Source organism: Papio anubis, chromosome 20 (genome assembly GCF_008728515.1).
Source record: "Papio anubis isolate 15944 chromosome 20, Panubis1.0, whole genome shotgun sequence".
Taxonomy (NCBI): Eukaryota; Metazoa; Chordata; class Mammalia; order Primates; family Cercopithecidae; genus Papio; species Papio anubis.
In genome coordinates, this window is record NC_044995.1 from 11806886 (window position 1) to 11925935 (window position 119050).

General features: G+C 45.2%; 6 protein-coding genes across 21 annotated transcripts; all 6 read left to right on the top strand.

The window, feature by feature from the left end:
• Positions 1–13964: 13964 nt before the first annotated feature.
• On the top strand, positions 13965–23917 carry ZNF543 (zinc finger protein 543). 2 transcript variants are annotated; one of them, XM_003916201.5, is made up of 4 exons: positions 13965–14805; positions 17596–17722; positions 20568–20663; positions 22053–23917. In XM_003916201.5, exons 1-4 carry the CDS (start codon positions 14788–14790, stop codon positions 23612–23614), a joined length of 1803 nt encoding a protein of 600 aa, XP_003916250.3. In that variant the 5' UTR covers positions 13965–14787; the 3' UTR covers positions 23615–23917. The 2 variants fall into 2 exon arrangements, with proteins under 2 accessions (XP_003916250.3, XP_031515176.1); XM_031659316.1 differs by having other exon boundaries at positions 14022–14266.
• A 21579-nt stretch (positions 23918–45496) lies between these two features.
• Positions 45497–53854, top strand: ZNF304 (zinc finger protein 304). Of its 2 annotated transcripts, none has more exons than XM_031659317.1 (3): positions 45497–46191; positions 48573–48699; positions 49261–53854. In XM_031659317.1, the coding sequence occupies exon 3, from the start codon at positions 49968–49970 to the stop codon at positions 51849–51851; it is 1884 nt and encodes a 627-aa protein (XP_031515177.1). In that variant the 5' UTR covers positions 45497–46191; positions 48573–48699; positions 49261–49967; the 3' UTR covers positions 51852–53854. The 2 variants fall into 2 exon arrangements, with proteins under 2 accessions (XP_031515177.1, XP_003916251.1); XM_003916202.5 differs by having other exon boundaries at positions 50029–53854.
• A 4067-nt stretch (positions 53855–57921) lies between these two features.
• Positions 57922–73803, top strand: ZNF547 (zinc finger protein 547). 3 transcript variants are annotated; one of them, XM_003916206.5, is made up of 4 exons: positions 57922–58159; positions 62929–62964; positions 66434–66560; positions 72087–73803. In XM_003916206.5, the coding sequence occupies exons 1-4, from the start codon at positions 57953–57955 to the stop codon at positions 73142–73144; spliced, it is 1428 nt and encodes a 475-aa protein (XP_003916255.1). In that variant the 5' UTR covers positions 57922–57952; the 3' UTR covers positions 73145–73803. The 3 variants fall into 3 exon arrangements, with proteins under 3 accessions (XP_003916255.1, XP_017808230.1, XP_021787178.1); XM_017952741.3 differs by lacking the exon at positions 57922–58159 and adding an exon at positions 59662–59775; XM_021931486.2 differs by lacking the exon at positions 57922–58159 and adding an exon at positions 62328–62843.
• On the top strand, positions 57975–59809 carry TRAPPC2B (trafficking protein particle complex 2B). 2 transcript variants are annotated; one of them, XM_031659318.1, is made up of 2 exons: positions 57975–58159; positions 59271–59809. In XM_031659318.1, exon 2 carries the CDS (start codon positions 59290–59292, stop codon positions 59710–59712), a length of 423 nt encoding a protein of 140 aa, XP_031515178.1. In that variant the 5' UTR covers positions 57975–58159; positions 59271–59289; the 3' UTR covers positions 59713–59809. The 2 variants fall into 2 exon arrangements, with proteins under 2 accessions (XP_031515178.1, XP_031515179.1); XM_031659319.1 differs by lacking the exon at positions 57975–58159 and adding an exon at positions 58175–58768.
• An 8817-nt stretch (positions 73804–82620) lies between the features above and the next one.
• Positions 82621–93216, top strand: ZNF548 (zinc finger protein 548). 6 transcript variants are annotated; one of them, XM_009195449.4, is made up of 6 exons: positions 82622–82888; positions 83487–83610; positions 85875–86022; positions 86896–86931; positions 89790–89916; positions 91273–93216. In XM_009195449.4, the coding sequence occupies exons 4-6, from the start codon at positions 86908–86910 to the stop codon at positions 92730–92732; spliced, it is 1611 nt and encodes a 536-aa protein (XP_009193713.1). In that variant the 5' UTR covers positions 82622–82888; positions 83487–83610; positions 85875–86022; positions 86896–86907; the 3' UTR covers positions 92733–93216. The 6 variants fall into 6 exon arrangements, with proteins under 6 accessions (XP_017808233.1, XP_009193713.1, XP_009193710.1 ...); XM_017952744.3 differs by lacking the exon at positions 85875–86022 and having other exon boundaries at positions 82621–82888; XM_009195446.4 differs by lacking the exons at positions 83487–83610; positions 85875–86022.
• Positions 93217–108370: 15154 nt separating this feature from the next.
• On the top strand, positions 108371–118590 carry LOC101019037 (zinc finger protein 17). 6 transcript variants are annotated; one of them, XM_003916203.5, is made up of 4 exons: positions 108372–108642; positions 110877–110917; positions 114573–114699; positions 116290–118590. In XM_003916203.5, exons 2-4 carry the CDS (start codon positions 110897–110899, stop codon positions 118134–118136), a joined length of 1995 nt encoding a protein of 664 aa, XP_003916252.2. In that variant the 5' UTR covers positions 108372–108642; positions 110877–110896; the 3' UTR covers positions 118137–118590. The 6 variants fall into 6 exon arrangements, with proteins under 6 accessions (XP_021787179.2, XP_003916252.2, XP_003916253.2 ...); XM_009195451.4 differs by having other exon boundaries at positions 108449–108467; XM_009195452.4 differs by lacking the exon at positions 108372–108642 and adding an exon at positions 108654–108716.
• Positions 118591–119050: the final 460 nt, after the last annotated feature.

The window sequence follows — 119050 nt, forward strand, 5'->3', positions numbered from 1 at the left end:
AAATAGATTCGTTAATAATAACAAATATATAGTCTCCCTCTCAAATAAACCTTGAGTGGTAGTGATATACCAGATACACAGTAGGAAATACTGTAGAATTATGTTGTTCATAACCAAACATCATACATGATGATAAAAGACAAAATAATGGTCACATTTATGCAGTATTAATTGAGAGAGGGCAGATTTGTGCCTGAGAAGCTATTGGGAATGTTCTCTCTCTTTGCATTACTAGGAATTACATGGGAAACGCATGTAGACAGTCTTCCGGCTATTAAGATTTGTCCACTTAATCTTTACTTATACATGGATGAAAAATGGGAAAACATGATAGATGTAATAAAGTAATACACTCAGCCCTGCCCCTTGATTATATAATAGAACAAAATCAGCATGCCCGGCATGAGACTGCCAGATTGCCAATTCCATCCTCCGCTTCAGAGGATGCCACCATCCAGAATTTTGCCTTACTCATTTTGCTTTCACCTTAAATATGTATTACTAATAGTAGCTTTACATTTTTGGCTGATTTAAAAATTGATATAAATGAAATAATGCTGTAGAGATGCTTTTTTGTATTAATTGGATACACTGTTATTCTTACAGATGTCTGAATATACCTTTCTAATTATCTTTTTAAAATAATACATTAAATGATACTGCTTTAGAATTCATGAACTGCATCTCATGAGAATATGTAGAGATGACATTGTGGGCACGTAAAGTAAAACTTCAGGTTGAATATCCCATGATAATTTAAAAACAACAAAACTGTGTGGTGAATAATAGAGCTTGAGCACTTTAAGGCACCATAGGGACCCCTTCAATGTAATGATGACAATGTCGAGGTGCAGAGAAGTCAGGTAATTAGCCCAAGCCCCTACTCTAAGGGCAGACCCTATCTTCCTAATTTGTCAGAAGACTTCCTATTATACTGCTTATAAAAAGTCCTATGAAATTGGTATTGTCATTATTTTACAAATAAAATATTCTTCAATTTTTGTTTCTGCTATGCATGGGTTACTTAGTATTTTATAATTTGAATTTCAAGCATATTAAAAAAACAGGTATCTAGGCTGGGCATGGTGGCTCAAGCCTGTAATCTCAACATTTTGGGAGGCTGAGGCAAGAGGATCACTTGAGGCCAGGAGTTCAAGGTATCTTTTGCTGATCTCTACACTGATTGTATTCTCTCTTTTATTCTATGAAAGTTAAAGATTTTTTTCTGATACTACATATTGTCAGTTTTTTTAATACTCAGTTTGTGTTTTAAAAGAAAACATTCGGCAACTGATGTCTGCTGTTCTGTATGTATCTATCAGTCCAGATTTGACCATTATGTTGTATGAATCTAACAGAACCTCATCAATGTTATACCTGCCTTTTTGAAATTGTTACTGAGATAGCTAATATTAAAATATCCTGGTTTGTCTGTATATTTCTTTATTCTCATTATACTAAATTTTTTTTAATGTAATTTGAATTGATGTTAAAAATTGTATACAGGCCAGGCGCAGTGGCTCACACCTATAATCCCAGCATTTTGGAAGTCTTATGCAGGAGGATTGCCGGAGGTCAGGAATTTGAGACCAGCCTGGGCAACATAGTGAAACTCTTCATCTTTATAAAAAGTAATACTAAAATTTTTAAAAGTGTATAAACTGTAAAGTATATTTTACTGGTGTTTTTTTCCTTATTCCTACTTGTCAGATGCAAATATACATTTTTGTGTGTTTGTGTTTAGTAATTATAAGTATACATTTTTCATTCTATTTCATATATTTCTATGACATTATATCTTAGATGTGTAATTTATGAACTATTACTGGATTATTTTAATCCATTAAAATTACTATTCACACATTCTGTATTCAATTCATGTGATAACTAATATATTTGGTTTTAAATGCATCTTATTTTGTGGTTTTCTTCTGGGCTGTTTTTTGTGCTTTTAAAAATGTATAGATTATTAACACTCTTAATTTTCTTTTAGTTTGAAATGTATATACTCATTTTATTCATTAGTCTAAGATAAGAATTATAACACTTCTCTAACCTATTATAGAATTGTTAATACCTTTACCCTTCTCCTGAACACATCAAAGGATGTCATTGCGTGTTGGTATTAGAGTATAGCATTTCTATTATTCTGCTAAATTAGGAGATACTGTTCATGTTGTATAGAGATAATAAGTAATTGTATTGATCTGCAGATGCATCCATCTCTTGGATTCTTATTCCTTCTACCACTGCAGACCTTTCACCTGTAATCACTTTCCTTTGGCCTTAAGGATAACTTTTAGAGTTACTTTTCTACTAAATTTCCAATTTTTGACCAGATATAATCTTATTTTGTGCTTTTCCTGAAAAATACTGTTGTTGTGGATAGAAATCTGGGTTGACCATGTCATTCCACTGTGTCCCTGGCCTCCTGTATATTGGATGTGAATGGAGACAATTTATATTGTGTTTATAGTTTTCCTGTGCTATAGGAACAGTATTTGAATCTGATGTAAAGGACAACACACCCTAGAGATTGTAACAGTGAGATGAACCCAGTGATTGGATGAGGTTTTGAGTTGCTGGAATAATGGAGTTACAGTGTACAATGCATAAGCAACATAATAAATTATGTATCTGGTGAACAAATGGATGAATTGTGCCTTTAACTGGTTAGATGCTTACCCGCATGTCACAGAAGGTTTTCACTTGCAAGGAGGGTGGGAAATACTTCTTGGTCAACTCTCAACTTGTGCAGCATCAGGCCCCTTTCAGTGGGGAAGAGCCACACAGGAGCAATGAGAGTGGAAAGGCTTTTCACACTGGACAAAGGGATTCCAAGTACAGCAATTATGGGAAAGCCTTTTGCCACAAATACATACTTTTTCAGCATCAGGAAACCCATGCTGGAGTAAACCCTTATGAGTGCAGTCAGTGCTGGGATACCTTTAATAACAGCTAACATTGTATAGTTACACAAGAGAATTCACAGCAAAGCTGTGCCTTATGAGTGCAGTGATTATGGGAAATTATTTGTCTCCAGCTCTAACGTCCATATACACCAAACAGTTCACACAGGGTCAAGGCTTTAAGAGTGTGTTGGCCAGGCATGGTGGCTCACATCTGTAATCCCAGCACTTTGGGAGGCTGAGGCAGGTGGATCACACGGTCAGGAGTTTGAGACCAGCCTGGCCAACATAGTGAAACCCCGTCTCTACTAAAAAAAAATACAAAAATTAGCTGGGCATGGTGGCACACACCTGTAGTCCCAGCTACTCAGGAGGCTGAGGCAGGAGAATCGCTTGAACCCAGGAGGCAGAGGTTACAGTGAGCCAAGATCACGCCACTGCTCTCCAGCCTGGGCAACAGAACGAGACTCCATCTCAAAAAAAAAAGTGCTGAATGTGAGAAAGCCTCTATCATTAGACCTCATCTCGTTTAGCACCAGAGAATTCATAGTGGAGAAGACCTTATGAGTACAGATCATGTGGCAAGTTCTTTATAAAGACACATTTGTTGAGTACCAGGAAGTCCACACTGGAAAAATGTCTTCTCAGTGTGGTAAATGTGAGGAATTCTAAAGCCACAATTCCTACCATGGTTAGGCTTTGTGTCCTCACCCAAATCTCATCTTGAATTGTAATCTCCATAATCCCCAGTGACCAGGGTGGGACCTGGTGGGTGGTGATTAGATCATGGGGGCAGTTTCCTCTATGCTATTGTATAGTGAGTTCTCACAAGATCTGATGGAGTTTTTTGTTGTTGTTGTTTTGAGACGGAGTCTTGCTCTGTTGGCCAGGCTGGAGTGTAGTGGCACAATCTTGGCTCACTGCAACCTCCGCCTCCTGGGTTCAAGTGATTTTCCTGCCTCAGCCTCCCGAGTAGCTGGGACTACAGGTGTGCACCACCACGCTCAGCTAATTTTTGTATTTTTAGTAGAGACGGGGTTTTGCCATGTTGACCAGGCTGGTCTCGAACTCCTGACCTCAGGTGATCCGCCCATCTCATCCTCCCAAAGTGCTAGCATTACAGGCATGAGCCACCACACCCAACCCTCAATCTGATGGTTTTATAAGGAGCCCTTTCCTATTCGCTTGTTCACTCTTTCACCTGCCTCCATGTAAGATGTGTCTTTGCTTCTCTCTTGCCTTCTGCCATGATTTTAAGTTTCCTGAGGCCTCCCCAGCTATGCAGAACTGTAAGTCAATTAAACCTCTTTCCTTTATAAATTACCCAGACTCAGGTATGTCTTTATAGCAGTGTGAGAATGGAGTAATGGACTATCTTATATCAGAGAATTCATGGTGGAACAAGATCTTATGTGTTCAGGAAATGTGGGAAAGCAGAAGCTCTTACCTTGCTTGGCCAAATGAAAGTCAACCAGAAAAAGGCCTTTTGTAGCAGATAAAAGAAAGCATACAGTGAAGGCCTAACCTCATTAGGCATCAGAAAATTTACACTGGAGAGAGGCCTTAAGAGTTGATGGAATGTGCTCATTGTTTAACATGGCATGATCCTAAGAGAAAATCTCAGAGTAACCTTTGAGAGGGAGCTCTAAGCCAGGATTTGAACCTCAGACATATGTGCATTCACACTGTAGAGATTACTTACAACTGCATGAGTGATCAGAAACAAATGGGGTCCTCATCTCTTTCCTCAGTTTCAGTGTGGGTGTGATCCAGCTGCTGCCTAAAAGATCAGAGCTGGGGCCTGTTGTGGATTTCCAGAGGTCCCCATCCTTAATAAACAGTGTTGACCCCACATGGTAGCTGAGATGGATTTCTCCAACCAGCTTCCCAATCCACCAACCTTAGATATGCCCACCTCATGATGTTCTCATTTGTGCAGAGATAAGTGCCATAGTGTTTAACCCTTCAATCTGTTCTGTTCATTGTGTGTGACTGAGAAAAGAAGGGCTTTGCTAGCAGGGACCGCCAACTTTATGTGCCTCAGAGTGGACAGCAGGATGGTAGAGAGTAGCTCTAAGTCTAGTTTGGCCTGTTTTGCAATGCTGCCCAACGTCTCTTAGGGAAAACTGTAGGACATTGTGAGACTGAGCTTGTGACCTCGATATCAGGATCTCTGTGAGCCCTACGCTCACCCTTATGAGGGAGTAGTTGGTGTGACAACCTCCAGTGCTCCTACAAACAGCATGAGTTGAGCCCTTTTTTCCCAGAAGATGTGTCATATTCCATCAATTCTGTTGAGGGGTGGCTGTTTCCTAGGACCTCTATGCAGAGGACATTTCCCCTGAAGTCTAAAATCTGGTAGGCATGTAAGACCTACAGGGGCTAAGTAGGAAACAGATACAGAAACACTACATACAGAAACACTGGATAGCAGGGAGTAGTGGAGACTGGGAAACTAGAAGGTATGTGTGTACTCTAAAGGGGGATACACAAATTTAATGTAACTATGACCCTGTGATGAGGGCATACAGAAATTATCAGGACCTGTTGGGCTCATCTTCTCCTATGGCAGAGACCAGTGTGAGAGCAAACAATCTGAAAGTTTGTGAATTCCTGTACTTCCTTGGGCTGTTGATATTTTAGTCATCACTGAACAGGCAGGAACCCCAGGACTGACAAAAGAGAGCTTGTAGTCCATGATGCATCTTTTGTGACCCAGCCAGCATGTGGGAAGTGATGGCCTTCATTGCTTTCTAGTTTTTACTGCCACTGAAGGAGGGCTGACTCAAGATACGGGAAGAGGGAGAGGGTTGAATAAATACAGGACTGATTGATTCAGATTTTTATGTGGAAACTTTTTTTTCTTAACACATTAATGATATATAATTGGCATACAATAAACTACACATATTGAAATTGTACAATTTGATAAATTTTGACATGTATACACACGTCAAAAGTTTCCTCATGCCCCTTACTAATCTCTTATTCTCCAATCCTTTATCCCCATGTGACCATTGATTTAATGACTCTATACATTAGTTGGCATTTTCTAAAGTTTTATATAAATGTAATCATATGGTATGTGTTTATGTTTTGTCTTTCAGTAAACTGTTTCTTTTTAGATTTAGGGGGTACAAGTGCAGTTTTGTTATAGGGATATATTATGTACTGGTGAAGTCTGGGCTTTTAGTGTGACTGTCACCCAAATAGTGTACACTGCACCCAATAGACAATTTCTCATTTTTCACCTTTTTTCCCCTTGTTTTGTGGGTTTATTTTCAACTTTTATTTTAAGCTCAGGAGGTCCATGTGCAGGCTTGTTACATGGGTAAATTGCATGTCACTGGGGTTTGACGTACAAATGATTTTGTCACCCAGGTAGTGAGCATAGTACCCAATAGGAAGTGTTTATGTGTTTTGTTTTTCCCTTACCCATCTCCCACACTCACCCCGCAAGTAGGCCCCGGTGGCTATTTTTCCCATCTTTGTGTTTATGTGTTCCCATTGTCTACCTCCCACTTATAAGTGAGAAGACACAGTATTTGGTTTTCTGTTCCTGCATTAATTCATTTCTAATAATAGCCTCCAGCTCCATCCCTGTTGCTGCAAAGGACATGATTTTTTTTATGGTTGCATACGTACCATTTTCTTTATTCATTTCACTGTTGATGGGCATCTAGGTTGATTCACGTCTTTGCTATTGTGAATAGTGCTGCAATGAACATACAGGTGCATGTGTCTTTTTGGTGGAATGATTTATATTCCTTTGGGTACCTACCCAATAATGGGATTGCTGGGTCAAATGGAAGGTCTGTTTTAAGTTCTTTGAAAAACCTCCAAACTGCCTTCCACAATAGCTGCACTAATTTACTTTCCCAGCAGCAGTGTATAAGCATTCCCTTCTCTCCACAACCTTGCCAGTATCTGTTACTTTTTCACTTTAAAACAACCATTCTGACTGATGTAAGATGGCATCTCATTGTGGTTTGATTTACATTTCTCTAATCATTAGTGATGCTGAAACTTTTTTTCATATGCCTGTTGGCCACATGTATGTCTTCTTTTGAGAAATGTCTGTTTATGTCCTTGGCTCAATTTTTAAAATAAGATTGGTTGTTGTTCTGTTTGTTACTTTGCTTAAGTTCCTTATAGATTCTGGATATTAGACCTTGTCAGATGTACAGGCTGTGAATATTTTCTCCTATTCTGTATGCTGTTTACTCTGTTGATGGTTTATTTCTCTGTACACTTCAGTTTAATTAGGTCCCATCTGTCTGTTTTTCCTTTGTTTCAATTGCTTTTAGAGACTTTGTCATGAAATCTTTGCCAAGGCCTGTGTCCAGAATGATATTTTGTAGGTTTCTTCAAAGGTTTTTTATAGATTTAGGTCATACATTTAAGTCTTTAATCCATTTTGCGCTGATTTTTGTGTATGATGAAATGAAGGGGTCCAGTTTCAGTCTTCTGCATATGGCCAACCAGTTATCCCAGGATCATTTATTGAATAACAGTCCTGTCCCCATTACTTGTTATTGCTTACTTTGTCAAAGATCAGATGTTTGGAGATGTGTGGCTTTATTTCTGGGTTCTTTATTCTGTTCTAGTCGTGTATGTGTCTGTTTTTGTGTCAGTATCAAGCTGTTTTGGTGACTGTAGCCTTTAAGTATAGTTTGAAGTTGGGTACTGTGGTGCCTCCAGTTTTGTTCTTTTTGCTTAGGATTGTCTTGGCTATTTGGACTGTTTTTTGGTTCCATGTGATTTTTACAACATTTTTTTTTCTGATTCTGTAAAAAATGACATTAGTAAAGTGATGAAATAGCACTGAACCTGTACATTGCTTTGGGCAGTATGGCTATTTTAACAATATTGTTTCTTTTTATCCATGAGCATGAAATGTTTTTCCATTTGTTTGGGTCATCTCTGATTTCTTTCAGCGGTGTTTTGTGATTCTTGTTGTAGAGATCTTTCTACTCCCTGGTTAGCTTTATTACTAGGTATTTTATTCTTTTTCTGGATTATTGTGTATGGGATTGCATACTTGATTTGGCTCTCAGACTGGACATTAGCTGTACATTATTGGTGCATAGAAATGCTGATTTTTGTACATTGATTTTATATACTAAAGCTTTACTGAAGTTATCAGTTCTAGGAGCTTTTATGCAGAGACTATGGGGTTTTCTAAGTATAGAATCATATCCTCTGCAAAGAGAGATAGTTTGACTTCCTCTCTTCCTATTTGGATGCCTTTTATTTCATTCTCTTGCCTGATTACTCTGGCTGGGACTTCCAGTACTATGTTGAATAGGAGTGGTAAGAGTGAGTATCGTTGTCTTGTTCTGGTTCCCAAGGAAAATGCTTCCGGCTTTTGCCTGTCTGGTATGAATTTAGCTGTGAGTTTATTATAAATGGCTTTTGTTGTTGTTTTGAGACAGGGTCTTGCTCTGTCGCCCAGGCTGGAATGCAGTGATGCAATCACAGCTCATTGCAACCTCTGCCCTCCTCAGCTCAAGTGCCTCCCACCTCAGCCTCTCGAGCAGCTGAGACTACAGGTGTATGCCATCACATCTGGCTAGTTTTTGTGCATTTTGTAGGAACAGGGTTTTGCTATGTTGCCCAGGCTTGTCTCCACCTCCCAAAGTGCTGGCATTAGAGGTGTGAGACACTGCACCTGGCCCGTAGATGGCTCTTATTATTTTGAGGTCCGTTTCTTCAGTGCCTAGTTTGTTGAGGGTTGGAAGTGTTGTTAAATTTTATTGAAAGCCTTCTGTGCATCTATTGAGATAACCATATGGTTTTTGTTTGTCCTGTTTATGTGATGAATCACATTTCTTGATTTGCATATGTTGAGCCAACTTTGCATGCCAGATATAAAGCCTGCTTGAGTGTGGTGATCGTGGTGGATTAGCTTTCTGATGTGCTGTTGGATTCAGTTAACTAGTATTTTCTTGAGAATTTTGCATTTATGTTTACCAGGGATACTGGCCTAACATTTTCTTTTATCATTTTGCCTCTGCCAGGTTTTGGTATCAGGATGATGCTGGCCTCACAGAATAAGTTAGGCAGTAGTCCCTCCTCCTTGATTTTTTGGAATAATTTCAGTAGGATTAGTACCAGGTCTTTTTACATCTGGTAGAATATGGCTGTGAATCCATCTGGTACAGGGCTTTTTCTGGTTGGTAGCTTTTTAATTACTGATTCAATTTCAGAACTCATTATCGGTCTGTTCAGGATTTCAATTTCTTCCTGGTTCAATCTTAGGAGGTCGTATGTTTCAAGGAATGTATCCATTTCTTCTAGGTTTTTTAGTGTATGCATAGAGGTATTCTTAATAGTCTCTGAGAGAATTTTGTATTTCTGTGGGGTAGGTGGTAATGTCATCTTTAACATTTCTGATTGTGTTTACTTGCATCTTCTTTTTTTCTTTATTAATCTAGCTAGTGGGCTACCAGTGTTGTTTATTCTTCTGAAAAACCAACTTACGGTTTTTGATCTTTGTATAGATTTTCACATCTATTTTATTCAGTTCAACTCTGATATTGGGTTGTTTTTTTTGTTTGTTTTGTTTTGTTTTTTCTGCTGCTTTCCTTTCTTTTGGGGTTAGTTTTTTTTTTTTTTTTTTTTTCTTTTAGTTCCTCTAGGTGTGATGTTATTTTGTTAACTTGAGATTTATCTAACTTCTCGATGTAGCCATTTTGCACTATAAACTTTCAATACTGCTTTAGCTGTGTCCCAAAGATTCTGGTACGTTGTATCTCTGTTTTCATTCGTTTTAAGGAATTTTTTTATTTGTCTTGATTTCAATCTTTACCCAAAACACATTCAGGAGAAGATGTTTAATTTCCATGTAATCGTATGGTTTTGAGAGCTCCTCTAGGTATTGATTTCTATTTTTACTGTGCTATGGTCTGAGAGTGTGGTTGGTGTGACTTTTTTTCATTGTTGAGAGTCTTGCTCTGTTGCCCAGGCTGGAGTGCAGTGGCAAGATCTCCACTCACTGCAAGCTCCACCTCCCAGGTTCATGCTATTCTCCTGCCTCAGCCTCCTGAGTAGCTGGGACTACAGGTGCCCGCCACCACGCCGGCTAATTTTTTGTATTTTTTAGTAGAGACGGGGTTTCACCATGTTAGCCAGAATGGTCTCGATCTCCTGACCTCATGATCTACCCGCCTCGGCCTCCCAAAGTGCTGGGATTACAGGCGTGAGCCACCGCGCCCGGTGACTTTTTTTTTTTTTTAATTGTTGAGTATTGCTTTATGGCCAAGTATGTGATTGATCTTAGAATATGTGACATGTGCAGATGAGAAGAATGTATATTCTGCGGTTGTTGGGTATTCTGTAGATTTCTGTAAGGTCTATTTGGTCAAATGTCCAGTTTAGCTTCCAAATATCTTTGTTAGCTTTCTGCCTTGATGAAGAATCTAACACTGTCAGTGGGGTGTTGAAGTCGCCTGCTATTATTGTCTGGTTGTCTAAGTCTTGTTGTAGGTCTCTAAGAACTTGTTTTATGAATATGGGTGCTCCAGTGTTTGGCATATATGTATTTGGGATAGTTAAGTCTTGTTGAATTGAATCATTTATCACTATGTGATGCCCTTCTTTGCCTTTTTTGATCATTGTTGGTTTAAAGTCTGTTTTGTGTGAAATAGCAATCCCTGTTCTTTTTTTTCCCCCATTTGCTTGATCTTTCTCCATCCTTTTACTTTGTGCCTATGGATTTCATTGCATGTGAGGTGTGTCTAATGTAAAGAGAGTATAGAGTTGGGTCTCATTTCTTTTTCCAACTTGCCACTTTGTGCCTTCTAAGCGGCGTATTTAGCCTATTTACATTCAAGGTCAATAGTGGTAAGTGAGGATTTGATCCTGTCATTATGTTGTTAGCTGGTTGTTATGTGGACTTTATTGTATGGTTGGTTTGTAGTATCGGCAGGATATGTGCTTAAGTTGTTTCTGTGGTGGCAGATATTCATCTTTTGCTCCCAGGTTTAGCACTGTTTTAAGGACTTCTTGTAAGGGAAGTCTGGTAGTATCAAATTCCCTTAACATTTGTTTGTCTGAAAAATATTTTATTTATCCTTCACTTATGAAGTTTAGTTTGCCTGGGCATTAAATTCTTGGTTCAACTTTCTTTCTTTTAAAAATGCTGAGTATAGGCCCCCAGTCTCTTCCAGCTTGTAAAGTTTCTGAAAGGTCCACTGTTAGCCTGATGGGGCTCCCTTTGTAGGTAACCTGTCACTTCTCTCTAGCTGCCTTTAATATTTTTCTTTTGTATTGACCTTGGAGAATCTGATGACTATGTGTCTTGGGGATGGTCATCTTGTATAAAATCATCTCACCTCAGAGGGGTTCTCTGAATGTCCTGAATTTGCATGTCAACCTCTCTAGTGTGGTTGGGGAAATGTTCATAGACAGTATCATCAAATATGTTTTCCAGGTTCCTTGTTGTCTCTCCATCTCTTTCTGGAATGCCAATGTCTTATAGGTTTGGTCTTTTTTTTTTTGGGACTGGAGTCACCAGCTCTGTCGCCCAGGCTGGAGTGCAGTGGCGGATCTCAGCTCACTGCAAGCTCTTCTCCGGGTTCCGCCATTCTCCCGCCTCAGCCTCCCGAGGTAGCTGGGACTACAGGCGCCAGCCATCTCGCCGGCTATTTTTTTGTATTTCTTAGTAGAGGCGAGGGGGTTTCAGTGTGTTACATGCAGGATGGTCTCGATCTCCTGACCTCGTGATCGCCCATCTCGGCCTCCCAAAGTGCTGGGATTACAGGCGAGCCACGGCGCCCGGCCGGTTTGGTCTTTTATATATACATATTTCTTGTAGGTTTTGTTCACTTTTTAAAATTCTTTTTTCTTTATTTATTTTCTGCTGCATTGGTTCGAAGGAGTAGTGTTTGAGCTCTGAGATTATTTTCCAAGCTTAGTCTAGTCTGTTATTAGTGCTTCTGATTACATTGTGAAATTGCAATTGCTGTAGTTAATTTCTTATTTCCCGAAGTTCAGTCTGACTCTTTCTTTTTTCTTTTTTCTTTCTTTTTTTTTTTTTTTGAGACAAGGTTTTGCTCTGTTGCACAGGCTGGAGTGCAGGGGCATGACCTTGGCTCACTGCAACCTCCATCTCCTGTCTCCTGGGTCCAAGGGACTTGTGCCTCAGCCTCCCGAGTAGCTGGGATTATAGGTGCCTGCCACCACACCCAGTTAATTTCTGTATTTATAGTAGAGATAGGGTTTCACCATGTTGGTCAGGCTAGTTTTGAACTCCTGACCTCAAGTGATCCACCTGTCTCAGCCTCCCAAAGTGCTGGGATTACAGGCGTGAGCCACCGTGCCCGGCCCAGTTTGGTTCTTTCTTAATATGGTAATGTTATATTTAAATGCTTGGATTGCTTTATTGGTTTCCTTGGATTTTTCCTTCCTTGCCATCCAGACTCTGAATTCTGTCATTTCAGTCATTTAAGCATGGTTATAAACCATCGCTGGAGAGCTAATGCAGTCGTTTGGAGACTTTTAGAGTTGCCAGAAATCTTGCACTGGTTCTTTCCCATCTGTGTGGGCTGATGTTCCTTGACTCTTTGAAGTTGCTGTCCTTTGAATGGGGCTTTCTGCTTTTATATTATTTGATGCCCTTGGGGGTTTTACTGTGGTATAAGTTGGGTTTAGTTGAATGGTTTCAATTATGGGTGCTTTCACAGGCCAAGGCTCAGCTGAGCACTCCTGAGCTGCATGCTGTAAACCTGGGGAGTGGGGACTAAGCCCTTGGCTTTGTTCTCTGGCTGCTTGGGGTGAAGCACCTGCTGTGCTGGAGGGGCTGAGGTGTTCTCTGTCTGCTGGCAAAAGTGCTCCAGCAGAACACTGTGGGGACTGCAGAGAGTGCACTGTGGCTGGGGGATGGGGAGGCCACAAGCAAGTTTGCACACTTGGGCAGTGCAGGGGGGCTACCTGCAAGTGTGTGCCAATGGGGTGGCATGGCCGTGGTGTGGGTGAGTGCAGCACCATGGTGTGAGGGGTCCCGGCAATGCCTCCCATCTTTTTTAATTTCGTCTATTATTCCACTATTTCCATATGTATACATCATTTAGCTACCACTTATAAGTGATAACATGCAGTATTTGACTTTCTGTTTCTGAGTTATTTCACTTAAGAGAATGGCCCCCAGTTCCAGCCATGTTGCTGCAAAAGCCATGATTTTTTTTTTTTTTTTTTTTTGTTGAGACAGAGTCTCGCTTTGTCACCCAGACTGGAGTGCAGTGGCCGGATCTCAGCTCACTGCAAGCTCCGCCTCCCGGGTTCACGCCATTCTCTTGCCTCAGCCTCCCGAGTAGCTGGGACTACAGACGCCCGCCACCTCGCCCAGCTAGGTTTTTTGTATTTTTTTAGTAGAGACGGGGTTTCACCGTGTTAGCCAGGATGGTCTCGATCTCCTGACCTTGTGATCCGCCCGTCTCGGCCTCCCAAAGTGCTGGGATTACAGGCTTGAGCCACCGCGCCCGGCCGCCATGATTTTTTTTTTTAAATGACTGAGTATTATTCTATGGTGTGTGTGTGTGTATATATATATATTTATCACATTTTCTTTATCCAATCATCTGTCAATGGACACTTAGGTTGATTCGATGACTTTGCTACTGTGAATAGTGCTACACTAAGCATGTAAGTACAGGCATCTTTTTGATATAATGGTTTATTTTCCTTTAAGTAGATACCCAATAGTGGAACTGCCAGATCAAATTACAGTTCTATTTTTAGTTATTTGATAAGTCTCCATACTGTTTTCCATAGAGGCTGTACTAATTTACATTCCCACCAATAGTGTATAAGCATTCCCTTTTCCCTGCATCCACACCATCTGTTGGTTTTTTACTTTTTAATAATAGCCATTCTGATCAGTATAAGATGGCATCTCAGTGTGTTTATGTGGTGTGTTTTCTCTCATCATCTCTCTCCATAACCTCAAACTCCTGAGCTCAAGCAATCCTCTTGTTTCAGCCTCCCATTGACCACTGTCTAGGACTACACGTGTATGCCATCATGCCTTGCTCTTTTTTTTTTTTTAATAGATATAAGTAAGATCTTACTATATTGCCCAGGCTGGTCTCAAACTCCTGACGTCAAGCAATTATTTTGTGTTGGCATCCCAAAGCACTGAGATTACATGAGCTACCTCCCTAAAAGAGGGAAAGTGAGCCAGAAGTTCTGGGCCCAGCCCATGATCTGAATCGGGGCGAATATCCCCGCCTCCTGACCTCAATTTTCCTAAGCTAGAAAGGACCTTTCGACCCTCCGACTTGTGCTCGTAGTAAAGCGGCGGCCCTAAGACGCCGCAGGGGTCTTTGTGCGCACTTACATGGAGTCGGCTGTGCTTGGTGAGTTCCCACACCCGGTAGATGTGAGGAAAAAACTGCCTTACTCAGAAGGCGTCGTCCCTTGCGTCCGCCGCAGACTCTGGGCCCAGGACGGGGACATTTTCTGCGGGCCTGGGCGGCGGAGGCGGGACTTCCGCTTCTTGGCGTGACGTCATCTCCGTGAGCCGGGTTGGCGCTGAAACAGTGTGGGGCTTGTACCTCTGGGTGGGTACGTCCGGCGGCCTGAGCAGGGAAGGGTAATGAGGCTGTTACGCCCCTTCTCCGCGTCTTGGCGGGAGCCTGACCCCCCACTTGTTCCCTAACGGGGTGTTCCGCCGGCTCCAGCCGGGGCCTAGGCCTCCACAGCCGCCCTCCGTCTCCTCAGCCCCGACGCTGCGCCCGCTTTGTGCGCATTTTTCTCTGGGGAAACTGAGGCTCTGAGTGCGAAAGTCAGCCGAGGTCGCCCCACCCAGGAGAGAGAAGGGTTGGGGTCGACTGAGCCGCGGCATTCCCGGGTCGCGCTAGGGCTGCAGGGTCCCAGGATGGCAGCCTCGGCGCAGGTGAGTGGACGAAGTTTCGGCCTTGCTGCTGCTCTGCTACTTCTGGAGGCCTCCTGGGCAGGCGGAAGCCAAGACAGCCACAGGATTTTTCTTTGTCGCCGTCGTTTATTTAAGAGAAGTGGTCGTAGCTTGTCACTTCTTTTATCCGCAGTCCTGCAACAGTGTTGGCCTCCGACAGGTGCTCAGTCCTTGGTAGAAGGATGAATGATGCTTCCTTCCAGGGCTCTAATCACACTTCCCCTAAATCCAGCCTCCTCTGCTGCCTGCCAGCCCCTACCTCATCCACCTGGCCAACCACCCCTGACCTTGTCTCTCCATTTTTCCCTGGTCCTTTGCTGTTCAGAGTCACCAACCTGACCGTACAGAGTCCTCTTCCATTTTCCAGCCTTTCTCTTTGCACTTCCCTTTACCTCGAACACTGCCCCTATAACTTCGCAGGGCCTCCCTCTCACATCCTTCTGGCCTCTGTCCAAATGTCACCTATTTGGAGGTGCCTTTTTTGGCAATTCCGGCTGAAGTGGCGCGTTACACACTTGCCCAGAGTCTGGCATTTTTGTATAGGGAATCTGACGATATTTAAAAAGCTTGCTGTTTGAGTTTGTCTAGGATATTATGTGAACAAAGAGAAAAGAAATAATTGCAAAGAGTGACAGCTGATCATCAAGAGTCCAATCATCAAGGCTAATTGGCAGGCATTATTTAACCCTTGGCTCATTTAATCCTGAACTCCTTAGAATTAGATTCTCTTGTCATCACTGTTTTACACAAGAGCAGCTTGAGGCTCACATAGATTCAATTACCTGCCTTACATAACTGTAGCTCCTTAAGTATCAGAAACTAACAACTGGTATGTCTACCGTCACAGCCTGTGTTTTTACCCTCTTCTTTGCCTGCAATGGTTAGGGAGGCCTGGGATGATACCTAAAGTAAACTTTGCAAGGTGAGCAGGCCTCCTTCTAGCAGGTGGTCTTGGGTAATGGGAGTCATGGCATTTCATACTGGTGGAACTGTGTGGACTAAAAAAGAAAAAAAATGGTATATTGGTGGTTTAAGGAGTCCGCAGGGGACCCGTGTGGCTTCCGCAGTGGTTTCCTGAGTGGTTTTCTCCTATACTCTTGGGACACAAGATTTTGTGGTCTTTTGCTAGATGTGCCTTCCTCCTTAGCCAGGACAGACATCATAGCCAGTCAGGGGCCCATGTTCTCATGGCTACAACCTGACTCTTGTTCCTTGCTCCTGAAGTAACCTGACCTCAGGGATACTTGCTGGTAGGATTCAAACAGGAAAAGGTAGTGATAGCTTGTTGTGGATTCTTCCTATGAGAATGGGCATCTGTGAGGCCCAGAAGTAGTCTCCAAGGAGGCAGATGCAGGTCCAGGCCCTGCCACCTTTGAGGCAGGTGCCACCACCTCAGGTGACTCTTCTGTGAGGTAGGTGATTATGACTATGCTGCTCTGCCCATGTCCATGAAAATATTTTCAAGTGGCTAACACCAGCACAGTGGCATGTGTCTATAGTTCCAGCTTGGGAGGCTAAGGCAGGAGGATCATGAGTTCAAACCCAGCCTGGGCAAAATAGACCCTGTCTCAAAAAAAAAAAAAAAAAAAAAACCTGAAAATATTTTCAGAATGGCTCAAATGGATGTATTTCAGTGTTTCCCATCCTCATTAACTGTGCATTAACTTTGCTAATGAAGGAATGTCAGGTTGCATGATGAGAATATAGACCATAGGGCCCTGGGTTCAAATTATGTCTCTTCTGATAAGACATGTGACTTTGGGTAGACTAGTAGAGGTCCTGGACCTCAAGTCTCTTGAGTGTGACGTGGAGATGATGATGGTGAACTCAGGGGCTGTGGCCCTTTGCCTCAATGTTTCCTTTACAACTTTTCTTCAGCTCTTTTGACTATTCTTGGTGAAGTGGAAAACCCTGCTGTATTGACCTGGACATCAAAGCTCAGATAAATGAAATGAGATTTCCAAGGTCACTTAGCAGGCTTGTGTTGATTTCAGGAATTTGGTTTTAAACCTCAGGAGTCTGGCTCCTGAGCTGGGGACTTTTAGTCACTTGACCATGGCATGTAAAGCCATTAGCGTGAGGCAGGCTCACAGGCAGGATCAGTAAGACTCAGGTGCTGTTGTTGTTACTGCTACTGGTGTTATTGTTTGTTATTATTCTTTCCCATTCCTCTGATGTCCCAGCACACTGACTGTCTGTGCCTCTCACTCCACTTAGGATTGTCCCAACCTTATTTCTGTGTCAAGTGTCTTCCTGCATAGCTTCTCTCTCTTCACTGCTGTAATTTTTTTTTTTTTTTGAGACGGAGTCTCACTCTGTCACCCAGGCTGGAGTGCAGTGGCACAATCTTGGCTCATTGCAAGCTCTGCCTTACGGGTTCACGCCGTTCTCCTGCCTCAGCCTCCTGAGTAGCTGGGACTACAGGTGCCCGCCACTACGCCTGGCTAATTTTTTTTGTATTTTTAGTAGAGACAGGGTTTCACCATGTTAGCCAGGATTATCTCGATCTCCTGACCTCGTGATCTGCCCGTCTCAGCCTCCCAAAGTGCTGGGATTACAGGCGTGAGCCACTGCGCCTGGCCGACACTGCTGTAATTTATCCAAGGCAGTGTCCACATTCCCCTTATGCCTGGCACAGATCATGGCCCTCTGGAGATGCTTGGTGATTGGATTCTTGCGTCACTGTGCATCTTTTGCAGTGCTGGAGTGACAAGTTCTAATTGTATTCCACAGTTCCAAGGGAAACACTACTATCTCTGTTTAATTTTCCAGGTGTCTGTGACCTTTGAGGATGTGGCTGTGACATTCACCCAGGAGGAGTGGGGACAGTTGGATGCAGCCCAGAGAACCTTGTATCAGGAAGTGATGCTGGAGACCTATGGGCTTCTCGTGTCTCTGGGTAAGGCCCCCTCTGGTCCAGTCCTCACTTAGGATTGAGTTCTCCTACTCATGTTCCCCTCTCTCCTCCGCAGCCTGCTTGTTCTGAGGCTTCTGGCACCACACAGGGGTGTTCAGCATTTGCTCTGAGTGTAGCACTTGGGAGACCAGGGTCTGGTGTCCAGGAGTCCACTCCCATCTCCACTGCTTATGATCGCTGTATTCCTGGGCAAGTTAAGGAATCTCTGTGCCTCAATTTTTCTCATGAATGAAAAGGGCCAGGCCAGGCACGGTGACTCACTCCTGTAATCCCAGCACTTTGGGAGGCCACGGCGGACAAATCAGGAGGTCAGGAGTTTGAGACAAGCCTGGGCAACATGATGAAACCCCATCTTTACTAAAAATACAAAAAATTAGCCGGGTGTGGTGGCGGGTGCCTGTAATCCCAGCTACTCGGGAGGCTGAGGCAGGAGAATACCTTGAACCCGGGAGGCGGAGCTTGCAGTGAGCCAAGTGCATCACTGCACTCTAGCCCGGGCGACAGTGTGAGAGAGACTCCATCTGAAAAAAAAAAAAAAAAAAAAGGGTGGGGGGGCCAATATAGTGTTTATTTCACAGGGCTAGTGTGAGGGCAAATGGTTCAGTACAGTGTGTTGTGGTAGGTGGGTGGGTGCAGGTTAGCAATTGTGACCCCTGTTGCTGTCACTGTTGTTACTGCTTTCTAAATCATTGTCCTCATAATCAGCAGGATCACACTTGGACTCAGCATTTTTTGGAACAACTTTGTATAGTTCTGTGGTTAAATTGGCCAGATGCTTTTGATGACTCGACTCAGGTGTCCATTTTAGCTTGGCCATTCGCCATTTCCCAGATTTTGGCAATCACTTTCTCTGCCTGAGCCTCGATTTCTTCATGTATAATGTGGTCCTGATTGCAGTACATTCTTAATGTGCATCCTGTGAAGAAATCCTAAAATTGAATTTTTCATGCCAGGCCCATAGGAGTAGCAATGTAGTGCTTTGCTTAGAATGTAAAAAAAAGCCTTAGATCAGTGAAGAAACACCTTTCTCCTGAATGGAGATTCAGTATCTCAAATATGTTATTTCTTTTCTAAACTAATGCCTAAATTTAATTCAGTGTTTATAAAATACAATGCATTTAAATTGCTTGGCATATTCGCTAGGTTATAGTTACATTGTATAAATAACAGTTATTGACTTACTATTAGGAGTAAAGTTCTATGGCAGGGTGGCATATTGATTAACGACTTGGATTCGAGAGCCACAGCAGGAAAGTCTCTCCAAGAAGTGACATTTGAGCTGAGACCCAAAGAGTGAGTTAATTAGAAGGAACAAGAGAGAGGAGCAAGTAGTATTCCAGGTAGGCAGGCCGGCGTGTGCAAAGGCCCTGAGGTGGTGGTGAGCATGATCCTGACAAAGCTGAAGGAAGGTCTGATTCACCTTTTCCACTGCACTGTCATTGAACTCAGTGCCAGGCACATAGCAAAAATGAGTGAACATTTGCTTAGAGATGACTGATGAATCCCACCTTGTGTTTTTGTGGGTCCTACTGCCTTGCCATTAACTTCTCTATAGAGTACTTATGTATTTTACCCCCTTATATTTTGAAAAGTTTTGGGCTATATGTGCAGATCAGCTCATACAGTCTTAACCCTGAAGGAAATATATTATCTCACCGAATAAGCTTAGTGGTAAGGCTGGCTCCTGGGTTGGTGGGTGTCAAGCCGGTTGTCTTTCTTTGCTCCCACTTCCTTTTTTATTTTTTGGAGACAGGGTCTCACTCTGTAACCCAGGCTGGAGTGCAGTGATGTGATCTCAGCTCATTGCAACCTCGGCCTTCTGGGCTCAAGTGATCCTCCCACCTCAGTCTCCTAAGTAGCTGGGACCACAGGTGCATGACACCACGTGTGGCTAATTTTTGCATTTTTAGTAGAGATGGGGTTTCACCATGTTGCCCAGGCTGGTCTCAGACTCCCAAAGTGTTGAGATTACAAGCGTGAGCCCCTGCGCTCAGCCTCTTTGCTCTCTCCTCTTGGTAAGGTTTTTAGGCAGGTTCCCTCACAGAATTCCCAGGATGCTGCATGGCAGCAGGAGTGGCAGCCTCCCTCATTTAGCCCTTCCTGGAATGAAGGCTTTCTCTCTCCTTGGAGTGGCTGGCATAGGTCACCTGCCTACCTCAGAGTACGGATGATCAGGGTTGCCATTTGCAAGATGATGGAGACCAGGGCTTTTCTACCTACCATGGGGACTAATTATAAAATCCCTTCAGAAAATTTGTCTGAACAGGGTTGAGATTTTTGTAGGATGGAGATTAAAAGTAATTGGTACTGTCACACAGCCAGCACTACTGCTTACAGTCTTTGGGGCCTAATGAGGATGGTTTTTTGTTGTTGTTTTGTTTTTTTTTTTTTTTTGAGACGGAGTTTCGCTCTTGTTGCCCAGGCTGGAGTGCAGTGGCGTGATCTCAGCTCACTGCAACCTCCGCCTCCCTGGTTCACCCTCCCGAGTAGCTGGGATTACAGGCGCCCGCCACCACACCTGGCTAATTTTTTGTATTTTTAGTAGAGATGGGATTTCACCATGTTGGGCAGGCTGATCTTGAACTCCTGACCTCAGGTGATCCACCTGCCTTGGCCTGCCAAAGTGCTGGGATTACAAGCATGACCCACTGTGCCCAGCCAGATGGTGTTTTTGTAGTTGTTTTATGGTCACAGTTTAACATTTTCTTTGCTTAGCTGAGAATAGCTTCATTCCATGGTCTTCCCCATCCTGAAGTCCCAGAACAGATTGAGAGGTTTCTTTCTTCTAATCTAACTCCCTGTGTCCTCTTTCGTTCTCCATGCACAGGCTGTCCTTTGTTCGAACCAGAGCTGATCTACCAGTTGGATCGCAGAGAGGAGCTATGGATTGTTAAGAAAGACCTCTCCCAAAGCTCCTATCCAGGTAGGAGCCAGCAGCTGGGAAGGTGGGGATCATGGCAGCTTGCACATGGAAAAGTGAACACTGCCTCTGAATTTTGCGGGCAGTCTTATTGTGGTCTCTCTGGGTGCTTGGGATCCATGGAGCCTCTTTTTTTTGTTTTTTTTTTCCTCAGACAGGGTCTCACTCTCTCACTCAGGCTGGAGTACAGTGGTGTGATCATAGCTCACGGAAGCCTCAACCTCCTGGGCTCAAGGGATTCTCCCACCTCAGCCTCCTGGGTAGCTGAGACTACAGGCATGTGCACCATGCCTGGCTGAGTTTTTAAAATTTTTTATAGAGATGGTCTTGTTATGTTGCTGAGGCGGGTCTCAAACACCTGGGCTCAAGCTCTCCTTCTGCCTCAGCCTTCGAAAATGCTGAGCCACCAAGCCTGGCCTCTTACATCTTAAATTTAAGTACTTCCAAGTTAGGTCCCAGATGTATATACTTCACTAACCCATGATAAAAAATTATGGCTAACATGTATTTATTTTTTACTCAGTGCCTTGCTCTCTGCCGAACGTAGTATATGTAGTGTTTCACTTCATCTTCACTATAGTCCTGTAAGGCAGACCCTATTTTTGGCCCAATTTTTTTTTTCCCCTGAGACGGAGTCTCTCACTGTTGCCCTGGCAGGAGTACGATGGCGCGATCTCGGCTCGCTACAACCTCTGTCTCCCGGGTTCAAGTGATTCTCCTACCTCAGCCTCCCGAGTAGCTGGGATTACAGGCATGTGCCACCACACCTGGCTAATTTTGTATTTTCAGTAGAGATGGGGTTTCTCCATTTTGGTCAGGCTGTTCTCAAACTCCTGACCTTAGGTGATCCACCCGCCTCAGCCTCCCCAAGTGCTGGGATTACAGGCATGAGCCATCGTGCCCAGCATTATTTTCTCATCCAAGATCTACTCTAGGCTGGGCATGGCGACTTATGCCTGTAATCCCAGCACTTTGGGAGGCTGAGGGTACTGTTTCATCTTCTTGTTCTCACTGAAATGCTGATCTTGTTTCTTCTTCTTCTTCTTCTTTTTGAGATGGAGTCTTGCTCTGTTGCCCAAGTTGAAGTGTAGTGGCACAATCTCGGCTCACTGCAACCTCTGCCTTCTGGGTTCAAGTGATTTTCCTGCCTTAGCCTCCTGAGTAGCTGGGATTACAGGCGTGCGCCACCATGCCCAGCTAATTTTTGTATTTTTAGTACAGACAGGTTTCACCATGTTGGCCAGGCTGGTCTCGAACTCCTGACCTCAGGTGATCTGCCTGCCTTGGCCTCCCAAAGTGCTGGGATTACAGGCATGATCCACTGTCCCTGGCCTTTGTTTCTTCTATAATGCCATCTCTAATAAGCCTTTTTGTGTATTGTATTCCTTCCAGATGACAACACAAAACCCAAGACCACAGAGCCTACCTTTTTTCACCTGGCCTTGCCTGAGGAAGTCTTACTCCAGGAACAACTGACACGGGGAGTCTCAAAGGACTCCCGATTAGGGCAAGCCAAGGATCAAGATGGGCCATCTGAAATGCAAGAAGTCCACTCGAAAGTAGGGATAGACTCCCAGGGGGAGAAGCTCCTGGAGAAAATGAGTTCTGAACGTGATGGTTTGGGGTCAGATGACGGTGTATGTACAAGGATTACACAGAAACCAGTTTCAACAGAAGATGATCTCTATGAATGTGATTCACATGGACCAGTTACAGATTCCTTGATTCGTGAAGAGAAAAATTCCTATAAATGTGAGGAATGCGGGAAAGTGTTTAAAAAGAATTCCCTCCTTGTTCAGCATGAACGGATTCACTCTCGAGTGAAGCCCTATGAATGCACAGAGTGTGGGAAAACCTTTAGCAAGAGCACTCATCTTCTTCAGCACCACATCATCCACACCGGGGAGAAGCCCTATAAGTGCATGGAGTGTGGAAAGGCTTTTAACCGCAGGTCACACCTCACACGGCACCAGCGGATTCACACCGGAGAGAAGCCTTACAAGTGCAGTGAATGCGGAAAGGCCTTCACCCACCGCTCCACTTTCGTCTTACATAACAGGAGCCACACTGGAGAAAAACCCTTTGTGTGCAAAGAGTGTGGCAAAGCCTTTCGAGATAGGCCAGGTTTCATTCGACACTACATCATCCACACGGGAGAGAAGCCCTATGAGTGCATTGAGTGTGGGAAGGCCTTCAACCGCCGGTCATACCTCACGTGGCACCAGCAGATTCACACTGGAGTGAAACCCTTCGAATGCAACGAGTGTGGAAAAGCCTTTTGTGAGAGTGCAGACCTCATTCAGCACCACATCATCCACACCGGGGAGAAGCCCTATAAGTGCATGGAGTGTGGGAAGGCCTTCAACCGCAGGTCACACCTCAAGCAGCACCAGCGGATTCACACTGGGGAGAAGCCTTATGAATGCAGTGAATGCGGAAAGGCCTTTACCCACTACTCCACTTTTGTCTTGCATAAAAGGACTCACACTGGAGAAAAACCCTATGAATGCAAAGAATGTGGAAAAGCTTTTAGTGATAGGGCAGACCTCATTCGACACTTCAGCATCCACACTGGAGAGAAACCCTATGAGTGCGTGGAGTGTGGGAAAGCCTTCAACCGCAGCTCACACCTTACGAGGCACCAACAGATTCACACTGGAGAGAAACCCTATGAATGCATCCAGTGTGGGAAGGCCTTTTGCCGGAGCGCAAACCTTATTCGACACGCCATCATTCACACTGGAGAGAAGCCGTATGAATGCCGTGAGTGTGGAAAGGCTTTTAATCGCAGCTCCTCCCTCACATATCATCAACGGATTCATACTGGGAGAAACCCTACCATGGTGACAGATGTGGGAAGACCTTTTATGACTGCACAGACTTCAGTCAGCATCCACAGACTTTTATTAGGGAAAGAGTTTTTGAATACCACCACTGAAGAAAATCTGTGGTGAAAGGAACATCTTACCATCTGGCCATTCATACTGAAGAGAAACTTCATAAGCATCCTGTCTTTGAGAAAACTTGTCATAGATTATCATTTGTCATCTGAACAATCATGTTAGAAATTGAAGCAGCCTGGAGTCTTATTCTCCATCTGAGAATTCACCCATGAGAGAGACCCAGTGGTTACTATGCACTTAGGAAAACCTTCAGCCACATCTTTCTTCTTAGTTTACAGTGACATATTATCTCAGGGATATTTAAACAAAGGAGAAGGAGATATAGGGAAGAGGAATAAAACACAGCTTCTTTTAGACTTGTCTGACAAGCCTATGGCAATTTGTCATCCCTTTTTTATTTTATTTGGGAGAGGGAAATGTTTCAGAAACAAAAAATCTCATCCCCTTTATTTTTCCTCTGTGTACATTCACTGCTGCCCAGTGTCTGAACAGTTAAGACGAACGAGGGTTTGAAAACATTTGGTGAAAGCTTGCTTAGTCCTGCAACATTCTCCACTCTTGAGGTGTAGGAGCATACATCTTTATAAAAAAATATGGAGGCTTGAGTTATAAGACACTTTTATAAGGAGATAAGGATGTACATATGTTTGGACACATTGTCCACTTCAGATGCTTGTTTAAAAAAACTGTTTCACCGGATGTCTTTACCCAATACACATACTTTTTCTTGATGTGGGTTTCCTTTTTTTTTTTTTTTTTTTTTTTTTTTAGTTTTCCTGGGATAGGGATGATAGTGTAATTGTTCATGCACAGAGTAATCCTGGGCATCTTAGTTTTTTCCTATGATTGTGGTTTCTCAGCTTCTTTACCTCTCCTTTGAGAGAGTTAGGTCCACCTCACTTTTCTAAAGGTCAGATTAAGGCCCCCCAAAAATACAGTATGTAGCTGAATTCATTTAAAAGATCGTGATAAACTGAGAAAAACAAACACATAGAAGGAATGCCATTTTTAATCTTTTTAAACAGTGTGTGAAAATTCTCTTTAACTGGAATTTTAACACATAAGCCAGCATGCATATATGTAGGTATGTGTGACTTTCACAGTTGTCACCATGGACTTAGGCTTGATTAAAATGATACACATTTAGAGCATTTTGGAATTCCTTTTTGATAACATTTTTAAGACTAGATTTTGAGCCACATGTGATAGTATTACCTCATATTAAAAATATATATTGTACAGTAGTAAAAATAATCATGTATTCACTTTGAACTCCTCAAAGCCTTATTTATTTATTTACTTACTTGGTTTAGGAGCAGAAGTTTAATAGGCAAAAGAAAGAGAAAGGAGGCCGGGCGTGGTAGCTCACACCTGTAATCCCAGCACTTTGGGAGGCCGAAGCAGGCAGATCACGAGGTCAGGAGATTGAGATCATCCTGGCTAACTCGGTGAAACCCCGTCTCTACTAAAAATACAAAAAATTAGCCGGGTGCGGTGGCAGGGCCAGCTACTCTGGAGGCTGAGGCAGGAGAACGGGGTGAACCTGGGAGGCGAAGCTTGCAGTGAGCCGAGATCGTGCCACTCACTCCAGCCTAGGGGACAGAGCGAGACTCCGTCTCAAAAAAAAAAAAAAAAAAAGACTAGCTCTACTATGAGAGAGAGGGGTGTCCTAGTGCAACCTCCCTCTTCAGAGCCTTTTCTTTTTTTTTTTTTTTTGAGACAGAGTTTTGCTCCTGTTACTCAGGCTGGAGTGCAATGGCACAATCTTGGCTCACTGCAACCTCTGCCTCCTGGGTTCCAGGAATTTCCTGCCTCAGCTTCCCCGAGTAGCTGGGATTACAGGCATGTGCCACCACGCCCGGCTAATTTTTTATTTTTAGTAGAGATGAGGTTTCTCCATTTTGGTCAGGCTGGTCTCAAACTCCTGACAGGTAATCGCCTGCCTCGGCCTCCCAAAGTGCTGGGATTACAGGCGTGAGCCACTGCGCCCAGCCCTGAGAGCCTTTTAATGACCACATGCATAGTTTTCTATTGTAGGCAAAGCCATTTTGTATTGCATTAATTCATGTCATTATTTTGAAGACATCTCTTGGTCCTTTTTTTGTCTTTTTTTTCTTTTTGAGACAGAGTCTTGCTCCGTCCCCCTGGCTGGAGTGCAGTGGCCGGATCTCAGCTCACTGCAAGCTCCGCCTCCCGGGTTCCCACCATTCTCCTGCCTCAGCCTCCCGAGTAGCTGGGACTACAGGCACCCGCAACTGCGCCCAGCTAATTTTTTGTATTTTTAGTAGAGATGGGGTTTCACTGTGTTAGCCAGGATGGTCTCGATTTCCTGACCTTGTGATCCGCCCGCCTCGGCCTTCCAAAGTGCTGGGATTACAGGCTTGAGCCACCACGCCCGTCCGGTCCTTTTTCTTTTTAATTGAGATAGACTCTCGCTCTGTTGTCCAGGCTGGAGTGCAGTGGCGCGATCTCAGCTCGCTGCAGCCTTTGCCTTCCGAGTTCAAGTGATTCTCCTGCCTCAGCCTCCCAAGTAGCTGGGACTATGGGTACATGCCACCACGCCCAGCTAATTTTTGTATTTTTAGTAGAGATGGGATTTCACCATGTTGGCCAGGATGGTCTCCATCTCTTGACCTTGTGATCTGCCTGCCTCAGCCTTCCAAAGTGTTGGGATTATAGGCGTGGGCCACTGCGCCCGGCCCTCCTTGTCCTTTTTATGTCATGTCTAAGAACTCCTCACCAGGTTTTAGGTCCTTAATATTTTCTATCGTATTTCCTCTTACAAATCTTATCTTCCACATTTGAATCTGATCCATGTTAATGTTTGTATTACAGTATGAACCGTAGTTGAGTGTCTTTTGTTGTAGCCCATGAATTTTTTTAAGCTCCATTTGTTGAAAAGACTATTCTGCGTCTATTGAATTGCTTTTACACGGTAGCAAAAAGTTATTTAAGTATATTCATATTGGTCTATTTCTGGGTTCTCTATGTTATGCCACTAGTCTTTGAGCCTAAACCTATGCCAGTACCACTCTATTTTGATTACTGTTGCTAGCTAGTAAATTTTAAAATAGGGTAAACTTATTCCTTACTCTTTGTTCTTTTTAAAAATTGATTTGAGGCCGGGCGCGGTGGCTCAAGCCTGTAATCCCAGCACTTTGGGAGGCCGAGACGGGTGGATCACGAGGTCAGGAGATCGAGACCATCCTGGCTAATAGGGTGAAACCCCGTCTCTACTAAAAATACAAAAAATTAGCCGGGCGTGGTGGCGGGCGCCTGTAGTCCCAGCTACTCGGGAGGCTGAGGCAGGAGAATGGCGTGAACCCGGGAGGCGGAGCTTGCAGTGAGCTGAGATCCGGCCACTGCACTCCAGTCTGGGCGACAGAGCGAGACTCCATCTCAAAAAAAAAAAAAAATTGATTTGAGGCCGGGCGCGGTGACTCATGCCTGTAATCCCAACACTTTCGGAGGCCGAGGTGGGCAGATCATGTGAGGTCATAAGTTCAAGACCAGCCTGGCCAACCTGGTGAAACCTCATCTCTTAAAAAAAACACAAAACCTAGCCAGGCAAGGTGGCAGGTGCCTGTAACCCCAGCTGCTTGGGAGGCTGAGGCAGAAGAATTGTTTGAATCCGGGAGGCGGAGGTTGCATTGAGCCGAGATGGTGCCACTGCGCTCCAGCCTGGGTGACAGAGCGAGACTCTGTCTCAAAAAATAAATAATAAAAATAAAAAATAAAAATTGATTTGGCTTTCATATCAGTTTTTTCCTTTGGCTTTGCATATATATTGCATGTTTGTCTCTACGAAATATGTTGCTGGGATTTTGATATAAATTACCTCAAATCTAAAGATCATTCTGGTGGGAATTGACATCTTGTTGAGTCTTGCAGTTCATGAATATGGTACGTTCCTCTGTTTATTGAGGTCCTTGATTTATTTCATAAGCGTTTTGTAATTTTCAGCTTATAGATTACGGACATATTTTAAAAATCTAGACAGTTTCTTAGGGGGCCGTTATATGTTGTATTGAGTTTTATTTTTATTTTTTATTTTTTTGAGATGGAGTCTCGCTCTGTCACCCAGGCTGGAGTGCACTGGCGCAATCTCGGCTCACTGCAAGCTCCGCCTCCCAGGTTCACGCCGTTCTCCTGCCTCAGCCTCCCATGTAGCTGGGACTACAGGCGCCCACCACCGCACCCGGCTAATTTTTTGTATTTTTAGTAGACACGGGGTTTCACCGTGTTAGCCAGGATGGTCTCGATCGCCTGACCTCGTGATCCGCCCGTCTCAGCCTCCCAAAGTGCTGGGATTACAAGCGTGAGCCACTGTGCCCGGCCTGTATTGAGTTTTAAATTTCAGTTTGCACTTGGTACTTGCAATTATAGAGAAATATATAAATTATGATTTTTATATGTATACTGTGACTTTGCTGAAGTCAATAGTTCTAGCAACATTTTTTGATAGCTTTCTTAGGATTTTCTTCCTTATAAATATTAATGTTATTAGCAAACATCTTATTTCTTATTTCTCTTTTTTTGAGACTCTTGCTCTGTCACCTAAGCTGGAGTACAGTGGTGCTATATTGGCTCACTGCAACCTCTGCCTGTCAGGTTCAAGCACTTTTTACCCTCAGCCTCTTGAGTAGCTGGGATTACCGGCACACTCCACTATGCCCAACTAATTTTTGTATGTTTTGTAGAGATGAGGTTTCACCATGTTGCCAGACTGGTCTCAAACTCCTGAGCTCAAGTGAGTCTCCTGCCTCAGCCTCCCAAAGTGCTGGAATTATAGGCATGAGCCACCACTCCTGGCCCAAACATCTTACTTCACCCTCCCAATGTATATTACTTTTATTTCCTTTTCTTGTGTTTATTGCACTAGCTGGAACTTCCAGTGTGATTTTGAATAGAAGTGGTGAAAGAGGACGTACTTGCCTTTTTCTTGATGTTTGGGAGAAAAAGCATTCTGTGTAGATTGTGAAGTATGATACCTGTAGACTTTTATGTACGTGTTCTTTAGAAAGTCTCCCTTCTGAGTTGCTGAGGGCTTTCATTGTGAATGGGCATTTAATTTGCCAATTGCTTTTCCCCCTTCAATTGATATGATCATGTAATTTTTCTTCTTTAGCCTGTTAGGATGGATTGCTTTAACTGATTTTAGAATTTTTTGTTGTTTTTTTAAGACCAAGTCTCACTCTTTCACCAAGGCTGGAGTGCAGTGATGTAATCTCAGCTCACTGCAACCTCCGCCTCCCAGGTTCAAGTAATTCTCTTGCCTCAGCCTCCCGAGTAGCTGAAACTATAGGCGTACACCACCATGCCCAGCTAATTTTTGTATTTTTAGTAGAGATGGGGTTTCACCATGTTGGCCAGGCTAGTCTCGAATTCCCAACCTCAAGGGATCCGCCCACCTCAGCCTCCCAAAGTACTGGAATTACAGGCGTGAGCCACCGTGCCCAGCCGATTTTTGAATGTAGGCCAGCCTTGCACTCCTGGAATAAACCCCATCAGGTCATAGATTATAATTTTTTTCTTTTTTTTTTTTTGAGATGAAGTCTCCCTCTGTCAACCGGGCTGGAGTACAGTGGCACGATCTCAGCTCACTGCAACCTCCGCTTCCCAGGTTCAAGCGATTCTCCTGCTTCAGCCTCCCAAATAGCTTGGACTGCAGTCACGTGCCACCATGCCTGGCTAATTGGAATATGATTTCTTTTAATTACAACTTTCCATTTGCTAGTATTTTACTGAGAAATTTTGTATCTGAAATCATGAGTATTCCATCTGGCCAAATAATGTGGCTGGAATTTCCCCAAAAGTGGCAGAGGGGTTCCCACAAGGGACTGTTTCAAAAAGTCCTGAGATAGGACCTGTTGGAATTCCAAAGAAAGGAGCATAAAACAACAGGGTAATCAGTTCAAATCATTTCTCGGAGGAACTTTCATATGGGGTTGGGGGGCTGGAGTGTGTCCTTGTATTGGACAGCAAACAAACAAAAAGCTGTACTTGTGTATGTCTGCGATGAGAAGTTTGGGTTATAGAGAGTATATGAGGGCGTAAGGAACTTGGCTCAGATGCAGGGCCGGTTTCTACATGCTTAGCAACGTGTTTGATCTCTCAGTATTTCGGGTAACAATGTAACTTTGTCAGTGCCCGGGCATTCCAATCCCTAGCTTACATTTAAGCCTGCAGGGAAGACACACAATTGGTCCGGGGTCACAGAGCTGTCGAGGCACCTTGCATTTTCTAGGTCAGGACACAGAAAGCAGGGGAGTTGGGGACTACAACAATGAGCAATACTGGTCAGTAGTTTTATTTTTTTGTTTCCATTTTATCTGATTTTGGTGTTTGGACTAATACTGGCCTCCCAAAATAAATTGAGAAGTTTTCCTCCAGTGCCACCCCTGTTTTATCTGCATGACATTTGGTAGAATTGGTGTCGTTTCTTTTAAGTATTTGGTAGAATTTTTCGGTGAAACCATTTAAGTCTGGAGGTTTCTCTTGTGGAAGATTTGAATTACACAGTCATTCAACTTAATAGGTACTCCAAGTATTTCATATGGGGTGGGTTTTGATAGACTATTCTTTTTGAGGAATTGTTTCATTTCATCTAAGTTTTCTAATTTAAATTTGTGGAGTTATTTATTTGAAGCATTCCCTTATTATTCCCTTCATGACAGAACGTTCTGTAGTTGTATCCTTTGTTTTACTCCTAATAGTGGTTATGTGTCTTCTTTCTTTATCTTTGTTCATCTTAGATGTTTATAAATTTTATTGACTATTTCAAAGAACCAGTTTTCTGTGTCATTGATTTTCTATGTGTTCTGTCTTTGATTTCTATTCTGATCGTCATTATTTTCTTTTTCTGCTTGTTTTGGTTGTATATTGCTGTTTGTAGTTTCTTGAGGTGGGAGCTTAGATTATCATTACTTTATTCTAATGTAAGCATTTAGTTTTATAAGCTAAACTCAGCACTGTTTGAGCTCCATCTTACATTTTCCTATATTGTAATTATATTTTCATTCAGCTTAACTATTTCCTGATTCCATTTAAGGAATTATCTGTGATACATGGGTTATTTAAAGTGTGCTCTTTCAGCCGGGCCCGGAGGCTCACGCCTGTAACCCCAGCACTTTGGGAGGCTGAGGCAGGCAGATCACGAGGTCAAGAGACGGAGACCATCCTGGCCAACATGGTGAAACCCCATCTCTACTAAAAATACAAAAATTAGCTGGGCGTGCTGGTGTGCTCCTGTAATCCCAGCTACTCGGAAGGCTGAGACAGAAGAATCCCTTGAACCCGGGAGGTGGAGGGTGCAGTGAGCTGAGATCGCACCACTGCACTCCAGCCTGGCGACAGAGCAAGATTCCATCTCAAAAAAAAAAAAAAAAAAAGAAAAAAGAAAAAGGAAAAGAAAAAAAGAAAAGTGTGCTCTTTCATTCCCAAGTATTTAAAATATTCCTGTTATCATTTTGTTATTTTTAGTTTCACATTTGGCCTGAGCACAAGCTCGTTTAATTTGAAAACATTTGTATTTGTTGAAGTTTGTTTTGGGCCCATAAACAAGAAACCCATAAACAACATGCTTGTTGAGTATTCCACAGTTACTTGTAAAAAGGATGTATATTCTGGTGTTGTTTGGTAAAATATTCTGTGTTTATGGATCCTGTTGATTAATGATGTTATTCAGACTTTCTATATTTTCCTTATTTTTTGTCTAATATTTTGCTAAAAGAAGAATGCTAAAAGAAGTCTCCAACTATAATTGTGGAATTTTTAATTTGTCCTTTCCGTTCTATCACTTTTTCCTTCATATATTTGAATGTTCTCTTGTTCGGTGCTTATGCATTTATGATTATTATATCTTCTTCATGTATTGACCCTCTTATCATTATGAAACTTTCTTCTTTGACCATTTTGATTTTCTGAGCTCTGAAGTATATTTTCTCTTATACTAATACAAGATATAACTGCTGCATTGTTAAAAGTTAATGTTTGAGGCCCAGCGCAGTGGCTCACATCTGTAATCCCAGCACTTTGGGAGGCCGAGGCGGGTGGATCACTAGGTCAGGAGATCGAGACCATCCTGGCTAACACGGTGAAACCCCGTCTGTACTAAAAATACAAAAATTTAGCCGGGCGTGGTGGCGGGTGCCTGTAGTCCCAGCTACTCAGGAGGCTGAGGCAGGAGAATGGCATGAACTCGGGAGGTGGAGCTTGCAGTGAGCCGAGATGGTGCCACTGCACTCCAGCCTGGGTGACAGAGCAAGACCCCGTCTCAAAAAAAAAGAAAAAAGAAAAGTTAATGTTTGCATGGCTTATCTTTGTCTATTTCTTTTATTTTCAACCTGCCTACATCATTATATTTGCAGTAAATTTTATGTAGACAATATATAGTTGGGTCTTGCTCTTTTTCTTTTTCACTTTGAAAATCTCTCTTAGTTGGTATATTAAACCATTTATCTTTAAAGTGGCTATTGATATGTTGCGCTAAATCTATCATTTTTTTCCTTTGTTTTTTTTTTTTTTTTTTTTTTTTTTGAGGCAGAGTCTTGCTCTGTTGCCCAGGCTCCAGTACAGTGGTGTGATCTTGGCTCACTGCAACCTCCACTTCCTGGGTTCAAGCAATTTTCCTGCCTCAGCCTCCTGAGTAGCTGGGATGACAGGCATGTGCCACCACGCCTGGCTAATTTTTGTATTTTTTAGTAGAGATGGGTTTCGCCATGTTGGCTAGGCAGGTCTTGAACTCTTGACCTCAGGTGATCCGCCCACCTTGGCCTTCCAAAGTGCTGGGTTTACAGGCGTAGGCCACCAGGCCTGGCCTCTTTTTCCTTTTTTTTTTTTTTCTGTTTTGGTTTGGTTTGGTTTTGGGCATATTTTATTTTCTTGCCCTTTTCTGGATACCTGTACAATTTTAAGAATTCAGTTTTGATTTGTCTGTAGTGTTTTTTAAATTCCTAATTTAACAGCAAGCTCATCTTTAATATAGTGGGGTTTTTTTTTTAGTATATTTCTTGGTATAATTATTTTAGTGGTTACTTTATGTATTAAAATGTATTTATGTAACTTAGTCACAATCTGCTGGTTGTCAACATTATAGCAATTTGAGTGATTTGTAGAAATGTTACTTTTATTAGATGTCCTTATACTCTTTTTTTTTTTTTTTTTTTTTTTTGAGATAGAGTCTCGTTCTTTCACTGGCTGGAGCACAGTGGTGCAATCTCAGCTCACTGCAACTTCCACCTCCCAGATTCAAGAGATTCTCCTGCCTCAGCCTCCCAGTAACTGGGACTACAGGTGCTTGCCACTACGCCCAGCTAATTTTTGTATTTTTAGTAGAGATGGGGGTTCACCATGTTGGCCAGGATGATCTTGATCTCCTGAGCTCATGATCTGCCCGCCTCGGCCTCCCAAAGTGCTGGGATTACAGGAGTGAGCCACTGCGCCCGGCCCCATTATTCTTTTAATACAATTGTCTTAAACGTTTACCCTCCATGTGCTGAGCACCATATTGAATGATGTTATAATTTCTGCTTCTGTTGTCAAACCTATTTATTTGAAATCTCTAGTCCTATGTCATAATGTCAAACTTTGCTGAAAGAACAAGAATAGTCTCTTGACCTGTATTTCTTACCCTTTCCATTGTTCTTCCATCTTGAAGCCTCCTTCTACCATTTTCTTTGTGTGTGGATAACTTCCTGTAGCCATTCTTTTAGAATAAGTCTACCTGTGACAAATATTCTTTTTTTCTTTTATCTGAGAATATCTTTATTGATTCTTGAAGGAAATTTTTTGTGTGGTATAGGATTCATGGTTGACAAGTCTTTTCTTTTGGAAAACTTGAAAAACATTGCAGCAATTCCTGTGGCCTCTGGTTTTAAATGAGAAATCTGCTTCCATTTGAACTGTTGTTCTCCTTTACTAATGTGTCATTTCTCTCTAGCTGCTTTTAAAATGTTTGTCTTTAGTCTTCAGAAATGCGATCATGATGTGCCCTGGTGTGGAATTTTTTTGTGTTTATCCTGTTTCGTGATTGTTCAGGTTTTCAAGTCTTTAGGTGTATGCCTTCTGCCAAATTTGGGAAATGTTTGGCCTTTATTTCTTCAAATATTTTTATTCCCACTCCCTTCCCCCTTTTTGCAACTCAGAAAAACTGAGTGAGGTCTTTATTTTAATTGTTCCAAATGTTAGGTCTCTATTTTAACTGTTCCAAATGTCCTTGAAGCTCTCTTCTTTTAAGTTTTGTGCTCTTGATCTGTCTTTGGAGAGGGCTGCAGGGAGTGGAGTGCTGACAACTCTCACTACTTGCCTTGAGATGACGTATCCTGGCAGTGGAAGTATAATGCCAACCAGCATTGCCTTGCACTGCCTCCTCCTGCCTTGCTACTGGGTGGGGGTGGGAGTTTGGCTCTGCTGCTGTGCAAAGGGAGGGAGCATGTAAGCTTTTTTAATCAGGTTGCTTAAAAGTGGGCCAAAGGGGAGGTGGAGCTTTTAAACTGGCAACAGTCAAATGTCAAATATAAAAAATGGAGTCAGAGGCCAGGCATGGTGGCTCACACCTGTAATCCCAGCACTTTGGGAGACCAAGGAGGAAGGATTGCTTCAGGTCAGGAGTTCAAGACAAGCTTGGCCTGCCAGGCGCGGTGGCTCACGTCTGTAATCCCAGCACTTTGGGAGGCCGAGATCGAGATCATCCTGGCTAACATGGTGAAACCTCATCTCTACTAAAAATACAAAAAAAAAAAAAAAAAAAAATTAGCCGGGCGTAGTGGCAGGCACCTGTAGTCCCAGCTACTCAGGAGGCTGAGGCAGGAGAATGACGTGAACCCCGGAGGTGGAGCTTGCAGTGAGTCGAGATCATGCCACTGCACTCCAGCCTGGGCGACAGAGCTAGACTCCGTCTCAAAAAAAAAAAAAAGGCTTGGCCAACATAGCAAAACTCTGTCTCTACTAAAATACAAAAACTTAGCTGGTCATGGTGGTGCATGCCTGTAGTCCCGGCTACTCAGGAGGCTGAGGCACAAGAATTGCTTAAACCCGGAGGCGGAGGCTGCAGTGAGCCGAGAATGTGCCACTGCACTCCAGCCTGGGCGACACAGTGAGACTCTGTCTTAAAAAAAAAAAAAAAAAAAAGGAATCAGACTCTTATACTTTTGGTTGGCTGAAAAATAGGGAAAAAAACCCTCAGCCTTATTTATAGACGGATTATCCTGATGTTTGGAGTAAGCTGCAAATAGACTGATACATCACATCCTGCCTTGAGTGGTTGTGATGTGGCCAGGGATGTAGAGAAACCCTCTCCGTTGCCTGAAGTTGGACCAGTACAAGTGGGCATTACCTTTGTGTTGGGAGAAGTGCCCTGAGGTAAAGATATATGTGTATTTTTGTGGGAAATGGCTTGTCTCCTTGTTCGGAAGCATCGCAGATCAGTGACAAGTATATATAGAACAAGGGCACGAAATTACTGGAGCGGGCAAAGTGAATGGATATTTATGTCCCATGTCAGAGCCTATAAAAAGAAACCCACTGCAGAAGAGGGGAGGGGAACCTAGTAGTTAAGGTTAACCAGGCTCAGTCCTCAGCCATCCCAATCCTTGCACTCTAGGGATATAAACATAGTCAGTCACCAAGGTGTTAGGGATGGAGGGTTTGTGTTTTTTTTGTTTTTTTGTGTGTTTTTTTGGTTTTTTTTGAGACGGAGTCTCGCTCTGTCACCAGGCTGTAGTGCAGTGGCGCGATCTCAGCTCACTGCAACCTGGGATTACAGGTGTGAGTCACCGTGCCTGGCCACTAATAAAGTTTTATTGTGCCCGCTCTTCCATCTCACTGCCTCATTTTCATTCCTGTGCATCCTGAGTGCATATCTCGATAAACTCCCTGTACTCCATTAATCATCTCACAGTTTACTGCCATAGAATATCAAAAGTAAGAAATTATTTCTATTAATGAACACCCAGTTTTCACACTTTCCTCTCTCACTTCTGTAGATTGTCACTTCATACTCATTTTCTGAAATATCTTCTCCCTCTTTTTGCCCCATTCTGTGGCACTCACCATGCAAAGCTCTAAACCTAGGTTGAACATTAGTCCGACATTTTCTGAGATGACCCAGGCTGTTTGGAAGTTCTGGGAAAAACCTTCACCCTACAGACCTCTCAGACCTCTTCCCATCCCTCAGTGAACTAAAATCTCTGGAGGATCCAGTTTCTCAGATGCCCAGTATTTTCTAGCCTTGTCATTGCCAGTTCTGGGGGGAAACCATTCATCCACACCGATTAAAGGAATGTCAGATGAGGTTTTCTGTTAGTCTTCCTAAATTGTGGCAGCCAGTGTCTCCCCATGAGTTCCGTGCAAACCCCCACATGGCTCTGTACACCTTTCTCTTTGCAAAATTAATATTTTCAGTATATAAAATTATATGTCGGATGTATGGTTGTCTTTCCTAAATCTGTACCCCCTTCCCTATGTTTTCATTTACTATAAAGGAAGTTCAAATTTTGTATTATTTTCTTGCATGTTTTCTTTATATATCATTCTTTTTTTTTTTTTTTTTTTGGACAGGTCTAGGGGAATATCTAAGGTGTAGTCTTGAATTATCTCTAAGTTTAAATATTCTATTAATTTTTTGCCTTATTTATTTATTTATTTATTTATTTATTTATTTATTTTTTGAGACGGAGTCTTGCTGTAGAGCCCAGGCTGGAGCGCAGTGGCCAGATCTCAGCTCACTGCAAGCTCCGCCTCCCGGGTTGACTCCATTCTCCTGCCTCAGCCTCCCGAGTAGCTGGGACTACAGGCGCTCGCCTCCACGCCCAGCTAATTTTTTGTATTTTTAGTAGAGACGGGGTTTCACCATATTAGCCAGGATGATCTCGATCTCCTGACCTCGTGATCCACCTGCCTCGGCCTCCCAAAGTGCTGGGATTACAGGCGTGAGCCACCACGCCCGGCCAAGTTAAAGAGATTTTTGATGGTCCTGGCTATCTATTCTCAGTTTTGTTCATATTCTGTTTGTGCTAAAACGTGCTACAATTGGTGTCTGTTACGTTATATGGATTTATCAGGCCAAATGTGTTCATCGTGATGTGTGAATCCAACAGAACTGCACCAATGTTATGGCTGCCTTTTTGATATTATTACTGAGATAATGAATATTAAAGCAGACTGGTTTGTTTAGAGATTTAACCCTTTATTCTCATTATACTAAAATTGTTTTATGTAATTTGAATTCATGTTTAAAATTGTAAAGTATGTTTTCCTGCTGATGTTTTCTCCCTTATTTCTATGTGTCAGATACAAACCTGCATTTTTTGTGTGTTTGTGTTTAACAATTACAGGTATGTATTTTCTAGACTTCGACTTAATATATTTATATGACATTATACCTTAGATATGTAAGCTATGAACTAATTATTACTGGATATTTTTAACTCATCAATAATTACTGCCTACTTATTCAATAATTTATTCCATGTTCTTTTCATGTGATAGCTTATATATTTGGGCTTAAATGCGTCTTCTTATTTTGTGCTTATCTTTTCTTCAGTTTTGTTTCTTGTGCTTTCTTTTGAAAACATGTATAGATTATTAATACTAATTTTCCTTTTAATTTGGAATGTATACACTCATTTTGTTAGTCTTTAAGCTGAAAATCATTGCATATGTATTTAACACATCAGGGTATAGAGTTATTAATACCTTTACCCTCCTCTTGGATAATATAAGGCAGGTTATCATGTAGTGGTATTGAAGCATAGTAATTCTGTTGTTCTACTCAACAAGGGGATATTGTTCATGTTTTATACAGATAATGAATAATTGTATTGATCCACAGATGCATTCCTTATATCATGCAGATCTTCCACCTGGAATCACTTTTCTTTTGCCTTAAATATAACCTTTCGGGTTACCTTTTTACCTAAAATTTTCATTTTTTACTTCATATGGTCTTATTTTATACTCTTTCTTGAAAAACACTATTGCTGTGAATAGAAATCTAGGTTATGCACTTATTTCTTCAGTAACTTCACTGTATCCTTCCACTACATCCATGAGTCACTATATACTGGATGTGAGTGGAGACAATTTATATTGTGACTATAGTTTTCCTGTGCTGCAGAAACAAAATCTGAATCTGATGCAAAGGAAAATACACCCTAGAGATTGTAACAGTGATATGGGCTCAGTGACTGGAGGATACTGAGTTACTGGAATAATGAAGGAGTGACAGGGTAGAATGCATAGTAGAAATAATAAAATCTATATCTGGTGAACAAATGGATGGATTGTGCCATGAATTGGCTAGATGCTAACTAATCACATTTTCATTTGTTTGTTTGTTTCTGAACACCTAGGGGAAAAGCATGTTCCAGCTTTCCTTACACTTAATTTGGGGCCATGTGAATGAGCTGTGGACAATGGAATATGGGCAGAAGTGATTGTGAAATTGTGTCTTAATTGTGTTTCATTTGTGCACCATTCTAGAGATGTCTTCAGTGGTTCCCTTTTTCATACCTTCCCAAAATTTAGTGGTCCCATGGGAGCTGCAGGTTCAGGTGATGGGTTGATGGTGATGGTGTTTTGTTTTTGTTTTTGTTTTTGATACAGAGTTTTGCTCTTATCGCCCAGGCTGGAATGCAATGGCATGATCTCAGCTCACTGCAACCTCCGCCTCCTGGGTTCAAGCGATTCTTCTGCCTCAGCCTCCCAAGTAGCTGGGATTACAGGGGCCCAGCACCATGCCCTGTTAATTTTTGTATTTTTTTTGAGACTGAGTCTGGCTCTGTCGCCCAGGCTGGAGTGCAGTGGCCGGATCTCAGCTCACTGCAAGCTCCGCCTCCCGGGTTTACGCCATTCTCCTGCCTCAGCCTCCGGAGTAGCTGGGACCACAGGCGCCCGCCACCTCGCCCGGCTAGTTTTTTGTATTTTTTAGTAGAGACGGGGTTTCACCGTGTTAGCCAGGATAGTCTCGATCTCCTGACCTTGTGATCCGCCCGTCTCAGCCTCCCAAAGTGCTGGGATTACAGGCTTGAGCCACCGCGCCCGGCTTAATTTTTGTATTTTTAATAGAGACGGGGCTTCACCATGTTGGCCAGGCTGCTCTTGAACTCCTGACCTCAGGTGATCCACCCACCTCAGCCTCTCAAAGTGCTAGGATTACAGGTGTGAGCCACTGTGCCCGGGGGTGATGGTGAGTTTTTTGTTTCTGTTTTTTGGGTTTTTTTTGTTTTGTTTTGTTTTGTTTTTGCTTTTTTGGAGACAACAAGTTTCACTCTTGTTGCCCAGGCTGGAGTGCAATGGTGTGATCTCCACGCACCACAACCTCAGCCTCCCGGGTCCAAGCAATTCTCCTGCCTCAGCCTCTAGAGTAGCTGGGATTACAGGCGTATGCCACCACACCCGGATAATTTTGTACTTTTAGTAGACACGGGGTTTCTCCATGTCCACATGTTGGTCAGGCTTGTCTCAAACTCCCAACCTCAGGCGATCTGCCCGCCTTGGCCTCCCAAAGTGCTGGGATTAAAGCCGCGAGCCACCACACCCAGCTGGTGATGTTTTGATGAGGACAGGACATTACCTATGTCTCTTAGTTTCAGGCAGGACCCTCTCATAATCAAGTTTGTGGTTGCATCTACTTGCCTTGAGTGCCAGAAGGAAGAACAAGAGGTAGAGAGGCAGGTTTTGGTTACTGTGAATTAAAGATGAATAAGGAAGTGTCCTCCAAAGTCACAAACTTGAAACTGGATGAACTCTACCATCCACTTAGGTCCGAGGGCAATTAGTCCTGCTATTTCCAAAATTTGAATCTTCTTTTTAAAATTTTAGTATTACAGACAGGGTCTCGCTCTGTTGCTCAGGCTAGAGTACAGTGGCGGGATCATAGCTCATAGCAGCTTTGAACTCCTAGACTCAAGCCATTCTCCTCAGCCTCCCGAGGAACTGGGACTACAGTCCCAAAATTTAAATCTTGTGGCCTGTAATAATGAGTCTCAAGTAGCATGCCTACCTATGGTTTTAGGAACACTTTTTCTGAACTGTTTAAGAAATAACCCAAATGTGTGCTTTCATGTAAAACCTTTAATCATACCTATGAGGCTAGCTGCTGAGTTAGGGTGTCATTGTATTTTATGTTTTGATAAATGCCAAGGATCCTGCTGAGGCTTAGCCTCCCACAGAGTATATGTGAAAGCATTTTGATGTTAATGCTAATGACAATAATAACAATAGTTCTTTTTAAAATTGAATACAATGTGATAACATTTTTTATGTACATTCCTATGAGGAGCAAAGTAGTATTTCCCATTCTAGTCACGGTATTGTCACGGATGCTGCATCCCATCCCTAGAGTTCCTGATTCAGTAGGCCTGTGTCAGGCCACAGAGCCTGCATCTCTATCAAGTTCTCAGGTTATGAAGATGCTACTGGTCTAGGGACCACAACTTTGTAACCACTGAATTAAAGGCCCGTTTATTAATGTTACTGCCTGGCAGCTCCTGGAGCAAAAGACTGAATTTATTTTTCATTTTAAATCTTGGACCCCAGCTCTGGGAGAGGTGAAGGGGTGAGCTCAGGGCCACGCAGGAAAATCAGGAACGAGTCTTCCCTGCCTCCAATAGCCACAGAAATGTGAGTACTCTGAGGTAAGGACCCCTGTGGTTGGAACCTTGGAACTTTACTTCCCGAATATTTCCTAGTGGTGCCACTTAACTTTACCCACAGAGAACCGAACAGGCACAAGCGCGTGGGAACATATGGGACTTTACCCAGAATTCCATTGCTTGCACTTTCCCACGAAGGTCTGAGCCAATGATAACTCAGGAGAGGGTCGTTTCCTGTGGTGTCAGGGAGGGACTTCCTGTTTCCCTTGGAAATAACTTTCTATGGTTGTATTTTCCGCTCCGGCCACGTGGTCCGTACAGCTACCCCAAGGTGCCCTCTCTGGGATGCTGGAGAAAGATCGAGAGCCCCAGCCCCGTCTCTGTCTCCCTGAGGCTCAGCGTTCCAGACTGGCTCAGGTGGCCTGGCACCTCAGGTTTGCTGTGAGCCCTCCAGGAACATGCGTGCTCCGGTCCTGCATGGTCCCGCACCCACACTACGTTGCCATAGCCCCCCAAGCAGTGGCCTGAGCCTTGTACGCTTTTTTCTTTTTTTCTTTTTTGACACGGAGCCTCACCCTGTCGCAGGGGCTGGAGTGCAGTGGCTGATCTTGGATCACTGCAATCTCCACCTCCCGGGTTCAAGGGATTCCCCTGCCTGGCTAACACAGTGAAACTCCGTCTCTACTGAAAATACAAAAAATTAGCCGGGCATGGTGGTGGGCGCCTGTAGTCCCAGCTACTTGGGAGGCTGAGGCAGGAGAATGGTGTGAACCGAGGAGGCGGAGCTTGCAGTGAGCCGAGGTCATGCCAGTGCACTCCAGCCTGGGCGACAAAGCAAGACTCCATCTCCAAAAAAAAAAAAAAAGGATATATTGTAGTACCATTATTTGAAAAAATATTACATTTTTTAACTGTCTTTTGTGATGCATGAGTTATTCAGTATCTTGTAACTTAATTTCCAAATGCTTCTTTTTATATTTTCCATGTATCTCTCTTTTTGATTCATATCTTGATAGCATCCTGTGTCTTATTTCACTCCATGTGAATTGAAGATACTTTTTAGTCATCTATATTGATAGTTCTGTAAATATTCAGTTGTACTAAATATAAGCATCCTATATTTGTATTTATTAGGCCAGAATTACCAATCTTGGCATGAGAATTCACTAGAACTTTAACAATTTTATATTGGTTGTTTCTACTAATTGCTGAGATAACAGACATAAAAATGCTCAACATATTCATAGATTTATGTCTTTATCCTTTTTAAAATTGTTGCTTTATGTAATACAAGTCAGCATTATACATTACATACAGTTCAAAATATAATTTCTTGGTGATCGTTTCTTTCTTTTTTCTTTATTTTCTTTCTTGCTTTTTTTTGTTGTTGTTGTTGTTGTTGAGATGGAGTTTAGCTCTTGTCACCCAGTCTGGAGTGCAATGGCATGATCTCTCGGCTCACTGCAACCTCCGCCTGCTGGATTCAAGCTATTCTCTCGTCTCAGCCTCCTGAGTAGCTGGGACTACAGGCGCCCACCACCACGCCTGGCTAATTTTGTATTTTTAGTGGAGACAGGGTTTCACCATGTTGGCCAGGCTGGTCTCGAACTCCTGATTCGCCTGCCTTGGCCTGCCAAACTGCTGGGATTACAGGCATGAGCCACCGCACTTGGCCAGCGATTGTTTCTTTAATACTGATATTTTCTGATATAAATTTTCGTTTTCATGTGTTAATTCTTTGTTGTATGAAATATATTTTTCCCAAAGCTGTTTCATATGGTTTTCTAATATTATACTCTAGAAGTGTTTCTTGTATCCATACTACTGTTGGATTTTTTTTTTTTTTTTTTTTTTTTTTAGTGAGAGACAGTCTTACTGTGTCACCCAGGCTGGAGTGCCGTGACACCATCAAAACTCTCTGCAGCCTTGGCTCAAGTCATCATCCTGGCTCAGCCTCCTAGGTAGCTAGGATTACAGGCTTATGCCACCACACCCTGCTATTACTTTTTTTTTTTTTTTTTTGGTAGAGATGGGGCCTGGCTATGTGGCTCAGGCTGATCTATTAATAGAATTCCTGACCTCAAGCAATTCTCTTGCTTCAGCCTCCCACATTGCAGAAATTATAGGCATGAGCCACTGTGCCTGGCCTTTTGGAAATTTTTAGCACATCAAAACTTACTAACTGCTAATTTGAGAATTTATTCCATACTCATTTCATGAGATAGCTGATATATTTGGGTTTATATACATCCTCTGGTTGTGTGTGTGCTTTTCTTTGCCTTACTCATTGTGTGTACTTTATTATTTTTTAAATGTTTTATTTCTTTACATTTCCATTTTTCTTCAAATTTGTAAGATATATACTCTGATTCAGTTAATGTTTAAACTTTAAAACAGTTATTTAATACATTATAGAGTTAATGTCTTTGCTCTCCTCAAGAAATATAAGAAATTTGTACATTCGTTAATTTGCCCATATCAGTTTATATACTATTGAGGATATGCATGATAATTCCACCATTCTGTTTCCAGAAGTAAGTATTAATCTTTTATTTTATTATTTATTTATTTATTTATTTTGAGATGGAGTCTCACTCTGTTGCCCAGGTTGGAGTGCAGTGGCACAATCTCAGCTCACTGCAACCTCTGCTTCCCGGGTTCAAGTGATTCTCCTGCCTCAGCCTCCTGAGTAGCTGGGATTGCAGGCACACACCACTACGCCTGGCTAATTTTTGTACTTTTAGTAGAGACGGGGTTTCACCATGTTAGTCAGTCTGGTCTCGAACGCCTGAGCTTGTGATCCGCCCACCTCGGCCTCCCAAAGTGCTGGAATTACAGGCATGAGCCACCATGCCTGGCAGTATTAATATTTTATAAAGATAATGAGTGGTCTCATTAATCCACAGATGCACCCCTGTCTCAGATCCTCATTTCTTCTGTCATCACAGACCATTCACCTGGGATCACTTTCCTTCAACCTTAACAAGGATCTTAAAAGTTTTATTTTATGCCAGTTATTTTTATCCATTAAATTTCTCATTTTGGGCTTTAAATAGTCTTATTTCAGTTTTTCTTAGTCAGTGCCTTTGTTGTGCATAGAAATCTGTTGGCAGTTGTATCTGTAACTGCTTCAGTATGTTATTCCATTGTGTCCCTGACACCTAAATTTATATTGGCTTTGAGTGGAGACAGATAATTTATATTATACATATATATAATTATGTATGTGTGTATATAAATTATATATGCATATATATGTGTATATATACATTATGTGTGTATGTATTTTTCTTTAAATATGAATTATTTCTATGTCATCTCATAAAATAAACCAGGTTATAAAATTTTAACTACAGTGACACCTAAGTGGACAGTGGAGTTAAAAACTATGAAGAGCAATTAGTCTTAATAGTTCTGTTTTGAATCATATGGCCTATAAGAATGTGTCTTCTGGACGATAGACCTACCTGTAGTTTATGAAACCCTCTTGCATGTGATTTTTTTCAATTAAATGAGTCCAGTGATATATAGCTGTGTTTTTGTGCAAAAATTATAACCATTACTGAGCCGGGCGCCGTGGCTCACACTGTAATCCCAGCACTTTGGGAGGCCAAGGCTGGCAGCTCATCTGAGGTCAGGAGTTCGAGACCAGTCTGACCAACATGGAGAAACCCCATCTCTACTAAAAATACAAAATTAGCCGGGCGCGGTGGTGTACGCTTGTAATCCCAGCTACTCGGGAGGCCGAGGCAGGAGAATCGCTTGAACCTGGGAGGCCGAGGGTTTACGCATTGAGCCGAGATCGTGCCATTGCGCTTCAGCCTGGGCAACCAAGAGCCCGAAACTCTGTCTCAAAAAAAAAAAAAATTATAACTATCACCTATGATGCTACTTGATGAGTGAGGGAATGGTATACTTTTGTTTTTGTTTTTGTTTTGTTTTTTTTTTTTGAGGCGGGTCTCGCTGTGTCTCCCAGGCTGGAGTGCAGTGGTGTGATCTCGGCTCACTGCAAGCTCCGCCTCCCGGGTTCACGCCATTCTCCCGCCTCAGCCTCTCAAGTAGCTCAGACTACAGGCGCCCGCCACCACGCCCGGCTAGTTTTTTGTATTTTTAGTAGAGACGGGGTTTCACCATGTTAGCCAGGATAGTCTCGATCTCCTGACCTCATGATCCACCCGCCTTGGCCTCCCAAAGTGCTGGGATTACAGGCTTGAGCCACCGTGCCCGGCCCTTGTTGTGTTTTTGTTTTTGTTTTTTGAGACCGAATCTTGCTCTGTTGCCCAGGCTGGAGTGCAGTGGCTCGATCTCACCTCACTGCAAGCTCTGCCTCCCGGGTTCACACCATTCTCCTGCCTCGGCCTCCCGAGTAACTGGGACTGCAGGTGCCTGCCACTACACCTGGCTAATTTTTTTTTGTATTTTTAGTAGAGACGGGGTTTCACCGTGTTAGCCAGGATGGTCTCCATCTCTTGACCTCGTGATCCGCCCACCTCGGCCTCCCAAAGTGCTGGGATTACAGGCGTGAGCCACCGCGCCTGGCTGTACTTTGGTTTTTGTTTTGTTTTGTTTTGTTTTTTTCAAAATCACCACTGATCCTGAAAAGGTAGATCTTTGATTTATCTTTCTAAAACAGTGTGTGTGAGAACCTTGTGTTGAGCAAGACTGATAGTAGCTTGTATGTATTTAGCACGATGTGCCAGGCCCAGTGTTAAGTACTTTTTACCTCACTTCCCATGTTTCCAATGAGGTTGGCTGTAGTATTTTTCATCTGACTGATTTTTCTTTGTTTGTTTTTTTGGCTAATGACTTCTAAAGACCTCCAGTTCCTGAACTCCAGCTAGGGTCCCATCCCCAGAGTTTATCAGAAGGTGTAGGTTGGGTCCAAGAATTTTCAGTTTTTATAAGTTCATAGTGAAACTGATGCTGTAAAACCACGTATCAAATTGGGAATCAATGAATTAGAAAGGCTCATGTTTTCGCCATGTTACGTGCAAGCTCCTCCGCTTTTCACCACGAAGAAAAGTTCCCTGTGGCCTCACCAGAAGCAGATACCAGCACCATGCTTCCTGTGCAGCCAGCAGAAAGGTAGCAAATTACATCTCTTTTCTTTATATGTTAAAAAAAACTAGAAGGTCATTCAAGGTTTTACAAAAAGGCCCCCAAACGAAATACAGACATCGTTCAATTTATTCATACGTTTCAATCCCCAAATCTGAGAGGTGAAGCAGGTCTCCCAGGGCCTCAGAAGCAGGAGGATTAAAGAATGGGTCCCTTGCTGGCGACTTCAGTGCCGTGGCCTTGTCCCAGGTGGCCATGGAAATCAGGGTGCATACCCTTTAAAAGCAGCTTTGGCCTCCGAGACACCGTTTTCACAGTCTTTCTTCCCCTCCCTGCGCGACGCCTCTTGGCGGACATCCGGGAGAACCCGAAAGTCGCTCGTTGCCTGGTTGGATGCAGAGTACAAACTACATTACCCAGAAATCTGTGCCCAGCGCATTGGTAGCCGGAGTGCAGCCAATGACAGCCCAGAAACTGGGTGTTTCCTGCTGCTCGGGGAGGCGGGGCGAGACCTCTGGCGTCGCCGTCGTGACGTATTTTTCCTTTGCCCGGTCTGTGTATTCTGGTTGTGAAGGCTGAGTCCTAGATGGGGTCGCCTTTCTACTCGGCTCTCGCGGAACCTAGCAAGGAAAGACAGTGAAGGCTGCAGGACCTTCCTCCGCACTTTTGTTACAATCCATGACCCCTGTCGTGGGAAGGGCGGCCTCTCGCGGAGGTGTCTGCCGGGGCTGGGCTCTTACCGAGGCCTCCACACACGCCCTCTTGTCCTTGTCTCCGCCGGAGGCAGCCGCCTTAGTCTTGTGAGCGTTTTTACACCGGATAGACTGAGACTCGCAGTGCTACACTCAGCCCGAGGGCGTCCAGCGCGGTGGAGGCGTGGGGTTTCGGCTGAGCCCACGGGGCACAGTCCGTTCACCCCCTTCTCACGTTCACCTGCTTCTCATGGCAGCGGCGGTGCTGATGGACCGGGTTCAGGTGAGTGGGGGAATCCCTCAAGTGCACACCGGCCTGGCTGTGTGTCCTGCGATGTTCGCTCTCATCGCGCACTTGTCTTGACCACCCTGGAGGGTGGTCACTGTCGCATTATGTGGAGGGGTTCCGCCTCCCTTATCTGTGGCATAAGGTATGGAACGGACTCGAAGGCACAGGGCAGTTCGTACAAATGCATGCATGAAGATGAGGATGAGTTTGGAGAGTTCCGGGAACCGTCTATGCCTGGTGAGAACAGGGACTGGGAGTCAGAGGTAGGCCTGGAATGGCAGCCCGAGGAGCTGGTCCTCTCTTCTAAGGGTGCTGGGAGTCATGCAAGGTTTGGTGCAGAGAAGGGAGGTCCTCTGACGCAGTTCTTAAAAGGCTTCCTCTGGCTGCAGGGTGGGTAGTAGACTGGGGAATATAGGATAGATGGGAAGATCAAGATGGAGTCTACTGAAGTAGTCCAGGTGAGCGTTGATGGTGTGGGCCAGAGTGGTGGCAGCAGAGGTTAGAGAATGTATGGGTTTTGTATGTATTTTATAAGTAAGGCTGACCAGATTCTCTGATGAGACGTAGTAATGATATCCTGGGATTCTTCACATGTCTCTCTTCACTTGAGACTGGGGGCGGTGAATGGAGGTCATTTCTAGTTTAGTGTCCTGAATCTGGGCCATGAGTTGTATGGAGTTATGTGGAGAAGTCACCACCTGGCGACCAATGGGATGAGTACTGGAAAAGTATATCAGACCCAGGAACAGGTACGCTCAAATGCTTGTAGGATTGAGTTGGGAGCGCTCAGGGAACCTCAGGTCTTAATTACCTTTGTTGGAAACAGATATCAGAGGAAGGAGTGAGGCAGGAATGGCTGGCTGAGGAGCTGGACCCCTGTCCTGAGTGTGGTAAAAGTCGTGGGAGATTTGGAGCAGAGGAGGGAGATGATCTGACTTGGATTTTAACAAGCTCTCTGGCTTTCAGGTTGAGAACAGACTGTGAGCATGAGGGATGAGCTACTGCAGTAGTGTTGATAGCATCTGGTCTAGAGGGGTGGCTGTGGAGGTGAGAGAAGTTGGTAAATTTTCTGTTTGTTAAGTAGGGTGATTGGAATTTTTGATGTGAAGGGTGAATGAGAGAAGAGAGTCGTGGATGACCCTAAGGTTGGTTGGTTTTTGCTGTAGCTGGTAAAATTATGGAAATGCCATCAACTGAGATGGAGAAGTTGGCAGCAGGTATGATTTTTAGTGGTTATATCAGGAATTAGGTTTTGGTCATGTTTAGGTTAAGAGGTCTTTTGTCGGCCGGGCATGGTGGCTCACATCTGTAATCCCAGCACTTTGAGAGGCCGAGGCGGGCGGATCATGAGGTCAGGAGATCGAGATCATCCTGGCTAACACGGTGAAATTCTGTCTCTACTTAAAAAAAAAAAAAAGAAAAAAAAGAAAAAGAAATTAGCTGGGCATGGTGGTGGGTGCCTGTAGTCCCAGCTACTCTGGAGGCTGAGACAGGAGAATGGCTTAAGTAAACCCGGGAGGCGGAGCTTGCAGTGAGCCTAGATCGCGCTACTGCACTCCATCCTGGGCGACAGAGCAGTGAGACTCCATCTCAAAAAAAAAGAAAAAAAAAGAGATCTCAGTCGACATCTTAGTTGAGGCCTCAAGAAGACACACAGGATTTTAGTTCTGGGGAAGGGTTCTGCTGAAGAAGTTGAAAAAAATGGTGACCAGTGTGTGGAGTGGGATGGGGTATCTTCAAGTCATGGTGGTAATGCTGTTATTGAGTAAGAGAGTTGAAACTGGAGACTGAGAGAAAACTGGGTCTGTTGCTTAGGCACCTGGGCGGCAGTGGTGGATAGTGTGAAGACACCAGCACTTCCTGGACACCGCATGCAGAGTGGGATGGGGGAGGAGAGATGTGATGGAGGTGCCTACGGCATGGCCCAGTGGTGGTCGGGATCTCAGATGTGAGGAAGGTGTAGTCCAAAGAGTAATGTGCGCTTTGGGAGGAGTGTGAACTGATGGCCTTAAGAATCTAGTATAGGCAGCTCATGGGAGAAGATGGAGCTGAAGTTTGGTTGTGTTTAGAGGCATTGTCTGGACAACACCAGGAGAACTGGTTGGTAGGAGAGTGTTTGGGACCCTTCACGCCAGACCCAGAGTTGAGACAGCATCTGTCTGCACACTTGCCTGGTTCTGCTCTGGGCTGGACACCTTGGGGAGAGGGACATGAGGAGAGAGCAGACATAGTGGTGCCAAGGTCTGTATCTCCTCTTAGTTGGGAGGCTGGGGAGGTGAGGGACTAAAGGGTGGGTGTGTGAGTGTATAGACTAGGGAGGAGGGAGTTCTGGGGAGAGATGCTGAATGTGGACTCAACTGTACTCATCATGGCAGAGTTGTGTGACCTTCGAGGATGTGTTCGTGTACTTCTCTCGGGAGGAGTGGGAACTCCTTGAGGAGGCACAGAGATTCCTGTACCGTGATGTGATGCTGGAGAACTTTGCACTTGTGGCCACACTAGGTAAGTCTGTGTTTTAGTTGTCTAATGCTACATGGCAAATTATCCCAAAGCTTAGTAACTTCAAACAATAAAAATTAATTATCGCTCCAGTTTCAGTGCACTGGGAATCTGGTCAGAGCATTTTTTGTTGTTTATTATTTTGAGGGTTTTTTTTTTTTTTTTTTCTAGACAAAGTCTCACTCTGTCACCCAGGCTGCAGTGCAATATTGTGATCGTGGTTCATTGCAGCCTTAAACTCTTGGGCTCAAGTGATCCCCCCACCTCAGCCTCCTGAGTAGCTGGTACTATAGGTGCATGCCACCACTCCCAGCAGCTATTTTTACTTTTTGCAGAGATAAGGTCTTGCACCTCTTTGTCCTAGGTTCTCCCCTCATCCTCTGGATGACATTTCCTGGGGCCTGATTGTACCAGGAATTTCAGGAGCTGACACAATCACTTCTTGTGGTGATTACAGGGCTGTCCTGGTACATCCTCCTTGGAGAGTATTTTTTCTAAACAGTCTGTTTTCTCTGTGGAGTGGGCCTACCTGCGCCACTCACCTGCCCTTTGTTTGCTTTACAGCTTTCATTTTCCCAGTCCCATGCAGTTGCCCAGTTGGAGAGGGGCAGAAAACCTTGGGTGCCTGACAGGGCAGACACCACTGCAGCCACAGTGAAGGAGACCTACAGAGGGCCTGGCCCTGCTGAATGGGAGCTGGAAGAGGGTGTCTCTTATGGTTGGGTTCAGATCGAACCTTCAACTTGTTTTGTGTTTGTCAGTGTTTTGTCGCCAAGGCCCATAGTGATTCTTCACATCTACTTTTCTTTCCTCATTCTTGGCACTTTTCCCGTTTGTCATTTCTCACCTGTCTTCCATCCTTTGGGTGTTTTCTCACTTTTTTGGCCTCCGTGTTTCACTTCCTCTCTTCAACACTAGCTTACTTTAATGTGTTATGAGTTTTGCTCATTAAATAGTCCTCGAGAACTAGCTACTTACTTGGAGTCAGATTTTCCTGGGCATGGACACACCCATTTGCACAGAGCTCACCTGACACCGGCAGCCAAGGCCCTGCTGAAACCCTCTTGCAGAGAAATCAGCTAGAGGCGTAACCTCTACTCCCAATCCTGTATGCCATTGTGTTTAGGTCTTTACCCCGTAGTTAGGGTTCCTCCATTCTGTGATCTGTACAGGGCCTGGACTGACAACCAACCCTTCTTTACGCTGCTCCCGGCTCTCTTGTCCTGCCAACAAGCCAGTGGACTTGCATTGGTGTTAGACACACATTTGTGATGGGGCCGCTGCCTCCCACCACAGTCAACATGCACTTCACCAGCATCGTTTTGCTTTCAGGTTTTTGGTGTGAAGCGGAAAATGAGGAGGCACCTTCCGAGCAGAGTGTTTCTGTAGAAGGAGTGTCACAGGTCAGGACTGCTGAGCCAGGTCTCTTCCAGAAAGCACCCCCATGTGAGATGTGTGACCCACTCTTGAAAGACATTTTGCACCTGGCCGAACACCAGGAATCACACCCTCCACAGAAACTGTGCACACGTGGGCCGTGTAGGAGAAGATTCTCATCCAGTGCAGACTTTTACCAGCACCAGAAGCAACATAGTAGAGAGAATTGCTTCAGAGGGGATGATGGAGGGGCCTCGTTTGTGAAGAGCTGTACAGTTTGCATGTTTGGGAGATCCTTTCCCTGCAGGGAGGAAGGGATGGACTTACCGGACAGCTCTGGCCTCTTCCAGCACCAGACCGCTTACAACAGGGTGAGTCCATGCAGAAGGACTGAATGCATGGAGTCTTTCCCACACAGCTCCAGTCTCGGGCAACACCAGGGAGACTATGATGGACAGATGCTCCTCAGTTGTGGTGAGGAAGGAAAAGCCTTCCTGGACACCTTTACTCTTCTTGACAGCCAGATAACTCATCCTGAGGTGAGACCCTTTAGATGCCTACCATGTGGAAATGTGTTCAAGGAGAAATCAGCTCTTATTAATCACAAAAAAATCCACAGTGGAGAAACATCTCATGTGTGTAAGGAGTGTGGAAAAGCCTTCATTCACTTGCACCACCTAAAAATGCACCAGAAATTCCACACTGGGAAAAGACATTATACATGCAGCGAATGTGGGAAGGCCTTCAGCCGCAAGGACACACTTGTTCAGCACCAGAGAGTTCACACTGGAGAAAGATCTTATGACTGCAGTGAATGTGGAAAAGCCTACAGCAGAAGCTCCCACCTTGTTCAGCACCAGAGAATCCACACAGGAGAAAGGCCCTATAAGTGCAATGAATGTGGGAAAGCCTTTAGCCGTAAAGACACACTTGTTCAGCACCAGAGATTTCATACTGGAGAAAGGCCTTACGAGTGCAGTGAATGTGGAAAATTCTTTAGCCAAAGCTCCCACCTTATTGAACACTGGAGAATTCATACTGGGGCAAGGCCTTATGAATGCATAGAATGCGGAAAATTCTTTAGCCATAACTCTAGCCTCATTAAACATCGGAGAGTCCACACAGGAGCAAGGTCCTATGTGTGCAGCAAATGTGGGAAGGCCTTTGGCTGCAAAGACACACTTGTTCAGCACCAGATAATTCACACTGGAGCAAGGCCTTATGAGTGCAGTGAATGCGGGAAGGCCTTCAGCCGTAAAGACACACTTGTGCAACACCAAAAAATCCACACTGGAGAAAGGCCTTATGAGTGTGGTGAATGTGGCAAATTCTTTAGCCATAGCTCCAACCTTATTGTACACCAGAGAATTCACACTGGAGCGAAGCCTTATGAGTGCAATGAATGTGGGAAATGCTTTAGCCACAACTCCAGCCTTATTCTGCACCAGAGAGTTCACACAGGAGCAAGGCCCTATGTGTGCAGTGAATGTGGGAAGGCTTACATTAGCAGCTCCCACCTTGTTCAACACACGAAAGTTCACACTGGAGCAAGACCTTACGAGTGCAGTGAGTGTGGGAAATTCTTTAGCCGCAACTCTGGCCTCATTCTGCACCAGAGGGTTCACACCGGAGAAAAGCCTTATGTATGCAGTGAATGTGGGAAAGCCTACAGCAGAAGCTCCCATCTTGTTCGGCACCAGAAAGCTCACACTGGAGAAAGACCTCATGAGTGCACCAGTTTTGGTGACCCTTTAGCTGCATCTCTTAAACTTGTTTAACACCGGAAAATTCACACAAAGAGAAAGGCCTTATGAATGCAGAAAATATGTCCTCTTCTTGGTCATCCTCATAGGAGTGACACCAGAGCAATGCTCTGTGAGTACCCTTTGTGAGAGAACCGTCAGCTAGCGGATGAGCGTTGTACTTTCATTCCACCCTGGGGAGATTCCTGATAAGCACCACATATGTGGGAAGCTTTCATGAGGCGTGTTGCACTTTGTAACTGTCTAGGGTTCTTGATGGAATTATATCACTGCCAGTGCCTGTGGCGGAAGCCATCTTATTGCTACCAGCTGTGTGTATCAATCACTCCATTTTGCTCAGGGAAGGCAGACTTCTGTGCTTTCTTTCCTGTTCCCTGCAGATAATCATGAGTATTTTCAACGACCGCCCCCCCCCCACCCCCCCCACCATTGAGGGTCCTCATCTTTTCCCTCATGATTAGGTTCTGAGCAAACATGATCTAGCTCTGGCTAAAAGGACCTGAGCTAGGGTCTGCTGGGATTTCCTGACAAGATTTTGTCAGGAAACGTGATCGCTGTGACTTACTTGTCTTATTGCCAAATCGCCCAGGTTTGGAACTGCTTGTCTCATGCTGCTCTGGTTTAGACAGTGATAAAGGCCTGTTGTGGCAGCATTTACTCTTGGGGATTTTGTTACTGTGTAGACTAGATTGAGAAAAGAGTTGGGTTCTGTCGTGAAGGGAGTGACACCTTTTGTGGGTACCACCTTTATGTGCCTCAGAGGGGACCAAAGGATGGCAGAAGACAGCTCTCAGTCTAGTTTGACCTAATTTACACCATTGCCCTAGGCCTGCTGGAAAGACTAAAAAAAATGTTGTGCCTAACTTTGTGGCCTGGCTGCCAGGATTTCCTGTGAGCCCAATGAGGGCATAGTTGGTGTGAAAATCTGTGCTTCTGGAAGCACCATAAGTTGGGTCCCTTGACTGTCACGTACTCCCCAGCACTGTTGAGGGATTGCTGTTTTCTGTACCTGTACAGGATCAAGTCCCTGATATCCAGAATCCCATAGGCAAGTGACATTGACTGTAAGACCTCTAGGGCAATGTGAAAATCATGATTGGTACATAAACACTGAGATAATGGAGTGGGGATGACTGTGGCAAACCAAAGGAGATTCAAACATTCTAGCAGGGCATCCACAAATATTGGTGCAGTTATGATGGTGTGGGATGGGGGTGCATAGAAATTCTCAGTACCTTCAGATATCTGAATCTCCTGTGGCCAAGGCCACTGTCAGAGGAAATAATCTAAATGTGGATTCCTGTGTCTCCCTGGGCAGTTGGCCTTACAGCCATCACTGCACAGACAGGAACCTCAGCAGTGACAGAAGAGAGATCCAGGGATGGGTCTTCTCTGACCCAGCCAGCATCCCTAGTGACTGAGGTGGACGCGGACTTCATTGCTCACCAATTTTTAGCAACATTGAGGCAGGGCTCACTCTCCTAAATTGTAGGGAGAGGAGTATTGTAGAGCCAAAATAGTTGACGTCTAATTTTCCTAGTGGAACAGTATATATAGATTTTAATGAGGAACATTTATTTAACAGCTTTATGGAGGTATGATTAACATGCAATAAACTGCATATATGTAAAGTGTAAAATGTGCTATGTGTCAGCATGTGTATACACCTATGAAACCACCACAGTCAAGATATCCAACTATAATCCTCAGTCTTTCCTCATCTTGTTTTCCACAATTCACAAGCAACAGCAAGCATTTTCTATAATTTTATAAATGAAACCATATGGTGTGTACTTTTTAGGGGGTGGGGCTCTGACTTTTTCAGTAAACATAACTATTTTAAGGTTAATCCATTATCTTGTTGCATGAATCAATTGTTTACTCATTTGTATTGCTGAGTAGTATTTCATTGTATACCACAAGTTTTCTTTTTTGTCAACTTAATTGTTACGGATGTTTGGGTAACTTTCAGATTTTGGCTACTACAAATAAACCTCTGAAGATTCGTGTGCAAGTTATGGCTGAATGATATTCCGTTCTATAAATATACCTCAGTTTCTTTATCCATTTACTTATTGAAGGACAGTTGCTTTCAAGTTTTGGCAGTTATGAATAAACCTACTACATATTTGTATAGTTTTTCTGTAGACATGTTTTCAACTCATTTGGATACATGCCAAGGAGTGCAATTTTCTCTGTCATATAGTATGTTTAGTCTTGTAAGAAACTGCCAGGCTGTCCTCCAAAGTGGCTCTACCATTTTTATTTTATTATTATTATTATTTTTGAGACAGAGTCTCGCTCTGTTGCCCAGGCTGGAGTGCAGTGGCATGATCTTGGCTCACTGCAACCTCCACCTATTTTAGTTGGCCAGGCTGGTCTCAAACTCCTGACCTCAAGTGATCACCCTCCTTGGCCTCCCAAAGTGCTGGGATAACGGGGGTGAGCCACTGCGACGGGCTGTGGCTGTACCATTTTTGCATCCAATTAACAATGAATGAACATTCCTTTTGCATCTCATCCTAGTCAGCATTTGGCGTTTTCAGTATTTTGGATTTTAAAATGCCATTCAAATAGGTTTGTAGTGGTATGCCATTGTTGCTTTAATTTGCAATTCCCTAATAACACACAATGAATATCTTCTTTTTTAAGGCAGGGTTTCTTTTTTAAAGGCAGGGTTGTTTTATTTTGTTTTGTTTCGTTTTGTTTTGAAATGTGCTGGGATTACAGGCGTGAGTCACTGTGCCCAGCCTGACTGCTGTTTTTTTTAATATGAGTTTCACACATCTGAGTAAGTGGCTTGCAGACAGAGAAGTTAACAACTTTGGCTGTCAGTTTGTACCTGTGATTTGTGAATACCAAAAAGACAAATACAGAATCTAAGAAAACACATAACAGTCCTGTATACACACAGCAGCTGGCGGCCCTATTCCCAGTGTGTCCCATGTACCTACCATTGACCTGAAACCCAGTTCATACATGCTAATTGAACATTTTGTAGAGCAGTAAATACACATCATCACACAGCTTCCCTATTCATTTTTATTTTTATTTTTTGAGATGGAGTCTCGCACTGTCACCCAGGCTGGAGTGCAGTGGCGCTATCTTTGCTCACTGCAACTTCCGCCTCCTGGGTTCAAGCGATTCTCCTGCCTCAGCCTCCCGAGTAGCTGGGATTACAGGCAGCCACCACCGCGCCTGGCTAATTTTTGTATTTTTAGTAGAGACAGGGTTTCACTATGTTGGCCAGGCTGGTCTTGAACTCCTGACCTCTTGATCTGCCCACCTCGGCCTCCCAAAGTGCTGGGATTACAGGCGTCAGCCACCACACCCGGCCTTCATTTTTATTTTTTGACAAGTCTTTCCATTTATTATTTTTACTTATCCCTCCAAACAGTTAATAAGCAATGTTTTCAGTAGGAAAAAAGAATTACGGATAGGAGACAGAAGCATAATGTGTCCAAGGTTCCAGCACAGCCAGTCTCAACTTCATTCTTTGACTTCTCAGACTTTTGCTCAAACTTCACTATAAGCTTGCTTTTTTCCCCTTCACATGTCGCAGATTTCTGTAGGACTATTTCTGCCACTTTTTTTGAATAGCAATATAATCACTGTTAGTCCAAACTGCACCGTCCTGTAAGCCCTCTGCCATTTCACAGACCTCGGTCAGAGTGAAGCACTCCACGGAGTGAGGGCCTTGAGAAACATCCTGACCAACTGCCTGACTTTCTTATCACATCCTGCTGGGAAAAGGTCCAAGGGAGGTCACTATCACACCCCGCCGGAAAAAAGGCCAAAGTGCCTCAGGAACGTTTTATGAACATCCTTCAGCCGGGCGCAGTGGCTCCTGCCTGTAATCCCAGCATTTTGCAGGCCGCGGCGGGTGGATGGCCTGACCAACATGGTGAAACCCTATCTCTACTAAAAATACAAAAAAATTAGCCCGGCGTGGTGGCACGCACCTCTAAAGCCAGCTACTCAGGAGGCTGAAGCAGAAGAGTCGCTTGAACTCCGGGAGGCGGAGGTTGCAGTGGGCCGAGATCATGCCATTGCACTCAAGCCTGGGTGAAAAGAGCGAGACTCCTCAAAAAACAAACAAACAAACAAACAAACAAAAACCCCACCATCCTCCTGGGCAGCAAACCATACCCTCCCACCACCCCCACCCCACCTCACCCCACCCCTTACCCCTCTCACCCAGACCTATAATTGCCCCAGCCTGAAAGCGGTGGTGGGTCCTGGCAGTAAGCTAGTTCTCTCCATTGCAGGTCTTGTGCTGGACATAAAACCTGCATTGCTGTAGAGCTGCCAACTCTCTGCCTTTCTTTAACCCTCGCCTTCCCTTCAAAACCTAACAATCATTATTAATAGATTTCTGTAATTTTCTTTTTCTTTTTTTTTTTTTTTAAAGGAGCCTTGCTACGTTGCCCAGGCTGGAGTGGCGTGGCCGGATCTCAGCTCACTGCAAGCTCCGCCTCCCGGGTTTACGCCATACTCCTGCCTCAGCCTCCCGAGTAGCTGGGACTACAGGCGCCCGCCATCTCGCCCAGCTAGTTTTTTGTATTTTTTTAGTAGAGACGGGGTTTCCCCATGTTAGCCAGGATGGTCTCGATTTCCTGACCTTGTGATCCGCCCGCCTCGGCCTCCCAAAGTGCTGGGATTACAGGCTTGAGTCACCGCGCCCGGCCTGTAATTTTCATTTCACAAGTATTTTCACAATTTCAACTCCCTGTAAAACGATAACTCACTTCTCAGGAAGGAGATAATCTTAGCCGGGCGTGGTGGTGGGCGCCTGTAATCCCAGCTACTCGGGAGGCTGAGGCAGGAGAATTGCTTGAACCCGGGAGGTGGAGGTTGCAGTGAGCCAAGATCGCGCCACTGCACTCCAGCCTGGGCGACAGAGTGAGACTCTGTGTTTTTATTGGGGATAATACGTGCCCTATGTACATATGATCCAACTGTGGAATGGCACAAAATGTCCTCTCAGGAAATGGCATGTATCAGTCGCTCTCATTTTCAGATAGGATTGAGACTTTTAAAATAAATGTAAAATATTTCAGACATGAAGTAATAAGTATTAATTTTTTTCTTTTTTTTTTTTTGAGACCGAGTCTCGCTCTGTCGCCCAGGCTGGAGTCCAGTGGCGCCATCTCGGCTCACTGCAACCTCCGCCTCCCGGGTTCACGCCATTCTCCTCCCTCAGCCTCCTGAGTAGCTGGGACTACAGGCGCCCGCTACCATGCCCGGCTAACTTTTTTGCATTTTTAGTAGAGTCGGGGTTTCACCATGTTAGCCAGGATGGTCTCGATCTCCTGACCTCGTGATCCACCCGCCTCGGCCTCCCAAAGAGCTGGGATTCCAGGCGTGAGCCACCGCGCCCGGCCTGTAATAAGTATTATTAGAATAAAAGCATTGTACTCTTGGTGGGAACGCAATCACTGACTGTACAGATAGTAATGATGTTTTCTTTTGGATCCAGAGGCACAGCTTCACCCTTTCAATCTACGTCGATATCTCCTGTCATCTTTTGTGCAAATTCCCAGCCATGTAGTCTGTCTTTGTTCTCTTGGACCAAGCATATTGAAGCTTAATAAACAGAAGTCAAAGCTTAACTGTGTGTGTATTTGAAAAGCAACATATGGCTGAGAGGCATGAGTAGAAACAGAGTGCCTTTATGGTATGGGGTGTCCCTTTGGGGGTGGGAACTTGCTGTGCTTCACAATCCGATATCATAGGTCCCTCACATTTCTGTGAGTATCCTAGACCTTACTTCAAGAAAATATGGTTATGTCGCCTTTAAGAGCAACCCAAGCCCCGCCCTGTCTTTGGAGTCCGGCACTGCGTTTACCAGCTCCCGTGACGGTGTCACCGAGCCTCTACCCGCCATATAAAGCCTGACCAACGCTCTAAGGCAAGTCCAGAAGCGGGGTCGAAACTTCATAACCCAGAAGACACTGCGGTTCTCGGAGGCGCAACTGACCCAATGAAAGTACAGGAAGGAATGTTTGCGTGCGTGCGTGCGTGCGCATCGTCGGAGGGCGGGACTTCCGGCGTCCTCCGCGGTAGTTGATTTGGTTCTCTCTGGTGTTTGCACTAGCTCCGGCCTTTGGCGCTCTATGACGTCACCGAAGCGACGGAGCGGAAAAGCGCGAGAAGCGGCTGGGTTCCCTCGGCGCAGAGGCGGTAGTGACACAGGCACAACTGACAGTGGCAGAGGCTCAGCTGATAAGGACTGGGGACGGCGGTGTCCTTGTCTTGCCTTTGTCGCTCGCGCCCCTCTCTTCCCTGGCTGGGCTGGCGGAGTCCGCGCCGAAGAACCTAAGGTGGGTGCCCCATCCCAGGCCCCCCAACTCCGCCCGACTCCTCCTTCCAGTGCTGAAGCCCACAGAAGGGGCCCTGCCGGTCAGGCCCCTTGTCCCGAAGAGGGTGGCGTTCCTGTGTGGGGTCCCCGTATCAGCTGGTTTGATGCAGCCCCAGAGCTCCCCTTCGGGAACCTCAGGTTCAGGGCATGGAGGCGCTGCCGAGTGGGCCGCGTCGGGAAGCCCGGAGTGTGTGTTGTTTCTGCGGGAAAGAGGGTTTTGTGAATTCTCTCTTGGAATGGCAACCTGAGCAGCCAGTAACCATGGAAGGTTGTCAAGGGAGGACCAGTCGGAGGGGCAGGTACAGAGTTAGAACGAGCAGGGTGGGGAATTGACACAGAGAGACCGAGAAGAGGCCACTGCAGTGGATCCCAGAGACTGCACCAGAGCTCATGGTAGAAGAAGGGAGATGTGATGGGATTCTGGATAGACCCGGAAGATAGAGCCAACAGGTTTCCCTGCTGTATCAGATGTGTCTGTGAGCAAAAATAGGGAGTGAGGGGCCATTTTTTTTTTTTCTATTTTGCCTGAACATCTGAAAGAATGAAGTTGGGGAAATCAGCAGCATGAGGAGTAGGTTTCATGGAGAAGATCATGGGTTGCAGTTTGGCCAGTGTCATTCTCAGGCGTCTCAAGTGGAAAATGTCACATGGGTAGGGGGACAGAAAGGTCTGGAGTCTACAGAAGAGAGCTGGTGTAGTTTCTTCAAAAGAATAGAGGGTGGCCGGGCGCGGTGTCTCTCGCTGGTAATCCCAGCACTTTGGGAGGCTGAGGCGGGCGGATCACGAGGTCAGGCGTTCAAGACCAGCCTGACCAACATGGTGAAACCCCATCTCTACTAAAAATACAAAAACTAGCCAGGCGTGGTGGCCTGCGCCTGTCATCCCAGCTACTCGGGAGGTTGAGGCAGGAGAATTGCTTGAACCCGGGAGGTGGAGGTTGCAGTGAGCCAAGATCGCGCCACTGCACTCCAGCCTGGGCGACAGAGCAAGACTCTGTGTCAAAAAAGGTGCAGAGCACGGGTCTCTTCCGCGGAAACTGACATTGCGTTTCCGTTGTCGGCCTCCCGCTGCAGGAGCCATATATTGAAGACCATGTCTGGGAGCTTCTACTTTGTAATTGTTGGTCATCATGATAATCCAGTTTTTGAAATGGAGTTTTTGCCAGCTGGGAAGGCAGAATCCAAAGACGACCATCGTCATCTGAACCAGTTCATAGCTCATGCTGCTCTCGACCTCGTAGATGAGAACATGTGGCTGTCGAACAACATGTACTTGAAAACTGTGGACAAGTTCAACGAGTGGTTTGTGTCAGCATTTGTCACCGCGGGGCATATGAGGTTTATTATGCTTCATGACATAAGACAAGAAGATGGAATAAAGAACTTCTTTACTGATGTTTATGATTTATATATAAAGTTTTCAATGAATCCATTTTATGAACCCAATTCTCCTATTCGATCAAGTGCATTTGACAGAAAAGTTCAGTTTCTTGGGAAGAAACACCTTTTAAGCTGAATGCAGAAAATTCCAAAATAAATGATACCACCAGAGTGGTGTAAACTCAGGAATGTGTACATTGTAAGTTACTTGATTAAATAGCTTGGAAAACTTTTGTGTATTCTCAGCTTATCTGAACTTAATGAAATTCCTTTTATATTTAAAAATAGTACATTCTGTCTCATGTCACATATCAATAGATCAATTGGTATTCCCTTGTGAACAGTGTTATTTATAAAGAGCTTGTTATCAATAATAATGACTTTTCTTCTTTTTCTTTTCTTTTCTTTTTTTTTTTTTTTTGAGAAGGAGTTTCGCTCTTGTTGCCCGGGCTGGAGTGCAGTGGCACGATCTCGGCTCACTGCACCCTCCACCTCCCGGGTTCAAGCAGTTCTTCTGCCTCAGCCTCCTGAGTAGCTGAGATTATGGGCTCCCGCCACCATGCCTGGCTAATTTTTTTTCTGTACTTTTAGTAGAGACGGGGTTTCGCCATGTTGGTCAGGCTGGTCTTGAACTCCTGACCTCGTGATCTGCCTGCCTTGGCCTCCCAAAGTGCTGGGATTACAGGCGCGAGCCACCGCGCCTGGCCATGAAATATTTTTACTTAAAAATTGGGAATAAGCTTTTCTTTCCTTTTTTTTTTTTAGATAGTCTTGCTCCTGTCATGCAGGCTGGAGTGCAGTGGCATGATCTTGGCTCACTGCAGCCTCTGCCTCCCGGGTTCAGGCAATTCTCCTTCTTCCCAAGTAGCTGGGATTACAGGCATATGCCTGGCTAATTTTTGTATTTTTAGTAGAGACGGGGTTTCGCCATTTGGCCAGGCTGGTCTTGAACTCCTGAACTCAGGTTATCTGCCCACCTCAGTCTTCCAGAGTGCTGGGATTACAGGCATGAGCCACTGCTCCTGGCTGGGAATAAGCTTTTGACTTTCCCGATTCAGATAGGTTGATCTTTTGTTTTTTTCTGAGATGGAGTTTCGCTCTGTTGTCCAGGCTGGAGTGCAATGGCACTTGGCTCACTACAACCTCCGCTTCCTAACTTCAAGCGATTCTCCTGCCTCAGCCTCCCAAAGTGCTGGGATTACAGGTGTGAGCCACCATACCCAGCCCAGATAGGTTGATCTTAACGTAACAATCCAAAGCAAATGTCATAGTCAAGATTTGGTAGCTAGATTTAGAACTAAAATATTCTGCAGTTGGGAGTGAAATGTGTTAGCACATATGTGGACGTTATGCATTTAGAGATGTTACAAAAATGTATAGGCACTATACACAGCACTACTCAAGAAGCCAAAGAAACACTTGTGCAGTGCTATGTGTCACATGTCTGCTTCTGCCAGAGGGTAGGAATAGTGATCCTGCTATAATGTGAGACCCTGAATCATGTTTGTAAAATAGGAGGCTGGGAGAAGTTCCAGGCCACAGTGAAGTGTGTTGCTTCTGTCACTTTATATTCTTTTATTTCCTTTCCCTCAGACAGTAAACTTGTAAAAGTTGTAAAGGCAATTTTTAGGATTGTTGTCAAAGAAAAGCTTGGATTACATTAACATTTGTACTCAGTCTTTTAGGCAATACATCAGAGGGGGCTGGGAATTGTGTCTGTGTTCCTATAAGTAGATCTTACTGTAAAATAGTAAATGTCCATTGAAAAGCAAGTAATACAACCTGTGCTAATTGGGAGCACTTGAACACTTTTGTTCCATTCTGAATAACTTTTGAGCAAGTAATTCTAAGCTTTGTCTTGTATCCTTCTTTGAAATTGCTACCATCATTTTCACCCTATTTGATTTCTTAAATAAAGATGTTTGTTCAAGAAAAAAAAAAAAAAGAATAGAGGGTGTAGATTGAACTGGGCCCTGAGGATCCAATTTGGTAGGGAGGTCTGAAGATCATTGCCTGTGAGCTATGTGGTGAGGGAGGAGAGAGCTGATACTTGGGGTTCAGACCATAGGTGGAGCCATAAGCCGGACACTTACTTTAGAAAGGCACAGATCTGCCATAGGAAGGATTTTGTTCTCTGCCTAGAAAAAGGGAGGCATGGATGGAATAAGGAATGGGCTTGGGATGGAGACTAAAGTTTCAGATGGTTTATATTCTGCACCTATAGGCTTGACTGACCCTCAGGGCCACTCTTTGTAGGAAAAGAAAAAAGTTATCCAGGCTAGTGGAGCAGCTGGGTTCTAAACTGGAGCACTGCGTTTTCCCCTTCTCCACATATCAAGGCAAGCTTGGATGATCTGCCCCAGTCAAGGTCTCCCAGCAAGCTCCCCTCAGAGCCTTATATAACAGGCAGGCCTGGTTGCAGAGAGGACCAGTAGCTGACCGACCTGCTCAGCCCCTCCCTACAACTCATTAAGAATGTATGAGGCTGGGCGTGGTGGCTCACGCCTGTAATCCCAGCACTTTGGGAGGCCGAGGCGGGTGGATCATGAGTTCAGGTGATAGAGACCATCCTGGCTAACACAGTGAAACCCCATCTCTATTAAAAATACAAAAAAATTAGCCGGGCGTGGTGGTGGGTACCTGTAGTCCCAGCTACTCAGGAGGCTGAGGTGGGAGAATGGCGTGAACCTGGGAGGTGGAGCTTGCAGTGAGCTGAGATTGCACCACTGCACTCCAGCCTGGGTGACAGAGCGAGACTCCGTCTCTCAAAAAAAAAAAAAAGTATGAAACATTTATTGGTATAAACACTAGCCAGTGTCCTTCTAAATGTGTACACATAGGTAGGCAGTTAGAAGTGAAGCTATTCGTTGATTTAAATTCCTGCAAATACTACATAATTGATTTGACCCAAATTTGCCTATAATTATCAACATACCATGGAAAATTTTAGTATCATATCCTCTAAAATTTTAAAAGCTAAAACATACATCTCAGTTTTTGAAATTCTACTACATCATTTACACTGAAAACATATAGTAAACCATTAGTCCAAGAACAGTGATAGCTGATACATATGATGAGCTACCAGTGTTTGACACCGGTAAGAGTCCTATGGGGTGGGAGCCATTCTTACAACCTATTTGCAGATGAGAGCACTGAAGCTCCAGCAGGTTCAGTTCTTTCTAGAGTCACAGTGCTACTAAGAGCCAACGCTGAAGTCTGAGAAGCTGAGTTTATACAATCAACTTGAGATCAGTTTGCTTTAGGGTAAGGAAGAAGAGATGGTGGTCCAACTCTGCCTGTAGGATCTTCCCATGGTTTCCCATTTCTCATGGTTTCCCTCTTCCCTCAGGGACCCCTGGCGATGGCAGAAATGAACCCAGCACAGGTGAGTAGAATGTTTTCTACCTTTCACCTACCCGTTATCTCATAGATGGTTTTGGCACCTCCATATAAAGAAAAGTGGTGTCCTGAGACTCTTTCTCTGTCTTTTTCCCTCTCTTATGTCTGAAAAGTGGGTGGTTCCACCAGTTCTAGTATCTTAAATTAGGTCTGAGATTTTTGTTTGATTGTTTGAAGTTTATTGTGACACCTTATCTGGATGGCCCTGGATTATATGGAGTGGTTCCCATTTTTGACAACTGACGTGGTAACATCTGTCAGAGTGTCATGGGCACAAGATTAAGAATGTTTCAATGTTTGGAGGAGAGACTGAACTGGATTTTTAGTTAACTGCAAGTGTTTGTTATATCAGATAGGAATAGGGAGCAGAGTGGGAGGTGGCTAGAGACACACAAACATCAGGCCTGGAATGACAGCCTAGGTCCTGGGTCTCTAATCTAAGGGAGGTGGTAGATGGGGAAGATTTGAAGCAGAAGAGGGCAGTGATAGGACCCTAGCTTAAGGAACTTTCTTTGGCTTCTGAGGAGGACAGACTGTGGAGATGAGGGTAATGGCAGGGAGAGCTGAGAGGATGTTCCTACAGCAGTCTAGGTGGATGTTGGTGGTAACTTGTCAAGAGTAGTGTTGGCGGCCGGGCGCGGTGGTTCAAGCCTGTAATCCCAGCACTTTGGGAGGCCGAGACGGGTGGATCACGAGGTCAGGAGATCGAGACCATTCTGGCTAACACAATGAAACCCCGTCTCTACTAAAAAAAAAAATACAAAAAACTAGCCGGGCGAGGTGGCGGGCGCCTGTAGTCCCAGCTACTTGGGAGGCTGAGGCAGGAGAATGGCGTGAATCCGGGAGGCGGAGCTTGCAGTGAGCTGAGATCCGGCCACTGCACTCCAGCCTGGGCGACAGAGCAAGACTCTGTCTCAAAAAAAAAAAAAGAGTAGTGTTGGCTTCAGGATGTGTTTTGAACTGGAGCTGCCCACATTTTATGATGTAGAGAGTGAGGCAGCTAGGGAGGTAGGATAGAAGGAGAATCAGGAGTGGCCCCATGGTTTTGTTTGGAATTATAGATGCTTCATTAGCTATGACGGGAGAAGTCAGCAGTAGAAGGAATTTTCAGAGTGAGTATGAGGAGTCAGTGTTTATTCAGGCCACAGATGTCTCAGAGACTCCTGGTGGAGGAGTTCAGGTTGGAAACGTCCACACCACAGTGGCTGTCATATGGACCAGGATGAAGCCGTGGATTCAGTTTAGGTGACAGCATCTCTAGGTTATGGTGGCAGTGCTGTTTGACGATAGAGAATTGGAATGGGGCATGAGACCTGGGTCTCTTACTGGGTACGTGTGTGGTGGGGGGGAGTCACTAGACAAATGAGGGAATGGAGTGTTTGTGGGGATGAGTGTATGTGAGATGGTGGGGTATAGGCGTGAGAAAGGCTTCTGAAGGAGAGTGGACATGATGGGGTTGATGAGGGGGTAATAGGGTGAGGTTGGAGAGTTGCTAAGCATCAGTTGGATTGAGGTGAGGATGGGAGTTGTATTAGTCCATTTTCATATTGCTACAAAGAACTACCTGAGACTGGGTAATTTATGAGGAAAAGAGATTTAATTGGCTCACAGTTCTTTTTCTGTTGTTTGTTTATTTTTGAGATGTGGCCCAGGCTGGAGAGCAGTGGCATAATCTCAGCTCACTGCAATCTCTGCCTCCCAGGTTCAAGTGATTCTTCTTCCTCAGCCTCCTGAGTAGCTGGGACGACAGACTCACGCCACCACGCCCAGCTAATTTTTGTATTTTTAGTAGAGATGGGGTTTCACCATGTTGGCCAAGATGGTCTTGATCTCCTGACCTCATGATCCACCCTCCTCAGCCTCCCAAAGAGGCAGGACACAGCTGAGAGTATGTGAAGTCCTCACATGGTTGGTTTGGGATGCTGACAGTGAACTGAGAAACAGGGGCATGTAGGGAACCTTCAAAGTGGGGCTTTGGGCTGCCCCCGGTGCTAGGGGACTTTGGTGTTCTGGGGCAGGCCTGGGAGTGAACTGGATTCTGAGTGTATTTGCCGTGCACCACCTGGTTTCCGTGTGCAGAGTGGCCTGTTACGAGGTGAAGGAAATGCCTGTGGTGTGGGCTGGGAGGTGTCTGTGGAATTGACAGGAGTGGAGGTGTGAGAGCTGGGATTGGAGTGCTGACCAAAGACTGATGTTTAAGCAGGAGGAGTGTGAATGGAGGCCCCAGGCCCTGCCCCTGGTAGCTCAAGGGAGGAGGATGAGTCTGAGTTTGGTTGTCTTGGGAGGCAAGATCTGGGTGACCCCATGGACTCTGGCTGGCAGGAGAGGATGGATCCCCCCATGGGAGGCCCACATTCCTTTTCTACCTTATCTTCCATCTGTTTCCTCTGTGCTGGACACGGTGGCCAATGTAAATATGGAGAGAAAAGTCACTTGTGCCACCTGGATGTTGTTTGTCTGCCACACTGGGAGGGTATGAGGAGACTGAGGAAGGAATGGAGGTGTAGGGGAGAGGGATGAGTTCCTGGAGAGAGAAATGTAGCAGTGATTGTACCCACTGGGTTTTTTCTTTTTCTCTTTCTTTTTCTCTTTTTTTTTCTTTCTTTTTTTCCTTTTTTTTTTTTTTTTTTTTTTTTTGAGATGGAGTCTCGCTCTGTTGCCCAGGCTGGAGTGCAGTGGCACGATCTTGGCTCACTGCAACCTGCACCTCCTGGGTTCAAGCAATTCTGCCTTAACCTCCCAAGTAGCTAGGACTACAGGCCTGTGCTGCCATGCCCAGCTAATTTTTGTATTTTTAGTAGAGACGGGATTTCACTGTGTTGGCCAGGCTGGTCTCGAGCTCCTGACCTCAGGTGAATTGCCCGCCTCAGCCTCCCAAAGGTCTGGGATTATAGGCATGATCCACTGTGCCTGGCCCCCATGGAGCTTTCATTTATGGATGTGAGTGAGTGATGCCAGGGACAGGCCAATGACACTGAAAGAAGATATTTATTCCTTGGACGTTTCCCTAAGGAGGGTGCACACCACATTACACGGGGCCACATGGTGAAGCGCCAGATTTGGTCAGGAGAAAAATTGCCATGAGGAGAGTTTAGTTTAGTCCACAGATGCTCTTGGGATTTCAAAGGGAAACAAGGCAGGGCTGGGTGTCAGGATAGTTTGGCTAGTTTTGGTAATTCCAGGACACCTGGGCTATTGGGACTATCCCTAGTTGAGCAGTACCTGTCCCTGGGTTGATTTAGAACATGGGAAATATTGGCTTGTTTGAGAAAGTTAGAGACGGAGGTGGTTCAGAATATGTGCCCAGGATGGTAGGGGAGATGGAAACACATTTGGCTGTTAGTTTGTCTCTGTGTTTCATGGGTGGTAAATACAAGTAGAAAATAAATAGAGAACTTAAGTAAATACAGCTTGAAAAGAAGCTGCTCATGTATTCATCTTTCCCAATTTGGCAGGGCCGTGTGGTCTTTGAGGACGTGGCCATATATTTCTCCCAGGAGGAGTGGGGGCACCTTGATGAGGCTCAGAGGTTGCTGTACCGCGATGTGATGCTGGAGAATTTGGCCCTGTTGTCCTCGTTAGGTAAGGCTTTCATACTTGCCCAGTGTCCTGGGTTGGGCTGTGTTGTCTCCTTTTACTTGAAGGTGGCTCTGCGTTTCCCACAGTGAGACCGTGGGTGCTGCTGCTTTTCCTTGTTTCCTGACATATGTTCTATGAGAGTCAGGACTGGGCTGTGTGCTGTGTGCTCCCTTTTTCCTAGCAGCCCCATCCCCTGCTGCTCCAAGGCTTGCAAGAAAGGGCTCAGGATCCAGAAATGTTGAAGTTGACATAGAGACCTACTGGCCCTGTGTTCTCATCTAATGCATGGGACCTCTGTGCTCTGTTGTTCCCTTGCTCTTGCCAATATTTCTTGGTGCCTTCTTGTTCCTGGAATTTCTGGCACTGACCTGATCACTAATTTGGTGAAGCACTGGCTTGATTGTGCAGGATGTAGAAATCTTCTGTGAAGTTCTGGTGATTATAGAATGTGGGATATCATCAGGTGGTCTCTCTGGGCGTGTGCGTGTCTCTTTGTGTGTCTTTCCCCTAGGACTGGTCTCTTTCAGGTCTCACAGACTGTCACCTTAAGCAATGGGGAGGGCCCTGGTACCCGAGAGGGTGGCTATTACTCCCTGAAGGGCTGTAGAGACTCAGAGGGACATGGTCCTGGTTCCTGGGAGTTGGGAAAAGGTGTAATATCACAGGTTGGGTCATACCACACTAGGAACCTGTCCTGTGACCCCTGTTGTTTAGTTCAAGACCGGTTGCCACAACTCACTCTTCCTTTCCTTCCCGCATTGTCATTTCTACTCTGACTTCTAATCCCTGGCTTCCACCTGTTACCTATTCTCTTCGACTGCTCCCTTTGCAGTGCCCCCCAATGCATGACCTGTACTTGAGGTGAGGTCTGCATGTATTTGTCAGTCGTCCCTGAACACCGTCTCCTCTGTCACAGTCAGATCTCTCTGAGTTTAGACACAGCCTTCTACACACTGCTCACTAGTCACCAGCAGCCATGGCTTATGGAAGGCCATTTGCAGAGAAGTGATTTGGAGACCCTCCTTCTCCTCTCTGCACTGTACCCCTCTCTTGTGTTCTTACCTATCATCAGGGCTCTCCCATTAGGGGTATTTGCCAAGTCCAACTCTGCACAGCAGGCCTTCTTCTCATTGGCCTTCGTGTTTGTATTACTTCGTTCTCACTCTGCTATTGGGAAATACCCAAGACTGGGTAATTTCTAAAGGAAAGAGGTTAATTGACTCACAGGTCCCCATTGCTGGGGAGGCCTCAGGAAACTTACACTCATGGCGGAAGGCAAAGGAGAAGCAGGCATCTTCTTCACAGGGTGGCAAGACAAATGAATCCAAGCAGGGAAAATGCCAGACACATAAAACCAGCAAATTTCATGAGAATTTACTCAGTTTCGTGAGAACAGCATGGGGGAAACTGTTCCCATGATTGAGTTATGTCCACCTGGTCCCACGCTTGACACATGGGAATTACTGGCATTATAATTCAAGATGAGATTTGGGTGGGGACACAGAGCCTAACCATATTATTCCACCCCGGCCCCTCCCAAATTTTATGTCCCTTTCACATTTCAACACCAATCCTTCCTTCCTAACAGTCCCCCAAAGTCTTAATTCATTCCAGCATTAACCCAAAAGTCCAAGTCCAAAGTCTCATCTGAGACAAGGCAAGTCCCTTCTGCCTATAAGCCTGTAAAGTCAAAAGCAAGTTAGTTACTTCCAAGATATAATGAGGATACAGGCATTGGATAAATGTACCTATTCCTAATGGAAGAAATTGGCCAAAACAAGGTCTACAGGCCCCATGCAAGTCCAAAACCCAGCGAGGCAATCATTAAATTTTAATGCTCTGAAATTATATCCTTTGACTCCCATCTCTCACATCCGGGGCACACTGATGCAGTAGGTGGGCTCCCTCCCACTGTCTTGGGCAACTCTGCCCTTGTGGCTTTGCAGGGTATAGACCCCCTCTCAGCTGCTTTCATGGGCTGGCATTGAGTGTCTCCGGCTTTTTCAGGCACACGGTGCAAGCTGTTGGTGGATCTACCATTCTGGGGGCTGGAGGACAGTGACCCTTTTCTTATAGCTCCACTAGGTAGTGCCCCAGTAGAGAGTCTGTGTGGGGGCTCCGACCCCACATAACCCTTCCTGCAGTGCCCTAGCAGAGGTTCTCCATGAGTTCCACCCCTGCAGCAAACCTCTGCCTGGACATCTGGCATTTCCTACATCCTCTGAAATCTAGGTGGAGGTTCCTTCCCAAATATCAATTCATGACTTCCGTGCACCCACAGGCCCAACACCATGTGCAAGCCACCAAGGCTTGGGGCTTATACCCTCTGAAGCAATGGCTGGAGCTGTACCTTGCCCCTTTTAGCCATGGCTGGAGCTGAAGCAGCTGGAATGCAGGGCACCATGTCCCGAGGCTGCATAGAACAGGGGGACCTAGGGCCAGCAGCTGGGAGGCAGGGCTCCATGTCCTGAGGCTGCATAAACAGCCTGGGCCAGGCCCACAAAACCATTTTTCCCTCCTAGGCCTCTGGGCCTATGATGGGAGGGGCCGCCAGGAAGGTCTCTGACAGGTGCTGGAGACATTTTCCCCATCATCTTGGTGATTAACATTCGGCTCCTCGTTACTTATGCAAATTTCTGCAGCAGCCTTGAATTTCTCCCCAGAAAATGGGTTTTTCTTTTCTATTGCATAGTCAGGCTGCAAAATTTCCAAACTTTTCTGCTTTGCTTCCTCTTGAACACTTTAGCACTTAGACATTTCTTCTGCCAGATACCCTAAGTCATCTCTCTCAAATTCAAAGTTCCACAGATATCTAGGGCAGGGGCAAGATGCCGCCCGTCTCTTTGCTAAAGGATAGCAAGAGTCACCTTTACTCCAGTTCCGAACAAGTTCCTCATCTCCGTCGAAGACCACCGCAGCCTGGACTTCATGGCCCATATTGCTAAATCAGCATTTTGATCAAAGCCATTCATCAAGTCTCTAGGAAGTTCCAAACTTCCCCACATTTTCCTGTCTTCTTCTGAGCCCTCCAAACTGTTCCAACCTCTGCCTGTTACCCAGTTCCAAAGTCACTTCCACATTTTCAGGTATCCTTACAGCAGTATTTCACTACCTCGGTACCAGTTTACTACATTTGTCCGTTCTCACACTGCTATTAAGAAATACCCTGGCTGGGCGCGGTGGCTCACTCACTCCTGTAATCCCAGCACTTTGGGAGGCTTAGGTGGATCACCTGAGGTCAGGAGTTTGAGACCAGCCTGGCCAATATGGTGAAACCCCATCTGTACTAAAAATACAAAACTTAGCCAGGTATGGTGGCAGGTGCCTGTAATCCTAGCTACTCGGCAGGCTGAGGCAGGAGAATCACTTGAACCGAGGAGGTGGAGGTTGCAGTGAGCTGAGATCGCGCCACTGCACTCCAGCCTGGGTGACAGAGCAAAACTCTGTCTCAAAAGAAAGAAATACCCAATATTTGGCTAGGGTTGGTGGCTCACGCCTATAATCCCAGCACCTTGGGAGGCTAAGGTGGACGGGTCACTTGAGGTCAGGAGTTTGAGACCAGACTGGCCAACATGGCAAAACCCCATCTCTACTAAAAATAACAACAACAACAAAAATTAGCCGGGCATGGTGGCTCATACCTGTTATCCCAGCTACTTGGGAGGCTGAGACAGGAGAATTGCTTGAACCCAGGAAGCAGAGGTTGCGGTGAGCTGAGATCACACCACTGCACTCCAGCCTGGGGGAAAGAATGAGAGTTCATCTCAAAAAAAAAAGAAAAGAAATACCTGAGCTTGGGTAATTTATAAAGGAAAGAGGTTGAATTGACTCACAGTTCTGCATGGTTGGGAGGTCTCAGGAGATTTACCATCATGGTAGAAGGCGAAGGAGAAGCAGGCACCTTCTTCACTGGACGGAAGGACGGAGTGAGTGCAAGCAGGGGAAATGCAAGATGCTTATAAAACCATTAGATCGTCCGGGTGCTGTGGCACACGCCTGTAATCCCAGCACTTTGGGAGGCCAAGGAGGGTGGATCACCTGAGGTCAGGAGTTCGAGACCAGCCTGGCAAACATGGTGAAACCCCGTCTCTACTAAAAATACAATAATTAGCTGCGTGTGGTGGCACACACCTGTAATCCCAGCTACTGAGGAAGCTGAGGCAGGAGAATCACTGGAATCCAGGAGGTAGAGGTTGCAGTTAGCAGAGATCGTGCCACTGCACTCCAACCTGGACGGCAGAGCAAGACACAGTCTCAAAATAAATAAATAAATAAAATCCATCACATCTCAGGAGAACTCACGATCATGAGAACAGCCTGGGGGAACTGTCCCCATGATCCAGTTAGCTTCACCTGGTCCCACCCTTGACACGTGGGGGTTATGGAGATTACAATTCAAGATGAGATCTGGGTGGGGACGCAACGCCTAACCGTATTGTTCCCACACCAAACCAAGGGTGGGGCTGCTTATTCTCGCAACCCAATAATGAGATGCAGATGAACTGGGAAAATAGAGTTTTTATTTCTGTAACCGGTTACAGGGAGAAGGCCTGGAAATTATTGCCAGACCAACTCAAAAGTACAAAGTTTTCCAGAGCTTATATAGCTTCTAAGCTATTTGTCTACATGTAAGTGTGCATTCTTCTAAAGATGTAAGTGATTAACTTCTCTATAACCAAGATCTGAGTCCTGAAGACCTTCCTCTGGAGCCTCAGTAAATTTACTTCATCTAAATGGGTCCAGGTGCTGGAGTGATTACCCTTGTCTCCTTCTAAATCATGGAGGTTTGGGGAGTTTCTTTTTTTTTTTTTTGAGACGGAGTCTCGCTGTGCTCCCAGGCTGGAGTGCAGTGGCGTGATCTCGGCTCACTGCAAGCTCCGCCTCCCGGGTTCACGCCATTCTCCCGCCTCAGCCTCCCAAGTAGCTGAGACTACAGGCGCCCGCCACCACGCCCGGCTAATGTTTTGTATTTTTAGTAGAGACGGAGTTTCACCATGTTAGCCAGGATAGTCTCGATCTCCTGACCTTGTGATCCACCCGCCTCGGCCTCCCAAATTGCTGGGATTACAGGCTTGAGCCACCGCGCCCGGCCGGGGAGTTTCTTTAGAACCCCAATAAACTTATTCACGGAGGCCTGGGGAGTTTCTTCAGACCTCCAATAAAACATATTTAAAACGTATTTAATCCTAAACGGGTCCTGTTAAGAATTCCTTCGTGATCTTGTCGTCCTTCAAGGCCCAGGAAAGGCCTAGGCAAAACTCTTGGTGGACTTTTGTTACACTCCAGCCTCTGCATGAGAGCACTGGCACTGTCAGCCTTTAATCAACTTCACCAGTCAGTGCTGAAACCGTTGTCATGGAAGCCTGCCTGCTCAGCTGTTAGGGAGACCTGGCCTGCCACAGTACCAGGGTTCATGCCTGTCACCAATTCCATGATCATTTTCATGGGGTGTCTCACTGACATTTGTGATGCGGTTGCCTCTGCTCATCACAGTCAACATGCACCTCACCAGCATTTTTATTCTTACAGGTTGTTGCCATGGAGCTGAGGATGAGGAGGCACCTTTAGAGCCAGGTGTTTCCGTAGGAGTGTCACAGGTCATGGCTCCAAAGCCCTGTCTATCTACCCCGAAGACCCAGCCCTGTGAGACATGTAGCTCACTTCTGAAGGACATTCTGCGTCTGGCTGAGCATGACGGATCACACCCCGAGCAGGGACTGTACACGTGTCCAGCACATCTTCACCAGCACCGAAAGGAGCAGATTAGAGAGAGACTTTCCAGAGGGGATGGAGGAAGACCGACATTTGTGAAGAACCACAGCGTTCACATGGCAGGGAAGACCTTCTTGTGCAGTGAATGTGGGAAAGCCTTTAGCCACAGACATAAACTTGCTGACCATCAGAAAATCCACACTGGAGAAAGACCTTATAAGTGCAGCAAATGTGGGATATTGTTTATGGAAAGGTCCACACTCAATAGACATCAGAGAACTCACACTGGAGAAAGGCCTTATGAGTGCAATGAATGTGGGAAGGCCTTTCTTTGTAAGTCTCACCTTGTTCGTCACCAGACAATCCACTCTGGAGAAAGGCCTTATGAGTGCAGCGAATGTGGGAAATTGTTTATGTGGAGTTCCACACTCATTACACATCAGAGGGTTCACACTGGAAAGAGGCCTTATGGTTGCAGTGAATGTGGGAAGTTCTTTAAGTGCAACTCAAACCTCTTTAGGCATTACAGAATTCATACAGGAAAAAGGTCTTATGGTTGCAGTGAATGTGGGAAGTTCTTTATGGAGAGGTCTACACTCAGTAGACATCAGAGAGTTCACACTGGAGAAAGGCCTTATGAGTGCAACGAATGTGGGAAATTCTTTAGCTTGAAATCTGTCCTCATTCAGCACCAAAGAGTTCACACTGGAGAACGGCCTTATGAATGCGGTGAATGTGGGAAGGCCTTCCTTACAAAGTCCCACCTCATTTGTCATCAGACAGTTCACGCTGCAGCAAAGCAGTGCAGTGAATGTGGGAAATTCTTTAGGTATAACTCCACACTTCTCAGACATCAGAAAGTCCACACTGGATAAGGCCCTTATGAATGCAGTGGATGTGGGAAAGCCTTCAGTCGCCAACATATTGTGGCTGGACAGCAGGCAGTACACACTGGAGAAGGACTGAGTGCCATGAATGTGGGTAATTATGTAGGTACAGTTCTCCAATTGCTACGTATCAGATAATTCACACTGCAGAAATGTGTGTTCAGCAAACTTGGGACATTATTTTGGTTTGACTCTCATTAGACATAGGAGAGTTTACACTGAAGAAGAGTCTTTTCAATAAAGTAGAAAGTGGTAAAGATTCAACATGCAAGATTGTACTTACTGGGCTTCAGAATATCCACACTAGTGAAAGTCTTCTGAGTACAGCAAATGTGTGACAGTATTTTGCTACTACTTCGCACTACTTAGACACCGGTAGTTCACACTGGAGAAAGGCCACATATATGCCTTGAATGTAGCCAAGATAATGAACAACACCCAGAAATCTCTGATTTAGCAGTGAGAACTAGTATCATGTTTTTTTAAAAAAAATGGTAAAGTACATGCCACATCAAATTTGCCATCTTAACTGTTGTAATATCCTGTTTAATACTTGAAGTACATTCACATTGTTGTGCAAATAATATCCTGAACTCTTTATCTTGTAAAATGAAACTCTATAACCATTAAATAACAACTCATTCCCACATTTCTTCAGTCCTTGGCGACCACCATGCTAAAGTCATTATGAATCTGACTATTCTTGATACTTTACAGAAGAAGAATCTTAGAGTGTTTTTCATTATTTGTTTTTTTTTCACTTAGGATAATATCCTCAAATTTCAGCCATGTTTTAGCATGCGTCAGAAATTTTAAGGCTGAGCAATATTTCATTGTTGGCATTTGCCACATTTCCTTTATTTATGACATCTATTCATGGACACTTGGGTTACTTCTACCTCTGGCTATTGTGAATGTTGTCCCTACAAGCATAAGGGCACAAATATCTCTTCGAGTCCCTGCTTTCAGTTCTTTTTTTTTTTTTTTTTTTTTTTTTGAGACGGAGTCTCGCTCTGTCCCCCAGGCTGGAGTGCAGTGGCCGGATCTCAGCTCACTGCAAGCTCCGCCTCCCGGGTTCACGCCATTCTCCTGCCTCAGCCTCCAGAGTAGCTGGGACTACAGGCGCCCGCCACCTCGCCCGGCTAGTTTTTTGTATTTTTTAGTAGAGACGGGGTTTCACCGGGTTAGCCAGGATGGTCTCGATCTCCTGACCTTGTGATCCGCCCGTCTCGGCCTCCCAAAGTGCTGGGATTACAGGCTTGAGCCACCGCGCCCGGCCTGCTTTCAGTTCTTAATGGGTATACCCAAAAAAGTGGAACCGCTGGATCCTGTGGTAATTCTAACTTTAATTCTCTGACGAACTGAGAAACTTTTCCATAAAACTTGTACCATTTTACATTCCTAGCATTTCACAAAAGTTGTGATTTGTCCTCATTCTAATCCATAGAAGGCAACATTTCTAACAAGTTTCTAGGTGATTTTGTTATTACTGATGTAGGGACTACATTTTGAGAACTGCCCTATCCCATTTTTAGTACAATGCAGATATTCTGTAAATACCCCTTGTTTCTATGTTCTATCCTGTGAACCTTTTCATTTTGTTAATTTTTCCCAATGTTTACAACCAGGAAATAGCTTGTCATCTTTGATACAAAACAGAATCTTTGCAAAATACCAATTGCATTCTGTAGCCCTTGGATCAGTTTCTCCCCCAATCTATGTAGATATTTAGTGGCATATAATCTTGTGTGAGAATACCTCATGGTAAGAATACATTTTAAAGGATCTTAAGTAAGGTCCCAAAATAACAGCAGTTTCCCTGTGGACCTGCCCTCCACCCAGGCCATCCAGTCCCAACAACTGTGCTCTCACTGCTGCTTTCCAGGTGTGTACCTGTCATGGGGTGTGCATGCCGCTGACCATTCCTCTTAATGGGTTATAGGCAACAGATAGAATAGCTTAGATGCCAAAGCCATAGAACCTGCCAGGGGTTGTGTCATTTTGAAAATTATGCAAAATTCTAAATGATCTTACATGGCAGCAGTCCCTAACGTTTTTGGCACCAGGAACTGGTTTCATGGGAGGCCATTTTTCCGTGGATGGTTTTGGAATGAAACTCTTCCACCTAAGATCATCAGGCATTAGTTAGATTCACATAAGGCCCACACCTAGGTCCCTCGCATGCACAGTTCAGAATAGGGTGTGCGCTCCTATGTCTAATGCCGCCGCTGATCAGGAGGTGGAGATCAGCAGGAATGCTCGCTCCTGCTGTGCGGCACTGTGTGGCCTAATTCCTGACAGGCGACGGACTGGTACAGTCTGTGGCTTGGGGGTTGAGGATCCCTGTTAAATGGGATTTGGGGAATTTTATTTGGGTTCTCTCTTTGACTATTCTATTGTCAAAGTTATTGCATCTAATTTTTCTAGAGTAAGCCAGATTCTGTGTCACGTCATAGAGCCACATAAACAGCCAGGGGCGCTATTGTGAACTGTGCCTGCGAGGGATCTCGGTGTGCTCCTTATGTGAATCCCAGCTAAAATCAGAAAAAAATAAAAAATAAAAATTGAGCCTGTGAGGTTAGAAGCAAGACAGTCATGTTAGATTTCTGTCATTATTCATAGTTCTGCAAAGGTGGTTTCAGGTTCTGCATCAACCCAAATGTACTCTTCCATTCAGCAGCATTTACAACCAAAGATGCAGTCAGGCGCGGTGGCTCAGGCCTGTAATCCCAGCACTTTGGGAGGCCGAGGCGGGCAGATCACGAGGTCAAGAGATCAAGACCATCCTGGCTAACACAGTGAAACCCTGTCTCTACTAAAAATACAAAAATTAGCCGGGCGTGGTGGCGAGCGCCTGTAGTCCCAGCTACTCAGGAGCCTGAGGCAGGAGAATGGCGTGAACCCAGGAGGCGGAGCTTGCAGTGAGCCGAAATTGCGCCACTGTACTCCAGCCTGGGCGATAGAGCGAGACTCCATCTCAAAAATAAATAAATAAATAAAATCAAAGATGCTGTCCCTTAATTAGTTACTCTCACAATCCATTTTAGTATTGGTTCCTCAGGAAACTATTTCAATCTATAAAAGTGAAGCAGTTTCTTCACATTATACTCTCTGGTTTGAATAGTTACTTGGTTTTGCTCTTCCCCACATTGACTACCTTCTTGGTAGCCATAGGTCTCAGAGGCATTTTCTGTTGTCCCTAAATGATTCTGCCCTTGGTGGGGGTGGCTTTTAGGCTGGCTAGTGGCTTTCATTCAGATGGACAGAAATCTAAGCTTGATCTAGCATCAAGTCTGGACCCAGCACTCTCTATTTTTTTTTTTTTTTTTAGCTATTATAGATAACAAAGGATTGAATAATTTGCTTTTGGCCTATTAGCTCCCATTTTCTTATGCATCCAGTGAACCAGAGATTGAATATTTTGCTTTTTGCCTATTAGTTTGCATTTTCTTATGCATCCAGTGTGCCAACTCCCTGGGAGTTGGATCCACCTCTAAATTTCATGGTAACTTTTACCTTTAGTAACTGAGCACAGACAGCCACATGGCCACCAAGGAATCAAAGGTTTTTCATCCTCCACCCATTTTTAAATAGAGGATTATTCAAAAGTTAAACAAAAAACTTTATTATCTCTTATTAATATATGAAAATTGTGTTCAAAATAGAAAGTGAACTTCTACTTTTCTTTTTTTGAGTGGTGTGATCTTGGCTCACTGCAACCTCCACCTCCTGAGTTCAAGTGATTCTCCTACTGCAGCCCCCATGTAGCTGGGATTACAGGCACACACCACCACGCCCCGCTAAGTTTTCTATAAGTAGAGATGGGGTTTCTCCATGTTGGCCAGGCTGGTCTCAAACTACTGGCCTCAAGTGGTTCACCCACCTCGGCCTCCCAAAGTTCTGAAAATTATAGGCTTGAGCCACTATGCCCAGTCCGAGATCTATTTACTTTTGTCTACATTATTTTCCTTTCATTTTGAAATGACCTTTACATAACCCCTAAACCTGAAATAATCCCTTTGTGTTTTTTAGGCTTTTTTGGGTTTTTTTTAAGAGAAGTCTCACTCTTGTCTCCCAGGATTGAGTGCAAAGATGGCTTGATCTAGGCTCACTGTAACCTCTGCCTCAGGGTTCAAACAATTCTCCTGCCTCTGCCTCCCAAGTAACTGGGATTAAGGCACCTACTACCACGCCCGACTAAGTTTTGTGGGTTTTTTTTTTTTTTTTGAGACGGAGTCTCGCTCTGTCGCCCGGGCTGGAGTGCAGTGGCATGATCTCAGCTCACTGCAAGCTCCGCCTCCCGGGTTTACATCATTCTCCTGCCTCAGCCTCCCGAGTAGCTGGGACTACAGGCGCCGCCACCTCGCCCGGCTAGTTTTTTGTATTTTTTAGTAGAGACGGGGTTTCAGCGGCTTAGCCAGGATGGTCTCGATCTCCTGACCTCGTGATCCGCCCACCTCGGCCTCTTAAAGTGCTGGGATTACAGGCTTGAGCCACCGCGCCTGGCCGTTTTTTTTGTTTGTTTTTGTTTTGTTTTGTTTTGTTTAGGAGAGACGGGGGTTTCACCAAGTTGGCCAGGCTCGTCTCGAACTCCTGACCTCAGGTGATCTGCCTGCCTCTGCCTCCCAAAGTGCTGGGATTACAGGCGTGAGCCACTGCGCCCCGCCCAGAATTACTTTTTCTTTAGCAAAAACCACATCTTCATTTTTTAAATATAAGCTTCTTCACCAAAAACACATAGTAAACATCATGGCGCTGGGCTGCACAATACTTGGATAGAGCATGTTGATGTAAAGACATTTTTCTAAGTGTTTAGACCATGCCTTTTATATCTAAACATGCAAGAAATGAGTAGGTTCCTGTAAACAACTGCCACCAGCTGCCTCTGACACTGCAGCTCTTGCTTGTGACAGCCATCATGCACACCAAGGTCAAGTTCTTTCCCAGGAAAAAGTAATCTCTGGTACCCCCAGAACCAATGATGTCAGGTAATGCACTACAAAAGAAGGCAGAATTTTAGACCTGGGAGAAATCTGTCCTCTTAAAACTCTTGAGAAAGAGATATTTCCTCATCTGGTTAGTGTAGATAATAAGTTGGCTTCCTGAGCTGGTCAGTGCAGGAGTGGGTTAGAGTTCTGTTTTATATTTGGCTTGGCCATTGTTGATTTCTATAGTCAATTTCTTACATGTAAACAAGGAAGATATCTATAATATTGAGATTTCTTGTTTTCTTAACTGGTCTTAGGTTGAAAACTGATTTAATTTTCATTCTCTTCCCCTCTCCCCGCACCATCCCATTCCTCTGCCTCTGCCAGATCTTCAGCTGGGTAGAGTTTTGGTTTTGTTTGTTTTTTAACCTGGAGGATGTCCCCAGATATCAAAACCTAAACTGCTGATTCTTAGAAGTTCTCCCTTCGATGAGCTGCTAGTTTTATTTCTGAACATGAACTTACCAAAACATCCCCCAGCAATCCCCTTGTTTCAGACATAGCTCTCTATGCTTCCCATTCCATGGCAGCAACTAAGCTTAACTCATCCAAAGCAAAAAAGCAATCCCTTTTTGCTTAAGTGACACAAGGATCCCCAGATGAACAAGTAGCTGTATCACCCTCCAATTAAATGGAAATAATATTTACTTCTGGTGGAACCTCTCCTTCCTTGGAACAAAGGGCCCCCAACCAGCAGAATTTACAGTTAAGAAGAAGTGGCCAGGCGCTGTGGCTCACGCCTCTAATCCCAGCACTTTGGGAGGCCGAGGCAGGCAGATCACAAGGTCAGGAGTTCAAGACCAGCCTGGCCAACATGGGGAAACCCTATCTCTACTAAAGATACAAAAAATTAGCTGGGCGTGGTGGTGCATGCCTGTAATCCCAGCTACTCAGGAGGCTGAGACAGGAGAATCGCTTTACCCCAGGAAGTGGAGGTTGGAGTGAGCTGAGATCACACCATTACACTCCAGCCTGGTCAACAGGACGAAAAATATATATATATATATTAGCCAGGCGTGGTGGCAGGCATCTATAATCTCAGCTACTCAGGAGGCTGAGGCAGGAGAATCACTTGAACCCTGGAGGCGGAGGTTGCAGTGAGCTGAGATCACGCCGTTGCACTCCAGCCTGGGTGACAGAGCAAGATTCCGTCTCAAAAAAAAAAAAAAGAAATAAATAAAAAAAGAAGAAAGGTAGCAGAAATTCTGTGAATGAGTTATTAAGTTCAAAAATGAGAATGCTTAATATAATCCATAGGTTCAGAAAAAAATTACGATGAAAAGAATTGTCAAATTTTGTAACTGATACTTGACCTGGTTAAATTTGAATTATTTCTAATTCCCTATGCAGTGAGATAAAAGATAAATATTGTATGTGACATATTCATCATAAAATTATTTGTTGTTTATCTGAAATACATTCTAAATTAGGAGTTCCCAACCCTGGGGCCACAGATGAGTACTATGGCCTGTTAGGAACGGGGCCATATAGCAGGAGGTGAGTGGCAGACGAGTGAGCATTGCTGCCTGATCTCCGCCTCCTGTCAGATCGGCCGCAGCATTAGATTCTCATAGGAGTGCAAACCCCATTGTGAACTGCACATGAGAGGGATCTAGGTTGTATGCTCCTTATGAGAATCTAATGCCTCTGAAACCATCTGCCCCCACACCCCTCTCCCTTATCCGTAGAAAAATTATCTTCCACAAAACCAGTCCCTGGTGTCAAAAAGTTTGGGGACCACAGTTCTAATGACATAACTCTTTTCCTGATAATTTGCCTCTACTTAACAATGCCTTGTTTTATAGAATTTGCTCACAGAATTCCTGCAGTTACAGTCTTGATGCCATTTATGTTGTGACAAACCTTCATCATTCATCATATTCAACTTATTTCATTCCTTTATCTATTGGACATTCATTAATGAGAAACACATTCAACAGTAGCATTCTGAGCCTAAAGACTCATGATGATAAACAGTGTAGAAAACATTACAAACTCTATTATAATTGTCCTACCATCTCCATCTGAATTTAACAAAAAAGTGATTTTGTCTCTTTCTTTGGAACTAGTTGAGATTAGGGGCGTGAGCCACCACACCCGGCCAGGTCATATTCTTAAACTGTGTCCAAGTCTTAATTCATCATTAGCAATAACACAGGTCACTGCCATCAAAAATAAAGATTAATGTTACAGTTGCCCTGGAAATAAGAGGCACTGCACACCACACAGGCCACAAGAAACCTTATTACATACAGAGACCAGAAAGCAGAAAGAGAAAAGAGAGTAACTGGAACTATGTCTTTATAACTAAAATGGCAGAGAATGATGTAGAGATATCGTCAATGGGCAGGAAGGAAAAACACATTTTAGTGTTTGTGGTTGGGGGGTTTTATATGAGTTTCATGCACTTGAGTAAGTGGCTTGCAAGAAAAAAAAGTAAACAACTTTGGTTCTATTAGTTTGACCCTGTGATTAATGAATATCAAACAAACAAATATGGAATCCAAGAAAACACAGAACAGTCCTATATACACATAGCAGCTGGGAAACCTATTCCCAGTGTGTCCCATGCACCTGTCATTGATCTGAAACCCAGTACATATGTGCTCAGTGAACATTTACTAGATAAGTAAATACACATCATCACACAGCTTCTCTATTCATTTTTATCATGTGGCAAGTCTTTCACTTTATCATCTGTACTTATCCCTCTAAGCAGTCAATGAGCAATGTTTTCAAGTATGTAAAAAAATTACATTTTGGAAACAAAAGCATAGCGTGTCCAAGTGTCCAGCACAGCCACAGGCTCAACTTCATTCTCTGACTTCTCAGAATTTGCTGTCTCTCACTCAAACATCATCGAGATCTCATCTTTTTCTCACATCACAGATGGATTTCTCTAGGGCTATTTATGTTTTTTTTTCTTTTGGACTAACCTACATAATTACTAATAGATTTCAGTAATTTTTTTATTTCACAAGTGTTTTTACAGATAATTTCAACTCCCTGTGCAAATACGGTTGTAAACACAGGTGAAATTTTAAATCACTTCTGAGGAAGAAGATAACATCAAGGAATTCCACACCTTTTTTGAGGCTAAGATGTGCATATGCTTCAACTATGAAAATGGTAAGACAATGTCGTGTCCAGAAATGGCATGTATCAGCTGCTCTTGAGAAATAAAAGTAAAATTCTAAGCACCCCCTAACTAACTGAATGGATGCCCTCTTGACCATGAGAACCCTAGAATAACTTTGGAAGCTGAATTCACCACTATACAGAGGAATGGGAAATCAGACACACCTCATTATATCCCCTACCTCACTGCAATCATTAGGTTTTCTTCCCTAAGGCTAAATAGAAATCAGCCTTTTCAGAAGACTACTAGCTTATCTTCCAAGGTACAGAACAGAGAGAAGATGAGATTATTCATTCCTTCATCCTTCTCTGAGACATCTGCTTTCTCTATTCCCTTTTCCCCTCACGTGTTTACTCTATCTTATGTAAAATGTAGATTTACTGGGCACTAACTAAAGTTTCACATGTCTGTAATCATTTGTCTCACTGCCAACCCTTCTTCCTTTTTAAAGAAAATGTATAATAAATACTAAAACTCCTAAGAACCTCTTTGGAAAAATCAGTCACAGATGCTTCTGTGACTTACATTTTTCTGGATGTGCCTTTAGGCTGGTCCAGTAAACCTCCATGATTTTTGACTTATGCTTCAATCACTCATTTTGGTCATCACTCTCATTTTCAGATAGGATTGTGATTCTTAAAATAAATGGAAAATGTATATCAGATATGAAGTAGTAAGTATTATTAGAATAAAAGCGTTGTACCTTTCATAGGAACACAATCGCTGACTCTACAGTCAGGTAAGATGTCCTCTCTTTGATCCAGAGGCATAGCTTCACCCTTTCAACCTACTTCAGTGCCTCCTGCCATCCTTCCTACAAATTCCAGTCCATAGCCCTAACTGTGTAGTCTGTCTTTCTTCTTCTGGACCAAACATATTGAGGCTTACTAAACAGACTCCAAAGCGTAACTGTATGTGTATTTGAAAAGCAACAATATGGCTGACAGGCATGAGTAGAGACCGAGTGCCTTTATGGTATGGGGAGTCTCTTCGGACGTGTAGTCATTGGGAATTAGCTGTGCTTAATAGAGTCTTAAATAATAAGTTGCTAACATTTCTGTAAATATTCTACACTACACTACAAAAAAATACCGTGTGTTGCCTTTAAGAGCAAGCCAAGCCCCCTCCTGTCTTTGGAGTCGGGGACTCCGTTTCCCAGCTCCCCTGACAGTGCCACTGGGCCTTTATCTGCCATATAAGGACTGATCAACGCTCTAAGAGAAGTCCGGAAGCGGTGTCGAAACTTCATAACCCAGAAGACACTGCAGCGCTCGGCGGCACGACTTACCCAATAAAGGTTTAGAAGGTGACAGTTGCGTGCGTGCGTGCGCACCGTCGGGGGGCGGGACTTCCGTCGTCCTCCTGGTGGTGGTCGTTCTGGTTCTCTCTGGTGTTTCGCTAGGTCCGGCCTATGGCGCTCTCTGACGTCACCGAAGTGACGGAGCGGAAAAGCGCGAGAAGCGGCTTGGTTCCCACCGCGGAGAGGCGGGAGCGAGTCAACTGACAAGCGCTGGGGACGGCGGTGTCCTTGTCTTGCCTTTGTCGCCCCCGCCCCGCTCTTCCCTGACTGGGCTGGCGGAGGCCTTGCTGATGAACCTGACTGAGGTGGGTGCCCCGTCGCAGGCTCCCCCGCCTCCCCGTGCTGAAGCCCCTAGAAGGGGCCCTGCCGGTCAGGCCCCTTGTCCCGAAGAGAGGGGCGTTCCTGTGTGGGGTCCCCGTATCAGCCGGTTTGATGCAGCCTCAGAGCTCCCTTCGGGGACCTCAGGTTCAGGGCATGGAGGCGCTGCCGAGTGCGCTTTGTGGGGGCGCCCGGGGTGTGTGTGGTTTGTGCGGGAAAGAGCGTTTTGTGAATTCTCGCTTGGAATGGCAGCCTAAGCAGCCAGTAACCATGGAGGGTTGTCGAGGGACGGACAGTTGGAGGGGGCAGGTCCAGAGTTCGAAGTTTCAAGTTAGGAAAACCAGGCTAGGAATGGATGGATACAGGGAGACCGGCGAAAAGGCCCTGAGGCCGCTGCAGTAGACCCAGGAGAATTGTGGTTGAGGCTGGACCAGTGACAGGAGAGGGAGATGTGATGAGATTCTTCATAGGCCTGAAGGATAGGGCCGGTGGGTTTTCCTGGTGCTTCAGTTATGTCTGAACAAAGGCAGTGAAGAGCCGTTTCAAGTGTTTTTTTTTTTTTTTTTCTGTTTAAACGTTGGAAAGAATGGAGTTGGGGAAGTCAGTATAAAGAGTAGATTTCCGGGAGAAGATCACAGGTTGGATTTTGGACATGATGGTTCTCAAATGTCTCAAGATGGATATGTCACACAGGCAGGTGGACATAAAGGTATGGAGTCTGAGGAAAGAGATTGGGTTGGCCATACCAGAGGGATGGAGGGCGTGGACTGGGCCGGAGCATGGTCTGGGGATCAGATTGAGTAGGAAGGTCTCGGGGGTTTTCGTTTGTTTGTTTGCATAAATTTAAGGACTCAAGTGGAGTTTTGTTACATGGATATATTGCATAGTGGTGAAGTCTGGGCTTTTAATGTATCCATCGCCTGAATTATGTACATTGTATCCGTTAAGTAATTTCTCATCACCCATCTTTGTCTCATCCTTCTACCCGTTTGGAGTCTCCAGTGTCTGTCGTTCCATACTCTGTGTCCATGTGTACACATTATTCAGCCTCCACTTATAAGTGAGAACATTTGGTATTTGACTTCCCCCCCACCCCCAGGCGGAGTCTCCCTCTGTAGCCCAGGCTGGAGTGCAGTGGCGTGATCTCGGCTCACTGCAAGCTCCGCCTCCCGGGTTCACGCCATTCTCCTGCCTCAGCCTCCTAAGTAGCTGGGACTACGGGCACTCGCCACCACGCCCGGCTAATATTTTGTATTTTTAGTAGAGGCGGGGTTTCACCGTGTTAGCCAGGATGGTCTCGATCTCCTGACCTCATGATCTGCCTGCCTCGCCCTCCCAAAGTGCTGAGATTACAGGAGTGAGCCACCGCGCCCGACCGGTATTTGACCCTCTGTTTCTGGGTTGTTTCATTTAATAATGGCCTCCAGTTCCATCCACATTGCTGTAAAAGACATAGTTTCATTCTTTTGTGTGTGTGCGTGTGTGTGTGTGTGTCCCAGTGGTATTACCTTGTGTATATATATGCCCCATTTTCTTTACCCAGTCATACATTGATGGACAGTTACGTTAATTTCCTATCTTTGCTATTGTGAATAGTACTGTGATAAAAATACATGTATGCTTTTTATATAATGATTTCTTTTCCTTTGGGTAGATACCCAGTAGTGGGATTGGTGGATTTAATGGTAGTTGTATTTTCAGTTATTTGAAAAATCTTCATACTGTTTTCCATTGAGGTTGTACTTACTTACATTCTCACCAACAGTGTATAAGCTTTTTCTTTTCTCCATATCCTGGCCAACATCGGTTATTTTTTGACATTTTAATGATAGCCATTCTTACTGGTGTAAGGAGATACTTTGGTTTTAACTTGAGTTGAATTTGTCTAATGATTAATGATGTTGAGCATTTTTTATATGTCTCTTTGCCATTTATATGTCCTTTTTTTGAAAAATGTCTATTAATGTCCTATGCTTACTGTTTTTTTTTTTTTTTTTTTGAGCCCGAGGTCTCGGCTGTCACCCAGGCTGGAGTGCAGTGGCTGATCTGCGACTCACTGCAAGCCTCCACGCCTCCCCGGGTTCCGCGCCATTCTCCTGCCTCAGCCTCCGAGTAGCTGGGACTACGGCCCGCCACCGCGCCCGGCTAGTTTTGTATTTTTTAGTAGAGGCGGGGTTTCACCATGTTAGCCAGGATGGTCTCGATCTCTGACCTCGTGATCCCACCAGCCTCACGGCTCCCAAAGTGCTGGGATTACAGGCTTGAGCCACCGCGCCCGGCCTATGCTTACTGTTAATGAGGGTTTTGTTGTTGTTTTATTTGTTTGTTGTTGAGTTCTTTGTAAATTCTGGATATTAATACTCTGTCAGATGCATAGTTTGCAAATATTTTATCCCATTTTTCAGGTTGTGCATTCACTTGGTTGATTAGTCTTTTTGCTATGCAGAAGCTATTTAGTTTAATTAGGTCCTATCTGTCTACTTTTCTTTGTGTTGTTTGTGCTTTTGAAGTCTTATTCATGAATTTTTTGCCTAGACCATGTCCAGAAGGGGTTTCCCTGGGTTTTCTTTTCGTATTTTTAGTTTCAGGTCCTACATTTAAATCTTTAATTCATCTTGAGTTGATTTTTGTATATGGCAAGAGTAATTGGTCCAGATTCATTCTTCTTCATCTGGCAATCCAGTTTTCCCAGCACCTTTTATTGAAAAGTGTGTCCTTTCCCTAGTGTACGTATTTGTTGCCTTTCTCAAAGATCAGTTGGCTATAGATATGTGGCTTTATTTCTAGGAACTTTATTCTCTTCCACTGATCTATGTGTCTTATTTCTGCAGTCAAATGCTTTACCATTGAGCTACACTCCCTATGTGCCTATTTCTATACCATTACCATGCTATTTTGGTTACTACCAACTTGTAGTATAATTTGAAGTCAGATGGACTTAATTTGAGGGAAATCTTGGGGTTGTCATTTCAGGTGGGCTCTGTGGTGAGAGAGCAGAGGGCTGAGACTTGGGGGCCAGACCATTGGTGGCTCCACAGACATCATACTCTGTCCAGAAAGGCACAGACCTGGCCTAACAGGGATTCTGGATTGTATCTGTAAAAAGGGAGGCCTGGACTGGGTAAGCAGATAACCTGGGATGGAGGCTGAGGTGTGAGGTGGTTTCGATTCTACATCTGCAGGCTTGGTTGACCCTCAGGGCTACTCTCTGTTGAACAAGAGGAATGTTATTGAGGCTGGTGGAGTAGCTGGGTTCCAGACCAGAGCACTGCTTTTTCCCCTTCTCTACATGTAAAGGCAAGAGGCGATGATCTGCTGCTCCAGCCAAGGTCTCCTGGCAAGCTCACTTTAGAAGATTCTGCAACAGGTAGACCTGTTTGCAGAAGGGACCAGTACCTGACCTGCCTTCTCTTCCCCTCTCTATAACTCATTAACTTAGTAATGTACGAAACACATACTGATTTAAACCCTAATTAGACAGTATCTTTCTAAGTGTGTGCAAACAGGTAGGCAGTTAATAGTGAAGTTATTAAGTTAAATTTCCAAAAGTGGTTCATAATTGGTTTGATGTTAATTTATCTCATTTGCTTTCCATGGGAAAATTTAATATCACATCCTCTAAAATCTTAAGCTAAAAACATACATGAAAATTTCAAAACCCCACTATTTCATTTGTATTGAACACATGTCAAAAGCATTAATTCGTGGACCCTAGCAGCTGATATATGGTATATGCTACTGATGTTTGATACTAACATGAGCCCTGTGAGGGGGCAGCTATTCTTACAATCTATTTACAGATGGGGACACTGAAGCTCAGGTGGGTTCAGTTCTTTTCCATGGTCACAGAGCTGCAGCACTGAGGCCTGAGGAACTTTATGCGATGAATTGAGATCAGTTTGCTCCCAGGCAGAGCAGAAGAGGTGGCGGTCCATCTCAGCCTGTAGGATCCTTCCATGGCTGTCCATTTCTCATGGCCTTTCTCTTCCCTCAGGGTCCCCTAGTGATGGCAGAAACGGACCCTACACAGGTGAGTAGAGTGCTTCCTGCCGTCCGCCCACTCCGGTTATCTCCCAGATGGTTTTGGCAGGTGCCAGAACCTCTTTTCCTGTCTTTCTCTTACGTCTGAAGAGTGGGTGCTTTCACCAGTTTCAGTATTGTAAGTTGGATGCTGGGTTACATGGACTGGTCCCCGTTTTTGAGAATTGATCTGATAAGATATGTTAGGGCCTCCTGGGCACAGGATTCAGAATGTTTCAATGTTTGGAGGAGAGACTGAGCTGGATTTTTGGGGAACTGCAAGTGTCTGTTACATCTGGTAGGAATAGGGAGCAGAGTGGGAGGTGGCTAGAGACACACGAACATCAGGCCTGGAATGACAGCCTAGGTCCTGGGTCTCTATTCTAAGGGAAGTGGGAGGTGGGGAAGATTTAAAGCGAAAGAGGTAGTGATAGGACCCTAGTTTAAGGGACTTCCTTTGGCTTCTGAGTAGAGGACAGACTGGAGGTGAGGGTAATGGCAGCGAGATCTGAGAGGATGCTCCTGCAGAAGTCTAGGTAGATGTTGGTGGTGGCTTGTCAAGAGTGGTCATAGCTTCAGTTTTAACTGGAGCTGCCCACATTTTATGATGTAGAGAGTGAGGGAGCTAGGGAGGTGGGATGGAAGGGGAATCAGGAGTGGCCCTATGGTTTTTGTTTGGAAGCATAGATACTCCATCAGCTAAAATGGGAGAAGTCAGCAGTAGAAGGAATTTTCAGAGTGAGTATGAGGAGTCAGTGTTTATTCAGGCCACAGATGTCTCAGAGACTCCTGGTGGAGGAGTTCAGGTTGGAAACGTCCACACCACAGTGGCTGTCATATGGACCAGGATGAAGCCGTGGATTCAGTTTAGGTGACAGCATCTCTAGGTTATGGTGGCAGTGCTGTTAGACGATAGAGAATTGGAATGGGGCATGAGAACTGGGTCTCTTATAGGGTACCTGTGTGGTTGCAGGGGGGGAATCACTAGACAAATGAGGGAATGGAGTGTTTGTGGGGATGAGTGTATGTGAGATGGTGAAGTATAGGAGTAAGAAAGGCTTCTGAAGGAGAGTGGACATGATGGGGTTGCTGAGGCGGGTAATACGGTGAGGTTGGAGAGTTGCTAAGCATCAGTTGGGATGAGGTGAGGATGGGAGTTGTATTAGTCCGTTTCCACACTGCTATAAAGAACTACCTGAGACTGGATAATTTATGAAGAAAAGAGGTTTAATTGACTCACAGTTCTTCAGGCTTAGCAGGAAGCATAACGGGGAGGCCTCAGGAAACTTACAATCCTGGCGGAAGGTGAAGGGGAGGCACGGCACATCTTCCCATGGTGGGGCAGGAGAGACGGAAAGAATGAAGGGGGGAGAGACACACACTTTTAAACGACCAGACCTCGTGAGAACGTACTGTCACGAGGAAGGCAAGGGGAAATCCGCCCTCATGATCCAGTCGCCTCCCACCAGGTCCCTCCCCTGACATGTGGGGATTACAATTCGACATGAGATTTGGGTGGGGACACAGAGCCAAACCATATCAGGAGTGGAAATGTGGAGGTCAGTGCACCTGGGCTTGGAATGAGGTTTTGGTGGAGAGTGATTTTCCTGGGTATGGGCCAGAGTGTGCCATGAGGCAGGACACAGCTGAGAGTATGTGAAGTCCTCACATGGTTTGTTTGGGCACCTGACAGTGAAGTGAGAATCAGGGCGATGTGGGGAAACTTCAAAGCAGGACTTTGGGCTGCCCCCAGTGCTAGGGGACTTTGGTGTTCTGGGACAGGCCTGGGAGTGAACTGGATGCTGAGCATATTTGCCGTGCACCACCTGGTTTCCGTGTGCAGAGTGGCCTGTTACGAGGTGAAGGAAATGCCTGTGGTGTGGGCTGGGAGGTGTCTGTGGAATTGACAGGAGTGGAGGTGTGAGAGCTGGGATTGGAGTGCTGACCAAAGACTGATGTTTAGGCAGGAGAAGTGTGAATGGAGGCCCCAGGCTCTGCCCCTGGTAGCTCAAGGGAGGAGGATGAGTCTGAGTTTGGTTGTCTTGGGAGGCAAGATCTGGGTGACTCCATGGAAACTGGCTGGCGGGAGACAATGGATCCCCCCATGGGAGGCCCACATTCTAGATGGTACTTTTCTACCTTGTCCTTCATGTGGTTTCTCTGTGTGCTGGACACGGCGGCCAATGGAAATGGGGAGAGAAAAATCACTCATGCCACCTGGATGTGGTGTCTCTTCCACACTGGGAGGGTGTGGAGGAGACTGAGCAAGGAATGGAGGTAAAGGGGAGAGGAGTGAGATCCTGGAGAGAGAAATGTAGCAGTCATTTCACCCATAGGGTTTTAATTTATGGATGTGAGTGAGTGATGCCAGGGACAGGCCAATGACACTGAAAGAAGATATGTATTCCTTGCATTTCCCTAAGGAGGGTGCACACCACATAACACAGGGCCACATGGTGAGGCCCCATATTTGGTTAGGAGGAAAATTGGAGTGAGGGGAAAGTTTAGTTTAGTCCACAGACGCTGTTGGGGTTTCCAAGGAAAACAAGGCAGGGCTGGGTGTCAGGATAGTTTGGCTAGTTTTAGTAATTCCAGGACACGTGGGCTATTGGGACTGTCCCTAGTTGAGCAGTACCTGTCCCTGGGTTGATATAGAACATGGGAAATATTGGCTGGTTTGAGAAAGTTAGAGATGGAGGTGGTTCAGGATATGTGCCCAGGATGGTAGGGGAGATGGAAACACATTTGGCTGTTAGTTTGGCCCTGTGTTTAATGGGTGGTAAATATAAGTAGAAACTAAATAGAGAACGTAAGTAAATACAGCTTGAAAAGAAGCTGCTCATGTATTCATCTTTCCCAATTTGGCAGGGCCGTGTGGTCTTTGAGGACGTGGCCATATATTTCTCCCAGGAGGAGTGGGGGCACCTTGATGAGGCTCAGAGGTTGCTGTACCGCGATGTGATGCTGGAGAATTTGGCCCTGTTGTCCTCACTAGGTAAGGCCCTCACTCTTGCCCAGTGTCCCGGTTTGGGCTGTGTTATCTCACTAGGTAAGGCCCTCACTCTTGCCCAGTGTCCTGGGTTGGGCTGTGTTATCTCACTAGGTAAGGCCCTCACTCTTGCCCAGTGTCCCGCTTGGGCTGTGTTGTCCCTTTTTACCCAAAGGCAGCTCTGCGTTTCCCACAGTGACACCGTGGGTGCTGCTTCTTTTCCCTGTTTCTTGGCATATATGCTGTGGGAGGCAGGGCTAGGCTGTGTGTTCTATACCCCCTTTTTCCTAGCGTCCCCATCGCTGCTGCTCTGAAGCTTACAAGAAAGGGCTCAGGAACCCAAAATGTTGAATTTTGCATAGAGACCCCACCAGCCTTGTCTGCCCCTGATCAGGTTACTCTGTGCAAACACATGAGACCTGTGTTCTGTTGTCCCCTTTCTCTCACTGCTATTTCTTGGTGCCTTCCTGTGCTTGGAATTTCAGGCACTGCCCTGGTCACTATTTTTGGGGACTACTGGGTTAATTGTGCAGGACACAGGACTCTTATGTGAAGTTCTTAGGATTGTAGAATGTGGGATGCCATGGGCTCGATCTCTCTGGGCATGTGCTGTTTACTCTTTTTCTCTTTCCCCTAGAGAGGGCCCTAGGCACCTGTGAGGGTGGCTAGTACTTCAACAATGGCATTGGAGGCTCAGGGACATGGTCCTGGTGCCTGGAAGTTGGGAAGAGGGTTGATGTCACAGCTGGGGTCAAATCACCCTGGGAACCTGTCCTGTGCCCACCATTGTGTGCTGTCAGGGCCACTGGCCACAAATTTCTACCTTTTCTTCCCCATTATCATTTCTAGTATGATTGCTGGCCCCTGCACCTCCAATGCCCCACAGTCTGTACTTCTGGGGCCACCACCCCTCACCCATTCTTTTCCACTGCTCCCTTTGAATGCCTGCCAACACGTGACCTGTATTTAAGGTAGCGTGAAGTCTGCATGTATCCGTGAACACCAGCTCCTCTGTCACAGTCTGATCTCTCTGGGTTTGGAGAGAACCTTCTACACACTGCTTTCCAGTCTCCAGCAACCATGGCCTGTTGATGGCTGTGTGCAGAGGAGTTAGTTGGAGATCCTGCCTTCTCTCTCTGTACCGTATCCCTCCTTTGTATGCTTACCATCATCAAGGCTCTCTCATTATGGGCCCTCGCCAGGCCCAGTCCTGCATAGTGGACCCTCCTCTCACTGGCCTTAATGTCCATGATGTCCCCAGTCCCATGGCCTTATTTGTGTGTGTGCCTGACACACATTGTGATGGAGCCGCCTTCTCCACCAGAGTCAGCATGCACTTCACCCGCATTTCTGTTCTGACAGGTTGTTGGCATGGAGCTGAGGATGAGGAGGCACCTTCACAGCAAGGTTTTTCTGTAGGAATGCCAGAGGTTACAACTTCAAAGTCCTGTCTGTCCACCCAGAAGGTCCACCCTAGTGAGACATGTGACCCACCCTTGAAAGACATTCTGTGCCTGGTTGAGCACAGTGGAATTCATCCTGAGCAAGACATATATATTTGTGAGGCAGAGCTTTTTCAGCACCCAAAGCAGCAAATTGGAGAGAATCTTTCCAGAGGGGATGATTGGATACCTTCATTTGGGAAGAACCACAGAGTTCACATGGCAGAAGAGATCTTCACATGCATGGAGGGCTGGAAGGACTTACCAGCCACCTCATGCCTTCTCCAGCACCAGGGCCCTCAAAGTGAGTGGAAGCCATACAGGGGCACAGAGGACAGAGAAGCCTTTCAGACTGGACAAAATGATTACAAATGTGGTGAATGTGGGAAAACCTTCACCTGCAGCTATTCCCTTGTTGAGCACCAGAAAATCCACACCGGAGAAAGGTCTTATGAATGTACCAAATGTGGGAAATTCTTTAAGTACAGTGCCAATTTCATGAAACATCAGACAGTTCACACCAGCGAAAGGACTTATGAGTGCAGAGAATGTGGAAAATCCTTTATGTACAACTACCGACTCATGAGGCATAAGCGAGTTCACACCGGAGAAAGGCCTTATGAGTGCAGCACATGTGGGAAATTCTTCCGGTACAGCTCCACATTTGTTAGACATCAGAGAGTCCACACTGGAGAAAGGCCGTATGAGTGCAGGGAATGTGGGAAATTCTTTATGGACAGCTCCACGCTCATTAAACATCAGAGAGTTCACACCGGAGAAAGACCTTATAAGTGCAATGACTGTGGGAAGTTTTTTAGGTATATCTCTACACTCATTAGACATCAGAGAATTCACACTGGAGAAAGGCCTTATGAGTGCAGTGTATGTGGGGAATTGTTTAGGTACAACTCCAGCCTCGTTAAACATTGGAGAAACCACACTGGAGAAAGGCCTTACAAATGCAGTGAATGTGGGAAATCATTTAGGTACCACTGCAGACTCATTAGACACCAAAGAGTCCACACGGGAGAAAGGCCTTATGAGTGCAGCGAATGCGGGAAATTCTTTCGTTACAACTCCAACCTCATTAAACATTGGAGAAATCACACTGGAGAAAGGCCTTATGAGTGCAGAGAGTGTGGGAAAGCCTTTAGCCACAAGCATATCCTTGTCGAGCACCAGAAAATCCACAGTGGAGAAAGACCTTACGAGTGCAGCGAATGCCAGAAGGCCTTTATTAGAAAGTCTCACCTGGTTCATCACCAGAAAATCCACAGTGAAGAGAGGCTTGTGTGCTCCATGAATGTGGGGAATTCTTTAGCTAAAACTCCAACCTCATTAAACATCAGAGATTTCACAATGGAGAAAGTTTGCCATTGACTGTTGTAATTGGGTAGTAATGTTATATAAATTCCACATTTTTATGCAACTAATCTCCAGAACATTTTTCCTCTTGCAAAAAAAGTAAAATGCTGGACCCATTAAGAACAACTCATTCCCCTTCCCTACTTCCCCAGAAATGTCTCAACTATATTTCTATACTCTATGTCTATGAATTTGATATCTATTGGTACCTCATGTAAGTGGATTCATACAGTATTTATCTTTTGAGACTGGCTTATTTCACTTAGGATAAGGTCTTCACAGTTCACCCACGTTGTATAATGTGTCAGAATATCCTTCCTTTTTTAGGTGAAAAAATATTCTGTGCTATTTATATACTACATTTATTTATCCATTCATCTGTTAATGGATGCTTGGGTTACTTCCACCTTTTGCCTATTGAAATAATGCTGCTATGAAGATGAGTATACAATTGTCTATTCAAGATTCTACTTTCAATTCTTTTTTTTTTTTTTTTTTTTGAGACAGTCTTGCTCTGTCACCCAGGCTGGAGTGCAGTGGTGTGATCTCCGCTCACTGCAAAGTCCACCTCCCAGGTTCATGCCATTCTCCTGCCTCAGCCTTCTGAGTAGCTGGGACTACAGGTGCCTGCCACCACGCCTGGCTAATTTTTTTTGTATTTTTAGTAGAGATGGGGTTTCACCATGTTAGCCAGGATGGTCACAATCTCCTGACCTTGTGATCCACCTGCCTTGGCCTCCCAAAGTACTGGGATTACAGGCGTGAACCACCGTGCCTGGCCAGATTTCTATTTTTAATATTTTTGAGAAAATTTTTTCCGTAGTACCGGTGCCATTGTACATTCCCACCAGCAGTGCACAAGGATTACAATCTATATATATCCTCACCAACATTGTTCATTTTCTATTTCTGTTTTTTGGGTTTTTTTGTTGTGCCTTTTGTTTTGGATAGCAGCTATCCTGTTGGATGTGAGGTGGAATCTCATAGTATCTTTCATTTTTATTTTGTGAATGATTAATGATGTTGAGGATCTTTTCATGTGCTTGTTAGGCATTTGTGTATCTGGAAAAATATTCAAGTCTTTTTTTCCATTTTTAATGGGACTCTTTGCTTTTTGTTGAGTTGTAGAAATTCTTTATACATTCTGGATATTAACTCCTTACCAAATATATGCTTTTGACATATTACCTCCCAGTCCTTTGGTTGCTTTTTTGCTCTGTTGATTGTGTCCTTTGACGAAATTTTAAATTTTGATGTACTGTTGACTCTCTCTGTCTCTGGGTTCTGTATTCATGGATCGAAGCAACCATGGATCAAAAGTATTTGGAGCATCCATGGATTGCACTGATCATTAATCAGAAATATTTGGAAAACAAAAAGGGTACTTGGATCTGTACTAAACACGAACAGACATTTTTTCTTGTCATTATTCCCTAAACCATATATTATAATAAATATTTACATAGCATTTACATTGTATTCGATATTATAAATAACCTAGTGATTATATAGGAAGATGTGTGTAGGTTATATGCAAACTTTATGCCTTTTTATATGAGAGACTTCTTGAGCATCAGATGATTTTGGTATCCACAAGGGGTCCTGGAATCAGTCCCCCATGGACACCAAGGGATGACCGTAGTCCAGTTTATCTATTTTTACCTGTTACCTGGGCTTTTGATGTTATATATATATATATATTTATTAGTATCAAATCCAATGCCAAGCATTTTCCCTATGTTTTAATCTAAGAATTTTATATTTGTAGGTCTTACATTTAGGTCTTTTTTTTTTCTTTTGGAGGCAGAGTCTTGCTCTGTCACCAGGCTGGAGTGCAGTAGTGGAATCTCAGCTCACTGCAACCTCCACCTCCTGGGTTCAAGCCATCACCCCACCTCAGCCTCCCTAGTAGCTTGGATTACAAGTGTATGCCACCACACCTGGCTAATTTTTGTATTTTTAGTAGAGATGGGGTTTCGCCATGTTGGCCAAGCTGTTCTTAAACTTCTGGCCTTAAGTGATCCCCCCACCTTGGCCTCCCAAATTGCTGGGATTATAGGCAGGAGCTGTAATGCACTGTGCCTGGCTACATTTAGATCTTTAATCCACTTGGGGTTCATTTTTGCATATGGTTTTAAGGCAAAAGTCCATGTGGCTATCCAGTTTTCCAAGCACCATTTGTTGAAAAGAGCATCTTTCCTCTGTTGAGTAGTCTTGGCACACTTGTCAAAATCATTTGTATGTGCCATGGTTTATATGTGGATTCTCTATCGTATTGGTCATATGTCTGTCTTTATGTCAGTACCACACATTTTAGGTATGTGTGTGAGACTCAGTTTTGAGGACAAGGCTAGTGGGCTTTCACACTCCAGACTGCTGTGTTCCAGCCCAAATTATTCAAGTTAGCCAATCCATGGGGAACATGGAAAACATAGCTAATGCAATCCCCTTGCCTTCCCTAAGTTGTCCCCTGCAGCCTCAGGTTGCTGTTACTTTGTCTCAGATGCATCCCTCTGTGGGACCTTACCCAAGTTCCCTCATTCTTAGCTATAGGTAATAAATAGTTCTGATTTCGTGTATCCAAGTGACATTGGGTTGTTTCTTGCTATGAGAAAAAACCAGAAAGGTATTATGAGTCTAGTGAATGTTGGAAAGTCTTTAGCCATTAGCCTAATCTCATTTCGTGCCAGCACGTTCACCCTAGAGAAAAATAGAAGTGAAGGCAATGTGATCTTTCCTTGTTAACATAATAACTCAGTAGAGCAATGCTTTGGAGATTAGTTTTTTAGGGAGAGAGCCAGCAGTTGAGCCTCCTGCATCTAAACATCCACACTAGGGATATTGTCTATACTGCCAGATATATGGGAAGATTTTGTGAACTGTGTTGCTCTTTTCAAGTTCACTGGGGCCTTTGCCAGAGTTATGCCCCTGCCAGGGCCTATTTAAAAAGTCATCTCTTTTCTACCAACTGGCAAAGAGCCATGGTGTGTAGCACTTTAGTCACATTAAAATGTAGTTACGGCAGCATGCTGTGTTCTCTATCTGAAGAATTCACTAATCACTTGAACACTTTGGAGGCCTCACCCCCTCTCCTATGATTGATTAGGGCATAGACATCAGCCTTGGACAGAAGACATGGACTGGCTTTGGCAGGCAGAGTGCAGAAATTTCCTTTCTCCAGGGGAAAGTATTGGTTATCTCATTGATAGTGGTAGGACGCAGATAACTTCCTAGGCAGACTAAGGACGGGTCCCTGGTGAAACCCAAACTTCAAGCCAAAGACAGTTTAAAGCCTGAAAATTGAGCTGCCAGTTCCAAGTCCATGACTGGAGTGAGAACTTCCTCAATGCCTTTTAGCCAATCAAATGGTGCTTTTTCCAGGCCCACCCATGGCCCAATCAGTATGCAGTCCCCATTCTGAGCCCATAAAAACCCTGGACCCAGCTACACACTGGGCTGCCCACTTTCGGCTCCCCTCTTGTTGTTGAGAGCTTTTCTGCCACTCAATAAAGTTCCCTGCCTGGCTCACTCTCTGGTGTCCACATAACGTCATTCTTCTTGGTTGTGGGACAAGAACTCGGAAACTGCCAAATGGCGGGTGTGAAAGGAGCTGTAACACTGTAGCCCTCCTGCCTTCCACCAGCCCCAGGCAGCCACCCCATGTGACAGGAAGCAGTGGCAGCAGGGCCAGGCCAGCCCACACAGGGTGGCAGGACCAAACCAGCTGTGCCACACCCCCATTCACTGAAGTGTGTGGACGGTAGGAACAGACAAGCTGTAAGACAAATAAGCTGTAATGCTTCCTTGGGGCTCAGACCTTGGGATTCCCTGAGCGAAAGCTGTAACACCCCTTGGGGCTCCGTGGTTGCTGACGTCTCTGAGTTTTTGGGCGCTACTGTGTCCCCCTTGTCCAGACACCAGCTCCCAAGGCAGAAGCCGGTCGCAGCACGCCTGGACCAGCTGTAGGCCAAGCACAGAGCCATAGTGGGCACAGGATCCGGCTGGTAGCATGAGCCAAGCACAGCCTGCCGGACTGAGTGGGTGGAGTGAGCCCAGCAGGCCAAGCGATGTCTGGTCACAGATGCTTCAGCCATGGAGGTTTCTGGCTGGTGAAGTGGCACTGAAAGTATCCTGTGTCATCATGACACTTGGGATGGAATTTTCCAACCTGCCAGTCACCCACACTGTGAACTCCTTCTCACCCCAAATGCACTCACATACCCTGGTTGGTTTTGTGATAATAAAGGTCACATTGTTTAAGCTACCTTCACTCTTGGAAATCTAGCCACTGTCTGCAGTGGGTTTTGAACAGAATTGGTCTCTGCTAGAATAAAAGCATGAATGTTTTTTCTGTGGGATCTTTGTGAGCTCCATAGGGAGTAGTAGGACGCAAAATCTCAGCTTTCATGCAGATTTGGACCAATTTGCACTGCCATGAGAAGCCTCCTGGGAAAGATTGAAGGACTTCTGCACAAAATCTCGAGCCCTGAGTACAAAGGTTATTTGTATTCAGAAGACTACAATTTGAGGAGAAATCAGTTGCCTTGATGTTTAAGACATTGGGCAACAGTATGCATTGGGTATCCCTACACAGATTTCCCATATTTCCCCTGCATTGAAGAGGGATAGCTGTCTCTTGTGACCTGCTGGGAGCTATGTGTCCTGAAGTAAAACACTATCTAGGTGTATGTTCCTAGCTATTGACCTTTAGGGCCAGATGGAAGCCATATTCGTTTTTTTTTTTTTTAGACGGAGTCTCGCTCTGTTGCCCAGGCTGGAGTGCAGTGGAATGATCTCGGCTCACTGCAACCTTGCTTCCTGGGTTCAAGCAATTCTGCCTCAGCCTCCCGAGTAGCTGGGACTATAGGTGCATACCACCACACCCGGCTAATTTTTGTATTTTTATTAGAGACAGGGTTTCACCATATTGGCTAGGCTAGTCTCGAACTCCTGACCTCGTGATCTACCCACCTCGGCTTCCCAAAGTGCCAGGATTTACAGGTGTAAGTGACTGCGCCCAGCTGGAAGCCATATTCTATGATAGTGGGCCGGGCGCGGTGGCTCAAGCCTGTAATCCCAGCACTTTGGGAGGCCGAGACAGGTGGATCACGAGGTCAGGAGATCGAGACCATCCTGGCTAACACGGTGAAACCCCGTCTCTACTAAAAAATACAAAAAACTAGCCGGGCAAGGTGGTGGGCGCCTGTAGTCCGATCTACTCAGGAGGCTGAGGCAGAATGGCATAAACCCGGGAGGCGGAGCTTGCAGTGAACTGAGATCCGGCCACTGCACTCCAGCCTGGGCGACAGAGTGAGACTCGGTCTCAAAAAATAAATAAATAAATAAATAAATAAATAAATAGTGGTTGGATTAATAGGACATGGGAGAGACTGCAATAGGGTGGTTCAGTCCTCTCTAAAGGAGCACTCACAAATGTCCCAGTAACTATGGCTATGTGGGGTGGGGTATTACAGGAATTCCAAAGACCTAAGGACCTGTGTACCTCCTGTAGCCAAGGTCAATGTCAGAGCAACTAATTCGATGATTTTATGAATTCCTGTACCCTCCCTGGGCTGTAAGTTTCAAACCATAGTTGCATCAACTACATAGGGATGGGCCTTGAGCCTTCCCTAAAGATAAAAAGCCCACATAGGCTGTGCTGCCCCATCACCTGTGTGTTGGAACATCTTCCTTGTTTCAAGCTAAATGAGTGCTTTTTTGTTCTGTTGAAGTGTGTCATGTCATGCCTGGTGAATTAATAAATCTATCCTCTGTAACTGAAGCGTTCTTCCACTGTGAAACAAGAGGGTTGTGTATAGGTTGTGTTTAACTAACTGGGAGTTAATTAAACCTTTTTACTTTAAAAATTACTCAGTCTTGGGCCGGGCGCAGTGGCTCATGCCTGTAATCCCAACACTTTGGGAAGCCGAGGCAAGCAGATCACGATGTCAGAAGATCGAGACCATCCTGGTTAACACAGTGAAACCCCGTCTCTACTAAAAATACAAAAATTAGTTGGGCGTGGCGGCGGGCGCCTGTAGTCCCAGCTACTCAGGAGGTTGAGTCAGGAGAATGGCGTGAACCCGGGAAGGGGAGGTTGCAGTGAGCCGAGATCGCACCATTGCACTCCAGCCTGGGCGACAGAGTGAGATTCTGCCTCAAAAAAAAAAAAAAAAAAATTACTCAGTCTCAGGCAGTTCTTTATAGCAGTTGGGCTATAGATGAATACAGGTATGTTGAAGTGTTTTGGCTGCCTTTGCCCCTGTGGTGAACACTGGTATCTGAACTGTGGGAGAGCACCCCTGCAAAGCCAAATACTGGTGTGGGCAACAATTTGGTGACTTCTTAAGGGCATTACATTAGACTACCAACTCATGCCGGACTGTTTGCTCCCCCAGGAACAAGTGGCAGTGGTGGAGTACCATACTTGGGGTGCAGCTGTTGGGGGACTGTTTCCTGCCTAGAGAACCTCAGTCCTGGCCAGGTGCAGTGGCTCATGACTGTAATCCCAGCACTTTAGGAGGCTGAGGCGGGTGGATCACGAGGTCAGGAGTTCAAGAACAGCCTGGCCAACATGGTCAAACCCCGTCTCTACTAAAAATACAAAAAGTAGCTAGGCAAGGTGCCACACACCTGTAATCCCAGCTACTCGGGAGGCTAAGGCAGGAGAATCACTTGAACCTGGGAGGCAGAGATTTCAGTGAGCCGAGATCATGCCACTGCACTCCAGCCTGGGCAACGGAGCGAGTCTCCATTTCAAAAAACAAAAACAAAAAATCCACCTCAGTCCTTGTATCTCCACATTATGATCAGACTGTTAACAGTCTGATCTGTCTGTCTTTCCCCACATATGAGAGTCCCCAAAGACATTCCATGGTGCCCATTCAGACTGTGGGAGCTGCACAGGGCTGGCTGGACCCAGGGTGGCAGCAAGGTTGCCAGTGGTCTAGCCCTTAGGGAGTGCTGCTCTAGAGGGATAGTGCAGCATACCAAGATAGCACTTCTTGGGACAAAGAAAACCAGAGCCCGTACTTTCCGGTGCCCAAATACCTCCCTTTTGCAGGCTGTGAGAGATGGCGCTGCCTCCAGCAAAGATGTGAGCACAGTGATCAGCTCTGTAAGGGAGGAGTGTAGTTCTGTCCCAGCAGCCAAGTGGCCCCAGTGCTCAGGCCCAGGTGTGGAGAGGGAGACTTCTCCCCACTCTGCCCACTGCTACAGACATCACTGCGACTGTCCCTGTTAGGTTTTGAAGGGAAGGCGAGGGTTAAAGAAAGACACAGAGGGCTGGGTGTGGTGGCTCACGCCTGTAATCCCAGCATCTGTGGAGGCTGAGGCGGGGCGGATCACTAGGTCAGGAGATCTAGACCATCCTGGTTAACACGATGATACCCCATCTTTACTTTAAAAAAAAAAAAGACACAGAGAGGGCAAATTGACTCAACAGTAACACCAGTTGATTGCAAGAACCTGGGGGGGGGGACCAGCTTAGTGCTGGAGCCCATTGCCACTTCTGGGTAGTATGGCTTGCTGCCCAGGAGGATGTTGATAAGGATGTTCTTGGGCCTTTGCACAGCAGTATGTGATAAAGAAGTCAGGTGGTTGGACAGGATGTTACTCATGGCCCAAGCCCCTGTGGAATATTTCACTCTGATCAGGGTCTGTGAAGTGGCAGGGGGTTTACAAAATGGTGCAGCTTGGACTGACATGCTTGCCTTTTACTTTAGTATCAAAGGACATTGTTGATTATCTGGCTACTTCCTGCTGAACAGGGGTGCTGCAATCAGAGTTTGGATTTTGAAGCAGTGGACATCTGGCTTCACAGCTGCTTTCCTGGAGGCACTGATACCTGGAGGCACTGATACCAGACTTGGCGGAAGAGAAGGATGGTATTAACATGTTTCTCGGTGGTTGTTTGGACAAGGGAGTTCAACCTTCAAGAGATAAAGTGGGATATAAAATGTGCATGAGCCAATTGGTACTATTAGGAGGAGGAAGATTAGGGGCTTTAAGCAAGAGGCCACCTGCTATTCTGGTGCCCAGTGTAGCGGAGATGCTTAGTCCTGTAAACAGGGGAATGGGCCGGGCGCGGTGGCTCAAGCCTGTAATCCCAGCACTTTGGGAGGCGAGACGGGTGGATCGAGGTCAGGGAAGTCCCGGGGAACCATCCTGGCTAACATGGTGAAACCCCGTCTTTACCTAAAAAATACAAAAAAACAGGCGGTGGCGAAGCCTGAGATCCCAGCTACTCGGGGAGGCTGAGGCAGAGAATAAAGTGAACCCGGAGGCCCGGAGCTTGCAGTGAGCTGAGATCTGGCCACTGCACTCCCAGCCTGGGCGACAAGCCGAGACTCTGTCTCAGCAAAACAAAACAAAACAAAAAACAAAACGGTAAAAAAACAGAGGGAATGAAGCGTACAGCCTGCTTGGTGTGTGTGAAGTAGGAAATAGGGATTACTAAAGGAACCTGAATGGTGTGGTGGTTAGGCAAAATGTTGATGTCTGGAGATGGAAACACTAGGGTGCACGTTCCTGACCAACTTGTTTGCACGCAAAGATAAGAGTTTGAGGCTGGGCGCGGTGGCTCATGCCTGTAATCCCAGCACTTTGGGAGGCCGAGGCGGATGGATCATGAGGTCAGGAGTTCGAGACCAGCCTGGCCAATATGTTGAAACCCTGTCTCTACTAAAAATACAAAAATTAGCCGGATGCGGTGGTGGGTGCCTGTAGTCACAGCTGCTCTAGGGGCTGTGGCAGGAGAATCGCTTGAACCTCGGAGGTGGAGGTTGCAGTAGGCTGAGATTGCACCATTGCACTCCAGCCTGGGCGACAGAGGGAGACTCCATCTCAAAAAAAAAAAGGAGTTTGTGCCACACAGAAAGAAAAGACGAGGGGTTGACAAGCAAAAGGTTGCAAGTGAAGCCAGCGAGTCATGAGAAGGTGGAGGAGGTGGGGAGGGCTGTTTGGTTTTGGAGAAAGAGGAAGAAATGGGCTTTTGTTGACTACTAGCCATTGTGGTCCTGACAGGGCAGAAGGATAAAGGTTGCAGTTGGGGGAACTTTTTGTATATTTTTTCCAGGGAGTGCCCTTAAGTTGAATACAAGGAGAGGGGTGCTGGCAGAGAGGGGAAAGGTTGGTAATGAGTGAGGGTAGGATTACAAAGGGATGGGGAAATCTGTCCAACAAAGGCACCATGGGCCGGTTTAGGGTATTTGGCTGAGACATAAAAGGGCCAAGAATACAAGTAAATTTGGGGTAGGTATAAGATCCCTATGGGTGCTTTATGAAATTTGACTTGTAACATATTTAGTTTAGAGATTACGAGGTGAAGGAGCGTGACAACCCTGCATGTGACGGTATGGGTGAATTTGATGGATTGGGTGAGAAAGGTGTTTAGCTGAGCAAAATTCTAAACAGGTTTTGGGGATGGATTGGTTGAGTAGGTGAGATACAGGTTTGTTTTTGACCGGGTCCATGTGCATGGGTTAACAGAAAGAGATGTGAACTACTGGATTTGTGTGAGAAATTGAAGTGGACTATTCAGGGACTTAGGGAAGGGATGCCAGGAAAGATCTGAAACAAGGTTTGAGATAAAATATTTGAAATTGGAGGTGGAGAGTTAAGGACAAGGGCCTCCTGGATTTGCAACTTTTGGAATTTTTTTAAGCACAGCAAGGTTGGTCCTGTGAGAAAGGAACAATATTTTTGGGGTAAGAAAATGTTTGGATGTGGGTCTGGTGCTGGTTTTAGTTTGGAATAGTGAGTGTGGAGAGGATGTTAGCTTTGCCACCATGGGAGTCGCTAGGGTAACCTGGTGAGGACCCGTCCACTTAGGTTGGAGAGGGGAGGAGTCGGTGATCCAGACTCAGTCCCATGGTTGTAGGGGCAGGAAAAAGTATTTGGAGAATGGACTTTCAGGCTTTGGCAAGTAAGTGTTAGCATACTGTCTTATTAGATGTTGAGTGAGGAGTAATGCCGGCCAAGTATCCCGTATAGAAGATGGGGAGATACAGGGAGATTCTGGAGGAAACAAGGGCGTCCACACATGAGTTAAAATGGGCTTAGGCTGAGGGGCTTGCAGGGAATGGCTTGTAAACACATGAGGACCAATGGGAAAAGTGAATCACAGTGAGGACCAATGGGAAAAGTGAATTACGGGCCATTTAACCTCTTAGAGAGAGTTTGGCCCGTTGTTGCTTTAAAAGGGCATTGGCCTGTTCAACTTTTCCAGAAGATTGGAGGTGGTAAGGGATATGGAAGTCCCATTTAATGTTTAGAGCCTTTGCCAGCTGTTAGTTAACCTGTGAAACAAATGCTGACCTGTTGTCTGACTGGATGGAAGAGGGGAGTTTAAACTGGGGAATAATATGGGTGAGGAGAATAGAAGTGATGATGTGTGCCTTTTCGGTGGTGGTAGGAAGTGCTTTTCTTCATTCAGAGACTGTATTTACTATCGTCAGGAGGTACTGGACTTGTTTTATGGGAGGCATGTGGGTGAAGCTGATTTGCTAGTTCTGCCCTGGTGTCTTTGGTGTGTGGGGAGAGGAGGTGGTCTGAGAGCTCCCTGAGGGGAATTTTGAGTGCAAATGGAACATGCCTTAGTAATACCTTTGAGACTGGCAGCCATGGTGGGAGAATGTATCTAAGGTTTTGTTGTTGTTGTTGTTTGTTTGTTTGTTTTTGAGATGGAGTCTCGCTCTATCACTCAGGTTGGAGTGTAGTGGTGCAATCTTGGCTCACTGCAATCTCTGCCTCCCCAGTTGAAGCAGTTCTCCTGCCTCAGCCTCCCGAGTAGCTAGAACTACAGGCACACACCACCATGCCCAGCTAATTTTTGTTTTAGTAGAGACGGGTTTCACCATGTTGGCCAGGATGGTCTCGATCTCCTGACTTTGTGATCCGCCCGCCTCGGCCTCCCAAAGTGCTGGGATTACAGGCGTAAGACACCACGCCTAGCCCAGGGTGGCTTCATCCATGCCAACTAGGAGTTATTATATGGCCTCATTTCTGTTTGTGGAAATTATCTGATAATCCCAATTGGGGTTAGTTCTGGGGACAGCTAAGGTTCCTGTTGCATTATGAGCAGCATCTTGTTGGTGAAGGCATCATGCTGTCTGCCTGGGCCTGGTGGCTGTCAGATATGTTCCCTGTCCTTCAGGGTGAGGGAAGAGGAGAGGATAACATAAATGTCATGCCGGGTAAGGTCATAAGGTTGAGTGACATAGAGAAATTCCTTGTGGAAGGAGGTGGGATTTGTGAAAAAGGAGCCAGATCTCTTTTCAAGGTGGGAGAGGCTGGCTAGGGAGAAAGGAACATGAACTTGGACTATGCCTTGGGCCCCCACGACTTCCCTCAAGAGGAGAACTTTGGAGGCCCTTTGGGCATGTGTCTGGTTTTCAGTGGAAGGGGGCTGGATACGAGATTGGGTATGACGGGAAGAAGGAAGGGAAGATGGAAGACAGGGATAAGGGGGTATGTGAGCTGAAGGGGGAGGAGAAGGAGAGGGTGGTGGAAGTTGGGCTAGTGGGGTGGTTTCATCAGTGGGATCAAAATGAGAGGAGGAGGGCTTGTCTGGAAGGGGAGGCATTTTGGCAGGCTTCTCATTTAAGAGCAGAATCTGTAAGGTGAACAGGACTTACAGAGGGAAAGGCACAAACGAAGGCAGGCAAAAGCCTGGATGTAGGGTACCTTGGACCACTTGTCATTGCGTTGAAGGAAATTTTCTAAATCATGTTAAATTGGAAGTTGAATGTTTTGTTTTCCGGCCGTTGACTATTATTGTCCAATTTACACTGGGGGCTAGGGCAACATTTCAAAGGAACATAAGGTGTTTGGTTTTAATGGAGTTTGCCAAGCCTAAGGCTCAGAGGTCTTGGATGTTTATACTGGGGCCAGGCCCCGTTACAGAGGAAAATAAGGTGTTCGGTTTTAATGAAATCCACGAAGCCTAGGGCTTGGAGGTTCAGGATGAGACATGTGAGAGGGGTGTTTGGAGGGGTTTTGAGGAGGCTTTTCTCATATTGGGGGCTGGGAGGGCAAAAACATAGAGGAGGGGAGTAAGCACCCCGATTCCAACCATGAGAAGGGAAGTGGAGGACCCGGGGCGTCCTCACAGCTCTTTGTGTTCCCTTGGGGCTGCAGTGGCTGGAGCGTGAGCGTTCTGAGGGCATCCCCGGAGAAGGCAGGCCAGGATCATCCAGCGGTGATCAGGGAGTCCTCTTACCCTTAGGGGCTGCTTGGCTGGGGCGTGAGCGTTCTGAGGGCATCCCCGGAGAAGGCAGGCCAGGGTCATCCAGCGGTGATCAGGGAGTCCTCTTACCCTCAGGGGCTGCAGCGGCTGGGGCGTGAGCGTTCTGAGGGCATCCCCGGAGAAGGCAGGCCAGGGTCATCCAGCGGTGATCAGGGAGTCCTCTTACCCAGCGCTGGGATGTTCTGGCTAACAGGCAGCAGATGGCGCTCGCAGGCAGGAGATGGCTGAAGTGGACACAATAGGGTGTTTAGGCCTAACCTCAGTGCCCTAGGAGGACTGCTCAGGTGTTTCACATGGTGGACTAGGTTGTGCAATCTCTGGGGGATTTTAAAAGTTTATTGTGCAATTGAGAATGGGATGTTTAGAATTTTTGTCTCCTACAGATTAAAGGTAGAGTATGGGGAAAAAAATCAAGTAAACCTAGGAGTTTAAAGAAAAGGAGAGAGAAGAAAAAGAAATGAAGATACAACAATACAGAAAGAACAGAGGGGAAAACTTTATTTATGTTTAATACCTATGATGTGACATGCCCGCAGTTAGGAGCATTCATAAGCACCATCTCATATTACCCTCCAACCAAGCTACTCATGTCAGAAAAAATTAAAATTAACAAAGGTCAACAGGGAGTAAGACATAGAAAATGGAAAGAAAAAAATTTTAGAGGGGGACCCGCAAAATGATCTCAGAATTCACCCTCTGATAAGTCTTTCTTTGATCCCAGAGTGCACAAAATGTTACATGAAAAACAAATTAATATAATTAGATGTAAATTTCAAGCTTTCTATTTCATAAAGATTATAAGTCAAAATTGAGTGAGTTCAGGGACTCAGAGAAGACATTTGAAATATCTAAGTGTGCCCAGTTTTATGGTTTTAGGCACGCAAGTTTTAGATTCTTTTGCTTTTTTCTTGAGGCAGATCTCACTCTTTCACCCAGGATGGAGTGCAGTGGCGTGATCGTCACTCACAGCAGCCTCCACCTCTCAGGTTCAAGCAATCCTCCCACTTCAGCCTCCCCAGTAGCTGGGACTACAAGTGCACACTACCATGCTTGGATAATTTTTAACTTTTTGGTAGAGACATGCTTGGTGTGGACTACAAGTGCACACTACCATGCTTGGATAATTTTTAACTTTTTGGTGTATATATATATATATTTTCAAAGATATGTGGCCTGTCACCAAGTGTTAGATGGATGTTTGGGCCAGGCAAGGTGGCTCATGCCTGTAATCCCAGCACTTTGGGAGGCTGAGGCAAGTGGATCATCTGAGGCCAGGAGTTCAAGACCAGCCTGGCCAACATGGTGAAACCCCATCTCTACTAAAAGTACAACAATCAGCCAGGCATGGTGGCCATGCCTGTAATCCCAGCTACTCAGGAGGCTGAAGCAGGAGAACCACTTGAACCTGGGCGGTGGAGGTTGCAGTGAGCTGAGATTGTGCCATTGCACTCCAGCCTGGGCGACAGAGAGAGACTCTGTCTTAAAAAAAAACTTTGTTTAATTTCTCTTGGTAAATATCTAGAAATAAATTGTAGGATGGTAGGGATGTATTGTTGGTAAATGATTAACATATTTTTAATTTTCAATTTTTTCAGAGACGGGGATCTCATTATATTGCCCAAACTGGTTTTGAACTCATGAACTCAAGTAATCCTCCCATCTTAGCTTCCCTGTAGCTGGCACTCCTGAGCAGCTTTAACTCTTCCAGACCTTCAGTTGGCTGGTTTTTCTTTTCTTTTCCTTTCCTTTCCTTCTTTCTCTCTCCTTCCTTCCTTCTTTTTGTAATTTGATAAACCAAATTTCAAGACTTTGGCCAAAATACAGCCTTCTCTTTTACTGAATATCTCAGTGCTCCATTTCATTTTTCCCTCACCAATTCTGCAGGAGAGATCACAAGACTATGTCCATATCTTTATTTGTAGGGGTATGATTTTCAGCTAACATAGCCACTAAGTGATTTAATTTACAATTAAATTTTATTTTAATAAAATTTATTTTACAATTAAATTAATTTAACATAGCCACTAAGTGATTTAATTTACAATTATAGTGGTAGAAAAATAGCTCTGACTTCTGAGGTTTTGTAATTTATTGTAAAAAGCTGAATACAGGACATTTAAAGTGACCTGACAAAGTCAATACAGGACTGAGGACTAATTCATTAAATATGTCTTACATGTCTTATAGGATCACAGACAGCTGGCATCCCTATTCCTGATGTGTCCCATGCACTTAGTATTGTACCTGGCATCTAATGAGTGTTCATCAAACATGTTAGAGTAATAAATACGACAGCACAGTTTCCCTATTCAGTTTTACTTTTCTGGTAACTCTTTTAATGTATAGTCTTTACCGCTCCCTTCAAGCTGTTAATGCACAATGTTTTCAAGTTTGAAAAAGAATCAGATTTTGGACACCAAATTTGAGTGTGTCCAAGGTTCTAGGACAACCTTAGTTTTTTTCCTCCTATCACAAATATATTTCTCTGTAACTATTTTTGCCAGTTTCTTTGGATAACTACATAATCATCATTAATAGTTTCAGTAATAGCCATTTCACAAGAGTTATTCAGAGACGATTTCAACTCCCTGTGCAGACACTGTTGATACAATTTCAGGCGAAATGATAAATCACTTTCCAGTAATGAGATGAGCTCATGCATTCCCAAACCTTTATCTCAGGAGTAAGATGCTTTCTTTGCACAAGGGCTTTGACTGGTGGAAGGTCACACTATTCTGGCAGATAATGGTAGATAAGTCGCTTTTCCTTTTCAGTTAGGTTTCAGTTTCTTAAAATAAGTGGAAAATATCTCAGATATAAAGTAATAAGTAACATGTGAATAAAGTGTTGCTGGGTAGGCTGAAAGACAGTAACTGATTATTCAGAAAGGAAAGATATTCCTCCTCAAACTCCCCATCATGCCATGTCTGGGTCTTTTCTTGTCCCAGCAGAGCACATTGAAGATTATAAAACAGTCTCCAGAGCTTCGTTCTGTGTGTATTTGGCAAGCACAAAAGAGCTGATCGCTATGCGTGGAAGATCAGTTCATTATGGTTGGCCATGTTCCTTCGGACGTTCGTCCTTTGGGAACTTGCTGTGCTTTACAGAATCTGAAAGGGCAGGTCTCTGAAACATTTCTCTGACTTGTTCTGGACTGCCTTCCGGGAAAATCTGGATGTTTGCCGTTTAAAAGCCAGTGAAGCCCTCCACGCCCTTGGAGCCCCGTAACTGCATTTCTCAACACCTCTGGACGATCCTCCTGGCTTTCATCCTGAACGCTAGTTACCTAGGTTCACAGGCGGGGCAGGCAGCGGCGTGGGAACTACACTACCCAAAAGACACAGCGGCGGACACAAGCAGCGAGTGTAGCCAATGAAGGCCTAGCAGAGAGGCGTCTACGCGGATTCGTACTGCGTGTGGGCGGGACTTCCTGCAACGCCCCATGGTGGTGTCAATATGGTTGAGTGGGGATCCGTTCACCCTCAGGCTGAGTCGAGACTGAGGTGAAAGAGCGGAAAAACGCGAGAAAAGGTTTCCCCGTTGTACAGAGGCTAGAGTGAGGCTCGACTGAGTCGGTTGTAGGCGTCGGTGCCTTCGTCAGCGTCCAGGTCACCGCCGCTCCCGCCCCTCTCTTCCCTGGCTGTGCTAGCGGAGGCCGCGCCGATGAACCTGACTGAGGTGGGTGCCGCGTCCCAGGGCGCCCCGCCAGACCCCTCCTCCAAGTGCCGAAGCCCCGAGGAGGGGCCCTGCAGGTCAGGCCCCTGTGTCCCAAAGAGAGGGGCGTTCTTGTGTGGGGTACCGGTGTCCGCGGTGCTGTGAGGCGGGGGAGCTCCTGTCAGGGACCTGCACTTGCGAGGCTTAGAGGCGCTGCAGAGCGGGCGGCACTGGGGAGCCCGAGCGTCTTTGTCTCTACGGAGCTGAGGGTGAGGCGGAGTCTCGCCTGGGAAGGCCGCGGAGCCGCTGAAAGCCATAGCAGGCTGTGCAGGAAGGGTTATGCCCAGAGGTAGACGTTTAAAGTTGGGGAAAACAGGATGTTAAAGTAGGACAAGGGGACCGCTGAGGAGACCCCTTGAGTTATGGTAGGGATGGGCCAGAGGAGTTGCAGTAGAGGGGAAGTGTGATGAGATTCTGGGTGGATCTCAGAGAGACAGTCGACAGGATTTCCTGGTGCATCAAATATAGCAGTGAGGGTAGTAAAGAGTCTATTCCATGGGTTTTGTTTTGGCCTGAAAATCTGATAGAATGGAGTTGGAGAAATCGGCTTAAGGAGCAGGTTTCAGAGAGGATTACAAGTTGCATTTTGGAGGACTGAGTTTTGGAAGGCAGGTCATGGTTGGGTCCATAAGCCTGACACTCCCTTTAAACAGGTGCAGACCTGTCATAGGAAGGATTCTGGCCCGTGTCTGCAAAAACGGAGTTCTGAATGGGTTAAAGAACTGGCCTAGGCTGGAGACTGAGGTGTGAGGTGGTTTAGATTTCGGCACCTGCAGACCCAGCAGACCCCCAGGCCCACTCTGTGGAACAGCAGGAAGGTCATCCAGACTAGTGGGGAGATTGGGTCCAGACGTGGGTAGGGCTTTCTCACATCTAGTCAAGGGCCTCCAGCGATCTTCCAGCAACTGAATTTGTAGCAGGCAGGCCTGGTTGCTGATGGGACTAGGAACTGACCTGCTTGCTTATCGTCTCCCTACAACTTACTTACTTACTTATTTATTTATTTATTTATTTATTTATTTTTTATTTTTGAGACGGAGTCTCGCTCTGTCGCCCGGGCTGGAGTGCAGTGGCCGCATCTCAGCTCACTGCAAGCTTCGCTTCCCGGGTTCACACCATTCTCCTGCCTCAGCCTCCGAAGTAGCTGGGACTACAGGCGCCCGCCACCTCGCCCGGCTAGTTTTTTTTTTTTTTTGTATTTTTTTTAGTAGAGAGGGGGTTTCACCATGTTAGCCAGGATAGTCTCGATCTCCTGACCTCGTGATCCGCCCGTCTCGGCCTCCCAAAGTGCTGGGATTACAGGCTTGAGCCACCGCGCCCGGCCAAACTTATTTATTTATGAATGTATAAAACATTTCTTTAACCACTGATGAACCAATATCCTTCTAAATATGTACACATAGGTCGGCAGTTAGAAATGAATGTAACCAATAGTTAAATTTATTCACTTAATAGTTGTTGAATGTTAATTTTTCTTTTTTCTTTTTCTTTTTTTTTTTTTTGAGACGGAGTCTCGCTCTGTCGCCAAGCTGGAGTGCAGTGGCGCGGTCTTGGCTCACTGTAACCTCTGCCTCCCAGGTTCAAGCGATTCTCCTACCTCAGCCTCCCGAGTAACTGGGATTACAGGCATGCGCCACCATGCCAGCTAATTTTTGTATTTTTAGTAGACAGGATTTCAGCATGGTTGGCCAGGATGGTCTTGATCTCTTGACCTCGTGATCCACCCACCTCGGCCTCCCAAAGTGCTGGGATTACAGGCGTGAGCCACCGCACCCGGCTGAATGTTAATTTTTCTGTTTGCTTGCAGTGGAAAGTTTTATGTATCACATTTGCTTAACACTGTAAGAAGTGGGAAAAATACACACGCAAAATTTCAAAACCCTTCCATGTCATTTGTGCTGAAAACTTGTACAAAATATTTAATCCAGTAGAAGGAAATTGCTGATACATAGTGTGTACTACTTATGTTTGGTGCCAATATAAGCCCTATTAGTTGGCAGTCCTTTTAATCTCTATTTTACACATAAGGGCACTGAGACTCAAGGAAGTTCAATCCTCGTCAAGACTCTGAACCCTGAGGACTTACTGTGTAGCCTGAGATAACTTTGCTCTAGTTGCAGGGCCAGAGGTGGTTGTACAGTCAGCCTGTAGGATGCTGCAATGCTGTCTTAATCCTCATGGCCTGCCTCTTCCCACAGGGTTCATAGCAGTGGCAGCAATGCTTATGGATGCTGGACAGGTGAGTGGAGAGTGTTTCCAGCTTTCACCCATCCCAGATGGTTTCAGCATGCTGATATAGGGAATGGTGTTATCCAGAGACTGTTCACCTTTTCTTCTTTCTCCCTTGGGTCCAAGGAGAGCCTGTAGTTTCACCAGACCTGGGTTCCAAACTCAGTCCCTGGTTATATAGGGTGGTTCTAGTTCTCACAACTGATGGTTTGAGATTTGGCAGGACATCTCAAAACACAGGATCCAGAATGTTCAAGTGCTTGGTGGTGAGACTTAGATGGGATGCTTAGAGAACCGTAGCTTAATGTTCTAGCTGGCAAGGATAAGGAGCACAGCAGCAGGGCAGGAGGTCGGGGCATGCAGGGATCAGGCATGGAATGGCAGCCTGAGGTTGTCTAGGTTTTGTTTTTTGTTTTGTTTTGTTTTTGAGACAGAGTCTCGCTCTGTCGCCAGACTGGAGTGCAGTGGCGCAATCTCAGCTCACTACAACCTCCGTCTCCTGGGTTCAAGCAATTCTCCTGCCTCAGCCTTCCGAGTAGCTGGGATTGCAGGCATGAGCCAACACACCTGGCTAATTTTTGTATTTTTAGTAGAGACAGGGTTTCACCATGTTGGCCAGGCTGGTCTCGAACTCCTGGCCTCAAGCAGTCTGCCTGCCTCAGCCTCCCAAAGTGCTGGGATTGCAGGTGTGAGCCACTGTGCTCGGTGGTTCTAGGTCTTTAATCTGAGGGGGTTAGTAGCTAGGGAAGTTTTGAGAAAGAAAAAATAGATCATTTGGCCTAGATTCTAAGAGGCTTCCTCTGCCTGCAGAATGGAGGACAGAGTGAGGGTTAGGGAAGAACCAAGGATACCTGGGTGATAATTCCTGCCACAGTCCAGTGGAGGTTAGTGGTGGCTGGACACGAGTGGTGGCTGGACACGAGTGGTGGCTGTGGAGGTGGAAGGGGTGGGTGGCTTCTGTAGGTTTTGATCTAGAGCAGCTCACATTTTTTGATGTACAGAGCAAGGAAGCTGGGGAGGTAGGATGCAAGAGGGAGTCAGGAATGGCCCCATAGTTTTGGCCTTGTTGAGAAGATTGGATGTTCCAGCAACTAAGATGTGGTAAATTTTGTAGTAGGGGGAGCTTAATAGAGCATATGAAGAACCAGGTTTGGGCCAAGTCAAAAATGTTCCAGAAACTCATGTAGAGGTGCCAGGAACACAGAAATGGAGTTCATTGGAGGTGTTCAGGATGGAGACATCTACTACATGATAGCTGGTGTGTACACCATGGTAAATCTATGGGTCAGATTTAGGAAGACACATCTTTAGATTCTGGAGGCGATGCTGTCAGGGAGAAGGAAGGGGAAGGAAGAGGCTGAGGACTGGATCTTTCTATTGGGCACCTTGGTAGTGTTGCTGGGCATCACAAAGACAGATGAGGGAGTAGATGGACTGAGGATACGTGTGTGTGTATTTGTGTGTTTATGTTGGGGACAGCCTTTGGAAAATAAGAGACTTTTGAGCGGGGAGGGCATGTAAGATGGATGGTGAGGCGTCTCCACAAAAGAGGTGAGATGGTAGTGAAGTCTGGGAGGGGCTTATTACCCTGTTATGGACTCAGCAGGGTTTTGTAGCAAGTCTTGGTTGTACCTGGGTAGTTTCATGTGAACTCTGAGACTATTTTGGCAGAAGATGGGATCAGCTAGAAGCATTGCTAGGCCTGAGGTGGGGATGGCATTGGGGAGGTCAGTGTTTCTGGGCTTTGGATTAGAGCTGGGGGATAGAGAAAGTCATGACTGCTTGTGGGACAGCATATACATGTAGAAGTGGGAGACAGCCAAGATCTGGAAATCAAAGGAGGTGTGCAAGAATATGTGGGTTTGGAAAGCCGAGGTCAAAGCAAGAAACAGGACTGGGTTCAGAGACCTTCAAAGCAATGTTTCCTAAACATTGCATTCTGGTCAGTCCAGGGACAAATAGGATTCTGGCTGCATTTGTCATGCACTGCAGGATTTCATGTGCAGAGTGGCATGGTAGCAGGCCATGGAAATAATCCCAGTTGGGCTGTGGTGGTTGTTAGTGTTGGAAGAGTGGAGGTGTTGGATACATGTGGAAGGTGCCATCCAAAGCGTGAGTAGAGGAGCATGAATAGATGGTTCCACCTCTGGCACTGGGCACTTAAGGGAGGAGGGTGAGTCCAAGTTTGGTTATCTGAGAGGCAAGATCTGGGTGACTCTAGGGAAATTGAGTGACAAAAGAAAGGTAGGCCCCCATGTGCCAAGTGTTTTGTTTTGTTTTGTTTTTTGAGATGGAGTCTAGCTCTGTCGCCCAGGCTGGAGTGCAGTAGTGTGATCTTGGCTCACTGCAACCTCTGCCTCCCAAGTTCAAGCAATTCTTCTGCCTCAACCTCCTGAGTAGCTGGGATTACAGGTGCCTGCCACCATGCCTGGCTAATTTTTGTGTTTTTAGTAGAGATGGGGTTTCACCATCTTGGCCAGGCTGATCTTGAACTCCTGACCTCATGATCCACCTGCCTCGGCCTCCCAAAGTCCTGGGATTACAGACTTGAGCCACCGTGCCCAGCCATGTGCCGTGTTTTGATGGCGCTTTTCAGTCTCTCCCCACTCATCTTTGTTCTATGCTGGAGTCAGTGATCAGTGGCAATGAGGGGAGAGCAGGTACAGGTGCCACGAAGACCTAGTGTGTCTTCGTCCTTGAGAAGTGGGTGGAGGCTGAGCAGGGGATGGATGTGTATGGATGTGGTGAGGAGCACTGAAGGTCTTGGAGAGGGAAGTGTATCAGTGATTGTACCCAGAGGATACAATCTTGTTCGATCTGTGAACAAGAGTGAGTGATTACAGAAAAGCCAATGACACTGGAATAATTTTTTTCTTCGATTGGTGAGAAATCATATCTGGATGAAATGATTTTTATTCCTTTAATTTCCTGAGTGCAGGGGGCATGCCACACAGCCTAAAGCCACAGAGGAAATTGCAGATTTGGTCAGGTGGCAGATGCACAATTGAAGGGAGAGCATACATCAGAGACTTTATTGGGGTTTTGACTGGAAAGGCATGCAGGGGAGAGCAAAGAGCTTAAGACTGGGTGGTTTGCATGATTTTGGCAGCCTTGGGTATAGGGACTATCCCTCCTTTTGTGGTACAAGCCTTGTGTTGATTTAGGGCAGGAGAAATAATCATGTGTGATTGTTAGATAGGAAGCAATTCAGACTATGGGATCTGAATTATAAGAGAAATGTTAAAATGCTGGTTGTTATTTTGGTTCTCTGATTCTTAGATTTCAAGTAGATAAATACAGATCTAAGGAAACAGAATAAGAAGTTGCTCGTGGGCCGGGCATGGTGGCTCATGCCTGTAATCCCAGCACTTTGGGAGGCCGAGGCAGACAGATCACGAGGTCAGGAATTCTAGACCAGCCTGAACAACATGGTGAAACCCCGTCTCTACTAAAAATACAAAAATTAGCCAGGTATGGTGGCGCATGCCTGTAATCCCAGCTACTCAGGAGGCTGAGGCAGGAGAATTGCTTGAACCCGGGAGTCAGAGCTTGCAGTGAGCCGAGATCGCACCACTGCACTCCAGCCTGGTGGCACAGCGAGACTCCATCTCAAAAAAAAAAAAAAAAAACGTTGCTCATGGACTAAACTGTCATAATTTTGGCAGGATTGTATGGTTTTTGAGGACGTGGCCATACATTTTTCCCAGGAGGAGTGGGGGATTCTTAATGGCGTTCAGAGACACCTGCACAGCGATGTGATGCTGGAGAACTTTGCACTTTTGTCATCAGTAGGTAAGGCCCTGACACCTACGTCAGTGTCTTGTGCTGAGCAATGTTTTTTCACTTTTTTCCTTGGCAGCTCTGTCTCACACCAGATCATGGATGCTGCATCCTCTCCTAGTTTCCTGGCATATGTGTTGTGGCAGCCACAGCTGGGCTGTGTGACCTGTATCAGTTTTCCTTAAGAAGCTTAGCTCTTGTCACTCTGAAGCCTTATGAGGCTCAAAAGTCAGAAGTCTTCAGATTTCTCAAGAATATTCTGATGACCTTGCCTGTTCCTGGTTAGTTTACTCTGTCCAAATGCATGACACTTTTCTCTGTGCAAGGCTTTCTCCATTCTTCTTGCCGACATACCTGGGGGATATCCCATGTCAGGAATTTCAGGGACCTACCTGGTCACTGCTTGTGAGGACTGTGGGCTTATTTCTGCAGGACTTTCCACTAGAAGTTCTGGTAACTTTAGAATGCAGCATGTCATGGGCTTATTGCTCTGTGTACATGCTGTCCCCTCCCTTTCCCTGTCCTTCCCCTAGCTTGGCTAATGCCACACCTAGATAGTTGCTTACCTTCAGCAAGGTAGAGGTCTGTGGGTGCCTGACAGAGTGGACGTTACTCCATTGATGACAAGAGATGCTCAAAAGGACTTGGCCCTGGTGAGTGGGAGCTCAGAAGGGGTGTGATGACAGGGCTGGGTTCACATCATACTGGGAATCAATCCAGTTTGATGCCTCTGCCAGTGGCCACACCGCATGTCTCTCTTTTCTTCCCTATTGTGATTTCTTTTTTGACTTTCATCTTCTGGCTCCCACCTCTGACCCTACCTCTTTGGCCTCCACCTCTCACCTGTTCCCTTTTTTTTTTTTTTTTGAGATGGAGTTTCGCTCTTGTTGCCCAGGCTGGAGTGCAATGGCACACGCGATCTTGACTCACTACCACCTCCACCTCCCGGGTTCAAGCGATTCTCCTGCCTCAGCATCTTGAATAGCTGGGATTGCAGGCATGTGCCACCACACCTGGCTAATTTTGTATTTTTAGTAGAGACGGTGTTTCTCCATGTTGGTCAGGCTGGTCTCAAAGCCCCGACCTCAGCTGATCCACCCTCCTTGGCCTCCCAAAGTTCTGGATTATAGGTGTGAGCCACCGCACCCAGCCACCTGTTCCCTTCTGTTCCCTTTGTAGTGTCCTCCAACATGTGACCTGTACTTAAGGTGTTGTGAGTTCTGGATGTATACTTCAGTCGTCCCTGAACACCAGCTCTACTGTCACATCAGATCTCTCTGGGTCTGGACACAGCCTTCTACACATTGTTCACCAGCAGCTATGGCCTGTTGAAAGCTATTTACTGAGGAGTAACTTGGGGACTCCGCTTCTGTGCTCTGCACTGTGCCACTCCGTATGTTGCTCCCCATCATCAGGACTTTTGTTACGGGTTTCTGTCAGGCCCGGTTCTGCCCAGAAGGCTTTCCTCTCACTGGCTTTAGTGTCCCATGCCTTTCACCAATCCCGTGGTCTTATTTGTGAGTTGGTCTGACAGACATTTGTTCGGGGGCTGCCTCCTCCCTCCAAAGTCAACATGCACTTCACCAGCATTTCTGTTCTTAGGTTGTTGGCATGGAGCCAAGGATGAGGAGGCACCTTCCAAGCAGTGTGTTTCTGTAGGAGTGTCACAGGTCACAACTCTAAAGCCAGCTTTGTGCACCCAGAAGGCCCAGCCCTGTGAGACATGTAGCTCACTTCTGAAGGACATCCTGCACCTGGCCGAGCATGACAGAACACACCCCAAGCGTACAGCTGAGCTTTACCTGCACCAAAAGGAGCATGTTAGAGAGAAGCTCACCAGAAGTGATGAAGGGAGGCCTTCGTTTGTGAATGACAGTGTTCACCTGGCAAAGAGGAACTTCATATGCATGCAGGGTGGCAAGGATTTTACTGGTGATTCAGATCTTCAACAACAGGCTCTTCCCAGTGGGTGGAAGCCACACAGGGACACTCGTGGTGTGGAGGCCTTTCAAAGTGGACAGAATGATTACAGCTGCAGCCAATGTGGAAAAGACTTTTGCCACCAGCATATGCTGTTTGAGCACCAGAAAATCCACACAGAGGAAAGGCCTTATGAGTGCAGTGAATGTGGCAGATTTTTTAGGTACAACTCCGACCTTATTAAACATCAGCGAAATCATACTGGAGAAAGGCCTTATAAGTGTAGTGAATGTGGAAAAGCCTTCAGCCTCAAATATAATGTTGTTCAACACCAGAAAATTCACACTGGAGAAAGGCCTTATGAGTGCAGTGAATGTGGGAAAGCTTTCCTTAGAAAGTCTCACCTACTTCAGCACCAGAGAATTCACACCAGGCCAAGGCCTTATCTGTGTAGTGAATGTGGGAAGGCTTTCCTTACACAGGCTCACCTTGTTGGTCACCAGAAAATTCATACTGGAGAACGGCCTTATGGATGCAATGAATGTGGGAAATACTTTATGTACAGTTCAGCACTCATTAGACATCAGAAAGTTCACACTGGAGAAAGGCCTTTTTATTGCTGTGAATGTGGGAAATTCTTTATGGACAGCTGCACACTCATTATTCACCAGAGAGTTCATACTGGAGAAAAACCTTATGAATGCAACGAATGTGGGAAATTCTTTAGATACCGTTCCACACTCATTAGACATCAGAAAGTTCACACTGGAGAAAAGCCTTATGAGTGTAGTGAATGTGGGAAATTCTTTATGGACACTTCCACACTCATTATTCATCAGAGAGTTCACACTGGAGAAAAGCCTTATGAATGCAGCGAATGTGGGAAATTCTTTAGGTATTGCTTCACACTGAATAGACATCAGAGAGTTCACTCTGGAGAGAGGCCTTATGAATGCAGTGAATGTGGCAAATTCTTTGTGGACAGCTGTACACTGAAGAGTCATCAGAGAGTTCACACTGGAGAAAGACCTTTTGAATGCAGCATTTGCGGAAAATCCTTTAGGTGTCGCTCCACACTTGATACACATCAGAGAATTCACACTGGTGAAAGGCCTTATGAGTGTAGTGAATGTGGGAAATTCTTTAGGCACAACTCAAATCATATTAGACATCGGAGAAATCACTTTGGAGAAAGGTCTTTTGAGTGCACTGAGTGTGGGAGAGTTTTCAGCCAAAATTCCCACCTCATTCGGCACCAGAAAGTTCACACTAGGGAAAGAACTTACAAATGCAGCAAATGTGGGAAATTTTTTATGGACAGCTCCACGCTCATTAGTCATCAGAGAGTTCATACTGGAGAAAAGCCTTATGAATGCAGTGAATGTGGGAAAGTCTTTAGATATAACTCCAGCCTCATTAAACATCGGAGAATTCACACTGGAGAGAGACCTTATCAGTGTAGTGAATGTGGGAGAGTCTTTAACCAAAATTCTCATCTCATTCAGCACCAGAAAGTTCACACCAGATAAAGAATGTGTATATAAAGCAGACATGGAAAGACTTCACACAGAAATCTACTCTGATTTAGCACTGGGACCTATGTTTTTAAAAAAGTATTCTTGTAGAATACAGATAACATAAAATCTAACATCATAACCATGTTAAAGTGTATAGTTCAGTACTGTTAGTCATTCACATTGTGCAATGAATATCTAGAAGTCTTTTCAATTTATGAAACTAAGTCTATACCTTTTAAAACCTTATTCCCCAGTCCACCCAGCCTCTTGACAAGCACCACTCTCTATGAATTTTACTAGTCTGGGTACCTCATATAAGAAAACTTAAGTTTTGGTCTTGTGGATTATTTTGTGGCTTATTTTGCTTAATGTTATATTTTTAAGGTTTCATGTTCTAATCCATTAGAATTTCCATCCTTTTTAAAGGCTGAATAAAATTCTGTTACAGTCATGTGTTGCTTAACAAAGGGGAAGTGTCCTGAGAAAAGTGTTATTAGGTGATTTTCTTTCTTTTTTTGGAGGGGGAGTGGGTTTATCAATGCCTAGGCTATATGGTATATCCTATAGCACCTTGCTACAAACTTGTACAGCATATTACTGTGCTGAATACTGTAGGCTGTTGGAACATGTGGTAATTCTTTTTAAGTATATCTAAACAAAAGCTACAGTAAAAATACAGTATAAAAGAAAAAATGATAGACATACAGAGAACTTACCGTGAATGGAGCTTACAGTACTGAAAGTTGCTCTAGGTGAGTCAGTGAGTGGTGAGTGAATGTGAAGGCCTAGGTTGTTACTATGCTGTAGACTTTATAGACACTGTATGCTTAGACAACACTACATTTTTATTTTTATTTTTGAGACAGAATCGTGCTCTGTTACCCAGGCTGGAGTGCGGTGGGGCTATCTTGGCTTCCTGCAACCTT

Coding starts and splice junctions, on each gene's coding strand:
- LOC101019037 (XM_017952742.3), top strand. CDS start 110,831: ATGCTGCAATGCTGTCTTAATCCTCATGGCCTGCCTCTTCCCACAGGG. Junction 110,918..114,572: donor TGCTTATGGATGCTGGACAG/GTGAGTGGAGAG, acceptor TAATTTTGGCAG/GATTGTATGGTTTTTGAGGA. Junction 114,700..116,289: donor TGCACTTTTGTCATCAGTAG/GTAAGGCCCTGA, acceptor TTCTGTTCTTAG/GTTGTTGGCATGGAGCCAAG.
- ZNF548 (XM_017952744.3), top strand. CDS start 83,554: ATGATGGTTCTCAAATGTCTCAAGATGGATATGTCACACAGGCAGGTG. Junction 86,932..89,789: donor CAGAAACGGACCCTACACAG/GTGAGTAGAGTG, acceptor CCAATTTGGCAG/GGCCGTGTGGTCTTTGAGGA. Junction 89,917..91,272: donor GGCCCTGTTGTCCTCACTAG/GTAAGGCCCTCA, acceptor CTGTTCTGACAG/GTTGTTGGCATGGAGCTGAG.
- TRAPPC2B (XM_031659318.1), top strand. CDS start 59,290: ATGTCTGGGAGCTTCTACTTTGTAATTGTTGGTCATCATGATAATCCA.
- ZNF543 (XM_003916201.5), top strand. Junction 17,723..20,567: donor TGGGCTTCTCGTGTCTCTGG/GTAAGGCCCCCT, acceptor CTCCATGCACAG/GCTGTCCTTTGTTCGAACCA. Junction 20,664..22,052: donor CTCCCAAAGCTCCTATCCAG/GTAGGAGCCAGC, acceptor TATTCCTTCCAG/ATGACAACACAAAACCCAAG.
- ZNF304 (XM_003916202.5), top strand. CDS start 46,159: ATGGCAGCGGCGGTGCTGATGGACCGGGTTCAG. Junction 46,192..48,572: donor TGCTGATGGACCGGGTTCAG/GTGAGTGGGGGA, acceptor TCATCATGGCAG/AGTTGTGTGACCTTCGAGGA. Junction 48,700..50,028: donor TGCACTTGTGGCCACACTAG/GTAAGTCTGTGT, acceptor TTTTGCTTTCAG/GTTTTTGGTGTGAAGCGGAA.
- ZNF547 (XM_003916206.5), top strand. CDS start 57,953: ATGACGTCACCGAAGCGACGGAGCGGAAAAGCGCGAGAAGCGGCTGGG. Junction 58,160..62,928: donor TCCGCGCCGAAGAACCTAAG/GTGGGTGCCCCA, acceptor CTCTTCCCTCAG/GGACCCCTGGCGATGGCAGA. Junction 62,965..66,433: donor CAGAAATGAACCCAGCACAG/GTGAGTAGAATG, acceptor CCAATTTGGCAG/GGCCGTGTGGTCTTTGAGGA.